This window comes from Scylla paramamosain, chromosome 8 (genome assembly GCF_035594125.1).
Source record: "Scylla paramamosain isolate STU-SP2022 chromosome 8, ASM3559412v1, whole genome shotgun sequence".
NCBI lineage: Eukaryota > Metazoa > Arthropoda > Malacostraca > Decapoda > Portunidae > Scylla > Scylla paramamosain.
The window spans coordinates 3270001-3392500 of record NC_087158.1 but is presented as its reverse complement, the minus strand read 5'-3'; the positions used below and the strand labels follow the sequence as shown (position 1 = coordinate 3392500).

Below are 122500 nucleotides of genomic sequence, written 5' to 3'. Positions count from 1 at the left end.
TTTTTTTTATTTATTTATATATATGTGTGTGTGTGTATGTGTGTGTGTGTGTGTGTGTGTGTGTGTGTGTGTGTGTGTGTGTGTGTGTTAAAATGCATTAGAATGGTAAGAAGTATCTCATTTTCATTTAAATTATATCAAGAGTAGGGTGAATACCATTTGGTTTTCATTATTATGGAACTAACCGTGACCGCAATCTGTGCTGAGCCTGAAAGGATCAGGCACAGGACGTAATGATCATTGTGGATAATTATAAGAAAGATATGTATGTGATGGATCAAGATATTTTGTAAATTACTTGAGTTTAGTTTATTGATGTTGTCATCTTTAAGATTCCTATGTAGTCTACACACAAATTTCATGATAAAATTAATATGCAAATGTTACAATTCCTTATTTATTTATTTTTTATTAATTTATTTATGGGTACATGGGAACATATAAAAATGTCCAAGGGGTACAGAGGAACAAATATGTTGGGAACCTCTGCTCTACACTTTATACAATGAAGGGATCTGCAGTAAAATTAATTAATTGAATTAATCTAAATATAACCTTTCCTTCAGATGAAAATGCATACCTATGTTATTTCACTATGATCCAAAATTGTGAAAATTATACTGTAGATAATAATGTGTAGGAGGTGTGTGTCACTTATGAACAAGACAGTCATGAGGATAATAGAAATGCAATGATAATTACATTTCTTGTGGAAAAATAAGCATTCTTCTTGCCAGCCTCTCTTAAAAAGGAGCACTGGGATGAATGCGTGTGTTTAATAATTGCTAGTTGTGATTGTTCAGCACATAGGAGACTATTTGAATACTGAAGACTTCATTGGTAACATTTGTACTGTGCATTCAGTTTGCCTCTTTGGGAGTTCTGTCTCAATTAGCAGTGTCTTGATTTGGCTTCATTTTGCCTCCAGCAGATTGATCACTTTCTCACAAAATGCAGGTTTTAGGTTATGATTCCTTCTTTGTATGTTGCTGAGCTATTTATTAATATTTGGTATGCTTTACCTCAAAATAATATTTCAAAGCTTAAAGTAAAAAAAAAAAAAAATTATATATATATATATATATATATATATATATATATATATATATATATATATATATATATATATATATATATATATATATATATATATATATATATATATATATAACTTTAAGAACTGCAGTATTAACTACGTACATATTTACCAGCATGAGGATATAATGCTGTGGTAGGATGCAGAAACATGAATCAAAGCAGGACTGGCCATGAGATTTCTTATTTTCCTTCAATTGAGGTTTGTCCTTACAATCTCTTTGGTCCACATTTGAACCCCAGTCATGTCTACCTTCATATTTATAATAGATTGATTTCTCAGTGTTTTTTAATGGAGAATGCAGTTCTTCACAACACGACAACCTTTCTAAAGAGAACATGACTCTTTAGGTTTGTGTCTGGCACCAATAACAAGGATGCCTACCGCTTCTACCACTGGTCTGGGGTGGACACGTTTGTTTACTTCAGTCACCACCTGGTCACCATTCCTCCACTGGGGTGGATCAATGCCGCCCACCTGCATGGAGTCACAGTCCTTGGTGGGTGAAGGAGAGTTGAGATAGCTCTGTTTCTACGGTTGGGTGTAAGAGGGAAGTCTTGGTGAACTGGAAAAACATGCTAGAATATGAGAAAAAGAGAGGGGATTGGGAAAATTAGTGCATGCAAGAAGAGGAATAAATAAATGGAGACTCTTCTGCTGTGGCTATTCCCTTACAAGATAGTTCTTAAAGGGAGCCAGATGAAGATAAATAGGTGGACAGATAGGAGTGTGTTACAGTAGAATATATGGATAGGATCAAATAGAAATTCTCCTGTAATTGCCATCTCTATTTCCTGGAGCTCCAAGAAATTGACTTCAACTACAAAGCAACATGAGGAGGAATAGCTCATGAAAATATAGAGAAACGATGTCAGAAATTCATGAGCTCTTGCTCTTGCCTACACCACTATCTGGCCTGTAGAATGCTGATTACTATATTTGTGATTTCCTAGTTCCTGACTGGAATCTGTAATTTGCACTGAATGCTCTGTAACTTGGTGACTTAAGAGTCCATCTATTGTTAGGCTTCAAATGCACTTCTTCAGGTACCATTATATTATAGTCCACACCAGCAAGCTAGGAGTCATGTGAACACTGATGCATTCAGCACTACCCAGGCAACATCACTGGGAGATTGCAATCAGATTTTGATCCCTGAATTGAAACTTGCAAAATTAAACATGAAACATAGTACCTGGAGATCTAGCATTAAGAACATAACAAAAATAAAGGAAACTGAAAGAAGTCATCTGGTCTACATGTGGCAGTCCCTGTTTGAAACATGGCTACCTATTTTCACCTATCATCTCCATCCATAAATTTGTTTAAGTTTTTTGAAGCTGCCTAATGACTCACCACTAACAACCAGCAGATTACTGAGTCCATTCCATTCATCTACCACTCTGTTTGAGAACCAATTCATTCATATCTTTTTTAAATCTAACTTTTCCAAGCTTGAACCATTATCCATCACTTTTTTGCCAGGGACTTTCATCACCGAGTGGGAGGCAGGCAGTGCTGTGTGTAAGAAGCTCCTGGCCAGTGAGGAGACAGTGGCATTGGCAGTGAGGCAGTTGGTGTGCATTGCTAATCACCATGGCTTTGAGGGATGGCTCATCAATATTGAGAATGAAGTGCCCATAGAGAAGGTGAGAGTCTGAATTGTGGATTGAGTTTAAGGGAAGTGTTGAAAATTGTGTTTAATTCTTACTATATGTCTGTTTGTCTATATACCAGGCCAGCATTCCCATACACACACACACACACACACACACACACACACACACACACACACACACACACACACACACACACACACACACACACACACACACACACACACACACACACACACACACACACACACACACACAATGTGTGTCTGTAGAACATCACCTCTCCTCTTCTAAACCTCATCTTCTTTTCCTCACTGAAACTCAGGTGTCTGAGGCAACTGACAGTAGCCCCTTTTCTGTTCCTTCCTACTTTCTCTATCCTCATTTTCGATCCAAAGCTGGATGCTGCGTTTATGTGCGCAATGACTTAACCTGCTCTCGTGCCCACGCTCTTGAATCTTTCGAGTTTTCCACCATCTGGCTACGACTACAGAGTCACTCTCATACTAAATTTATCTGTGCTGTATACCTCTCACCTAACTCCTCTGACTATAAGAAATTCTTTGACTACTTAACTTCCAAAGTGGAGCACATTCTGACCCTCTTCCCTTTTGCAGAGATCTCCATTCTTGGAGACTTCAATGTTCACCACCAGCTTTGGCTTTCCTCTCCCTTCACTGACCATCCTGGTGAACTAGCCTACAACTTTGCTATCCTCCGTGACCTAGAGCAATTGGTGCAACACCCTACTCGTACTCCTGACTGTCTTGGAGATACGCCCAACATTCTTGACCTTTTCCTGACCTCTAATCCTTCTGCTTATGCTGTCACCCTTTCTTCTCCGTTGGGCTCCTCCGATCACAATCTCATATCTTTATCTTGTCCTATCACTCCAATCCCTCCTCAGGATCCCCCTAAGCGAAGGTGCCTCTGGTGTTTTGCCTCTTCTAGTTGGGGGGACCTGAGGAGATATTTTGCTGATTTTCCTTGGAATGACTACTACTTCCATGTCAGAGACCCGTCTTTGTGTGCTGAGCGCATAACAGAGGTGATAGTGTCTGGTATGGAGGCGTACATTCCTCACTCTTTTTCTCGTCCTAAACCTTCTAAACCTTGGTTTAACACAGCTTGTTCTCGTGCTATACATGATAGAGAGGTGGCCCACAAAAGGTACTTAAGCCTTCCATCACCAGAATCTCATGCACTTTATATTTCTGCCCAGAACCATGCCAAGTCTGTTCTCCAACTAGCCAAAAACTCCTTCATTAACAGAAAATGTCAAAACCTTTCAAGATCTAACTCCCCTCGTGATTTCTGGCATCTAGCCAAAAATATCTCCAATAACTTTGCTCCTTCTTCTTTCCCTCCTCTATTTCAACCAGATGGCACCACTGCTATCACATCTATTTCTAAAGCTGAACTCTTTGCTCAAACCTTTGCTAAAAGCTCTACCTTGGACGATTCTGGGCTTGTTCCTCCTTCTCCTCCACCCTCTGACTACTTCATGCCACCTATTAAAATTCTTCGCAATGATGTTTTCCATGCCCTCACTGGCCTAAACCCTCGGAAGGCTTATGGACCTGATGGGGTCCCTCCTATTGTTCTCCGAAACTGTGCCTCCATGCTTGCACCTTGCCTAGTCAAACTCTTTCAGCTCTGTCTGTCAACATCTACCTTTCCTTCTTGCTGGAAGTTTGCCTACATTCAACCTGTTCCTAAAAAGGGTGACCATTCTAATCCCTCAAACTACCAACCTATTGCTTTAATTTCCTGCCTATCTAAAGTTTTTGAATCTATCCTCAACAGGAAGATTCTTAAAACATCTATCACTTCACAACCTTCTATCTGATTGCCAGTATGGGTTCCATTAAGGCCGCTCTACTGGTGATCTTCTGGCTTTCCTTACTGAGTCTTGGTCATCCTCTTTTAGAGATTTTGGTGAAACTTTTGCTGTTGCCTTGGACATATCAAAAGCTTTTGATAGAGTCTGGCACAAAGCTTTGATTTCCAAACTACCCTCCTATGGTTTCTATCCTTCTCTCTGTAACTTCATCTCAAGTTTCCTTTCTGACCGTTCTATTGCTGCTGTGGTAGACGGTCACTGTTCTTCCCCTAAATCTATTAACAGTGGTGTTCCTCAGTGTTCTGTCCTGTCACCCACTCTCTTCTTATTATTCATTAATGATCTTCTAAACCAAACTTCTTGTCCTATCCACTCCTACGCTGATGATACCACCCTGCACTTTTCCATGTCTTTTCATAGACATCCAACCCTTCAGGAGGTAAACATATCACGCAGGGAAGCCACAGAACGCCTGACTTCTGATCTTTCTAAAATTTCTGATTGGGGCAGAGCAAACTTGGTATTGTTCAATGCCTCAAAAACTCAATTCCTCCATCTATCAACTCGACACAACCTTCCAGATAACTATCCCCTCTTCTTCAGTGACACTCAACTGTCCCCCTCTTCTACACTGAACATCCTCGGTCTGTCCTTTACTTATAATCTGAACTGGAAACTTCACATCTCATCTCTAGCTATCTGATCTTTCTAAAATTTCTGATTGGGGCAGAGCAAACTTGGTATTGTTCAATGCCTCAAAAACTCAATTCCTCCATCTATCAACTCGACACAACCTTCCAGACAACTATCCCCTCTTCTTCAGTGACACTCAACTGTCCCCCTCTTCTACACTGAACATCCTTGGTCTGTCCTTTACTTATAATCTGAACTGGAAACTTCACATCTCATCTCTAGCTAAAACAGCTTCTATGAAGTTTGGTGTTCTGAGATGTCTCCGCCAGTTTTTCTCACCCCCCCAGCTGCTAACTCTGTACAAGGGCCTTATTGGGGAGGTTTCAAGACACTTATTCATCAATTTTTGACCACTGCTTTGACCCTTTTATGGGACTGGCATTTCAGTGGGCATTTTTTTTATTAGATTTTTGTTGCCCTTTGCCAGAGTCCTTCCTACATAAAAAAAAAAAAACCACACACACACACACACACACACACACACACACACACACACACACACACACACACACACACACACACACACACACACACACACACACACACACACACACACACACACACACACACACACACACACACACACACACGATTCACACTCAGCCTTATCATCCCCTTGTGTAATACAGGTGATCCATGAGACTATCCCTTTCCAAAAGACAAAAAGTTATAGTAGCAATGAGAATGTCTCTCAAATATGCCCTAACATAATTACTCCCAACACAGGTCATATTGCTCCTGTTGTGACCCCATGACCTGTAAGTCTTCCATCAGCTGGCCACAACAAAGCCAGATATGAGGATACTATAACATTCTAAACATCACTCCTGAGTGTGTTTGACTGCCCTGAGTATTATTGGTACACTTGTTTATGCATTGCCAACACTGTGGTCACACCTTGAGATGCTTGAATGTTTCTGTGCTTCAGATCCCACTCATGCTGAAGTTTGTGGAGGATCTGACAAAAGCCATGAGGAAGAGAGAGACTGATAAGGAAACAGAAAATGCAGGGGAGGACAAAGTGAAAGAAGACAATGACAATTGCCATCGTGTCATCTGGTATGACAGTGTGACAGAAAATGGGGAATTAAAATGGCAGAACGCACTCAATTCCCAGAACTATGCCTTCTTTGACGCCTGTGACGGAATCTTCCTCAACTACACCTGGACGGAGGATCACCTGGACCACAGCAGGAAGGCAGCAGGTGGCAGGCATAGGGATGTCTTTGTGGGCCTTGACATCTTTGGGAGGAACTTTTATGCTGGGGGGAAATATGACACTTGGAAGGTAAGATGCATATGTGTATGTAAATAATAATAATAACAGTTGTAATATTATTCAGTTTATTTGGTATAGGAGCCCAAAAACTGAAAATATACAAGCAGGACTAACTGGATAATACAATACTAATACTAAAGTGTGAGTATTTATCTAGTTGTATTTACCTAGTTGTATTGTAAAGGGGCATGAGCCAAAGCTCATTTTGTCCTGTCTCCATAACCAGTTTCTCATTAAACATGTGTACACTGTTTGCCACAACCACCTCTTCCTTCAAATCATTCAAGATTTCAATAGTTCTATATGGGAAGCTGCATTTCTTGATGTTATTTGAACATCCACTCTTTATTTTCTTCTCCATGTCCCCTCGTCTGTCTCTTTCCCTCCTCCATCTGTATTACCAAGTCATTTCTGTGTATTCTTTCTATATTGTTTACTAATTTGTACATTGTTATCAGATCTCCTCTTTCTCTTCTCTCTTGTAGTGTTGGTAATCCCATCTCTTCAAGTCTCTTCATAGGTTAAGTCTTTCAATTCTGGTACCATCTTTGTCGCTATCCTCTGTATTCTTTCCAGTTTCCATATATCTTTTTTCTACTGCTGCGTATTCCAGTTCAGGACATATCATGCTTGTTATAATTTTTTTCATCGTTTCTTTATCTAAATAGTTAATGTTTGTTAATAAGCTGAATGTGTCTTTCAGGTGATAGTGTGTCCTGAATCGTTACTCCCAAATCTTTTTCTTCAATACTTTTCATTGTTGTTTCTCCTCCCATTTTGTACTTCCATGAAGGTCTCTTTTTTTTACTTTTTCCTATTTCCAACATGTGTCATTTTCTGGCATTAAGTTCTAGTTTCCATCTTTTGCTCCATGCATGTATTTTCTCAATATCCTTTTGTAACTCCTTACAGTCATTTTCATCCTTTATTATTTTCATTATTTTTGCATCATCAGCAAACAGGTTTATATAACTATTTAGATCCTCCATCATATAATTTACATATATTTAAAATGTAATAGATGCCAACACAGGTCCTTGCATTATCCCACATGTCACTTTGCGCCAACTTGAATTAGTGTCTGATTACTGTTCTCATTTCCCTCCCTTGTAAATAATCCTCCATCCATCTCAATGTTGCTCCCTTTAGTCCTCCTCCATTCTCTAGGTTCCACATAAGGCTTCTGTGGGGAACTTTATTGAATGCTTTTTTGAGATCCAGGTATACCGCATCAACCCATCCGTCCCTCTTTGCACTCCATTTATTACTCTCATATAGAAGCTCAATAGATTTGTGACACAGGATCTGCCTTTCCTGAATCCAAGTTGCTTTTCTGTAATTATCTTTTCCTCTTCTAGATATTCCACCCATCTGTCTTTAATTACTATGTTCTCTTTTCTTTTCCCTTGGCACTTTTCCTTCTCTCAGTGAGTTGTTAACTATATCCCATATAGGTTCTTCCATTTATTCTCTGCATTCTTTTAATATCCATCCATTTACTTGATCCGGTCCCATAGCTTTTCTAACATATATCTCTTCCAGCAGTTTCTAGATTTTTTGTCTCTACTTGTATCTCCTGTATTCCCTCATTCTGTGATACCATTTTTGGTGCCACAAATTTTATTTCCTTTGTAAACAGATTGAAAACTCTCATTCATTAGTTCACTCATCCCCTCAGTAGTTTCATAAATTCTTCCTTCTCTTCTTAATCTGTTTATGCCATTCTTTATGCTTCATTTTCCTGTTTATTTATCTGTAGAAGAGCTTGAGTTCTTCCTTGCATTTTCTTAGTATGTCACTTTCAAAGTTTCTTTCTTCTCTCCTTATTATATTATATTCATTCCTTGCCTTTCTGTATTCTCTAGCATTTCTGTTCAGTTGTCTCAATTTTCTTCCATGCCTTGTCCTTTTTCTTTTTTGCTTCTACACACCTGGCATTATACCATTCATGTTTCCCAGTTTTCACTTTATAACTTGGCACAAACTGTTGCACTCCCTCTCTGGACTTGCTGAAAAATATCTCATATTTTTCTTGCACTACTTTACCTTCAAATAGCTCTTTCCAGTTAATTTTTCCATAAAATTTATTAAGTTCTGCAATGTTTGCATTATCATAGTTCTGTCTCTCATTTCTGTATTGTTCTTTCCTGTGCAACACTTTTTCCTCCTGTGGTACTATTTCTGTTATCTCATGATCGCTTCTTCCCATTGGACTCAGACAATGTATACTTGGTCTACTTTCTGGGTTTTTTGTAAACACCAAGTCCAACTGTGATTGTTCTTCTTCTCTGCATCTTGTAGGTTCATTCACCCATTGTCTCATCGCATTCACCATCATGGTGTGTATAAGTTCTTTGATTCATGACCCAATATTTTTCTTTTACTTCCATCTCCTCCTAGTTAATTCCTTTAATGTTGAAGTTGCCTACTATGAGCACTTTGTTATTTTTTCTTATCATTTCCTCTATACTACTTTTTGTTCCTAGTTGCATGCTTTTAAATTTATTGGTCTCCCATGCCTTAGTTTTTTGGTGAAATGTATGTCACAATGATTTTCCTTTTTTTTAACTTCCTTTGATCTTAATCGCAACACTCAGTGTTTCTGCCATTCCATCACCATATTCCATTTCTTCAACAACAATATCCTCTTTTACTAATATCATCACTCCTCCTCCTCTCTTTCCTTTTCTCTCTCTCCTTCATATGCTATATCCTTCCTTTGCAAATCCCAACTTTATTTCCTCTTTTATTTTGGTTTCTGTTAAACATACCACATCTGGCTTATTGCTCTTTAAGTAGTCTTTAAGTTCCAATAGGCTCGACACCAAACCATCTACATTAGTATACGTAATCTTTAAACTTCTGCTTGGTGACCTTACGTGGCATCTGTGTGCCACCATTTCCTCACTTTCATGTCCACAACTTTCCAGGTGAATCTTCTCCCTTGTTCCTGTGTTCTCTCCTAATTTTTTGACTGGGTCTCTACTCTCAATTCTTTCAAGTTTACTTCTCTCTTCTTCGTTCATATCTTTCTTTGTCCATATTTCCTTCATTCCTTCTACTTTTGGCAATCTTTCTGTTCTTTGCAAGATGTGTTCCACTGCTGTTTATGACTTGAATCTTACTTCCATTGGTCTTGTTCTATTTTATTCATACTTTCTGATCCTGTAAACCTCTTCAATTTGTTTGATTATCCCCTCTCCTTCCTCTGCCACTTCTGCTATAATTTCCTTAACCCTTTTCACTTCTCCTTTCTCTCTAGTTATTTTCATGGGTAGCTTCTTCTTCACCCCAAATACCACCACACACATCTTTCTCTGTACCGTGTCTCTTATAAGATTACTTTTTTCCTTTATTATTTTAATCACTTGCTTTTCCATGTCCTTATTGTGTTCCTGTTGTTGTCTTATTATCTCCTCCATGCCCACCTTTTGTTGTTCCCTCTTTTCTTTCCAACTTTTGACTCCCTCTGTCACTAATTCCTTCACTTCTCCAACCCTAACCTCTCTCCTGCAAAGTTTTCTTGAACTCTTCATTCTCTTCCTTGAGTTTCTTAATTTCTTCACAGTATTTCTTGTTGAAGTTCACTATTTTTGTCACCTTCTCTCAGTTCTTTGTTTTCTTTTTTTCTTTCCATCTCCCTCTTTTTCATCTTTATTATATCAATGGATATCTTCTTTACATTGTCACCACCCACTTCTCTTTCTTCCTTCCACGCCTTTATCATTGCTGTTAAGCTACATATTTCTTCTCGTATTTTCACATTTTCTTCTTCAATTTTCCACATTTCTTAATTTGTGTGAGCTACACTGCTGTATATATCTCTGCGCATATACCTCTTCCTCAAAGCCCTCAAAAATATTTAGGTTCGTGCCATCTGCCATCTCCCCTGTTGATAGCATCATCCACCAGTGTTTACCTTGTATCACTCTCTCATTTCTCCATTTTGGCCACTCCTCTAGTAACACTTTCTCTTCCCTTGTGCCCATACCTGGTACAAGACCCTATTATGGAGACGAGACTCAAAGTTTGGCCCCCCTGCACAATCAAACCTAGGTAGATCCTTGGAGCTGCTGTAGACGTGTCCAATCAGCTGGGTGACATTGTGTGTGTGTGTGTGTAATTAATAATAATGATAATATAATAATAATCTGTCAATCTATTATATCCATATACCAAGCCAGCAATCCTACACAGGGTGGTCCAGGCAAAGCACCACACAGACACACACACATCATTCACACTCTCTGCCCTGTCAACCACTTATGGAAATATTAGCTGGTTTAGTTGATATAGGGAGCCCAAAGGCTGAAAATATACGAGCAAGACTAACTAAATAATACAATACCAATGCCAATATGTTTGTTTAGAAAAAAGACAGATGCTATATTTTATCCTGAATAGTTGCAGCCACTAATTTGGGCAGAGATGCCATGTTACATGGGCATCACCTGTTACACTTCCTGAATGACACTCAGGCATGATGCAGTTGTAGGTACAGTTCATATTGAGCCTCCTTACCACCAAGCAAGACTCAGCAAGCCATACAAAAACTTGTCACTGATATAAAGAGAAAAAAAATGTCTACTTGAGGTTGTGATATATATCATATTCTTCTTTTTTTTTACTTACTGTATTTCATTATTGCATTCTAAATACATTAAATCATGACCACAAATCAAAGATGCATGTACGTTTGTCTCAGTTTGTGCTCACAAAATGCAGAAAGAAAGAATCTACCTACATACCAGGCTGGCAATATCACACAGGATGGCCCAGATAAAGCACCACACACTCATGCACACTCCTAGCCTCATCAGCTCTAGATGGAAAGGGATAGAAGGAATAAGTGTATAAATCAGAGTAACATAAAATAACATAAATACTTCATGTACAGGCTCTGGAGGTGGTGCGTAAGCATGACCTCTCAGCTGCCATCTTTGCTCCTGGGTGGACACATGAGACACAGCCAGACTTCATGGAGGCAGAGAGGCGTCTGTGGGGGTCTCTGGCACCCTTTCTTACCCACCGAGGAATTCAGGACCTCCCATTCACCACCTCCTTCTGTCAGGGATCTGGGGAGTATTTCTTCTGCAAGGGGAAGGTAAGCCTGTGAGTACTTTTTTGTTGAGTGTGGCCAGGGAGAGAGGTTTGTAAGGTATGGCTTGAAGGAGAGAGAGAAAGAGGGAGAGATGTGATTGGAGGAAAGGAGAGAGAGAGAATGAAAAGTGTCTAGGTAGAGGGAAGAAAGGATAGAGATCATTGTCTTTAAGAAACATAAGTGCAAGGAGGAAGGAAATTGTGTGCTTAGGTAGAAAAGTGAGTGGAGGAAAGGAGAGAGAGAATGAAAAGTGTCTAGGTAGAGAGAAAAAAAGGATACAGATGACTGTCTTTAAGGAATATAAGTCCAAGGAGGAAGGAAATTGTGTGCTTAGAGAGAGAGAGAGAGAGAGAGAGAGAGAGGATGGAGTTGAATCACTTCTTGAAATGTCTTTGGGGATGAGAAGGAAGGGAGATGTGTGTAGCTTTTCCTTTCATCTTGGTTGTAAGGTTGTAATGTAAGACTAATAGATATAAACTGTTTGATTGTGAGAGGGATAGTTATTTGAACAGGCATCAGAAAAGGCAGGCAAAAATTAATAAAGATAATAAGAGATATAAATATCAAGAGATTAATATCAACAGAGAAATAACAAGAACAGTCGATGAAACTTAAAAGAACAATAGATGAACTGAATGACACTTAAGATAAAAGATAACTAGACATAACCATTAAGGAGAAAGATTAATAAATACACAGAAAGCTATATAGATATAAATAAGCAGACACAACAAAGATGATAAACAGAAGGACAATCACTCTTAAATGCAACAGATGAAACAATAAACTCAGAATAATGCATAGGCAAAGATAAGCTGACATAACAAGAACAATAGACAAAAACAGAGACATTCGCTAACACATCTGGTGAAATGATACAGTTAGAACTAACAAGGTTTTGCTGCAGATGGAGAGGGAAGGGCCTTGGCACAACCTGAGTCTCCAACACCTGCAGCCTCTCTGGTCCCAGGTGAGTAGGCATACCTGAATGGCTCTGTCTGCCTCCTTGCCTCTGCAGGTTATATTCTGAAATGCTTTTCTCCCACATCCTGACTACTTTGAAAAAGGCTCTATGTAGTTGAAATGTAGTTTAAGGGTGTTTTTATGGTTCTGGTGACAGGTTAGCTAGATTTCTATATTATTAACAGGAGAACAGGTTTTTAAGGATGTTTTTATGGTTCTGGTGACAAATTAACTAGAGTCCTCATGATAACCTGGCTAACTATCTCTATGGCCTTTTGAAAATAATGGTGATGAGAGAGCAAAGCGTTTCAGAACACAAGGGAAGCTGTAAGACGGCACCAGATGTACACGTGGCAGTCCCTGTGTGTAATGCCTCTACCTTTGTCCACCTACCATCTCTTTGAATTAATGTGAACTTATTAAAGTACTAATTGCCAGATTTAAGGTACTAATACCTTGATTATTGAGTCTATTCCAGTCATTTATCACTCAAAGAGAGTTTCTTCATTTTCTTCTCTTCTTTTTATCAAACTCCATGGCATTGATTTTTATTTTTTTATTTCTTTTTATTATTTCATCCTTGTTATCTTTGCTGATTCATTAATTTCTTATTTTCCTTCAGTCTTTCACTATTTTTTTTTTTTTATTATTATTGACTGGATTCGTTCATTCCTTAATTTTTCACTGTTTCCCAATTTGTTGTGCTCATTTATTAATTCTTTACTGTATTTACTCATGCCTTTATTATTTCAGTGTTTTCATTCATATCATTATATTTCTTCTTTCCTTTTACTTTTGACTTGTTTATTGTTATGTATATTGACATCCTCTTTTGCCTTGTTCGGTCTCTTCTCTATTGTCTGCTATCTCTCTCTCTCTCTCTCTCTCTCTCTCTCTCTCTCTCTCTCTCTCTCTCTCTCTCTCTCTCTCTCTCTCTCTCTCTCTCTCTCTCTCTCTCTCTCTCTCTCTCTCTCTCTCTCTCTCTCTCTCTCTCTCTCTCTCTCTCTCTCTCTCTCTCTCTCTCTCTCTCTCTCTCTCTCTCTCTCTCTCTCTCTCTTCTCTTCTCTCTCTCTCTCTCTCTCTCTCTCTCTCTCTCTCTCTCTCTCTCTCTCTCTCTCTCTCTCTCTCTCTCTCTCTCTCTCTCTCTCTCTCTCTCTCTCTCTCTCTCTCTCTCTCTCTCTCTCTCTCTCTCTCTCTCTCTCTCTCTCTCTCTCTCTCTCTCTCTCTCTCTCTCTCTCTCTCTCTCTCTCTCTCTCTCTCTCTCTCTCTCTCTCTCTCTCTCTCTCTCTCTCTCTCTCTCTCTCTCTCTCTCTCTCTCTCTCTCTCTCTCTCTCTCTCTCTCTCTCTCTCTCTCTCTCTCTCTCTCTCTCTCTCTCTCTCTCTCTCTCTCTCTCTCTCTCTCTCTCTCTCTCTCTCTCTCTCTCTCTCTCTCTCCTCCTCTCCTCTCCTCTCCTCTCCTCTCCTCTCCTCTCCTCTCCTCTCTCCTCTCCTCTCTCTCTCTCTCTCTCTCTCTCTCTCTCTCTCTCTCTCTCTCTCTCTCTCTCTCTCTCTCTCTCTCCAGGAGGGTGAGGAGGAGGGGAGTGGTTGCCTGTCCTTAGTCACTCAGGAGGCATACAATGGTGGTGGGTGTCTGGGCATCACCACACACTCATCCACCACATTCAGGTTTGCTTTACAATAACCCTTTTTATGTATTTATTGGTTTAGTTATTGGTTTGATCAGTCTTCTTCACACAAATAAAAGTTTTTTTTTCTTTCTTTTTTTTTTTACTCTATTGGTGTTGTGTTTGTCACTGTCCGTATTTGTTGATTTACTTGTCGTTCTATCTGGCCGTCAGTGAATCAGTCAGGTGGTCAGTGTGTATGTCTGTCCAGTTGTGTTATCTGATGTGTCTGTCTAGCTCATTGTCATTTTGTCTGTTTGTTAATTTCTTTGGGATTTCCATATCTTAGTCACAGCAGTAGCCTGGGAATAAAATATAAGTGCTTGTCTGCTCCTTAACTTGTTTGTTATGCTTGCTTTTTACTATCTGTTTCTTATCATAGCCTCTCATTTCCTTGTATTCCTTTACTATACTTCATCCAGTTCATATCCTAACATAATTGTGCAGCTCAGCCTTCAGATCACTGTGTGAGCATTAAGGAACCTGATGATGATGATGGTGGTGGTGGTGATAAAGTGACGTAATGCAGGTCACAAGTGAATCTTGATTTATGGATGAGTTATGTTAAAAATTCATCCATAAGTTCAAAATTTGTGAATCAGAATAGCTGTTGTTGTTTTTTTTCTATTTTTTCCATTCACTGGATTTTCAATAATTTAAAGTATTTAATTAGATTGATATGTATTTGCAAATGCTAACTTCATAATTTCATATCAGAACAAAGTATTTCAAGATTACTTAGTCTTAACTTCAAACATTTTGCTTATTCAGTGTTAATAAATCAGCTGTACTGCAAATAAGGCTAGTATATCAGTTAATGACTAATTCAGGGTATAGTGGTGGTGATACAGGCTTATGGTGTGTGGCCTTGAGTGAACAGGGACACTGAGAGTAACCAGTAAAGCATATGGGGGTGGTGGTTCAGGCTTATGGTGTGTGACCTTGAGTGGACAAGACCACTGAGAGTAACTGTGGCCTACAAGTGGAGCAGCCAGCCCACCGCCCTCACCTTCCTGTGTCACCTCTCACCGAGCAGCTCGTCCCTCAAACAGAAGTGAGTCTCTTGGCTGTGTCCCAGGAGAGTCCATAGTGACACTTACTCTTCATGAAATTTTTTTCCTGTAACTGATCTTTGGTCAAGGAAACTCTAACTTGGTGTAAGAATTGCATAAAAAAATAAATAAATAAATAAATACAGTTGAACTATTTTGACAGCGTAGAAAACTTTTTATTCTCAGTTGAAATAAAAACAAACAAAAAGTTGACACTGTTCTACATTTTCACCACTCAAGCTTATAACAGATTAGAATTTTCTTAGTAGTACAGACTAATGGAAATTGGTTTATGCTGTGATTCTGAGAATGATTTTAGTGTCTGGTATCCAAGGTGATCATTTAACCAGCCCTTATTTATATAATGGGTATATTTAGATTATGTTTTATTTTCACTTTCTCCTTCTGGTTTGTCTTTAAACACTTCATGTTTTCTGTAAAATGCTTGCAGTACAAATTTTCATCTTTATTGTCCCATATAATTTGTTAAGTGCTCTCTCTCTCTCTCTCTCTCTCTCTCTCTCTCTCTCTCTCTCTCTCTCTCTCTCTCTCTCTCTCTCTCTCTCTCTCTCTCTCTCTCTCTCTCTCTCTCTCTCTCTCTCTCTCTCTCTCTCTCTCTCTCTCTCTCTCTCTCTCTCTCTCTCTCTCTCTCTCTCTCTCTCTCTCTCTCTCTCTCTCTCTCTCTCTCTCTCTCTCTCTCTCTCTCTCTCTCTCTCTCTCTCTCTCTCTCTCTCTCTCTCTCTCTCTCTCTCTCTCTCTCTCTCTCTCTCCCCCAACATGTCATTGATATATTCAGGTTTAGTTATGCTTCTCAGTTTCTGGCTTGCATTCATAATTCCTGTTGGTCTGTCATTCAAAGATACATCTGTACATTTAGCCTTCCTCATCTTGGTATATCATAGCTAGGTATGCCTGGAAATATTCTGATTGTACCTCAAAGTTTTTATCTCCCAAAGACTCATGTGTGCCATTATGCCAATCTTCATATTCTTATCCATTATTATTTCTTCAGGATTTTAGAGTTCATATGTGAAAAGGATAAAGAAGACAAGACGGATGGAGATGCATGTGTAGGTGAAGAAGTTATTGAGTGCCCCCTAGAGGTCAGCCATGTGGAAAATGGATGGAACATCAGGTGTGTTAAATTCACTTAATTCAGTAAGAAAAGTATCAGGATTTATAACATTACCTTAAGGAGTATTTTACAAAGACACTGTGCATAAGATAAGTTTTACTTGCAAATTTTATATAAGAATAGCTATTGAGAATTGATCCTCCAGTTTTATTTTAGATATCTTAATATTTATATCTGTAGTACAGTTGGCCACAAGTCTGTCCCTTTCCATCAGGGTCAAGGGGGCTATGAGGGTAAATGATATGTATGTGTGTGTGACACCTTGTCTGGGCTGATCTGTGTGGGATTGCTAGTGAGGTATATAGATAGACAGTTATAAAGTTGATTCATGCTGTTATCTCTCTCTCTCTCTCTCTCTCTCTCTCTCTCTCTCTCTCTCTCTCTCTCTCTCTCTCTCTCTCTCTCTCTCTCTCTCTCTCTCTCTCCTCTCCTCTCCTCTCCTCTCCTCTCCTCTCCTCTCCTCTCCTCTCTCTCTCTCTCTCTCTCTCTCTCTCTCTCTCTCTCTCTCTCTCTCTCTCTCTCTCTCTCTCTCTCTCTCTCAGAAGATTCACAGCCTGTGAGGTGCCAGGACACAGGATGACTCTCATGACACTCAGGCTGGGAGGTGCTGCTGAGCTACGGCTGGGACACTTGGACATGATGTTGGAGGCAGAGGCAGTGTAGCCTCCAGGTAAAGTCGTGTATTGGGATTAATGCTTTTCCAACATATTTTTATTACTGTCATTATTTTGTCTATCCTTATTTTTCCATGTGTAGGGCTGTACTGTCTGCCAGCAATCCACCCGTCTCAGTCTTTGCCATGTGCTTTGTCTCCTGTGTTGGTGTGACTGGCATTACTACTTGTGTGTTCTTTCCCTGCTTTTCCTGTGCCTGCTACGATATGAGGATGGAAGCCGACAGTCCCTGGCAAGAGGATGAAGGACTCCATCACTGTTGCAGTGAAAGTGGTTGGAAGACATGAGGGTGGCATACTAGTGATTGATCTTGTAAGAATATTTGGCCTGTCAACCTTCCTTCTTTGTTACTTATTGTTTCATTAATATTTTAATATATAATGCATCTAGCAGTGTCACTTGCAAGGAATAATTCCTCTTTTGTGCTGAAAATTACTGGGATTGCAAGTGTTATGCACATTACAATTTACTTGATTTTCCTTTATTTTTTATAATTTTTTTTCTGAATGTGAACTTTCAGAAAATGAATTGCCTGCTTGAACTAGTTGAATTTGTACTCAGAGTTTCTACTGTATGTTGTGTGAAATATGCCTATGTTATATACACTGTGGCTAGGTTGGAGAAACACTGCCACTGCCACTGTACATCCCTTCCGTGACTGGAAGGGACAGAAAGGACTGGGAACCCTCTTCTGTTTTGTTATCCCCACAGTCAGACAAGGAGCTGTGAACACCTTGCCTCATCTAGTCCCCTTGTTAGAGATGTCAGGGAGATAAACTAATTGTTATTGTTATTGTTAGTAAATTTGTTATACAATTATATTACATGACTACTGGTTTCCTTCCAGGTACAGTTGCTCTCAGACTGTAAGAAAAATGTACAAAATAGTAAACTATAAGTGTACTTTTATTAAAGCACTTTCAAGCAAATAGTTGTAGTCTGTATCTTTTAATTCAGTTCCTTTAGGTTTAAGGAGGAGGAATACATTGTCATCCATGATGCATAATTCATCTTGGAGACAAATCTTTGGTGTATGTAGCACATATTATACTTACAAGGATCATATAGTAGGCATCCAAGTAAAAGAAAATACATGTAATGTTAACATCAACTTGAGAGAAAAAAAATTCATGGGATGACATTTTTATTCTTTGGGTGTTGGCTTATCAATCACACTTGATGCACACAAAAATCATATAAGCATTCAAACAAAAGAAAATACCTGTAACATTAGCATTAGCCACAGAGAAAAGAAAATGTGTAGATTCAATGATATTTTCATTTTTTTAAATCCAGTCTTTCATAATTCACATCAGTCCAAGCTTCAAATTATCCTTATATAACTGCAACAAATTTAGTGGCACAGTTAATTGCCAGCTTGGTGACAGAAAGCAACACTTCAGCTGAATGGGATCACTCCAACACTCAAGCACAAGGAAGTGTAAAGTAATATTCACTTACAGTGTTCTTTTATCAGTCACTGGTAACCTCATAAAATCTGCTTGTTTCTGTACTTCCTAATTCCTATTACTTGTACTATTTCAGCTATGAAATGTCAAGTATGTACACCTCTGGAATGAAACTGGCTCAAGCATTTAAGACAACTATTTATTCATTTTATTTTATTTTTTTTTTTTTTAGGTAAGTGCAAACAGACTTTCCAACAATCTTGTTTATTGATTTATTTATCTCCCTAAGGTCCTTTGAGGTAGTAAGGTTGTCTACAAGGCTATCCCTTTCCACCAGGGGCTGATGGCGCCAGGAGTGTGAATGGTGTGTGTGTGTGTGTGTGGTGCTCTGTCTGGGCCACCCAATGTGGGATTGCCTGCCTGGTATTTAAGTAGTTTTATTTAGTTAATTAGTTGTATATTTATTGTCTTTGGTTAGCCTTCTTCACGCAAATGGAGGAAATCTTATTTTAAATTTTATTTACTTGCATATTCATCTGTTATTACTTTTCTTTGTTATTGGATACAACTGGTATGATGGGGAGGGAGGTGGACGCTGAGGCTTTCATGTGTGGAACCAATGAGTGTATCAGGCTGGAGGGGCAAGAGCGGGGAAGTCCACCAACGGGAAGTTAGGAACCTGTGGACAGTTCAAGGAAGGTGGAAAATCTTAGGAGGTTACATAACATGAAAATACAACCATGAATTCACTTATATATCCATTACCAATAGTAAAAGGTCCAAAATCTCATATTTATAGTCCAGGATTTCATTACATAATCAGACACGCAAAGTTTTTACATTATTGCACTCTAGGTATGATTCCTTTTTTTTTTTTTTAAAGTCCCGCCAAGACGACACGATCTCGAATGTACAGACGGATGATTTTTTTTATGTAACATTTCTATAATAGCTGAGCTGGTGCAGTCTGTTTTCTCAATATTTGTATTCCGCATACGGGATATGAAGGTGATATGTTGCTGGCTATTCCTGGGAAAATAATATTGGAACATGAACCCAGGAAGAAACACAAGATAAATGATATCCCACCTCAGACACGGTGAATATAGAGTTTTTTTTTTTTTTCTTGACAAGTAATTTCTTCTAAAACATACATGTAAAAAGACATTGATAGTATGAGTTAAGAGAATTTTGGATCTCTCTCTCTCTCTCTCTCTCTCTCTCTCTCTCTCTCTCTCTCTCTCTCTCCGGGAGGCGATGGGTGAGTTTTTAGGTTGTATACAAATATATTGTTGGCCACAAAATCATCAAGTTATCTAAAGTTCCCGTTAAAAAAGTATTTATGGCGAACAAAGTGTCATTCTGGGAAATGAAGCTGGCATTTTGGGAATATTGGTTAAACGCAAGTAATGTAAAATCGCTTTCATCTAAAAAAATCAGTGATTTCTAAGTACTTTTCTTCTAATTTCAATCTTTTTAACTCTATTTATTGATGATATAACAAAATGAAACAACCATGACAAGACTCACTATTTTTTTCCCTCATGATCCCTGACATGATGAAATGACCGTTCTTCATTCTACCAAAACGTAAATTATACACCATAAAAATCAACAAATCCCATAAACCCACTCAAAACAATCCCTAAAACAAATCCTGAAAAAAATAGGGGGGGCGCAGCAGGCGGGTTGGCGCCATAATGAGTGTTGTGGCGCAGCCGAGGGTGACCTGGTGCCATAATGCCGCTGCAGGTACAAGGAGGCCTCATGCAGGTCAGTGTGGCGCTTGAGGGTCCCCTTGGGCGTGGTGGGCGTGGTGTGGGCGGGACGGGGGAGCGGTGTGGGCGGGGGCGGCGGGCGTGGCGGAGTGGCGGTGGCTGTGGTGGTGGTGGTGGTCAGCCTGGCCCCCGTGCCCTTAGCTTCATTGCCTCTCCTCTGGCTCTCTCTGGTTCTCTGGCTCTCTCTTCCTGAGGCTAGTGTGTCCTTGCAGCCCCCGTCATGTATGCCTTACAGGTACCTGGGGGCGTGTGTGCATGTGTGTGATTGTATGTGTTGGGCCTCCTGTGTGTGTGTCGGCTTGTATGTGTGTGTGTCTGTGTGTGTGTGCTTGTGTATGCGTGGGGCTCTGTGTGCATGTATATGTTTGAATGTGTGTATGTGCATGTTTGAATGTGTGTATGTGTGTGATTGAGTGTATGTAGGTATATGCTTATGTATGTATATATGTGTGTATGTTTGTGTCGGTGTGTGTGTGTGTGTGTGTGTGTGAAGGCTTCACGCAGTAGGTTACGGTGATCATTCATTGTAAGTATTAATGGTAAAATGTCAGAACTCAGTGAAATACAAATGGACAGGTATTGGAAATTGAAATGTGTTATAAGACCACCTAATCTCTGAACTTTATCATGTGGAAAGTTAGAGTTTTCCGTGAGATGGCCAAAAGTGTTTATTTCCTGATCATTCCTTGAGTATAAGTGGAAGGAAATGGTTTGCTGGTTGATCTGCCCCTGAGAACTAACTGTCACAAGGGTTAGTTAGGCTGGGTTACTGTTGTCTTTGTTATGTTTCCATGCCTTGGCCAGACTGTAGTGACAGTTGGGGGTAAAGATGCAGTTAGTCTGAGGGAGGTGTGCAGCTAATGGTTTTGTGTGTGTGTGTGTGTGTGTGTGTGTGTGTGATGAAAAATTTTTTGTCTTATTAACACGCCCCTAAACATTACGTCACAGGTCCTCATGGTTTGTCACAGTTTGTGTTACTCTGTTAATCTGATGCATTCAGCCAATAATGGAGTTTCTTGCTGGGTATATTTCCCTGTGCATTTTGACATGTGGAATATGACCACACTAAAATCTTAGACACTTTCTTGTGTTTTTTGGATATATTGAGAATGACCACATAAAAATTCAATGATTTCTTGTGTTTTGGATGTAAATTGTTGAGAATGATCGTATAGAAATTCATTGACTTCTTGTGCTTTGGATGTGCTGAGAATAACCACATTGAAAACTGTCAGAAATACCTTGTTTTGCCCCTAGCCCATCTCGTCAACACACTGTGGAGCCTGGCAGGAACACAAATTTTCAGGGGGAAATTAAATGACTTTTCAAAGCTAGAATTAAATCAGATGTTATACCTGGTATCCTAACTCACAGTGGGGACAGTTTTGCCTTCCCTACCGTCCCTGAGAGCTGCACCACTTGCCATGTGTGTCTTTTGGCTGTGCAAGTTTAAATAACTGTCATGGTTCTGTATTGGCCACTTAAAAGAGCATGGATTTTCAGAACTTAATCCGTTGTAATTAATCAGTTTAAATGTTATAATATGTAATAGACGTGCCTAATCTAAGTGTACCTCGTACTGGACACCCCTAATGTAGTTGTAATGAATACCCATAATCTATCTATATGTTATAACCTCATGATGGATGCCCCTCATCTAAATGTTATAACCTTGTAATAGATGCCCCTCCCCACCAGTAAGTCATAATAAGTAAACCAAGACTAATGTGTCCCCCAGCTGGTGATCCTTAAAACCCCTTCCTGTCATTCCAGCAATTTGTAACAACTTTCAATGTGATCACCTTTCTCAACACAAAAAAATACATGGGAAAAAAAAAATTGATGATGAAGGACTCCATTAGTAGTTGAGAACACCAGAATAAGACTTCATGACTGAGGAGGCCTTTGAGGGGTGGTACAGATACACAGGAAACTTTGAATGTCAGTCAGGGTTAAGCTCTCCAGTCTCACACACTTTTATATCCATGGATATCTCTCTTGAAGGCTGTTAGAGTAGTAATTTGTGTCAGGAGAATAAGTTTAGATTTGTTTGGCTGTAGTGAACAATGTATATGAAGGTGTTGGAATGATTCGGGAATAAAGAAAGGAAAGTATGATGGCCTTAAGTCTATCTCTTATCTATATACAGCCAGCAAGTCCACACAGGATGGTGCAGAGAAGGCACCACACACACACACACACACACACACACACACACACACACACACACACACACACACACACACACACACACACACACACACACACACACACACACACACACACACACACATCAATCAATAGTATTTCCCTCCTAGATTAGTCTTACCGTTAGGATTAATGTTAAGTTTTTCCCCATCCCCTATGTACATTTTCAGTTTGTCAACTGCCTAAATAATAAACTGTTTATTATTATTTTTTATTATTACACACACACACACACACACACACACATCATTTATGCTCTTAACCCTGTCAGCTGTCAGTGGAAAGGGACAGTCTTATGGCCCACCATACTGCAACATATTGCATCTGTAGAATTACTGAAATTATGATAGAGAAATGGATTCGAAAGATCTGGTCACTTATACAGCTGATGCTCCATATCCACCTCAGCTATTAGTGTGGCAAGGCAGTCAAGATCATTGAGAATCTTTTGAGTCACAGCAGTTGTCATGGTTCATTTGGTAAAGAGTTGCACTGCTTGAGTGTCCTGTTTAGGATAATGTGTGGTCATTGCCCTTTGTTGTCTCTGGCAGTTCACTTCCTTGCTTTTGTCTTTGGGCAACACACCTGCAGTTTGTCTTCCACGTCACAACATTTAATTTTAACACGTCTCTTTCTGTCATTCTTATCCTTTCTTTGGACAGTTTGCAGTTTGAGCCAGTTAAGGAATTTCTGGTACACCTTATGTTTTCTGATGATTTGTAAAGTGAGTCAGCTCAATTTTAGGCTTATTTAAATTGGGAAAAAAATATTATTAAGTTATTATTAAGTTACTTCTCAGCTGTAGATACACATGGACATTTATTTATTTATTATGTTCTATTATTTGTTTTCACAGCTTATGAGTTTTATTTACGAACATTTAAAATTGCAACTCTTTCATTAATTGTAATTCACCAGTGCTTGTCTCCCTACCTGGATGCTGAACATGCCTTTCACGTCCTCTCCTGCTGAACCCGCCATGACCAGTACTGCCTCTCTGTCAGCCAGTAGTTACCAATGTGACTCATGAAGCAGTGCCATACATCCTGCAGCTTTGGGTCTGTTGCAGTGTTGTGAGGCTGCAGGCATCCATGAATGTTGACGTACAAGTTTGCTGTTAAATAGCAGTTCAGTGTTCAAATTTAATGTATCACGTCAAAGTCAGGAGGGTCTGTGATGAAGAGATGCCAGTTACTTGAGCAGATAGAAAGGGAAAGAGTGGTGAGCCAAGCACAGGTGCCTATATTTATGAAGTATGGAATTCATTAATTATAAAATGTAGTGCACAGAATAGCTGTGTTGTGACACAGAACTTTGCTGTTGTATTTTTTAGTAGCCTAATAATGGTTTAGGGGGTGTCAAGACAGGAAAGAGATCACATGCTATGTATCACAATACAAAAGAAGTGGAAGGAGTTTCTGTGCTTCTTGTGTTTGGTGATTCATCAACAGCAGAGGGAATGAAGATGAATGTGAATGATAAGGTTCGATGTTGATATGGATTATGTGTTCTTTGAGACTGAAATTGTCATTCTTGTGTTCCAGAACAATGTGGAGCCAATGGTCATTGACATGGCTGTGGAAGAGAATGACAACACAGAGGAAGAGCCGGTGATAGTGGAGAGCACATCACTGGTGGGTGCTGCCCTTGTGACTCACGATGCTGAGACTGTTCACTCCTTTACCATGTAGATTTCATTTCAGTAATGTATATTGATTACCTCTGTGCTGCTTGTATCCCTTTCTTTCTGAATGCATTGTAGCCAACGTTCTCCTTCAGGACTTGGAGACCTACGCAAACTGTTACACGGGTCTTGCCAAGCTCCAGCGACTCATCTTCATTGCCGACCGGTGTCCACAGCTGCGAGTTGAGGCACTCCGCATGGCCATCTTCTATGTACAGACAACCTACAATGTCAACCTTTACACACAGCTGCACAGAAAGCTGCAGGAAGCAGTCAGGTATTGTCTTACAACTTTTGAATGTATTCACCTCAGTCATTATTTCTCACAACCTTCCCAGAATTTATTGTTGAAGGACTCTTTGTGAAATAGTAAAATACAGTACTATAACATCTAGAAGATTTTGATTGCTGTTACTATCTGCAAATTAATCTGATTTTCATATACTGGAATATAAATTATTACTGTATGATATTAGAATGTTCAGTGATGTATTTATGGGTTAAGACATACATTTTTTTTATGAGTTTTGGAATTACCTCCTAAATAAATCTAAAAATGCAGAGCACCTTCCATCCCAAGCATTCTGGTTAAAAATTCTGAATCTGTATCTGATTTTTTGCTTGATTGAGGTCTCTCTCATTGGTGTCTGTTGTAAACTTTGAGCATGAAACTGAAAAATTGGTTAAGCATTGATTCCTTTCCCATGTTGCCTATAGTCACTTGGTATAATAACCAGAAGCAGGAGTAACGAGTCTCTTGTCTGTGTTCCAGTGGGGCCATTGCTGGCAACCCCAGCCTTCCAGACATTGCTGGGGGAGGTGGTGTGGCGGCCAACTTCCCTGCCTTGGACATGCAGTGGGTGGAGTCTCGTGCCAAAAAAGCTGCACTAAAATTGGAAAAGCTTGACACTGATCTAAAAAATTCTAAGGTAAAGTTATTTTTTTGGTGTGGTTCAGTGAAAAATCTGCTGATGATTATTATGAGGTTATTTTTTGGTGTAGGGTAGTGAAAAGAGTCTACTGTTTATTTTATTTTCAAGGTTCATGTCATGTTTAAAATTTCCATTAGAGAGAGAGAGAGAGAGAGAGAGAGAGAGAGAGAGAGAGAGAGAGAGAGAGAGAGAGAGAGAGAGAGGGGGGGGGGGAGGGGGGAATAGATAAACACAACTTCCTGCATGACCATTTTACATTACATAGGTGTGACACAAATCATGACACCATTGGTGTGAAGCTGAAACACTTGCTGGATTGTAACATGAACATGGATGTTTAAAAAAATTTATTACGTGGCAGACTGTTTGCCAGATAGAAGATGCTTGTAAAAGAACAGTTTTATGTGAGATGTAAAGAGTAGGTTCTTTTCTTACATGGGCCAGGTGGGGTCATCTGATGGTGGTTTGATGAGGTTGTCAGTATTATATGCCAGTTTATGTGGTTGAAGTTGAGCCTGTATAATATCCAGGTAAATGTTATCACACAAGTTGCACAGTTTCCTTCCTTGTCAAGAGATAATCCTAGAGTATACAATGCTAGTCTTCTGGAGTGTTGTGGATTTTTGTTATGGTTTCTGGGGTAATACAGTTGCAAAGAGAGATCAAAGGGAAATAGAAAGGCACATGTTCCTTCCTTGTAAAGTGAAAGATCCTGGAGTGTACAGTAACAGTCTTGTAGTGTTATGACCTGGTATTTTTGTCATGATCTCTGGGGCAACATAGTGCAAAGAAAGATCAGAGTGGATCAGAGAGAAATGTAGTGTGAAATACAAATTAGTAGTGTCAGATGATTTCAAGATTAATATTTTCCATTCATGCTGTACCACACACCCACCCACTCAACCATGTCTGCTGCATGCCAGAATTATCAGGTATACTTGTAGCTTGTGCCTATCACAGAAGCCGTACCATAATCCTTATTACATTCAAATAGTTGTTGGTCATAACTGCTTGGATAACTTGTAAAATTCTGAGTGTAGTGAGTGCTTAAAGAAAAGCAAGTTTATTCTCAGTGCTAAAATGTATATCTATTCTAGTTATTGAAAAACTTAGCATTGGTATGTGCTGAGTGTCAGTATTAGTAAATAAACAGTTTTTTCTACTGGGTACTTTACATAATCTGTTTTTCTGTTTTACTAGGTCAACAGTATCAAGGAATCCATTCGACGAGGCCACGATGACCTTGGTGACCACTATTTAGACTGTGGTGACCTCTCAAATGCTCTCAAGTGTTACTCACGCGCCAGAGATTATTGCACCTCCTTTAAACATATTATTAATATGTGTCTTAATGTTATAAAGGTAAGGTAACTCAACAGAGAAATATTTTGAACCTTTCTTATGTCCAATCATCATGCAGTCACAATTTTAATAATGTCATGAAGTTTGCTTGGTGTGTGTTGTTGGCCCTGCTGCAGATATACTGTATGTAGCCAGCTGTGTTGTGCCTGAGCTCCTGGGGTGTTGTACAGTGTTCCACAAGACTCTTCCCCTTTACTGGGGGCTAACAGAGCTAGGAGTATGAATGATGTGTGTATGAGTGTATGGTGCTTTGTCTGGGGCATCATGTGTGTGATTGCCATCCTGATATAATAGAGGAGCTTTACTAAGAATTTTAGAAGGTTACTGAATTATTTGGTATGAGGTTTGTCATGATGGTTTCTTGTTGCAGGTTTCAATCTACCTAAACAACTGGTCCCACGTTCTGAGTTATGTAAGCAAGGCTCAAGCAACACCTGAAGTAGCAGAATCCAGGGTGAGATTAGACTACTTTTGTCATCTCATGTTTGATCTGTACATGTATTTTGCAAAATGGTGTGTAAAAATTGTATAGCAGAGAAGGCAGGCTGTATTTGAACACCAAAGTTAACATGGATTTTACTCTCTGACAGCCGAGCAATAACAAAGACCAGTCAGCCATAATCCAGACCAAGTTAACCTGTGCCTCAGGATTAGCACAACTAGCAACAAGAAAGTATAAGGTAAGCCATTACTTTATTCATCATTTGTGCATTTAGATTTTTAAGGATTTTGAGAAGGATTAATCTCTCTCTCTCTCTCTCTCTCTCTCTCTCTCTCTCTCTCTCTCTCTCTCTCTCTCTCTCTCTCTCTCTCTCTCTCTCTCTCCTCTCTCTCTCTCTCTCTCTCTCTCTCTCTCTCTCTCTCTCTCTCTCTCTCACTAGCCTTCAAATTACAAAGGTGTCTAGTTTTATGCATCATCTTTAGGAAGGCTTTCAGTTTACTATACCTTGTTCAGAATATGTTTTCAAATTCATTAATGCTTCATTGGCTCATTGGAACATCTGTGTTGATTCCATTGGTTTACAGGACCTTCCTCAGAACCACAGTATATGTATTCTTTGGTTTGTTTTCTTGGACTCTGCTTTATACTTCTCTATGACATGCCTGATCAGTCACCCTCGGACATCCTTTCCATGTGTCAGAGCCAACATGATCTGCTTGCCCTTCATCTTTTCAAAGTATTAACTGTAGATGTGCTTCTTTAAGTCACTCTCTGATGCTGCCTCTCCCCACACAGCCTGCAGCTAAGAGTTTTCTTGCGGCGCAACTTGATGCCTGTGATTTCCCAGACCTTTTGTCCACCTCCAACGTTGCCATGTATGGAGGACTCTGTGCACTAGCCACATTCTCACGCCAGGAGCTACAGAAACTTGTAATCTCTAGCAGGTCAGTGATGCTCCTCTATGTTGTCTTTCACTCATGATATTAGTCAAATGTTAGATATTACTGTAGTGAACCAGTACAAACAGAAAAGATTTACAGAAGCATGTTATGTAAGAGATCCACAGTGCAATATTATAATAATACTTTGTTACAAACTTGTTGATATCAGTCTAGATATGCTGTTGTCATATTTGCACATTTATGGTTGTATAGTTTTAGCAAAGTAAATTAGAGCAGAGTTCAGAAAATGGGATGTTTTACATATATATTATAATTAAATTTTTAATTTCAGTTCCTTCAAACTGTTCCTGGAAGTGGAACCTCAGTTACGAGACATAATTTTTAAGTTCTACGAGTCAAAGTATGCTTCCTGCTTGAAGCTATTAGATGAATTAAAGGTAAGGAAGTATGTTACTGTTTGTCATTACCTTGCCCACCTTTGTATTTGTATGATGATCCTCTGCTGTTACTGTGATGTGTATTTGTCTTTGATTTCTGGTTGTGACTTTTGTATTATTGGCTGTTTACTTTTCTGTATGCTGTTCACTGTTTATATTTGGATAGTCTACATCTGTCTTTTCATGGAAACTTTCATTGGGTGGAACTGCCTCTAACTTAAACTTTTAATACTTGACCTCATCTTAGCTCTTCCTTGCCTCACATAAATCTGTCTTGCATACAGCTATGATGTCCGTTTCACTCTGTCCATCTATTCTATTCATGATCTTTCCTTTAATGAGATGAATTAACATTTCATTCCCTTGCAGGATGTTCTGATGCTAGACATGTACTTGGCACCTCACCTCAACACACTCTACACTCGCATTAGAAATCGTGCTCTTATTCAGTACTTCAGGTGGGTGTTACCATTTCAAAACATCTACAGTTGTACCATTTTTCTCTTGTGATTTTTTTTTTTCTTCATAGCATATATTTATGTATATTTGTGTGTGTGTCATCTTGATACTGCATTGTCTGTTGCTCAGTTTCTTATAGGTTGATAAGTAACAAGAAATTTCACCCATGTTTTTTATCAGGTTTTGCAGGTGTTTGGATTGAGGTATCTTGAAAGTTAAGGACGCTAGTGTGATTATACTGCAGTTAATTTTCTGTGGAACTGTTTCGAAGTATCATAAGTGTGTCCCTTAACCAATCACTTTTGTTGAGATTTTTTATCTCATTCACCATTTAACAATAACCACTGATAACTGGGCATGTATTGCAGCATTTCCTGGCCCATTACAGAAATTTCTTATAAAACCTTGATTTTCATACCATTGTGTTCTATAAATATTAAATACAAAACGTTCAAAACAAAAGCTGAAATACTTTCACACATCCATGATTCACATTGGTTTTGGTGGAAAGGTGTTGAGGTGGATGACTTCATTTTCCACTGAGCAAATATATTCAGATGTGTGGCCTTGCTGTAAAACAGTCTTCACTTTATTGCACATACACCTTGCACACTTACCACTCATTAAAGTATATGCTACATGTTATTAATATTATATGTGCAGTAGATTGCACCACAATGCAATAACACACCAAAATTTTAATAAATATTTAATCAAAATAACGAACCAAAACTGGCATAATGAATGTGCCACTAGTGCGAGCACTGGAATTTTAATAGAAATTTAATAAGAATAACTAATCATAACTAGGAAAATGAACTTGCCATTGGTGCTGGCACTGAAATTTTGATAAAAATTTGATTGGAATAACAAAATAAACCTTGCAAGACTAACTCATCAGCTGTGCTGCTCATTTTTCTGCTTCCTATCTCATCCTCCCTTATTTCATTGACTTTCCCTTTTTTCCTCTTGTCTCAAACCTCCTTCCCTGTCACCTCCCCTCATCCTTATCTGTCAAAGATAAGGGACAAGGGAGTGAAACTCTCTCTCTCTCTCTCTCTCTCTCTCTCTCTCTCTCTCTCTCTCTCTCTCTCTCTCTCTCTCTCTCTCTCTCTCTCTCTCTCTCTCTCTCTCTCTCTCTCTCTCTCTCTCTCTCTCTCTCTCTCTCTCTCTCTCTCTCATTTTATGTCATTCATTTACATTTCATTGTTTCTCACTCCTACTCACGTATATGTAATTCCATTTTCATTCTCAGTCAGTCTCATTCTATTTACCACTCATTAGGATTGTTCTTACTTTCATAAAGAGAGAGAAAGAGAGAGAAAGAGCTCCGACTTAGGCAGGATTTATTGTATGTATATGCAGAATGCTGACAGTAAGTAAATGTGATTGATTCTTGTCAAAGCAGCACTATACTCAGGGTGATAGTGCACAAAACTCAGGAGGGTACTGGATATATTTGTTGTGTTATTTCAAATTTAGTAGTGCAGATGTGCTCATTTTGATTTTTTTCTTTTTTTTCCCCAAAATTGTGGATTTTTTTAATATTATTTTCTGGTTCCCTGGAACCAATGAATTTTCCTGTAGGCTCTACAGTCACTATAATGCACATTTGTCATAACAAGTGCTACATTTGAATGAATAAAGAATGGAGCAGGAGCATCGAGGTGGTGGTTATAACTATGTGACATACACTCAGGTGCACCAAATTAAATCTGTTCCCATCTTCAAGAAATAAAATAGAAATGCTCTTTTCATTTTCTGTTGAGGAATCTGTCCTTCATATTCAGACAGACATGGAGAATGTGTACATGCCACCTGTCCCACTCATCACCTGCTTCTTATTACCCTGTGTTAGGGTCTCATTATTATATTTCATATCCTGTCTGTGCTGGTGATGTGGGATTGCCTGCCGGTTATATAGTTGTACACCAGGCTGGACATTATAGAGTAACATGTATACATTCATGAACTGAATTTATATAATTCATTCATTTATTGGTGAGCAAAACTGTACAAGTTTACAGTATTTTGATTAATTTTGTAATGTATTCAGTTGTTCCTTTGTAGTGAATTGCATTGAAAAAAAAACATGATTTCTTTGCAGCCCATACATGAGTGCTGATTTAGAGAAGATGGCAGCTGCTTTCAACACTACTATATCTGCTCTAGAAGATGAATTAATGGCCTTAATTCTAGATGGACAAATTCAGGCTCGGATAGACTCCCATAATAAGGTAAGGAATAAAGTTTGGGTTTGAGTGAATGTGTTTTTGTATAAGGTGGTCTTGAATTTTGAATCTGCTAAGAATGCTTTGACAAAGGACCTTGTGTGTATGTTTGTGCCTTGGATGCTGAAATGACTGAAGGAAAATGAGTATTGCTGTTATTTTATGTTAGAAAAGTTAATATACATGGGGATTAGTCTTTTCAGAAGTTAGGATTGATGTTCCCTGTAGTACCATATGTTATCTTTGTGTTCTTTCTCTTCACTTTATATTCTACCCAAGGGTGGACTTGCCCATCTTTGCCCATTTTTTCTTTCTCCAAGTAGTGATAGGGATTGGAGGTGTAGCTTTCATTTGTCCCCTAGGGGTGGCTGGGTTTTTGTGGACAAATGGCAACTGGCACAGAACTTAGTTCAACTGTGGTTAAGTCTAGTGGTGGGCAGCATTCAGAGATGTCTGGATGGTGTCTGACAGCTGTTGGGAATCGGAGATATCACGACATGTAGTTGATGGTCACCGCCGCCAGGTGTCCACAGTGTCATCTCAGGAATGTGGACAGTGTTAAGAATAACCAGCTATGAATTTTTATTTTCTCTCATTTATGAGTTGAGGCTGTACTCCAATGAAGTTTTCATTATCTGGAGTATATGACAATAATAATGCTAATAGTATATCTTCACTGAGTCAAAACTACATTTAAAAAGATATAAGAAATTCCAATAGAGAGTCCTGTTACACATGTTAAAACAGCCACTTCTTGCATAAAAGACAATGCATGCACCAAGACACTATATTAAGGCAAAATAATGTAAAGAAAACACAGAGCAGAGCAGAGTTAGTGACTTGAAATAATGGCATACATTATGAAACAGTGGCATCAAGGCCGGTTTTAAGCCTGTTTGACCAATTTTATCAGATTAGGCCCTGCACCTTAAGGGGCCCCTTGCCAGCAGTGACAGAGTTACCACTTGAAGCCTTTTCTGTATTCTAAGAGAAATAAACCACTACTGAAAATGTGAAGTGAAGAATGAGAAATTATTATTCCTCACGAAATATAAACATACATGAATTTTTACTTTTGTAGAATAGGGTTTCTGCCATCAGCTTTCTAATTGGGCCCCACAATTCCTAGCACCAGCCCTGAGTGGCATCCTTGGGCAGAATCCTATCATGCTGCCAGATGCATGATTGTATATTTTTTAGGCAGTGAGTGAGGGCTGTCAACAATGACAAAATGAGGGATGATGACTGTTTGTGCATGTTGTGGCAGTCTATAAATCTAATTCAAGAAAAGTTGAAAACATCCATTTATGGCTGAAATAAACATAAGAAAGGACTTGCAGTTATCATACTAAACAGTGTATATAATATATGGATAGAGTACATAAATATAATATCCAACATACAGAAAAAGAATGATGAAAATACGACCATAAATATATAGAAAAGTATTCATAGATTGAGAGATTTAAAGCTGTCCACATCTTATTTTCTACAAGGAGAACGACGGTACGGACATCTGGCAGCTGAAAGTATGAACTAGAAGTCATGGTATCTCCAATTCATGTCCTCATAATGTTCCTATTTAACTTAAATCCCTGGGCTATCTAGGCATTTCAAAGGGCTGTAATGCATGGTAAAGAATTCATATCTCCCTACTCATGGTGGACCTGTTTGTGGGAAGCTGTGTTGGGAATTACCTGCAGGTGTGAATAAGTAATGGCTTTGCTTCTGAAATATTTAAGGTGTCTCAATTCAGTCAACCATTTGACACTGGTCCCTTGCAAATCTAACCATTATCATCTTGGCTTGCTGTCGTTGTAATGATTTCTAACTCTTTTCTTTTAAGACAGTTTTTTCCTTCTCTCTAGAATTCTGTGACACCCATCCCCTTAGGGGAATATCAGATGTAAATAGATAGATAAATAATAACACAGCCTTGAGGGTGACTAAGGCCTCTTTCATAATATGTGGTTTCTTGCTGTGTTTTGGTGCAGCAGCCAGATGGAAAATGGTTGTGATTGTTGCCACACAATCATCTGGCTGCTGCACACATTGAAATCTTGTGGAAGTGCACTAGACATGTTTGTCACACAATGTCTGTGCGGCTACTTACTGCACAGTGTTGAAGACTTCTATTTAAATTTAAAGCCCACTGCCACCACACACGGGTACAGGACTGGACAAGACCAGTGGGACGCCATAACTGCATCCAGGCCTGGACTGGTCAGTCACCTGCACCTGCACTCGCAGTGTGAAGAGGGACATACAAACTATCAGTCGACTGCTGTGTCCAGGCCCAGGTTGCATTTATATACAGCGAGAAACCACATAATGTAAAAGGCTCCTATGGGAGAATCTTCAACATTTGGTCCAATCAGGTGATCAGGTCAGGTGTGGGAAAGATTGATCTGTTATGGTGCAGTAGGCATAAACCAGTTGTAGTGTAGGGCTTGATGTGGAGAGATCTATGCATTTGTTGAACAACTGATCCTCTTAGGGTGGACAGAGGAATGATTCTCCTTCAGAGGCAAAGAAGATAAGATGTGAGGAACTGCATGTGGATTTGATTAGGAATGTATGTGTGTATGCCTGCATGTGGTGTCTTGTCTGGGCTGTCCTTCTCTGCAGGGAATGTAGGCCTTGTGTATAAGTAAATAGATATATAGCATATCCTGTTGTACAAAAAAGTGCATTGAAGTGTATTCATATTATAATGTGGATTGTAGTGTGTTTATTGAGTAGGTGCAGGGTGTGCATTGTAGATCTAACTGACACCTTTCCTCCAGATCCTGTATGCCAAGGCTGTGGAGGAAAGAAGCATGACCTTTGAGCGATCCCTGGAGATGGGCCGGGAACACATCATGAGGGTGAAGGGTCTCATACTCCGGTCAGCACTCATAAAGAACCAAATCCACGTCAAAAGTCCTCCCAGGGAAGGGGGTGGGGGGGGAGGGCAAGGTGGTGGGGACGTCACCATGGCAGCTAGCAACAGTTCTGCTGCCACTCCAAGAAACTAATTGCAAGTGACCAGTGCCCAGGCTGTGTTGAGACTAGACCTGTGCAGAGTTCTGGCTCTGTTGGTCCACAGGCAGACTTGCCACCAGACAAGACTTAAACAGTTAATATTGCTCACTTGAGTTATACAGATACATTGCTGCTTGTCAGTTACTTCCTGTGTAATTTGACAAAGCATATGTGTACAGGAGAGCTTTCACTTGTGAACACTATGCAGGGGTTCTATGACACTCTTGCCATGATATTGATCACGACAGTAGATCACATCAAAGTGTGCATAGCTTACTTCCATGCTGCTGGTGATTGCTGATGGACACCAGCAAGTGAACCTCAGGAGGTCTGTGAACTATGTATCTCTATTTACTTGGTGTTTATCATACCATGTATAGCAATGATTTTTTTCTTTTCTCCCAAACCCAGGAACAAGCAGAAGAGTATCTCAGTTGGGGTGTTTGATGATGCTGGGATGTAACCTGAATGAAAAGAGGCATGAAGGAGTTAAAATTGTGTATGAAGTGAACCAGGATGATTTTCTTTAAGACTAAGCTGGACAACTTGAAGGAGGATATGTTTTAGTAAGTGTAAAAGGGTAAATTTGTGAGTGGCTGAAGAAATGCTTTACTCTTCCATCCCCAGAGCCATTGACAGCAGTTGTTATCTATCTTTCTTATTTCTCTGATGAGGTTGGCCACAGCAGAAGAGCCTCTGTGTCTCTCTATCTAAATGCTTCCTTCTTGTGTGCTCAGACATGTGGCCTCTACTTGCTTGCCTTTCACACATAACCTTTATTTTATTCTTTCAACCTTTATTTTATTTCTTTCATCTTCCAAGTGGTCTTTGTTTTCTCTTGACACATTCACTTTCAATTACATACACTTCCTTTACAAGTTCTATCTATCCTTTCAGTTTGACCATGTCAGTGATATTGTTTGTTCCTTATTGCTTGAATTTGTTAAAATCAACATTAATCTTGAGTAAACCTCTTTCATTCTCTGGGTTGCTTATTCTTCACACTTTTTCCTCACACCAACGATTATATTTTCTCTTCAGCCACTCATGATATACCACTTTAAACTTGACCAAACATTTCCTCACTGCAGTTAAGCCTCTTTTCACTATTGACTTCACATACATACATACATACATTAAAACACCCCAGTTCAAGTTTTATTTCTGATTGTTTGTTGGTTTGTAAGAAGTTGAGGATTAATGGGGAAGGGTTCACAACTCTCTGCCCTTGTCCCTTTTGGTTGCCTTTAACAAGCCACAGGGAATACATGCATATATTAAAACTTCTCATATCTTGGGAGTGGCCCTAAAGTAAACCACCCAGGCTAGTTGCACGACAGAGCAGTGGGTGGTGGGTTGCCATGTCCCTGTACCAGTCGGAATAGTACTTCACTCAAATTTGTAAACGTGTGATTTGCAGGAAATTCTCATTCCATTAAAGTTTTGTGAAATGAGTGTATAGGTGCTTAAATTAAACAATATACCAATGGGAGAAGAGGAATATTGAGTTCCATTATCAATATTTATTTACATTGGAATTTTGATACTTAGAGGAAAGTAAATTTTAAGTTTATGGAAAGGTTACCAAAGACTTCATAAATACACGTGTGAAACCTGCCTGCAGATCAATGATGAAAACTTGAAAGCAACAAAGAACAGTTCATACATGACACTAGACATCAGCATGTCCTGCTGTCCATGCCACCAGTGATGGCATGGTGCAGCAGTTCAGCCCAAACTGATTGTACCCAAACAGTCACACTCACCTCAAGGATGTGGACAAACCATGTAATTCCTGGAAGTGAAGAATCTTGGAAATCTTAGTTATGAACTGCCATTGGAGTTTACTCTCCTCCAAGCCCCAAAGGATCTCATCGTTGTTCTGTAACTTTCTTCACAGTGACTTCCCTTTGCCAGGATTTGTTAGAGAGAGGATGAAGTCATGACCTGCCTTGCTTTGGGCATTATCATCTCTTTCTTGCTAAGGAAGAATGATGTAAATGAGTTGAAGCTGGTGTTTTAGCACAGCTGTCAGTGACTTGTCATTTAATCTGGTGGGCAAGGATTGATGGGAAACTGGGCAATTGTTTCTTCTCCCCAGCATGTGTACATTCTCTTTTCTTGTCCCCCTGCTAGGAAGAAAGGGACACCTTTGAGAAACTTCATTCACTTCTGTTTTCTCTTTCATCCCTGGCTGAGGCAGTGAGTTGGTGTGAATGAATTACGATGGAGTGCACTAGAAGGTTTTGCAGTTCTCTCTTTGGGAATCTAGTGGAGTTTGACAATGGGATGAGTGATGAAGGCTTTGTCTTGTTGAGAATGAAGGTAAAGGACTTATTCAGGGTTCTCTGGCATAATTTGAATTCATCTGCCACCTATCCTCAATTGTCCACCCTTCCTTCACTTTACTCCTCTAGAGAGGAAGGCAAGGAAGTCAGAGTATGTGTAGTGGTTAGAGAGAACTCTACTGATGCAGCTCTTACAGACACTTCACAGGGCCAAGCTATTTCAGGGTTCTTATGTCAGAAGCCCTGCATCATTGAAGTGTTAATTGCTGAACAGTTCTTCCTTCTTGGATGTGGATTTCCCAAGCAGTCAATCTGTGGAAAATTATTTTCACTATGTATGAGGAATAGGGAATTTTGCTGGCTTGTGTTCACTTTCCTTTATTTGATGCATCCCTCTTCAGCAATGGTTACTTGGTATACAGAGGTCTATATTGTACATGGTGATTTGAGGAGCCCACTAACTGTAGCCCCTTGAAATCTGTAGGAGCTGAGCTTCAGTAGTCATTGCTACTGCAGTATTGTGCTTTAGAGGAGAGATGAGGACTATGGGAATGTGTGTACACCAGATTTGTAGGGCAGTATCTTTGATGTTTGTTAGTTTAGGTTTTGTGCTTCCAGGTTTCCCATTTCTGCATCTTTAGTTTTGTGGTCTGCTGTGTGTTGGCTGCATTCCCAGTGCTCATGTGTGTTGCTGGTCTCACACTTAAAAGTTTCATGATTTTTTAGCAAACTTCCAAAACGTTTTTTCATATATCACTTGCAGTTGTTCAGCTGTTTCTTGTGGTTAATTCTGATGGTACACATTCCAATTCTCTCTCTCTCTCTCTCTCTCTCTCTCTCTCTCTCTCTCTCTCTCTCTCTCTCTCTCTCTCTCTCTCTCTCTCTCTCTCTCTCTCTCTCTCTCTCTCTCTCTCTCTCTCTCTCTCTCTCTCTCTCTCTCTCTCTCTCTCTCTCTCTCTCTCTCTCTCTCTCTCTCTCTCTCTCTCTCTCTCTCTCTCTCTCGTTCAACCATTTCCTTGCTAACAGTAGTATTCTTAATTTCAGTTTCTCACATTAAGACTGAACAGCTGATCTGTATTAATACTATCCTAATTCTGTTAGTGACTTGCTTCAAACTTTGCTTCCTCAACCACTTACAACCCCAGTGTGATTTTGGCAGGACTCCTTGGTCTCACCTTTCACCAGCATCTCTTCAAGGGCCCCTGTCTCCTGGTGCATTCTTATTTGCCGTTTTGTGGTCATGATGTGGAGGAACTGTTTCACTGCCTCAGATTTGCTGGACATCTATTCTGCTGCATTGTTTATTCTTGGTAACTGAAGTATTAGTTTTGCTGGATCACTGCTTGTTGTTTGATCTATTCTTTGTGCCGCTCAAAAGCTCCACCACTGCCTCTGTCCTATTCTCTGTTTGACCTTCCTGATGGGGGTGATGAGGTGTTCACAGAGGACTTGCGAGATGATTTCCTTTTTGCTCAGTCAAGTACTGTTTTCATTTGGTTTTGAATAAGTTTTCAATCAAGTCTGTTTTGTATTGTACTTCATCTAGAACCAATATATCTTATAACTTCTCATTCCACTCATTTGCTGGTATAGAGAGGAATTCTTGGCCATGAAATCATCCCTTGCCATCAGTCTCCAGTGTTTGCTACAAGGTGGAGGTGTTTTTCCTCAGCTTGGCACATTGTACTGCCCACTAGCTTTTGCTGCTCGAGGATGTCACTACCACCATGTCTCTAAACACTGTAAGTCTCTTTATCAAGTGATCTTGGAGCAAAGCCTTCAATCAAGATGTAAAGATTGCCAACATTTCACAAGCAGTTGCTCATTCTTCACAGTAAATGAGGCACTGGGGAGCATTGCCATCAGCTAAATGGCTGATGGAGGGGGAGTTCTGAAGATTAGTTCCATTATAATTTTACCCTTGAAGAGCACAGGTTCAGTGGAGTCCTACATCCTGCATCGAAGAACAGAGTGGCTTCTTGTGGCCAGCTACTAGCATGTATAGTCTTCTTCCTTGAGGAAAGCCATTCATAACCTAAGACTTCACATGTGCACTCTTTTCCTGTTGTTGGTGTGCCAGCAACTCAAACTGCATAAATGAAAATCCAAGTGCTCACATAACTACATTGCACCTTCTGGAGTGATCAAAAAGTTTTCAAAATCAATAATTATGCAGATATTGTTTCCCAAGTACATTTTGAAGTGAGTTTGGTGTCAATAGAAAATACTCTTGCAAATCACTGAGGTAGGCATTTTATACATCTTTTTATCAATTTTTGTGTGTTGTGTTTTGTGATCATGTTTGAAATTTGTTGGTGGCAGCAGGGAAGAGTTGTTGGGTCGGCTTTGTGTCAGTGACAAGATGTGTGGGTCACAAATGCTGCTGTTGCATTGCTGCTACATTTTGGATACCCTTGAATTCAGCTAGAACATTTTTCCCCAGCTCTAATCTTTCTATTTATTATATTTTTTCTCTTGTGCACAGACCAAGCCACTAGTCTACATAACTACTTTAAGTTAGCAATTTGATCGTTGAAATAACCGGAGGTATGCAGGATATACAGGGTTGTCAGTTTTTGTTGATTGTTATTGTATTATAATGTGCAGCAGTTGTGTAAATTGAATAGACTAACATTTGAGAAGATTAATATTTGCAGCATTTATGATAATTCACTGGATGAAGAAAAATTTATGAGGTAAAACTGCTATGTGCATTGCTCCTAAAATAGTATCACAACTATACTGTATGCAAGTGGCAACCATATATAGCATAACATTGTAATCTCATATACTACTTCAAAACAATGAATCGTTGTTCACTGTAGTCAGGTTGCAATATATTTTAAAATTCACTTCATATCTGGAGTTGAAAATTTAAAGGAAGAAATACACAGTATAATCTCGAGGCTCCAGAACCAGCACTGCTTGAGGCTTGCCACCACTGTATGTTGAGAAGATCAGTACCTCCTCTCCGTGTGATTGTAAATTACCCTAGGAGTTCACTCTTCACTTTTAACCTTGAGCAGATTAATGTGCTCACCAGTTGTCAGCAAATAAAGTGCTTCTTTTCATAGTAAGGATTGAGCAGACCTTGCTGTGGATTCTGATGATGTTTGGAGTGGCTGGGAGTAATGGTGATTTTCTATTGAGAATAGTAAAATAACACATCCAAGTGAGTTTCTCTTAACCTAGGTTGACTGCCACACAAATAGATGCAGATTATTCTCATTGTAGTTTTGTCATTAATTAGGACACATGGAACAAGGAAGTATGTTTAGTTCACTAGAAGCAGTGAATTCAATGGTGATGAGAAGTGAGTTTCAACATTCCCATCAAGGGTGTTTATAAAATCTGCCATCCACGTCGTGGTGCCATGAACAGACACCTTATGCGGGGCTGAGGTAACCCAGGAGTCTGAGGGAGACATATTACATCAGAAGGAACGGTCTACATTTGTATTTTCAGAAGGGACAACCAGTTATTTAAAATGCACCTCAAATACACCACTGGCTTGATATGGGGAAGGTGCCAAGTGCGTGAGTAAAAGGAGGGAGGGCATGCATTGTGAATTGCTTTAAGTAAAGCTGACACAACAGACAGGAAGTGAAGTGAGTTATGGCTAAACATGTTACACTAGTGAAACTAAATGGTTGCTCGGCATCTCGACCTATGCAGGTTAACTAGTAGCTAATAAATTATGGTAAAAGATAATTTGATGTTGAATTTTAGCGTATGGAATTAATTTAACCAATATGTATGTATGTATGCATGTATGTATGCATGTATCTATCTAATATATATATATATATATATATATATATATATATATATATATATATATATATATATATATATATATATATATATATATATATATATATATATATATATATATTGCATGAAAACCTTGCTTCAGTCGGTTCTGCTTTCTTACGAAGAAAAAGGTTATGATATTTTCACGTATCAGCTAAAATAAATAAATGGAAGACGTTTTGCGATGACCTGAGTAATGAGGACTGCCGCTGTGCCTGCGCCGCACGGCTGCGAGGCAGCGCGGCGCACATGGGCTGCTGACACCATCCTCTCCTGTCTGGAATACACGAGGAACTGACCCAGGCACGGGTGTGGCAGTGTAGTGAACAACTGATGGGGTGTAACAGTAAGTGTTGGAAGGGAATTTTCATAATATTTGGCATAAACTGTTGGTGGGTTGGTGACTTGTCTCGCCTCAGGGTTAGTTTAACTACACGTCGGTATTGCAGTAAAAGTTGCTAGTTATAACCATCCCACACAGTGTTAGGTAATTATTAAGGGGATATGGGATCTACAATATTAAAACTCTAGGTTATGGTGGGTAACCCTTACTCCGGTAAGGCAGGCGATAATTATTAAAGACAGTGATGGAGAACGTTCATATATTCTGTCCTGGGCAAAGAAGGTTGAAATATTGGTTAGGATTGGCTAGAATGAGTCCACAATTTCTGTGCAAAGAGGATTTGCTAAACTAAGAAGTGTTATTTTATTTAACCCAAACATATAAGGTGTCAGATACAAGGCGTCAGAAGAGAGCGCTTCTTGAAAATTAAGTAAAAATTATTATGTTAACAGCTCGTTAACGCAGACACTAATCTGTAATCAAGCCTCAAATCAGTTCCCGCGGCACTGGTAAAATGGCGTATGGACAGTAAATGAAAATAAGTTGCCTGAGATAACCTAGAGGGATCTTGGTTTCCTGAGATCAATAGTAAGGCAGCCTGATTTTAGCCTGGGGACCTTTGCTTTATGGGTAATACGGCAGCCTGATTACAACCTGGAGACCTTATCTTGAGGGATCCCTGAGGTAGTCTACTGCTGTGGAGTCCTACCCTGCACTCGATATGTGCCAGGGGCTACACGTTGCTTGTTCTAATATTTATAGTGGTGTTCAAAGCTCAAGTACACACTGTTGTACAAGATGGATAGATTTTTGTTGTCACCGTGGAAAGAAAAAATCAAATCAAATATTGTTTCACGGGGAATGGATAAACGCATGGCGTCATTCAGGAAGGGGGACAGGGACAAGTCCTCTCCACTTTTTAGAGGTAGGGGGGACAGCGTATCACACACTTTTCAGCGGGTATTGTATATTAAGTACTGGAATTTAAATCAATTGTGGGCTCGTGGTCAGTGTGTTTTTTCACCAAAATCGTGTGGTAACGTATATCCCATTAAATATTTATTATCTGTTAATTTGTGCCGCTGGAAAGCCAAACTTAACATCAACAAACAAGAGCACGGCGCGGGAGGCCGCAGATCACAAGGTTGGCAATTCACCGTTCACGTTTAGTAACCAGACTAGTAGGAAAAGCTTAAAAATACTGGGATAAATTTTCTGGAAGGGCGTCTCCGAGGCAGGGAGGTTACGATCACGGCCTGCTGAGGCGCACAGATTGGAGTCCTGCACTCTGCACTTGGCGGGTGGAAAGATGGACTCTTTTCATCAACCCGACCAGGTTGTTACGCTTTCACTGTGAACTGGGGCGTCTTCACTGTTGTGTGGGTGCTTAGGCATCACCTACCCCCTCCCTCGGAATGTATCCCCAACAGAAAAAAAAAAAAAGTTTTCACCTTCCCCAAGATTGTATTTTTGTTAGTTTCATATGACTTCTGCGTTTTATTCCCTTTGTTTTGGTAAAATTTTCCCTTAAGGTCGATTCCTTCTTTCTGGTTTTCTTTTTTTATGTATAGTTTGTTACTTTATGTGTTTCCAGTGATAAATGATTGATTGATCCCCTCCGGCTTGAGTTTAAAGCCCATCCGCCAGAACAAATAAAATTAAAAATTAAGTTAAATTTAAATCTAAGCTAACTTAATCTATCGTAACCTAACCAAACCATGCCAACTAAGCCAATCTAACCAAACCAACCTGACATAACCTGACTAAATTACAATTCAACACAAGTTAAACGATAGGAGTATTGCCTTGCGTAATTATAAATGAATGATTTGGAGGCCTTTCTGTGATATGTAGGCCTCTTCCTTTGGCAGCTGTGTATATATTTGTATCTTGCTTGAAAATATTCACCAGGGGATTCAGAGGTATGGTATTAAATAGGCAGTATAACAAAATCGTATTTATTTATTTATTTATTTTATTTATTTTTTCATGAGATTATTGTATGACCAATGGAAAAACATTTATTTTTTATTGATTTTAGCTCCATTAAATATATATATATATATATATATATATATATATATATATATATATATATATATATATATATATATATATATATATATATATATATATATATATATATATATATATATATATATATATATATATATATATATATATATATATATATAAATATACATATATATATTTAATGGAGCTAAAATCAACATATATATATATATATATATATATATATATATATATATATATATATATATATATATATATATATATATGTATTGATTTTAGCTCCATTAAATATATATATTTATATTTATATATATATATATATATATATATATATATATATATATATATATATATATATATATATATATATATATATATATATATATATATATATATAAATATACATATATATATTTAATGGAGCTAAAATCAATACATATATATATATATATATATATATATATATATATATATATATATATATATATATATATATATATATATATATATATATATATATATATATATATATATATAATCGTTGTCTATGGATAAAGCCTAAAGGTGTGATAGATTAAAGATGTAAGAAAAAATAAATAAAATCGTTGTAGTCACCATATCTGGCCTAATGTCCTCTCCACTTCTGAAGACCAGAAGACCTCCCTCGATAAGCGCATGAATGTGATCTAGGAGTTCCTTCTCGGGATCTAGGCTGAAATGGGGATTTTTATTTTTTTTTTATCCGGTAATTCGGCAGAAGTCCTGAGACTTATTTTTATTACTTTTATTACTTTACTTTTTATTATTTTTTAATACTTTACACTAAGTAACAAAAAAAAAAAACGCACAAGACACACACACACACACACACACACACACACACAGAGAGAGAGAGAGAGAGAGAGAGAGAGAGAGAGAGAGAGAGAGAGAGAGAGAGAGAGAGAGAGAGAGAGATTAGGGGTGGGAGTGGCGAAAGCGACTCTCACTGGTGACTTGTACCAAGGACTCTATATACAAGGGTGACAGTGGCAGCGTGACAGTGACGTCACGCCACATCGCTGTCAGCCATGTTGAGATGAAGAGTGAACGTAAACAAAATGCATTTGTGTTGTGGTTTGAGCTGGTCAGAGAGATGGATGCCCCTTCTTCATCTCTTGTTCTAAGTGACTACGCTAAAACTTGAGATAATGAAGCTAAGACTTTGACCCTTAGCAGGGGAAGGGTCTCGTTCCTTGATGAACCTAACGTGGCCTTTCAGTACTTACATCAAAGCAATCACTTTTTCCAATACACCTTGGAAAATAATTTTCAATAACCGTGGGAAGGTTAGCTGTAGCATGATCTCTGTCAGACCAATAGACTGACGATGGCATCATATGAGAGGAGCACACATGATCAACGTGATTAAAAGTGCGAGAGAATTTCGAACTGCTCACATTAAATATCCAAGTCCTGCACATACAGATGTTATCTAGTCAAACAAGATGTCTCCTTCAAATAATTACTAATAAAATTAAAAATATGTATTAAAATAAGAAATGTTGGCTTTCACATCATTACCTTTATATATATATATATATATATATATATATATATATATATATATATATATATATATATATATATATATATATATATATATATATATATATATATATATTAAAAAAAAAAAAAAAAAAAAAAAAAAAAAAAATATATATATATATATATATATATATATATATATATATATATATATATATATATATATATATATATATATATATATATATATATATATATATATATATATATATATATATATATATATATATTTTTTTTTTTATTTTATTTTATTTTTTTTTTTCAGACAGTAACAGTCCAGCATTTTCTGCTTCTGATTTGCGACATTCCTTAGTCATTCAAGATATCAGTAATTTTAGAAGTTAACTGAGGTACTTATTATATTCCGTGCTTTATCTGCCTTGTGTGTCTAATTGAAACTGACATACTGTTTCAATGTATTAATTGATTATGTCAATATTATCAGAAAGTACATTGTAATCATGACCACAAACTGTTCATACGGCCTCATCGACTGCTGCTGTAACACTTAAAAATCATGACTCATACTTCATGTGAGGTGCTCATACTATTTGTGTTACCGGTACATTTTCAGCTTTTTTTTTTCTCTTGATGGTGCTGCTGTTTCATCGTCTTCTTCTGGTGTTCGTGGTGGTGTTTCTTCGTCTCCCTCTGCTGCTGGTGGTGGTGGCGGTGCTTCTTCTTCCTCTGTTGTTGTTGCTGCTGTCGTTGCTGCTGCTGCTGCTGTTCCTGTGATGGTACTTCTTCCTCTTATGTAAGTGGTGGTGCTTCTTCTTCCTCTGTTGTTGTTGTTGTTGTTGTTAGTTGTTCTTCCTCTGATGGTCGTGGTGCTTCTTCTTCCTCTTATTTATTATTGTTTTGGTGCATCTTCTTCTTCCTCTGCTGGTGGTGGTCCTTCTTCCTCTGCTTCTGCCTTCTTCTTCCTCTGCTGGTGTTGGTCCTTCTTCCTCTGCTGTTGCCGGTGGTGGTGGTCCTTCCTCATTCTCTTCTGCTGGTTCTTTCTGGTGGTGGTGGTGATGGTGTTCCTTCTTCCTCTGCTGGTGATGGTGGTCCTTCTTCTCTGCTGTTGTTGCTGGTGGTGGTCCTTCTTCTTCCTCTGCTGCTGGTGGTGGTGGCCCTACTTCTTCTTCCTCTGCTGGTGGTAGTCCTTCTTATTCTCTTGCTGCTGGTGGTGGTGGCCCTAATTCTTGTTCCTCTGCTGGTGGGAGTGGTGCTGGTGGTGGTAATTCTTCTTCTACTGGTGGTGGTCCTTCTTCTTCCTCTGCTGGTGGTGGTTTTCTTCTTCCTCTGCTGGTGGTGAGGTTCTTCTTCTGTTGCTGCTGCTGGTTCTTCTTCTTCTGTTGCTGGTCCTTCTTCTTACTCTGGTGGTGGTCCTTCTTCTTCTGGTGGTGGTCCTTCTTCCTCTGGTGGTGGTCCTTCTTCCTCTGCTGCTGGCTTCTTCTGCTGCTGCTGATAGTGTTCCTTCTTCCTCTGCTGCTGGCTTCTTCTGCTGCTGGTGGTCCTTCTTTCTCTGCTGCTGGTGGTCCTTCTTCTTCCTCTGCTGCTGGCTTCTTCTTCTGCTGCTGGTGGTGGTGCTTCTTCTTCCTCTGCTGGTGCTTCTTCTTCCTCTGGTGTTGATGGTCCTTCTTCTTCCTCTGCTGCTGGTGGTCCTTCTTCTTCCTCTGCTGTTGGCGGTGGTGATCCTTCTTCTTCTTTTGTTGCTTCCTCATCCGTACTCTGTCCTCATCCATACTCTGGTCACTAGATGGTTCACCAAACTAACTCGCTCCTATCTAATCCTATCCTAACCTATTCTAGCATATCCTATCCTGTCTGAATGAGTCAGTCTGGTGGTCCTTGTAGTTTCCAGGATGGGACAGGGGGTGGGGGAGAGAAGCTCCCCTGGGGGCTCCATCCCCATACTGGGTTTTATAGGCACACATAGTTATGGAGTGGATGCTCTTTGAATTTTTTTGCAAGTTCCGAGTTGGGTTCGAGCCCATGCTTCCCTCACGCTAATCTTAAAGTTCATCCCTCTACCCACTGGGCCACGAGGACCCATCTGATTTATAGTGCAAAGTTAGTCTGTTTACGCATTTTATCTTCTAGTTAATAAATATTAAAGAGGAAATATTGTTTATTATAATGTGGACATTTTTCTAACATGTATTTTTTTTTATATAAAGTTACAATAGGGATTTCAACGCTGGCGACCAAACACTCATGTTCCCAAGATTGTCCTTCTATCCACTTGGTCATGGGAATCCCAACAAAGCAATAAGTAAAGAAGATATATTTGAACACAGTATTTCCCTACTAGTGTCTGTGCCGCACCAAAGGTTCAAAAGGAATTACTGCTATCGATTTTAATGTGGATATTCACATTCACAAAGATAATAAGATAAAATTAAATACTGTGGAGTGTTAGTCATGGCGTGAAAATAGTTGGTGAGATTAAAGAACTTTGGAGCCGTGAGGATTCCTTGGGTCTGGAGCCGTCTGTGAGAACCCTCCCCCTGTGTTGCGTGGTGACTGGCACACGTGCTGCACCACCACCACCACAGCACACCACTACACCTGTCCATCCTGCAGCACGGGAGGGACTCAGTCACCAGACCCACCGATTGCTTTATTAGTAATTCACGGCGAGTCTCAACATAAAAATCAAATCAGATAATTCAAAAATAGATGGTGACTGTCTCTTTGCAGCCGAGTGTCCTTAAAGCACTCTCTTGTTCTTCACACGGGATTTACCTATCAGCAGGATGAAAGCTTTCTACGGGAAGAAAGGCCGGGGAGGGAGGGGTTAAATAGGAGCGGCTAGGGAACCAGGGGAGTCCGAGGGCGTGCGTGTGTGTGCTTTACTTATTTATTTATTATTCTTTCACACCTCCCATAAATATTGCAAGTCATTGCCCAGCAAACCAGCCCTTACAAATTTGCCATCTTAGTGACAATGTGTGTGTGTGTGTGTGTGTGTGTGTGTGTGTGTGTGTGTGTGTGTGTGTGTGTGTGTGTGTGTGTGTGTGTGTCTGTCTGTGTGTGTGTGAAAGTTGTCATTGATGATAAAAATGATAATCATAAATACAATAGCAGTCTATGACATCATCACTCATCTCTACCGTACTCCTCTTTCTCCCTCCTTTTATTACTTCTCATTCTATCTCTACAATTCCCATATATCTCTGGAGAGAGAGAGAGAGAGAGAGAGAGAGAGAGAGAGAGAGAGAGAGAGAGAGAGAGAGAGAGAGAGAGAGAGAGAGAGAGAGAGAGATGCTAGCAAGTGTAAAATTTTGTTCAGCTGGTGTCCATTTTTGGTGTTCTTGTTACTCTTATTATTATCATAATAATTACTGAGATGACGAATATTAGAATAGTAATAATTATCATAACGAGCATTATTTTTTTTCATGAAGCACAAACGCCTTTGGTCTTCCCTGGTCCCCCTATCCTCTCCTCTATAATTCCTTCCCTCGACGCCCTTCCTCCCCGGAAGCTTTCATGAATTGCTTATAAGTAAATCCCTTGTGAAAAACAGGTGAATCACTGCTTTAAGGCAGTGATTCTCAAAGTGTGTGCCGCGGCACTCAAGTGTGCTGCCATTATCTCCTTGGTGTGCCGCGAAAATTTGGGTGGGATTTCTATATGTGTACATAATATAACGAAACTATTGTAAATTGTAATTTATATTTATCAGGGGTGACTACTTATATATATATATATATATATATATATATATATATATATATATATATATATATATATATATATATATATATATATATATATATATATATATATATATATATATATATATATATATATATATATATATATATATATATATATATATATATATATATATATAAGGGCAGGTGTGCTGCAAAAATATTAGTTGTTTCTTAGTGTGCTCTAAGGGCACTCGGCTGCCAAGAGGCGGTCACCATATTTTTTGGATGATTGTACGTACCCCGCAACTTCAGTTACTGAAGGGATTGACGTATTACATTCATTCTATCAAATTTAAACTTAATGCATAAATCTATTATTTCTGCAGCCAATTAATATACAGTGAAGCTTGTGGGCGTGATGACTCAGGAAAAATCAGCTCACAAATGGTGCAAGTAATGGTAAACTTACACGATTGGGGGTAATGCTTCCCTCTGGCCGCTGGAGGCGCCACCGTCGCTGCGACAGCAAAAATTCAGCATTGAGTGGAAGGTCCTCGCAGCACATAGAGTCCTTGCCTGTACCGTTCCAGTACTAGCCTCACTCATCACGTTAGCTTGTGTACTGGAGAGGTACGAATTTGATTTTTTAATCGTTTCATGTATCTATTTTCATACCAATGTGCAGCTCAATTAAAAAAAAAAAAATTGTCTCAGTGAAATATTATTTGCCACTCCAATTAGCTACCAAATAATTTACCTATACTACACTAATGAAATATGTAGGATTAACACTACTTCGTATAAATATTACCTGATGCGAGAAATCCCTGAGGTCCCGGGAAATATCCCGATTTGTCCCCAACTCCCGGGGTGCTGAGAAGCCTCCTAACCAAGAAACCCTGCTGTGAACGTATGAACAGCAAACAGCAGTGAAGGACCAGCCAGCTCACCGAGGGCAGCGCATAGACTCACTGCCAACACCTCATTTACGTCCACATATTGATACAATCTTCACTTCAAGCTCCCTATCATATTCCCGCCTACTGCAGTGTCCGGTCAGTACTAATTATTTATTAATTGTGAGCAAGTTTTCTCGGCACATCCCACTGTTAGGTCAGCGTTTGCCTCAACTTGACCCATTGCTACGAGCGTTTGCTGTAACTAGTGCCACTCATTCATTTGGCAACTCATTCGAACCACGGTTTTGAGGCAAGACCAAAGCTTCAGGTAAAGTTAGCTTCATTATGGTTTGAACTCCGGTACAGGTTTATGGTACTGGTGATGGATTTGTCTGCGGATACATGGGATGCGAATATCTGAGCGATGGTGAGGTGTAAAGAAAGTAGAATATCGCGTCTCTCTCCAATGCCATCCTCCAGGACACTGATTAATGCAGGGGCTCGCTGAATGCTACTGTGTCGAGCTTCTAATGAGATACAAATGCCTCGATATAAAGGTTTACATGCGGTCGGAATACTGAAGTTCAGGAAGGAAGTAGCCTTCTTGCCTGGCTGGGGGGCCTTGGTGCAGAGCTGGCGCAGGGCTGCCGGGAGGACTGTTACCCCTGCCTCATTGTGTTCAGATAGAGTGAAGTAAATTATGACGTCGATTAATCGTTGAGAGATATGTTCAGTGTGAGATGAGGGTATGTATATCAGACAGATTAGCTTAAGTGTGTAGTGGGAGAGGAAAAGGAATGGGATGTGTAGTTAGAAGATCAGAGGATCGAAGATGAGCACAGCGCCAGCGCTTCATGACGTCCACCTGCTCCACCTGCCCTTGCCTCGCCACAGCCTGAGTGACCCGCGCCGCCTAGGCCCCTAACATGTCACTGGTGGAGGCTGCAGCAGCCTTGGACAGACTCCTCGCGGGGCAAACTAGGGACGCCTCCACCTCCCGCCTTTGGTCCGCCGGCACCGCCAGTGTTCCTCGCTGGGGCGTCAATCCCGCGTCCGCCAGCCCGCAGTCCCCGCTGCCCAACACCAGGACCGCCTTCCTCGACCACACGCTGTCTTCAGAGGGACTTGTACCCGCGCAGAGTACCAAGGTGAGGAATCTCTCTCTCTCTCTCTCTCTCTCTCTCTCTCTCTCTCTAGATTATTGTAGTTCCTCGTGAGAACAATAGATTTGTTGCTGATTACTTTTCCCTTTACATTTCTAAGTATTCCATGTGTTAGTGCTGTACAGGTTGTGTGTGTGTGTGTGTGTGTTTTGAGCCTGGTATCCTCCATGTGTCTGCAGCGCCCCTTCCCTTCCCCAGGTCGTCCTCCACAGCACCCCAAAAGATGACACTCCCCGGCACGCCCCACCCCAGCTTCCCCTCCTGAACGAGGCCCCGCTTTTTGAAACTCTGCGCAACCCCCCAACACTCACACCTGCACCCGTATCCACTCTCACGTCCACGCCCGCCAGACCAGGCCAAGCACACTACTTCGTCCATGCTTCCCACGCTGCTCCTCCCTCCCCCTCCATCCCTGTTCCTGCTTCCCTCTCCATTCCTATACCTATCTCGCCCTCCCTCCCTGCCTCCCACTCCTTACCGGTCTCCTCACACTCCTTCACTACTTCACGCCCCATTCCTATTTCAGCTTCCAGTTCCGTACCAGCCTCCTCTTCGTCCCCCTCCTCCTCCCCTATTTTCCTATCAGCCCTCCCCAACCCATGCCCTGTGGAAGGACGCTCCGCAGAGGCTAGGGGGACGGCGGGCGTGTCTGAGCTGTGGCCGGAGGGCGTGCGGAGTGGGCGGAAGGGCGGGCGGTCGTTAGCTTTCCTATTCAGTCGACCGGATCCTACCAAGTTCAAGACGGAGCTTTGTCGTTCCTACCAAGTGCATGGCTTCTGCCGCTACGGTATGAGGTGGGTGGTGGGAGGGTCTTCTGTATTCCCTGGGGCGTAAGTGGCGAGTGGGGTGTGGAATATGGAGTGGAATGGAGCGTTTGATAAGACTTACAAGATCTAAACCCTTTTGAGTGGAGTGGAGTGGAGTGGAGTGGAGTGGAGTGTTTTATAAGATCTAACCCCTTAAACTGTTATGGCTTTTGAGGTTTAATAAAATGTTTCGAGTTTCGGGATCTGCATCATTGGGGTTATTTGATGCATTGTCGGTAGAGAGGATGCTTGTTTTGTTGGCTCATTCTTTCCTTTTGTCTTTGTGTGTGTTTAGCATTGTAAGAGATAATTTTTTGTCTTGCTCGCCTTTTGTGTATTTCTCGTATGTGTGTATAAGTTAATCTGCCATTTAAGTAGTTCGTATATACTGTTTTATCTGTTGTTTGTTTACTTACTCAATTACCTTGTCTAGTTACCCGTATCAGTGTATCTCCTGCGTACATAACCAACCTTTGTACCTGTGTGTGGCTAATCACCTGTCACCTCCTTCAGGTGTAATTACGCCCACGGCCTGCAGCAACTGCGGGGAGCCATTCACCACGGCAAGTACAAGACGCGGAACTGCAAGTCCTACCACGAGAAGGGCTGCTGCCGCTACGGGGCCCGCTGCTCCTTCATCCACGACCCGGAGGAGGGCGTGCTGAAGTGCTCCATCGCTAACAAAGAGGTGAGTGGAGTCTGGGACAAGGGGGGGAGGGGGGAGGGGAGGTGAGAGAGGGCTAACAGTAACCTTTTGATTGCTTTGTACAGTCGCGGCACCTAGTCCTCGACCAAAGTGTAACGGGAGGGCAGTGCCACCACAAGGATGCACTGCATCGGAATACTTTCCCTAGCACTCCCTCCTCAGTTTCCGTTTATACAACACTATCCACCTGTCATACCATTACATATATAAATCCCTGTATTTATCTGTTGTTACACACTTGTCTAGGCGCATAAACAACATTAATCAGCTGGGTTCATACGTGTTTCCAAAGGAAAGTCGGTGCCAAGTGGCACTTCTAAACTTATGACTTGTTTACTAGTGACGAGGATGTGGAGGGTTGGCAACAGGGAGAGAGGATGTTGGGGGAGTCAGAGCTGGGTGTTGGAAATAGGGAGACAGGTGGACGAGGGTTAGAAGAAAAGGCAGGGAGTGTCAGGGAAAGTATTTCGATGCACTGCAGCCCTGTGGTAGCAATGACTTAGTTACACCCTGATCAAGGATTATGTGCCGCGACTGTGCATGGCGCCAACTCCTGAATGGGGAAACGGCGAAAGAAGAATACGTTCTTGTATTTCATTAGAGTAGTCATGGACGATTTGATTTTATAAGTAGATTTATTGGCCACAGAATCACATATGAAGAGTTCTTGACCACTACACGGTCTAAAGTTCTAAATGAAAGAACTTCAAACGTACAAAGTTGAAATTACATAAAAGCTGAAAATACAGAGTTCAAAGGTTACTGACCGTGTTGCCTTTCAAAATTACTCAATAAACCTGCACCTGATTATTATTTAGTTTGATGAGCTCCACAGCAATCAAAGGGTCAAGATTCGGAGCTGCTGCTGCTGAGACTGCGCCGAGTTGGGAAGAGTGGAGGTGGAGAGAGGAACACGTGTTAGGAGGAGGGTGAATTCCCCGACTAGTTACACTCGTGGCTTCTTTGTGCGAACTAAGAGAGAAGTGGAAGTGAAGAGAGTTTCTAGGAGCGAAACTATCATAGTCAGGAATTAACTCTGCTCGAAACACATGCTCGAAACGCCAGCGCCTTTCTGATAATTGAGTTTCTAATATATAGAAAATAAGGTTTTTAGAAATGGCTGCATCACACACCACACACACACACACACACACACACACCGTCTTCGTGAAGGTGCCGTGTCCTCATTGTCATAAGTCCCCGAGGCGGCCCTGGGGACTCCCTCTGGCCGCCTGGCTGCTGGTGATTGATTCCTCAGGTGTGTTTGGGTTCCTGCTTCTGGCTAATCAGTGTGTGCTCCCTCTTGCGTCTCGGTCCCCTGTCTCATTGTGTGTGCATGTTTGTGTGTTTGTTTGTGTGTGTGGCCCGTGTTCAGATACGCTTTGCTCTCACACGACTATTTCCAAAGGTCACAGGTGATTAGCCGTGTTCTCAAGACTGTTTCTCTTAATAATGTAGGAGTTTTTTTAATCTGTCACTTAAACTGTAAAACCAGCGTGTAGCTTCAACTAGAGACTTTTGAAAATAGTGGAGGTGTGGCAAGCAAGTGTTTCAAAATATAGAGCTCTCACGTGGTCGCGCATGCGTGTCACTGTCCACTCATGTGCCTCATTTTGCGGCTAAAGTCTCGTTCTTGTTTTTTGGCAATGCGTGATGGTGGTAGGAGAAGGAGGAGGAGGAGGATTAATAGGAGTGGGGAACAATAGAACTCATGAATTCCTCGTGAGCCGGCCAGCCATTCAGGGAGCGGGGAGTGGTGCGCTTTGTGTGTTTGTTCAGTAATCATGACCCGCAGAAGGCCTGGAGGTGGCTGGCGCAGAGAGGGACGGGGCCAGAGTGAAAGGACTGGCTGAGTGGGGGAAGGTGGAGGCAGGCGACGGTGTGTGGCTTGCAAACGGATTGTGGAACGGGTTGGCGTAGAGGACTGACGGAGGTGGGGGAGGTGGAGGTAGGTGACAATGTGTGGCTTGCAGACGGACAGTGAGGACTGGTAGTGAGGACTGTAGAGGACTGGTTGGGGTAGGGGAGGTGGGGACATGTGACGGTGAGACGGGTAGCGGTAGAGGAGAACAGATAGAGATGGGGACATGTAGAGAGACGCGTAACTGTGGCTGACTTGTAAACGTACGGTGAGGGAAGTGGTAGAGGACAGATAGAGACGGGGCCCTGGAGAGAAGCGGTGGGTGTAGGAGAGGAGGAGGACGGGCATGGAACGAGGTGGGACTTGGCGTGACATTAAGTTCTGTGCTGTGGGGCGTTTATTTCCTTGAGGCAGTGGAGAGGCGGGGCGTGGTGGAAGACTGGTGGGGGGAAGGGTTGTCATCGTTTTTTGTTATATTACTTTATTGTTTTCTGTTTGAGTGGTGTAATAGAAGCTAGTTAAGTGGTGTAACAAAATTCTGTACATCGGTTTGTTCGTTACCCTCTGAAAACCAATAGGGGATCTTACAACTCGTGCTGCATTAACACACACTCTCTCTCTCTCTCTCTCTCTCTCTCTCTCTCTCTCTCTCTCTCTCTCTCTCTCTCTCTCTCTCTCTCTCTCTCTCTCTCTCTTTTATTTAAACAAAAATTTACATCAGGCTTAAAACAACGTTTTTTTTATGCTGTTATTTGAAAAGCCTATACTTAAATGTAAAGAAGAAAATATATACAAAAGCGAACTCATCCTACTATATATATATATATATATATATATATATATATATATATATATATATATATATATATATATATATATATATATATATATATATATATATATATATATATATATATATATATATATATATATATATATATATATATATATATATATATATATATATATATATATATACACATGATTAATACAGCACTAGTGTGGGAGTTTGTGTTTTACGCCACCTGTGTGCAGCCACTTTCACTTGCTGGAGTGTCATTGTCTGTGTATCACTCGTGGCTGCCGTAAACACATTCCACAGTCTGGAGGTTCTGGCTGTGTAAGAGCGCTGGTGCTGCCTCGAGTAAGATCGAGGCACTTGCACCAGCATGTCACTGGAGGTGGTGGTCCTGGACTCCCTCTGGACAGCTCGTGGTGGGAGCCTTAGCGAGCTGAGATGAGGGACCCCCAGAACCCGGGCCTTGTGCTGGACCACCAGCGCCGACACGTCCCGCCGATGCTCCAGCGACGTGACTTCGGTCTGCTCCTCTTGCTGCTCTCTCTCTCTCTCTCTCTCTCTCTCTCTCTCTCTCTCTCTCTCTCTCTCTCTCTCTCTCTCTCTCTCTCTCTCCAGCATCTCTGTGTACATCGGTGTTCAGTAGTAAATTGCCTCATCACTTGTGGCCTCTTAGTGTTCGCTTATCGTTCTCTTTTGCCCTCTTGACCTTTCTCGTCGTCCATGCGCCTCTTAATTGATTTGGCGTATCTCGTACTCTTCCTCTCTGGCAATGGTCTCGTGATTGTTTTTTTTTTAAATGGACCTCCACCTCTTCAGCATCCTCGAAAACAGCGCCTCTTGAAAAATAGCGATGTCATTATAAGCAGTGGTGTCTTCGGGAGGCGGCGATAGGGAAGCGGGGGTGGGAGGGAAGGGAGTGATTGTTAGCGGTTTTGTTATTTCTGAGTGAAACCAACTTGTCATGTGGTGCCTGCGTACGTGCCACCGACAGTAAAAGCTAAAGTGGTGGTGGTAGTAGTAGTAAGTAGTAATAGTAGTAGTAGTAGTAGTAACAACAACAACGTCTCTTTTTCACGTATTATTGGTGTAACCTAGACCCACCACCACCACCACCACAATTAATAACGAAGCATTGTGGTAACTTTGAAAACAGCGATGAAAGCCTGGACAATTTTCTCAACCAGAGAGGAGGAGGAGGGGGGAAAGGGAATTATGGGTAATGGCTAAACGATAAACTCTGTAGCTTTGGGTGAGCTTGAGCTGCGGGAATCAGTGGTGCTTTAATTACTGTGTTGACGGCTGGTGTTTGGGAGGAAGAGGAGGAGGAGGAGGAGGAGGAGGAGGAGGAGGAGAGTAAGCTATTTAGGTTGAGTTGTTTGTTATTGTGGCTTTGTATTATAACTAAGATTTCGATGTTCAGTGTGAGCGTTTCAATGTCTTTAGTGTGAAGGCTGAGGTGTGACTGTGTGATGTTCGCTCTCTCTCTCTCTCTCTCTCTCTCTCTCTCTCTCTCTCTCTCTCTCTCTCTCTCTCTCTCTCTCTCTCTCTCTCTCTCTCTCTCTCTCTCTCTCTCTCTCTCTCTCTCTCTCTAATTGAATTGTAATAATGATGACTTTAAGATCGATGTTAATAATAGTAATGATAATAAATAATAATAATAATAATAATAATAATAATAATAATAATAATAATCACATCACTCGTGCCGAACTTTTCCCAGCATTGAGTCGGTGCCGCGTGAATGGAAAGAAAAAAAAAGATAAAAAAAGATAAAACAAGTGACAGGCTCGACCGCTTTAATGGGACACATTTTTGTATACGCGATTTTATTTTACTCTTAATCCGATGCAGATATTGCCGGCCGGCCAGTGTGTGCCTCGCCCGGGGTGGAGGGACTGCGGGGCGTGAGGGGCGGGGTAAGGGACTGGGAGGTGGGGGAGCGGTGGATGCCTGGTTGGGGTGTATGCGTTGGGGAGGGGTGAGTAGGACCCCCTCTACCCATCCCTCCCACTTGCCTTCCTGCTGTTGGTCCTGTGCCATCACACTCACTCCATCTGCTGTGCATGTTTTAATCTCGTTCTGTTACGTCCTTAGTCTTGTGTTGACCCACGGACTTCCTTTGTCACCGCGGTCTGTTTCTTCATCTGCCCAGGCTTCAGTGTGTTGAGGAGGCAGTGTTCACTAGGATGCACAGGTCCCTTGGCTTCTGTAAAGAGTGTTTCTGCCGCGCGCAGGTCCTGGAGGCGCTGCACTACTGCCCCGACAGCGAGGAGAGCTTCCGCACCGCCAAGATCACCTGGAGGCTCGTTGACAGCTCCTCCAGCCCGCCGCCCGAGCTGCACTTCATCACCTCCAACACCCAGGACACCCAGGCCGCCCACCGGGACGCTGCGGCGCTTATCTCAGGCACTGGGGTGGAACATGGCTCCCGGCAACTCCACAGTAAGCAGGATGTTACGCCCTTACCCCTGCCTGCGGTCAGGCATGCCCCATCAGGAGTGTTTGGACAGCTGGAAGGCGCTTGTAAGCATCACGTCCTCCCGGTCTCAGCCTTGGGAACGCGAGGAAACAAGAATGTCGCGTGGAAAGCGACGCCTCTGTCGTCCCGAACATGGAGGAAGGCTTGTAGTGAGCATGACGTGCACCACCCCCGAGTGCCGCTCACAGGGCCAGGCCGCGGGGCACCTCGCCAGGCTGCAGCACCCCGCCCCAGCCTGCCGCGTCCCTCCCTTACGCCGCGGCAGAGGCGGCTGGTATAACGCCGAAGAGCTGATGGACATGGAAGTGGTGCAAAGCATCCTGCGGAAGGGGCCGCGTTACTCTGCCACGTGCTGGAGCGCCGCGGAGGAGACAGATGCCACACGCGGCGCGAGAAGTCTGCCCAACGGGTACGAGTTGTTGGACTCCGGCTTCAAACCAAATCAGAAACGTGAAATTCAAAGCAAACCACGTCAGCAAGAGAGCAGCGTGCCGTGGCAGGGAGCACGCGTACCTGTGTGGCCCCGAGCAGGAGGAGGCATGGGGCGAGGAGTGCGAGGCGCCCTTCCTGTGCAGCACCCTGCGGAGTGACTCTGATTCCGAGGACGCCAACTTGGGGACCAGCGATGAGTCGTCGTACCTCAGCTTACACGCACGGGACCTGGCCAGTGCAGTGCAGGGGCGTCCCCAGGGGCTGGAGGGGTGGGCGGGGCGGGACGCGGAGGGGCAGGTGTGTGCGTGCACCAGCCTGCCGGCACGGAGGCATTGCTTTGACCTCACCAAATACAAGACGGAGATATGTCGGTCGTTCCAGTACAATAGCCACTGCTGCTACGGCGACGCCTGCCTGTACGCCCACGGCACACTGGACCTGCGGTCGTGCCCGCGCCACCCTATGTACCGCACCAAGCAGTGTTTCAGCTTCCACCACAGAGGCTACTGCCTGTACGGCAGCCGCTGCCAGTTCATGCATGACCTGGGCTAGTGCGCGGCGTGCTGCTGACGTTATCAGGCTGCCCGCGGCCCGGGAAGCGAGGCGAGGGCGCGGCGCCCCCTTCCCCTCCTGCTTCCCCCAGTGGTGGGGCGGTGGCTGCAGCGTGGGTGCTGAGTTCCTGTGATTGGGTCACAAGTTTTATTTCGGGTCATAAGTAATGTTTTATTAAACAGGAAGCGAATTTCCTTTGTAACTAAATTAAGCATTCACTTAGTTCATTGATATGTAGCCTTTGTATTTTTTTTCTGCATTAGCATTGATAAATTTAGATATATTGTTATTTATATGATATTTTATGGCAAGTCTTTATGTATTTAATGGCGCCGCACGGCCTGGCGCTGCGGCCTGACTGCTTCATGTCTGTGAATTTGTTTTGATGGTGTACAGGTGCGTTTATTTGTGTTTATTTAATTATCCTGTGGAGCAGGTGGCGGAGTGGGTGTGGGCGCCGCGCTGGTGCAGCGGTGCCCACCCGCGCCGCCCTGGTGCCGGGGTGATGGATCTTGAAGCGTGTTTGTTTTGCATTTATTTATATGTTCCAAAAGATAAGTTTAATTTATACTGCATTAATAAAAGAATAAAAAAAAAAAATGCGAATATTTGTCCCTCGCGGCCTGCAGTTAGGGGGCGGGGCAGAGGAGCGGGGCGTCACGGGAGGGGTAGGGGGCGGAGGGAGGGGCGGAGCTGCACGGGTGGGGAGGGGATTGGAGGGAGGGGCGGGGCGGCACGGGAGAGGAGAGGATCGGAGGGAGGGGTGGCACGGAAGAGGAGGGGGTCGGAGGGAAGGGAGGGGCGGCACGGGAGGGGAAGGGCGGCACAGGAGAGGAGGGGGCTGGAGGGAGGGGAGGGGTGGCAGCAATGTCGGGAATCCATTTGGGGCGGTGTTTCCCAGAGTCCTATTTATTAATGTATGTCATTTCCGTGCAAGGGGGAGGAGGGGGTCCGGCAGGCACTGCAGGGGGCGGCAGGGGTGCGGGCAGGGGCGACAGGGAGGCAGGGTGGTGGCGGGGAGGGAGGAGCGGGGTTGCCACACGCTGCACCTTAATTTCTTTTATTTGCGAGCAATTTGTGGATATTTTTGTGTGCGAGGCAGGACTGCGATTCGCCCGTCCGTCCGCCCCTCTGTCTGTCTGTTTGCCTCTGTGTCTGTCTTTGCCTGTCCACCCCACTGCCTGTCTATCGTTATACGCACTAACAGACATAGGAGTAAGAGGCAGAAGTGCAGACAGACATTCAGGGAAACAGACACGCTTGAAAGTCGACATACGAGTATGGAGAAAATTTAGCGCGGGCCTTAAACTGACAAACAAACAGGAAGATAATAAGTGTTAGACAGGTAGGCAAGTTAACAGAAGAGGATAATACATAACAGACGGACAGACAGGCAAGTGAATGAAAAGATAGACAGGTAGTTAAGATAGACAGGAAGGCAGATCGAATACATAGAGAAGACAGCATGTACGTATGAAAAAAAAAATAAAAGGACAGGAATGGTTAGAGATGATACAGGTAAGCAAGTCGGATGCAAGCAGATGAAGAGAAAGACAGGGAATTAGATATAGTTGTAGTTGACAGACAGGAAGACAACACGAGTATATAAAGACAGTATGTGTGTATGAAAAAAAAAAAATAATAATAAATAAATAAATAAATAGACTGGAATGGTTAGAGATATAAAGGTAAGCAAGTCAATTTTAACCCTTTCACAGCGATAAGACACCGTTCACAGTACTAAGAACAATATACGAGACCATTACAAATACGCACAAGAAAGACGGAGAAAAAAGAACAATAGATTTTGCAATTTCTAGTTCGTTCAATGTTTGGAGGGGGCTGTGGAGCAAGGGGAAATGATATAGTGGTTAATGACTGAGGGAAGATTTCTGAGTAACAGTGGAAGGATTAAACGATCTCTAGAATTATGAAAACACCCTTGAAAGCCTCAGTAATTTTCACTTGAGCGTGTTGAATGGACTCGAAATAAGGACACTGCAACCTTAGGAGGAACATGGTACTGTGAGGTAGACAGAGAGAGAGAGGGAGGGGGAGAGAGGAAGGGAAAGAGGAGAAAGAGAATTATTGTACTACTTGAAGGAAAAAAACAAACAAAAAAACAAACGGATATTAATCTCTTAAGTACAAATGCAGAAGATGAGGAGGAGGAGGAGGAGGATGAAGATGAAGTGGAAAGAAATAGGGAAGGTTAGACTGATGTGGTGGTTGGTTGGGTGATGTATCGTGGTGTAGGTAGAGGCTGGTGTGACTTGTATAGAGAAAAGCAGAGGATAAAATATAAGGAAATAAGTGAAAGTATAGGAGGGATTTGATTGTTTGATGTTTTGGTTGTAATGGTGGTGGTGGTGGTGGTGGTGGTGACGCTGATTATTATTATTATTATCATTATTATTATTATTATTATTATTATTTATTATTATTATTATTATTATTATTATTATTATTATTATTATTATTATTATTATTACTATTACTATCCTCCTCCTCATCTTGCTCTCCGCTCTTCTCACCAACACCTACTCTTCCCCCTCTTCCTCTTCTTCCTCGTCTTCGCCCTCTTCTTCCTCCACCTCCTCCTCCTCCTGCTTCTCATCCTCCTCCTCCCTCCTCTTCGTCTTCGTCTTCGTGTCCCTCGTTCTCCTTCTCATCATCATCATCATTACCATCAGCAATTTTTGTCATTCATTCTCTCTCTCTCTCTCTCTCTCTCTCTCTCTCTCTCTCTCTCTCTCTCTCTCTCTCTCTCTCTCTCTCTCTCTCTCTCTCTCTGTCTCGTCGTGGTGTCTCTACCGCGTCTTGTCTCAGCAGTTAATGGCTGTCCCATTAATAGTAATTGCTTCATTCACTCGTCCTCGTCTCGCCCTCGTCTTGCCTGGCCGCGGGGCGATAATACAGACGCGAGAGAGAGAGAGAGAGAGAGAGAGAGAGAGAGAGAGAGAGAGAGAGAGAGAGAGAGAGAGAGAGAGAGAGAGAGAGATTTAAAACTGAGGACACATTATCTATTCTTGTGTCGTCTCAATACGCAATTAGTGGCAGAAAATTTTATTCTCTCCTAATCAGTTTGTGTGTTGCTCCTTGTATTCACCCACCAGAAATATATAGGATGATGAGAGAGAGAGAGAGAGAGAGAGAGAGAGAGAGAGAGAGAGAGAGAGAGAGAGAGAGAGAGAGAGAATGTATGAAGGATATGTTTTACGACTGCAGCAGAATAGAAGAAGAAAATGTCTCTCTCTCCCTCTCTCTCTCTCTCTCTCTCTCTCTCTCTCTCTCTCTCTCTCTCTCTCTCTCTCTCTCTGGCGTGAATTATATATGAATGAGGCTCTAAAGTTGTCTTCTACCTTCTCGTCCCAGCCTTCCCCTTTTTCCCTTCCTTTTCTTCCTCTTTTCTTTTTTTGTCGGTATGTAATGTATATCTTCTTCTTCTTCTTCTTCATCTTCATCGTCTTCTTCTCCTCCTCCTCCTCTCCTCCTCCTCCTCCTCCTCCTCCTCTCCTCCTCCTCCTCCTCCTCCTCCTTGTTATTATTATTATCGTTATCCGGGCAAAAATTCAACACGTTATCTGAGCAAAATTCAATTAAATTCTTCCGAATATTATCATGAAATGTCGCTTTTCATCAGTGTTATTATTATTATTATTATTATTATTATTATTATTATTATTATTATTATTATATTGCTTTTAGGTTCTAATTCTGCTTCCTTTGTCGAGATAGTTGTTGCAGTAGTAGTAATAGTAGTAGTAGTAGTAGTAGTAGTAGTAGTAGGTTGTTGTTGTAGATTTTCCACTGTAGGAGGGTGTGGTGGGGAGAAGCCTTCGACATTACTATCCTCCTATATCTCTTACTCTACGCACTTCTTACTCTACGTAGATCTAATACTTCGCCATCGACCATAACACGTTGAATATACAGCTTCCCGTGCGATCAGTGAGGTTAAGCAACGGTGGGTCTGGTTAGTGCTTGGATGGGTGACAGATCAGACACTGCAACTTGTCATGAACAGTCTGGTCTGCTGTGTATTTTTTGTGTTCCTTTGTGTTCCTCCGTTATTCTCTTTTTGTTGTTGTTCTTATTCATGTTCTTTCTTGTTCTTGTTCATGTTCTTGTTGTTCTCCTCCTCCTCCTCCTCCTCCTCCTCCTCCTCCTCCTCTGTACTCCAGTATTCCCACCATTCAAAATTACTCCCCGCCATGGATTTGAATTGACATTAAGAAGCAAATTTGATATGAATAGCGAATGAGGAACCACTGAAGGCGCCGGAGAGAGAGAGAGAGAGAGAGAGAGAGAGAGAGAGAGAGAGAGAGAGAGAGAGAGAGAGAGAGAGAGAGAGAGAGAGAGCCTGTCTAAATATCTCTCAGTTCTCATTTTCTTTCACTATCACCGTCTCGTTTTCTTTTGGACAGTGGTGGTGGTGGTGGTGGTGGTGGTAGTGATGATGATGATGATGATGGTGGTTCAACTAACCCCTTTTTCTCCCTAGTATCCTCTCCCACACGTCGCCCACCAATACTAATACACATGCAGATTAGCGCATACCCTGACACACTCTCTCCTCTTCTCTTCCTCTCCTTGTAAACCCAACAGCCCACCCGCTCTGTGTGCCTGTGTGTTCTCGTGTAGTAACTGTGAGTGTGAGTGGATGAGCTGGATCGTCTGTGTATTGATGAGTGATGAAGCTTCCTAACCTGACTCCACTCCAGCCCAGGCCTCAGCACACTCACGAGTCACGCCATCAAGGTTTGAGGAATGAAGTGATGTGGTTATTGTTGTTGTTTTTCTTTTTTCATGCCGATCTCCGTGTTTCTTCTTTTCGAGGTAGATGAATAGGTAGATGAAAGAAATAAGATAAGGTAAATTGCAAAATAAATAAGGAAATAAGATGAAAAGAAATTAAACTGACTGATTGATTGGTTGATTGGCTGACTGACTGACTGACTGACTGACTATATAACTAACTAACCAGCTGACTGACTGACTGACTGACTGATTGACTGACTGACTGACTAACCAACCAACTAACTAACTGACTGACTGACTGATTAAACTTAAGGCACCACAACACTGAGGTCATAAGGGACAGAAGGGAAAAGAAAATGAAGGAAAAAAAAGGTAAAGTGACTTACTAGATAAATTATGTTTGGGAACTACGTATAAACAGAGAGAGAGAGAGAGAGAGAGAGAGAGAGAGAGAGAGAGAGAGAGAGAGAGAGAGAGAGAGAGAGAGAGAGAGAGAGAGAGAGGGAAAAAAGGTCTAAAGAGAAAGGAGAAGGAGGAGGAGGAGGGAATATATGAAAGAGGAAGAGGAAAGATACGAAGGAGGAGGAGGAGGAGGAAATTGACAGAATGGATGATAGAGAGAAGGGATAAGAAGGGAGAGTGGGGAGAGGAAGGGAGAGGTGAGAGGAAGTTAAGCTGTGGATCTTAGACAACCTTGGTAGTGTTAATTAAGTCACACGTACCACACCTGCGCTAGAGAGAGAGAGAGAGAGAGAGAGAGAGAGAGAGAGAGAGAGAGAGAGAGAGAGAGAGAGAGAGAGAGAGAGAGAGAGAGAGAGACGGAAGAAGGGAGGAAAAGAGAAAAAAATAGATGGAGCGATGGAACGAAGGAAGGAGAGACAAGAAGGAAGGGAGGAATGTGTGAAGGAATGGAGAGAATGGAGGAATAATATAGGAAAGGAAGGAGGAAATGGAGAGAGAGAGAGAGAGAGAGAGAGAGAGAGAGAGAGAGAGAGAGAGAGAGAGAGAGAGAGAGAGAGAGAGAGAGAATGACGATGCGAATTCTCATAATAAATAAATGAGACTGAGCGAACTCAGACGCGTAGATGACGAATGAATAAATGAATGATATTAAAGAGAGAGAGAGAGAGAGAGAGAGAGAGAGAGAGAGAGAGAGAGAGAGAGAGAGAGAGAGAGAGAGAGAGAGAATAATTGTACTACTTAAAGACAAAAGAAAAAAAAAGGGCGGGTGAATTGCTCTCTTAAGTACAAATTCAGAAGAGGAGGAGGAGGAAGAGGTAAATAAAGATGAAGAGGAGGAGGAGGAGGAGGAAGAAGAGGATAGGGAAGGAGATGGAACGATAACGGAATAGGGGAAAGTTGATAAATACAAGAATAATAGGGGAGAGGCGACGGAAGAAGGATATAATGAAGGAGAAGAGAGATTGAGAGAGGAGAGGAGAGAAGAGGGAAGGGAAGATGAGGGGAGGAGAAGGATCTGTGAGGAAATGAAAGGAAATGAAAGCACTGAAGTGAATGAGGAAGGAGAATGAAGTGGAGGGAAGCGAATGTGGGGAATGAGAGAAGGCGAAGCAAAGTGAAGGGAAAGGAAAGGAAAGATGAAAAGTAAAGTAGTAGTGAGGGTTGTGATCTTTCAATTGTGCTTTTAGTTATAGTAGTAGTAGTAGTAGTGGTGGTGGTGGTGGTAGCATTGTTGTTGTTGCTGCTGTTAGTGTTTTGTTCTTGTTCTTGTTCTTCCTGTTCTTGTTTCTTGTTCTTCCTCCACCTAATACACGTATGCAGAAACAGAAGGACGTGAAGTTTCATACCACGCGCTCCACCTAGATGGCAATAGTGTTGTCAGCGAGCGTCGCCTTCCCTGACCAAACCAAGGAAGCTGACCATTAAACCTCTTTCTTTCCCTTCGTCACTCTTGGAGCCACATTCTGAAACACTTCTAGTCGCATCTCTACTATATTCAAAAGCTTTAGTTTAGCGATTCTCAATAGGGATAAATTTATCCCTTTGTGGTAAAAAAAAAGTACGTGGCAGGGGGTAAATAATTGATGTACCTGATAATCAAATGATAATTCAATTAAATTTCATTTTATAAAACAGATAATGCTAAGTGTATGGTATGTGTCTGTGTGTGTGTGTGTGTGTGTGTGTGTGTGTGTGTGTGTGTGTGTGTGTGTGTGTGTGGGTGACTGTGAGTGTGTGGGTGAGCGAGTGTGTATGTTTGAGTGTGTGTGTGTGTGTGTGGGTGAGCGAGTGTGTATGTTTGAGTGTATGTGTGTGTGTGTGTGGGTGAGTGAGTGTGTATGTTTGAGTGTGTGTGTGTGTGTGTGTGTGTGTGTGTGTGTGTGTGTGTGTGTGTGTGTGTGTGGGTGAGTGTGTGTGTGTGTGTGTGTGTGTGGGTGAGTGAGTGTGTATGTTTGAGAGTGTGTGTGTGTGTGTGTGTGTGTGTGTGTGTGTGTGTGTGTGTGTGTGTGTGTGTGTGTGTGTGTGTGTGTGTGTGTGTGTGTGTGTGTGTGTGTGTGTGTGTGTGTGTGTGTGTTTGTCGTAGTCAGTAAAATAACTGAACTGAACTGAACTGAACTGTGTGTGTGTGTGTGGGGGGGGCGGCGCGGGCGTGAGGGAGAGGGAGGAGTGGGAGGATGGGAAAGCGTATGGAAGTAAAGGGGTAAATGGAGAAATACATCAAGCCAAGGAGGTTGATGATGGGGGAAAGGATGAGAATCAATGCTCTAGTTAAAGATACACAGGTTTTTAAGTGTTTTTGCGGTTCTGATGACAGATTAACGAAGATTTCTACATTATAAACATGAGAAACACTCTTGAGAACCCGGCTTAACGTCTCTGTGGCCTTTAAAAATAGTGGTGAGAGCAAAGGGTTGCAGAATACGTGCCTTTTCAATAAGTTACACGGGTTTTTGATAGTGTTTTTACGGTTCTGGTGACAGATTTTCAAGATTTATACATTGTTAACAGATGAAGCACTCTTGAGAACACGGCTAATCATCGCTGTGGCCTTTGAAAATAGTCGTGGTGAGAGAGCAAAGTGTTTCAGAGTACAGATCTTGGTCACTCCTCAGTCCAGCGTTGGGATGGAAGGGTGAATGCGGCGGCTCCTTCCCGTGCTGTTCCCGTATTCCTCTGTCCCGTTGGAGGAGTTCAAAGTCTAATCTTCATCACTATTGATAGAGAAGGAGATGAGGTCATGGTTTTTACAGTGCATAATTACATCTAGGGTGAGAGAGAGAGAGAGAGAGAGAGAGAGAGAGAGAGAGAGAGAGAGAGAGAGAGAGAGAGAGAGAGAGAGAGAGAGAGAGGCTTCGTAGCACTAAAGATTTCTCTCTCTCTCTCTCTCTCTCTCTCTCTCTCTCTCTCTCTCTCTCTCTCTCTCTCTCTCTCTCTCTCTCTCTCTCTCTGTCTCATTATCTTTATCCATTTTTTCATCAGTTTTGTAATCAATCAGTTAAGCACAACCTCAGTATCTAATTTTCATTCTTAATAAGATTTAATTGAATTGAATTGAATTTTATTTTGTTTATCTATCTATTTGTTCCATTATTTTCTTTTCTTTCTTTTTTTTTTTTTTACTTCCTTCCCTTTTCATTTCTATTGTTTCGTTACTTTTCTTTTGTTTTGATCTTTTATGTAATTTTTGTTCCTTTTCCTTCCCTTCCCTTCCCTTCCCTTCACTTCCCTTCCCTTCCCTTTTCCATTGCATTTCCCCCTCTTGATCTTCCACCACGTAGTTACAGTACTCTGGCCTTTCTCAAGAGACCAACACCTGACTGTCTGTTGTTGCTGCCTCCTGAGATAAGCCTTAATTGATTACTGCTTGAGGGGTTAGTCTTATCGTGAGGCAGGAGATAGGTCGCCTTTTACTTTTTTTTTGATGAGTGGGTGGATCAATAAGTGGTCAAGGTCAGGAGGAGTAGGAGGAATAGGAAGAGGAAGAGGAGAAGGAGTTGAAGTGTGGCCAGCGACAAAGAAGAAGTGTTATTGAGGATTTATAAGAAGGAAGAGGGGGAGGAGTAAAAGGGGTGTTACTGAGAGAGAGAGAGAGAGAGAGAGAGAGAGAGAGAGAGAGAGAGAGAGAGAGAGAGAGAGAGAGAGAGAGAGAGAGAGAGAGAGAGAGATAACATAGGTCGGTTCTCTACAACAACAAAAAAAAAGAAAAAAAAGTTCACCAGATACTAATGTGTTATCTCTAAAGCTATCAACTAATAAAGATTAAAAAGAAAAAAAAAAGAAAAATGCTTGTCTGATTATAATATTTACGAGGGCCTGTATCTTTTATTTATCTATTTTTGTTTTTGTTTTAATATTATCATTATTGCCTAGTGGGTGTAATAAAGTACAGTACACATTTTGAAGACCTCGCGGGGCAGTACTGTGGCAGAGAGGAGGACGAGGAGGAAGAGAAAGAGGAAGAGGAAGAGGAAGAGGAAGAGGAAGAGAAGAGGTGAAGTACTGAGGCAGAGAAGAGGAGAAAGAGAAGAAAGAGAGAGAGACAAGTGTAGCGGTGAGATTGTAAACAAGACACTCATTTTCTTTATTGATTCTTTTTTCTTATTTGATTATTTCTTTTACTTTTGCTGACGACTTTCTCTCTCTCTCTCTCTCTCTCTCTCTCTCTCTCTCTCTCTCTCTCTCTCTCTCTCTCTCTCTCTCTCTGTGGTGACTTTGCTGGTCTTCTCTTGTTTTGCAGATTTTCCTGATTTTCTTCTCGTATTTTTTCTGTTTTTCTGTTTTCTTCTTTTTTTTTACTGCTTTGTTTTGCTGACTCCTTTTCTCTGGTGATTCATTTCCTGACTCGTTCCCTCTGCCCACTCCTTCACTTTGCTGACTCTAACTCTGCTGACTTTTCTATTATTTTCTTTTATTTTTTCCTTCCGACTCCTTTTATTCACTTCCACCACCACCACCACCACCACCACCACCGTCCTTGCCACACCCTGCCCACTTACCCTTTATAGAAGAGTGCACATAAGATTAAGATTAAATATTATATTACATAACAGACTCATTATACAATCTATTCCCTGCTAACCTTGCTTGTACTAAAAAAAAAAAACACAGATAAAATAACAAAATAAATAAGTAAATAAATAGATAAAATAATAATAATTATAGCTCTTATTGAAAACTTGACAAGGGTGATGATTCCTTGCATATTTCTTACAATAAGAGAAAGGTTTAACTGATAATCTGACTTTTAGTATTTCCTTTCTTCGCCAGGTAATGACATGACCACAGATTTGTTTATAAGAGAGAGAGAGAGAGAGAGAGAGAGAGAGAGAGAGAGAGAGAGAGAGAGAGAGAGAGAGAGAGAGAGAGAGAGAGAGAGAGAGAGAGAGAGAGTGTGTGTATGTGTGTCAGTGAGTGTCTAGAAAGTTTATTTTATTAGGATTATAAACATTGCATAAGTTTGATTTATTTCAAAACAGAAAATTTTCCTGTTGGTCTCTCTCTCTCTCTTTCTCTCTCTCTCTCTCTCTCTCTCTCTCTCTCTCTCTCTCTCTCTCTCTCTCTCTCTCTCTCTCTCTCTCATTACCTCCATTCCTCCTTCAGGAAGAACCACGCCCTCCTGACTTATAGGACCCAAACTCACCCACCCACCCACACACACACACACACACACACACACACACACACACACACAGACATGGGCTTCAGCGGGTGGGACTGGGCGGTGTTCGTGGCGGCCCTGATAGCGTCGCTGGGCACGGGACTGGCGGCGGGGTGGGTGGCGCGGCGCAGGACGGTGCGGGGCGACGCTAAGGGCACGGCGGCGGAGTTTCTGATGGGCGGCAGGACGCTCAACCCGCTGGTGGTGGCGCTGTCAACCATGGTGGGCGCCGTGTCTGCCATCACACTGCTGGGTGAGAGCTGCAGGAGGGACAAGGCGGAGAAGGGGGGTAAGAGTAGTAGTAGTAGTAGTAGTAGTAGTAGTAGTAGGGAAGAGCAATGATGAGTGAGGAAGATGAGGAGGGAGCAGTAGCAATAATGAAGGTAGGAGGAGGAGGAGGAGGAGGAGGAGGAGGAGGAGGAGGAGGAGTAATAATAGGGAAGAGTGCTGAAGGAGGAGCAGGAACAGAGGGGAGAAGAGGAAAGGGAGCATAAACACAAACAGAAATAGGAGCAGGAGGAGGAGGAGGAGCAACATGAAAGAACACTGAAAGAGAAGCAAGGACAGGGGAGAGGAGCAGAAACAGGAGTAGGAGGAAAAGCAAGAGTAATAAAGACATGAGGAGGAATAAAATCATTGAAGAAGAAGAATAAGTAAGAATGGAAGTGCTGAAGGAGGAGGAGGAGGAGGAAGAAGAGGAGCAGCAGGAAGAGGAGGAGTGATTAAGAAGCAGAAGGAGGAGTAGAAAACAAGTAACAGTAAAAATATGAATTAAAGTGTTAAAGGAGAAGAAGCAGAAATTAGAATATGATCATTGCAACAAGAGAAACAACTAGACTCTCTCTCTCTCTCTCTCTCTCTCTCTCTCTCTCTCTCTCTCTCTCTCTCTCCAGGCAACGCGGCAGAGATGTACGCCTTCGGAACACAGCTGTGGATGAACCATTTCGGCATAGTCTTGGGCTTCGTTTTCGTGCACCTGGTCAACCTGAAAGTGCTGTACCCGCTCCGCATCACCAGCGTCTTCACGGTGAGGGGCGCCCGACACCACCACCCACCACCCAACTCACTCGCGCCTTGTAATATTTAGTTCAGCTGTTGGTCGGGAGTGTGGCCTTTATATCGATGTTGTGATGTTACTCTTGGTGTGCTTTGTTTTGTTTTCAGTTGGTTATACTCTTTCGCTCTTGTTCTCTCTCCTTCTTCCATATTTCAGGCACTGTTTCTCGTTGTTCAGTTCAGTTGTTAGTGAGTGTAGCCTTTGTATCGGCGCTTCCTCATGTTTATCTTAATCAGTCTTTTTTTTTCTTTCTTTTTTAGTTGGTTATACTCTTTCGCTGTTGTTCCCTCTCCTTCCACATGCCCTGCACTTCTCTCCATTGAGTTCGGTTCAGTTGTTAGCGAGTGTAGCCTTTGTATAGACATTCGTTTATGCTCCTCTTAGTCTGTTGTTCAGTTCGTTATGCTCCTCTGCTGGTGTTCCCTCTTTTTCTTCCACATCTCAAACACTATTATCTTCGTTCGCTCCACTAGTTTTTTTTTTTTTTTTTTTTTTTAATGAATAGTACATTTCTCCAATTACACCGTCTTGTCTTCCTCTTCTGTATATTGTCTTTGTAACTGTATTAATTCAATTCTGAGGTGTTGTAATGTCACGTACATCACCTGGAATTGTAGCTTCGTGTTTTCAGTAATATGTTCTTGATTTCTTGATTATTTTGACCTGGAGGGAAGATTGAGTTGGATTGGGTGGAGCTAATGGTGTGGGTAAAATTGCTTCTTCCCGCCTTTTTTTCTCTCTTTTCTTTCTTTTTCTTCTTATTTTTTTTACTGGTCTTTCCTTTTCTTTCTCTCTTTTAATGGATGGTGTGGAAAAATTGCTTCTTTCTGTCTTTTATTCTTTCTTTCTTATTATTTTTTCTTCGTCTTTCCTTTCCTTTCTTTCTTTTTTTAATGGATGGTGTGGGAAAATTGCTTCATTCTACCATTTTGTGATTATTTTTTTCCTCCTTTCCTTTCCTTCTTTTCTTTCTTCACATGCATTCGTCACCTCATTCTCACGTCAAGGCCTCGCACCATCCTCACGTTTTCTTCAAAGTTGTTATTTCTCTTCGATGTCATTACTGTCTTGCCATTCCTTGTACATTTAGTCTCCTCATCCTTCCACACGCACTCCTGATTTCCCATATCCTTCCACAGCAGCCTTCCACACACTCCCACAGCATATCACCCACCATCCACCTCCACCTTCTTACACACCTTCCAGAACCTCCAGCATCTTAACACACCTTATCAGCATCTCAAACATCCTTCTCCACACCATTCCACGATCTTCAACACCCTTCTACACCATCTAACACCCTCAACAGACTCCCTGCACCCTTTCCTTCGTAACCTTCCCTTCTTAACAGCCTCAACACACTCCCAACACCATTCCCATCCTCCCCTTCCTATCGTTTTCCCCCTCAATTATTCACTATCATTCGCTTCCTAATAGTACATCGAGGGGCGTTTCCAGTCCAAGGCGCTGCGGTCATTTACTACCGTCTTCACCTTCCTCGGCACCTTCCTGTACCTAGGTCTCTGTGCCTACACGCCCTCGCTGGCCATGCAGACGCTCACTGGCCTGCCTACCTGGGCGTCCATCGTCATTATGGGCGGGATATGTACATTCTACTCTGCCTGGGTGAGACGTAGATATAGACTAGTGTTTTTATGCTCAGATTGAGAGAGAGAGAGAGAGAGAGAGAGAGAGAGAGAGAGAGAGAGAGAGAGAGAGAGAGAGAGAGAGAGAGAGAGAGAGAGAGAGAGAGAGAGAGAGAGATTACAACCTTCATTATCATAATTTTTTCTACTCCCTATTTCTTAATTTCTCTATCCTCCGTCAGTGCCTTCGTCAGAGAGAGAGAGAGAGAGAGAGAGAGAGGAGAGAGAGAGAGAGAGAGAGAGAGAGAGAGAGAGAGAGAGAGAGAGAGAGAGAGAGTCATTTAATCCATTACATCCATCCCCATCACCACCACTACCACCACCATCACCCTCTCTCCACCCCTTTCGTCAGCGCCTTCGTCACCTCTTCCCCCAGGGCGGCGTGCGGGCAGTGGTGTACACGGACATGCTGCAGGTATTGGTGATGGTGGTGGGCGTGGTGGTGATCCTGGTGACAGCCGTGATGGAGGTGGGCGGCCTAGGCAGGGTGTGGGAGGTCGCCAGGCAGCATGGCAGGGTGGAGCTGTGGAAGTGAGTAGTGGGGGAGGTGGAGAGAGAATGGGAAGGGGGAGGGGGAAGGGGAATGAGTAGGAGGGAGGGTGATGTGATGTTTTTTTCTACTTGATATATTAGTTAAACAATAATCTCCTACAATCCCAGTTTGGATGCCGAGGACTATCTGTAGCATGAGTTATTTAAATGACAAATAGATACACAAAAATAAACAATGAAGTTAAATGCAATTTACTGTATATTTACAAAGGTGGTTCCTCCTGCAGCCAGACATAAACATTTGATTGGAAGACCTGCAGGGACTTGGTGAGGTGCAGATCTGTCTGGCGCACAGTGGTATTCCGTAGTCTGCTGTAGCAAGGGAGGAAGGAGCGGAGGTAGTATTCCGTCCTCGCATAAGGCACAGCCATCTGGTGGTTGAGGGTGTGTGCCGCTCGGGTAGTGTGAGGTGGCGGTGCAGATGTGTTGAGACGCAGTGCTGACTGTTGCGGGAGTTGCATCCTGAGCACCGTGTACATCACACACCAGCTCGCCACGTCATGCCGCTGCTGGAGGGGATGATGGACAGATGTGGCTCTCTCAGGGGCTTTGCCTGACCAGGTGCTAAGGTATGATGGAAGGCAGGAGGTCCAGACAAGTGGCGCATCCTCCATCAGGGAGAGACTTTATGCCTTACACAGTGTGCTGATTCCATGAGCCCCCAGTAGGTGAGCAATACATCAAATATAGCTAAGTTTTCAGACAGCATCCTTGGCGACCTTCTTGACGTGGCTGGTAAATGTCACTTTGGAGTTGAACCTGACCCCTGTGAAGCTGACTGACTCCTGTAGGTGGATCTACCTGCCTTACAGGAGTATGGAGTGCTGGTCCCGGTTGACGGCATCCTGTTTTTGAGAGATGAGGACGGCTTGAGTCTTCGTTGCGAAAGAAACTTGTCACCTCTTGTCCCACAAAGAGATACTCTGCTGTGCTTAGTTGATGCAGATGATTGGTGGTGTTCGCTCATCTCAAAGGTGAATGTGTATATGTTCCTATCTCAGGGATCAACTGCAGGATGTCATTAAAGTACTGTACATATTCCAGAATAAAAGCCCGAGTACATTTCCTTGAGGGACGCTTACGTTGATGGTGTTCATCAGATAGGTGGCCGTTTACCACCACGCGCAGTGTTCTGTTGTGAAAGTAATCTTAGAAGAGATGTAGCAGGTCACTGTAGATCCTCAGGCATCTCAGCCTTGATGGTGATGCCTTAATGCCACTAGTACTTGTTGAAGGCACCTGCAAGAACGAAGATGTCTTTACCATGATGCAGGGAGTGGTTCCAGGCTGCTGATTGAAGAAGCAGACGATCTAATGCGGATCTCTCTTGTCTGAAACAGTATTGGCAGTTGTTGAGCAAGTGGTGAGTGTCAAAGAATTTAGTAATTTTGGAGGAAATCATAGATATAAATTTTTTTCCAACAAGAGAGAGGAGTGTGATGGGGTGGTAGTTTAGAGGGTCGCCTCTACACTTCCTCTTGTATAGTGAGCAGACTCTCGCCACTTTCCACTGAGATGGCCACTGCTTAGATGACAAGCATCTCTGAAAGATGTTACCGAGAGGCTCAGCAAGTTGTGTGGCACATCTTTTCAACAGGTGAAGACTGATGTTATCAGGTCCAAGGGCTTTCTTGGGATCAGCTTGCTGGAGTTGTTGTAGCACCACTTGTGTAGTAATGGTGAAGTTCCCTAAGGTGGCCTCAGTAAGACTGGGAACTGGAGACATACGCCTGGAGTCAGGAACTATCATTTTGGTGGAAAAGTGGGCAGCCATCACCTGAGCTTTATCCTGGTGGCGGGTGGCGATAAAGACATCAGGTGTTAACAGCGACGGGATGTTGTCGTCAGGAGAGAAGACTTGTTGTCACTTGATGCTGCTCCATCACTCCTTGTCACCCACAGATTGTCCTGTTAACTTTCGCGTGAGGTGATCTTTCCAGCTGGTAATTACCTCCTTCTAGACTCTGTTCATATTTTTACAGGTCAGTTTGTTCAGGAGTTTGTTCAGCTTTATGCGGCGGGACATAATGCAGCCAAGCCTTGTTCCTCTTATGAACTGCCTTCCTGCACTGAATTCAAACCAGGGTTGGTCACTCGGTGTAGACTTGTATGTCTGGCAGGCCACAAATCTTTTTTGGAGGGATAAACAGGATGTTAGCAAAGGTTCTTACTTGTGTGGTGACGTCACCTGTAAGCACGTCAGACCACACAATGCTGTCTAGTGTTGCCTTCATGGCATACCAATTCCCTCTGTCCCAGAGCCAGTTGGTGCGAGTCACTGTCTCATCATGACCGATGGCTAGTGTGATCTTGGAGAGATCAGCCAGGTGGTCAGAGGAACCAACTTTTGCTGGCGGGCGGCAAGTGACCATGCTGCTGGGCAGGTCGGTGATTACAGTCAAGTGAAGACACTGAGATGTGGGCGAAGAAGTTGATGTGGTTGGTGAGTCCAAACACCGTCAGCTTCTAGTGGAACTGCCTCTGTACGAGACACTGGTGAGGTCACTCACAATCATGAGATGCTTACAGGAGTGCTGCAGGAGTAAATCATTGCTGGTTGGTGGTGAGGTAATGGAGGGGCTCATCACCTTGCCACTGAGGCGGCAGGATGGAATCTTGGGTGTGTGTCCTCAGTCTGAACTTAATCATTTCCAGGTGATAGGGAAAATTGATGGAAAGAGTCTGGACAGCGAGGCTGTTGCGGAAATACAGAGCGACCTAAAGGCACCCTTATCTCTGTCGCGCCGGAAGCACCTAGAGTAACACATATCTGCCTGTAGTTTACCGGGACTGAGGAGTTGGGGAGGGTCTTTGTGGTGGCATTGGGGTCAGGGTGGTGTGGTAGGACAGGGCTGTGGATTAGGTCCCCAACGTTGGTCAGAAATTACAATGTTAGCAGAGATAATAGTTAGATGACTGGAAGTTGCCTGTGGGGCAGAGAAATTAATCTTTCTTTCCTTCTCTTTATTTTCATTCTTTCCTTCTCTGTCCATTTCCTTTCCTTTAATTTTCATAACTCCTCTTCCCATCTGTTCCCTTTCCTCTTCTTTCTTTTCCTTTACTTCTATATTTTTGTTCTTTATTAACAGCAGAGTGGCGCAGTGGAAGCGTGCTGGGCCCATAACCCAGAGGTCCGTAGATCGAAACTACGCTCTGCTAACCAGGAAAAGTTCCTTTTGGGACCAGAATTTAGTTTCAGCGATCATTTTAGCTTACTTTTAACCATCAATTTTGACAAAACTTAAGTAAGCGAAGGTAAAGAAAAAGTGACAGACCGTCGGCGTGCTAACTTCGAAAGACTTCGCATGCAGCTTGCATCCATAGACAGGAATGAATTGCTGGGAACATCATACATTAGCAAAGCATGGGAAGTGTTCGCTAAAAAGTTAAATGAAATCACGAATTTGTGTGTGCTGCTACGAAACAGACGGAAGATAAAGAACACCAAACAGAAGTGGTGGAGTAATGAAATCAGATGCTGTCTTCTGGCTAACAAAAAAACGTACCACAGATACAAATTAACACAAAATAATAATGAAAAATTAGAACACGACAGATTACGTAGAAAAACTAAAAAGCTGATCAAATGCAGCAAAAAAAAAAAATAAAAATAAAAAATAAATAAATAAAATAAAATAAAATAAAATAAATAAATAAATAAATAAAAGAATTAAAAAAAATAAATAAAAAATAGAAAATAAATGAATAAATATATAAATAAATAAATCTGCTGAAGCTCAGATCGTGAACTCGTGTAAAACGAACCTGAATTAATTTTACAGCTATGTAAAAAGTAAAGGTTTTAACATCAATCGGTCTATTAATAACAGAAAATGACAAACAAATAGAAAACGAAGTACACATGGCGAACACCAAGAACGATTACTTTTCATTATTTTTCACAACTGAAGATGTTCAGGGCAGCCTGCCAACCCTCGCACCTCAGTCACGAGGCACCACGCTGCCTGACTTCACCATCACAGAAAACGAAATCCTCTCGGTCAAGAACAGTATGAACGTAAACAAAACGCCCAGGCCAGACAAGATATCACCCAGGCTTCTTAAATGAGCAAGAAATGAGCTCGTGAAACCGCTTACAATTCAATTATTCAATAGAACTTTACTAGCGGGTAAAGTCCCCCAAATGTCACCCCAATCTTTAAAAATGAGATCAGTCACTCCCAGCCAATTACAGGCTGATCAGTCTCACTTCAGCAGTGTGCAAGCTGATGGAAACAATAGTCAGAGATAAGATTGTTAAAATACTTAAAAGAAAAGAAAATCCTGAAAGATTCGCAATACGGTTTCAGAAACAAACGTTTCTGCTTGACAAACTTACTAAACTTCTTTTATGAAGTATTTAACTCGTATGACGAGACAAAAGCAGTTGATATTATTTGTCTTGATTTTCAGAAAGCTTTCGACACTGTTCCCCATAAGAGACTTATCAATAAAGTAAAAGCTCACGGCATAGCCAGAGACACCTGAAATGACTGGGAGACTGGCTTTCTGACAGAAAACAGCGTATTGTAGTAAACGGAAGAGTCAGATTGGCATAATGTAAATAGCGGCGCTCCTCAAGACTCTGTATTAGGACCAGTACTTTTTATAATATACATTAATGACATGGATGAAGGAATTTATTGTAAAATAAGTAAATACGTATACGACACCAAAATAAAAAGTAAAGTAACGTCTGTGTCACAATGGCAGGAACTGCAGTGTGACCTCAATAAACTAACAAGCTGGGCAGAAAAATGGCAGATGAGATTCAATATAGAAAAGTGTAAAATTCTACATATCGGAAGCAACAATATTCAGGCGAGATGTGAAATGAATAACATGCCACTGTCAAGCGCTGAAAAAGAAAAAGATCTTGGTATTGTCGTGTCAAAAGATCTAAAACTGAGTCAACACTGCGCAGAAACAGTAAAGACGGCAAATAAATTATTAGGTTCATTGGAAGAACCTTCGAATTTAAATCAGAAAAAGTTATACCTACCTTATATAACTCACTGGTGTGCCCTCATCTAGAGTACTGTGTACAGTTCTGGTCACCGTATTACAAAAAAGACATTGAAAAATAAGAAAAGATACAGCCTAGAGTTCCTAAAATGATTCCAAGATTGCGTAATAAGCCGTTTGAGAAACGACTGGAAGAACTAATCGTATTTAGCTTAACGAAATGCAGGAAGTGTTCAAAATTTTTAAAGGTTATAGCAACTTTCACGTTAATAAATATTTCATCATTGATTATTCTAACCTAACACGAAATAATGGATTCAAGATTACATCCAAACGTTTTAAATTCCTCGAGGCGAAGCATTTTCTTTAATCGCAGAGTAAATATCTGGAAAAAACTTGCTATAGAAACCGTAAACAGTAATTCAATTGAATCCTTTAAAAATAAAATAGAAATACTTCAAAGTTAATCCACAACAAGCTCTCTTCTTCTCCGAATAATTACACATAAAACTGCAGTTACTAAAATCATTCTTTTATTTTACAGACACCAGTTTTATTATTAATGTGTTCACTTTCAGATAGGCGTATAGAATCCAACGTACGGTGAATAATTGAACTTCCTTTCATCTTTTCCTATGAAAATTCCACGTCAGTTTTTCCATACTGCATGGTATTTTTCCCAACTATTTTCATGCCAGCGCAAGCTGGAGGGAGTGGTGGTAGGGAGGAGCCTTTTGCTGTGCTGTCCTGTCTCTTTGCCCTATAGCTAGTTAGAAGTAGTTATCAAACAGCCTTGCAAGGACCTAAAAGTCTGTTGCTGTTTGGTTTTCCTTTGTATTTTTTTCTTTTTTTGTATTCCCTTCCCTTTCCTTTCCCCTCATTTTTCTTTTTCCTTCCTTCCTTTTCCTTCCCTTCCCTTCCCTTCCCTTCCCTTCCCTTCCCTTCCCTTCCCTTCCCTTTCTTTCATTTTTCCTCTTCTTTCTTCTATTTTCTTCCACTTTCTCTCTTTTTTCCTATATTTTCTCCCCTTCCCTTCTTCTCCTTCCCTTTCCTTTACCTTCCCTTCTCTTACCATTCCGTGCCAATCCTCACCATTCACACATTCCTTCCCATCCTTGCCAATCCCTACTATCACCCCTTACTCCCCCCACTCCTTTACAACACCACCCCTCAGCTTTCCCTCCCTCTCACAACCCTCCTCCTCCTGCAGCGTGGACCCGAATCCCCTGCAGCGTCATAGCCTGTGGTTGGTCACCGTGCAAGGCTACTTCCTCCCTCTGGTGCTGTTTGGGACGGGCCAGGCTCAGGTGCAGCGTGTTTGCTCGGTGGCCACGTGGAACAAGGCCGTTGGGTGAGTGAGGTTAGGTTCTTAGGTGTTAGTTCTCACGAGTCATGATGTGATGTTATGTTTGGTATGTTCGTTTATTTATTTATTTTTTTTCTTAAGGGAATTGCCATGTGTAGGACTCGTGGTTGATAATGATATGGAGAGTATGAGAAAGAGTGTGAGAGAGATTAGAAATAATAGCAAATACTAGATACGTTTGTGTAAAAGGGACACACACACACACACACACACACACACACACACACACACACACACACACACACACACACACACACACACACACACACACACACGATGCTTCATAACGAAGGACTTTTTTGATTTAGGCATTTGGGAACCGTTACCTCGAGTGGATGCTCTTCCTAACTTTGGACAGGATTCGAACCCGCGCACCTGAGGACCGCTGTACCACGGCGGTCCTTTAACCCATTTAAATATATTTGTCTTATCACCATACATCCTACGATTCTCCAGTGAATGCAGTGATAGATGAATGGAATAATCTCCGTAATCAGACTGTTAGTATTGAGTCATGAGGGAACTTTAAAAGATTTGATAAATTTGTGGTTGGGTATGATAGGTGGAAATGGGTAGGTATGTTTGATACTGGGACTGCCACGTGTAGGCTTCTTGTATCTTCCCTTATTTCCTTATGTTCTTGTGTTCAGTGTAAGGTTTCATCAATCCCTGGATCCTTACCATCTCCACCACAGGGCTCACTACCTCAACCTCGCTGTCCTCCTCACTGTGGTCTCCTGCTGCAACCTGATGGGCATAGCTATCTTCGCCGTGTACGCCACCTGCGATCCCCTGGCGACGGGGGCGATCCAGAAGGCTGATCAGATCGTGCCTTTCTACGTGATGGACCGCCTCTCCAGCCTTTATGGCGTTGCGGGGCTCTTCATGGCCTCCCTCTATGCCGGGGGACTGAGGTTGGTTAGGTTAAATTTTGGTGAAACTTTTGCTGTTGCCTTGGACATATCAAAAACTTTTGATAGAGTCTGGCACAAAGCTTTGATTTCCAAACTACCCTCCTACGGTTTCTATCCTTCTCTCTGTTACTTCATCTCAAGTTTCCTTTCTGACCGTTCTATTGCTGCTGTGGTAGACGGTCACTGTTCTTCTCCTAAATCTATTAACAGTGGTGTTCCTCAGGGTTCTGTCCTGTAACCCACTCTCTTGTTATTATTCATTAATGATCTTCTAAACCGAACTTCTTGTCCTATCCACTCCTACGCTGATGATACCACCCTGCACTTTTCCACGTCTTTTCATAGACATCCAACCCTTCAGGAGGTAAACATATCACGCAGGGAAGCCACAGAACGCTTGACTTCTGATCTTTCTAAAATTTCTGATTGGGGCAGAGCAAACTTGGTATTGTTCAATGCCTCAAAAACTCAATTCCTCCATCTATCAACTCGACACAACCTTCCAGACAACTATCCCCTCTTCTTCAATGACACTCAACTGTCCCCCTCTTATACACTGAACATCCTCGGTCTGTCCTTTACTTATAATCTGAACTGGAAACTTCACATCTCATCTCTAGCTAAAACAGCTTCCATGAAGTTAGGTGTTCTGAGACGTCTCCGCCAGTTTTTCTCACCCCCCCAGCTGCTAACTCTGTACAAGGGCCTTATCCGTCCATGTATGGAGTATGCTTCACATGTCTGGGGAGGTTCCACTCATACTGCTCTTCTAGACAGGGTGGAATCAAAAGCTTTTCGTCTCATCAACTCCTCTCCTCTAACTGACTGTCTTCAGTCTCTCTCTCACCGCCGCAATGTTGCATATCTAGCTGTCTTCTACCGCTATTTTCATGCAAACTGCTCTTCTGATCTTGCTAACTGCATGCCTCCCCTCCTTCCGCGGCCTCGCTGCACAAGACTTTCTTCCTTCTCTCACCCCTATTCTGTCCACCTCTCTAACGCAAGAGTTAACCAGTATTCTCAATCATTCATCCCTTTCTCTGGTAAACTCTGGAACTCCCTGCCTGCTTCTGTATTTCCACCTTCCTATGACTTGAATTCCTTTAAGAGGGAGGTTTCAAGACACTTATTCATCAATTTTTGACCACTGCTTTGACCCTTTTATGGGACTGGCATTTCAGTGGGCATTTTTTTTATTAGATTTTTGTTGCCCTTGGCCAGTGTCACTCCTACATAAAAAAAGAAAAAGGTTAAGTTAGGATTGGTTTTGGTTTAGGTTTACGTTTGGTATGGTTTGGTTTTGAGTTAGGTTAGGTTAACTCTTCATGGCCTCTCTACGCTGGGGAACTGGGATAGGTTTGGTTAGGTTAGGTTTGGGTTTCATTGAATCAAGTTGGGTTAGCCCTGAGTTAGGCCAGAGGTTCTCATCCTTTTTCATCTAATGCACCCCCTGCAGTTTTTCAGTATTGGTCACGTACTTTACACAGCATGCAGCAGAATGCAGTCAGGACATAAAATATGCCTTCAGAAACTCATCAATAATTAACAAATGTGTCCACGAATTTATCGGTCTGTGATGACAAAAATCTGCGCAGTCTATCAGTCTTTAAAATCTATTTTTAGATGTGTCCATGATTTAATCAGTACAGTACGTAATGACAACATTAATTGTCTGTGAATTCACGGATCGGTTCAGGTACTATAGTAGACCTGGCCTAGAGGAGGACAAAACAAAACAGAGGAAGAAATGTACTGGAAAGAAAGGAAGAAAGAAGGGAGGAGGAAACTATTGTGAAGGAAAAGTATACAAGAAGATAAGAGGAATAGAAAGGGTGTGTTTAACTCTCTCTCTCTCTCTCTCTCTCTCTCTCTCTCTCTCTCTCTCTCTCTCTCTCTCTCTCTCTCTCTCTCTCTCTCTCTCTCTCTCTCTCTCTCTCTCTCTCTCTCCCCCCGCAGCACCTACTCCTCCCAAATCAACGGTGTGGCCGCCGTGCTATGGGAGGGCATCTTCAGGGACGCGGCGTGTGTGGCGGCGCTGAGAGAGGAGCGGCGCCCCCTGGTCAACGTGGCAGTGAGTGAGTCTCCTTCTTCTGTAGTGCCCTTGTCCACTGTTTTTTTTTTTTTCTCTCTCTTTCCTTCTGCTGTGATTATTTCTTCTTTCCTCTTTCTTTTCCTTTTTCTTCTTTTCCTCCTTCTGCAGTAGCCCCACGTCCTCCTCCTTCAGAAGTAGAGCCACGTTCTCCTCCTCCTCTTCCTCTCCCTTATCATCCTCCTGCAGTAGCGTCATCTTCTTTCTCCTCCTCCAACAGTAGTATCATCTCTCTCCTCCTCCTCCTCCTCCTCCTCCTCCTCCTGCAGTTGTGTCACGTCCTCCTCCTCTTCCTCTTCCTTTTTCATGAAGTAGCGTCACGTCCTCTTCCTCTTCCTCCTCCTGCAGTAGCATCGCGTCCTCCTCCTCCTCATTCAGTAGCCTCACCCTTCCCTCCTCCTGGCCTGCAGGCGTGGTGATAGGCGTGGCGGGCATGGTCTCAGGTCTGGCGTGCACGTGGGTGGGCGGCGTGTTCCAGGCGGCGCAGACCATCTTGGGCACCATCAACGCCCCGCTGCTCGGCCTCTTCCTGCTGGGGATGTGCTGCCCCTTCGCCAATAAGACGGTGAGTCGAGTGGAGTGGTGGTGGTGGTTGTGATTTTGTTGCTGTTATTGTTGTTGTTGTTGTTGTTGTTGTTTCTCTTCTTTTTCTCCTTTAGTCTTTGGTTTCCTTATTTTTTTTCTTTCTCTTCTCGCTTTTTTCTGGTTCTTGTTCTTCTTGTTCTTGTTGTTCTTCTTTGTATTATTATTGTTATTATTATTATCATTATTATTATTATTATTATTATTATTATTATTATTATTATTATTATAATTGTTGTTGTTGTTGTTGTTGTTGTTGTTGTTGTTGTTGTTGTTGTTGTTGTTGTTGTCATTATTGTTATTGTTGCTATTATTATTATTATTATTATTATTATTATTATTATTATTATTATTATTATTATTATTATTATTATTATTATTATTATCATCATCATCATTATCATTATCATTATTATTTTCCTCCTCCTCCTCCTCCTCCTCCTCCTCCTCCTCCTCCTCCTCCTCCTCCTCCTTCTCTTCCTCCTCCTACAGGGCGGTGCTGTGGGTTTGGGCGTGTCTCTCGCCTTCAACATGTGGGTGTGTGTGGGCGCCATGCTCTTCAGCCCGCCGCCAACGACACTCCCCTTCTCAGATGAGGGATGCAACTCCTCCACATCGTTCCCTTCCTCCTCCTTCCCCTCCACCTTCTCTTCCTTCTCTAGTACTAACTCTCCTTCGTCTTCCTCCTTTGTGTCCTATTCCACATCGTTATCGTCTGTCTCCCATTCTTTCTTTCCTTCCATGGAGTCTACGTTCTCCTCCACATTTTTCTCTTCTTCCTTTTCCTCCTCCTTCCTTCCCTCCCTCACCACCACAGAACGTCCGGAAGAGTAAGTTTTTTTTTTCTGTTTTTTCTTTCTTTCTACACACAATGAATATTGATTCTTCTTTTCTTTTCGTCTTTTTTCTAGTTCAGTTTTTCTAACCCCCCCCCCAAACTGCTAACTCTGTACAGGGGCCTTATCCGTTCATCTATGGAATATGCTTCACATATATCGCTATTTTAGACAGGGTGAATCAAAAACTTTTCGTCTTATCAACTCTTCTTCTCTAACTGACTGTCTTCAGTCTCTTTCTCATCGCCGCAGTGTTGTATCTCTTGCTATTTTTTTTTTTTTTATGTAGGAAGGACACTGGCCAAGGGCAACAAAAATCCAATAAAAAAAATGCCCACTGAAATGGTAGTCCCACAAAAGGGTCAAAGCAGTGGTCAAAAATTGATGAATAAGTGTCTTGAAACCTCCCTCTTGAAGGAATTCAAGTCATAGGAAGGTGGAAATACAGAAGTAGGCAGGGAGTTACAGAGTTTACCAGAGAAAGGGATGAATGATTGAGAATACTGGTTAACTCTTGCGTTAGAGAGGTGGACAGAATAGGGGTGAGAGAAAGAAGAAAGTCTTGTGCAGCGAGGTCGCGGAAGGAGGGGAGGCATGCAGTTAGCAAGATCAGAAGAGCAGTTAGCATGAAAATAGCGGTAGAAGACAGCTAGATATGCAACATTGCGGCGGTGAGAGAGAGACTGAAGACAGTCAGTTAGAGGAGAGGAGTTGATGAGACGAAAAGCTTTTGATTCCACCCTGTCTAGAAGACCAGTATGAGTGGAACCCCCCCCAGACATGTGAAGCATACTTCATACATGGACGGATAAGGCCCTTGTATAGAGTTAGCAGCTGGGGGGATGAGAAAAACTGGCGGAGACGTCTCAGAACGCCTAACTTCATAGAAGCTGTTTTAGCTAGAGATGAGATGTGAAGTTTCCAGTTTAGATTATAAGTAAAGGACAGACCGAGGATGTTCAGTGTACGAGTATAAGAGGGGGACAGTTGAGTGTCATTGAAGAAGAGGGTCTGGAAGGTTGTGTCGAGTTGATGGATGGAGGAATTGAGTTTTTGAGGCATTGAACAATACCAATTTGCTCTGCCCCAATCAGAAATTTTAGAAAGATCAGAAGTCAAGCGTTCTGTGGCTTCCCTGCGTGATATGTTTACCTCCTGAAGGGTTGGACGTCTATGAAAAGACGTGGAAAAGTGCAGGGTGGTATCATCAGCGTAGGAGTGGATAGGACAAGAAGTTTGGTTTAGAAGATCATTAATGAATAATAACAAGAGAGTGGGTGACAGGACAGAACCCTGAGGAACACCACTGTTAATAGATTTAGGAGAAGAATAGTGACCGTCTACCACAGCAGCAATAGAACGGTCAGAAAGGAAACTTGAGATGAAGTTACAGAGAGAAGGATAGAAACCGTAGGAGGGTAGTTTGGAAATCAAAGCTTTGTGCCAGACTCTATCAAAAGCTTTTGATATCTCCAAGGCAACAGCAAAAGTTTCACCAAAATCTCTAAAAGAGGATGACCAAGACTCAGTAAGGAAAGCCAGAAGATCACCAGTACAGCGGCCTTGACGGAACCCATACTGGTGATCAGATAGAAGGTTGTGAAGTGATAGATGTTTAAGAATCTTCCTGTTGAGGATAGATTCAAAAACTTTAGATAGGCAGGAAATTAAAGCAATAGGACGGTAATTTGAGGGATTAGAACGGTCACCGTTTTTTTAGGAACGGGTTGAATGTAGGCAAACTTCCAGCAAGAAGGAAAGCTAGATGTTGACAGACAGAGCTGAAAGAGTTTGACTAGGCAAGGTGCAAGCACGGAGGCACAGTTTCGGAGAACAATAGGAGAGACCCCATCAGGTCCATAAGCCTTCCGAGAGTTTAGGCCAGCGAGGGCATGGAAAACATCATTACGAAGAATTTTAATAGGTGGCATGAAGTAGTCAGAGGGTGGAGGAGAGGGAGGAACAACCCCAGAATCGTCCAACGTAGAGTTTTTAGCAAAGGTATGAGCCAAGAGTTCAGCTTTAGAGAGAGAGATGTGATAGCAGTGGTGCCATCTGGTTGAAATAGAGGAGGGAAAGAAGAAGAAACAAAGTTACTGGAGATATTTTTGGCTAGATGCCAGAAGTCACGAGGGAGAGTTAGATCTTGAAAGGTTTTGACACTTTCTATTAATGAAGGATTTTTTGGCTAATTGGAGAACAAACTTGGCATGGTTTTGGGCAGAAATATAGAGCACATGAGATTCTGGTGATGGATGGCTTAAGTACCTTTTGTGGGCCACTTCGCTATCATGTATAGCACGAGAATAAGCTGTGTTAAACCAAGATTTGGAAGGTTTAGGTCGAGAAAAAGAGTGAGGAATGTACGCCTCCATGCCAGACACTATCACCTCTGTTATGCGCTAGACACACAGAGACAGGTCTCTGACACGGAAGCAGTAGTCATTCCAAGGAAAATCAGCAAAATACCTCTTCAGGTCCCCCCAACTACCAGAGATGAAACGCCAGAGGCACCTCCACTTAGGGGGATCCTGAGGAGGAATTGGAGCAATAGAACAAGATACAGATATGAGATTGTGATCGGAGGAGCCCAACGGAGAAGAGAGGGTAACAACATAAGCAGAAGCATTAGAGGTTAAGAAAAGGTCAAGAATGTTGGGCGTATCTCCAAGACGGTCAGGAATACGAGTAGGGTGTTGCACCAATTGCTCTAGGTCGTGGAGGATAGCAAAATTGAAGTCTAGTTCACCAGGATGGTCAGTGAAGGGAGAGGAAAGCCAAAGCTGGTGGTGAACATTGAAGTCTCCAAGAATGGAGATCTCTGCAAAAGGGAAGAGGGTCAGAATGTGCTCCACTTTGGAAGTTAAGTAGTCAAAGAATTTCTTATAGTCAGAGGAGTTAGGTGAGAGGTATACAGCACAGATAAATTTAGTTTGATAGTGACTCTGTAGTCGTAGCCAGATGGTGGAAAACTCGGAAGATTCAAGAGCGTGGGCACGAAAGCAGGTTAAGTCCCTTAGAGCGGAGTAGGTGCCCCTCCTAACCTCCAGCCGAGACAAACAGGAACCCGTGCCCAGTCGATGCCACTGTACCACGGCCGCCCCAAAAAACTACCGTCAGATTAGCAGAGCGTGGTTTCGATCCACGGACCTCTGGGTTATGGGCCCAGCACGCTTCCACTGCGCCACTCTGCTGCTACTTCTAGGGGGTTAGAGCAACTGACTCCTCCACACTACTTTGGGCGTGTAATAATAATAAAGAGAAGCTTTTCCTTGTTAGCAGAGCGTGGTTTCGATCCACGGACCTCTGGGTTATGGGCCCAGCACGCTTCCACTGCGCCACTCTGCTGCGCTGTTCATTTGTCTCGTTATAATTTTAACTTATTCTTATCCTTACAATAGACTTTCTCGTATTCGTCAACTTTGGGGCTTAAGGTGTGCTGAAGAATATTCCGTTTATATATATATATATATATATATATATATATATATATATATATATATATATATATATATATATATATATATATATATATATATATATATATATATATATATATATATACCATTAAAAATATACCTCAAGAAAGAAAGGAAATGAGAAAAAGAAGGTTGTAAGAAAATAAAAATGAAAAAAAAGTGATAAAGCTGATAAGGAACACTGCCGAGTGAGAATAAATATATTAATAAGTGATATTACATGATAAAAACAAAATGTTAAAGAATAAAGCTAATAAACAAGCAAATAAATAAAGGAATAAACATATAAACAATGCAATAATATACAGAAATTCCATATTTTTTTTTACGTAAGAGGGTCACCGGCCAAGGGAAACAAAAAAAAAAGAAGAGGAAAAGATAAATATCCCACTGAGGTACCAGTCCCAAAGACATGTCTAGAGAATCATCGAAATTTGAAACCTCCCTCTTGAAAGAGTTCAAGCTGTAGGAAGGAAAAAATACAGAAGCAGGCAGGGATTTCCAGAGTTTACCAAAGAAAGGAATGAATAATTGAAAATACTGGTTAACTCTTGCATTAGAGAGGTGAACAGAATAGGGGTGAGAGAAAGAAGAATGTCTTGTGCAGCAAGGCCGTGGGAGGAGGGGAGGCATGGTTAGCAAGATCAGAAGAGCAGTTATGGTGAATATAGTGGAGGCAGTAGACACCTGCCGAAACGATAATTACTCCCAGTGAGGTCTAAAGCACTGTTCAGGGGGTGCTGTGAACTTATCATTAAACCCAGCTGTGACCTCACTGAACGTTTCCCTTTGTGTCTCACAACACAAGGGGGCAGTCACAGCCTGCCCTCTAAAGACAACTCTCTTCCTTCACACAAAACTACAAGCACCTAATAACACACACACCCTTCACTCAAAAATTTTAAAATCATCATGGCGACTCCTACACCAGCCTCGGAGTCCCCATCTGGGGAGGGGACCGTAAATGTCCCCAGGTCGGACTGCCTTTCTGTTGACGACCCTAAGTGTCTTGACACCCCCCTCAACTTTTTCTTCATTAACTTCTGCAACATTCGCGGTCTAATATCTCATTTTCAAACTGTAGGACACCACCTCTTCTCTTCTAAACCTCATCTTCTTTTCCTCACTGAAACTCAGGTGTCTGAGGCAACTGACAGTAGCCTCTTTTCTGTTCCCTCCTACTTTCTCTATCCTCATTTTCGATCCAAAGCTGGATGCTGCGTTTATGTGCGCAATGACTTAACCTGCTCTCGTGCCCACGTTCTTGAATCTTCCGAGTTTTCCACCATCTTGCTACGACTACAGAGTCCTCTCATTTAAATTTATCTGTGTTGTATACCTCTCACCTAACTCCTCTGACTATAAGAAATTCTTTGACTACTTAACTTCCAAAGTGGAGCACATTCTGACCCTGTTCCTTTCGCAGAGATCTCCATTCTTGGAGACTTCAGTGTTCACCACCAGCTTTGGCTTTCCTCTCCCTTCACTGACCATCATGGCGAACTAGCCTACAACTTTGCTATCCTCCATGACGTAGAACAATTGGTGCAACACCCTACCCGTATTCCTGACCGTCTTGGAGATACGCCCAACATTCTTGACCTTTTCCTGACCTCTAATCGCTCTGCTTATGCTGTCACCCTTTCTTCTCCGTTGGGCTCCTCCGATCACAATCTCATATCTATATCTTGTCCTATCGCTCCAATCCCTCCTCAGGATCCCCCTAAGCGAAGGTGCCTCTGGCGTTTTGCCTCTGCTAGTTGGGGGGACCTGAGGAGGTATTTTGCTGATTTTCCTTGGAATGACTACTGCTTCCGTGTCAGAGACCCGTCTTTGTGTGCTGAACGCATAACAGAGGTGATAGTGTCTGGCATGGAGGCGTACATTCCTCACTCTTTTTCTCGTCCTAAACCTTCTAAACCTTGTTTTAACACAGCTTGTTCTCGTGCTATACATGATAGAGAGGTGGCCCACAAAAGGTACTTAAGCCTTCCATCACCTGAATCTTATGCACTTTTATATTTCTGCCCGGAACCATGCCAAGTCTGTTCTCCAACTAGCCAAAAAATCCTTCATTAACAGAAAATGTCAAAACCTTTCAAGATCTAACTCCCCTCGTGATTTCTGGCATTTAGCCAAAAATATCTCCAATAACTTTGCTTCTTCTTCTTTCCCTCCTCTATTTCAACCAGATGGCACCACTGCTATCACATCTATTTCTAAAGCTGAACTCTTGGCTCAGACCTTTGCTAAAAACTCTACGTTGGACGATTCTGGGCTTGTTCTTCCCTCTTCTACACCCTCTGACTGCTTCATGTTACCTATTAAAATTTTTCGGAATGATGTTTTCCATACCCTTGGTGGCATAAACCTTCGGAAGGCTTATGGACCTGATGGGGTCCCTCCTATTGTTCTCTTAAACTGCGCCTCCGTTCTTGCACCTTGCCTAGTCAAACTCTTTCAACTCTGTCTGTGAACATCTACCTTTCCTTCTTGCTGGAAGTTTGCCTACATTCAGCCTGTTCCCTAAAAATGGTGATCGTTCTAATAACTCAAACTACAGTCCTATTTCTTTAATTTCCTGCCTATCAAAAGTTTTTGCATCTATCCTCAACAGGAAGATTCTTAAATATCTATCACGTCACAACCTTCTATCTAATCGCCAGTATGGGGTCTGTCAAGGCCGCTGTACTGGTGATCTTCTGGCTTTTCTTACTGAATCTTGGCCATTCTCTTTTAGAGATTTTGGTGAAACTTTTGCTGTTGCCTTAGACATATCAAAAGTTTTTGATAGAGTCTGGCACAAAGCTTTGATTTCCATACCACCCTCCTACGGCTTCTATCTTTCTGTAACTTCATCTCAAGTTTCCTTTCTGACCATTCTATTGCTGCTGTGGTAGACGGTCACTGTTCTTCTAAATCTGCTAACAGTAGTGTTCCTCAGGGTTCTGTCCAGTCACCCACTCTCTTCCTATTATTCATTAATAATCTAAACCAAACTTCTTGTCCTATCCACTCCTACGCTGATGATACCACCCAGCACTTTCCCACGTCTTTTCCTAGACATCCAACCCTTCAGGAAGTAAACAGTTCACGTAGGAAAGCCAGAGAACACCTGACTTTCGATCTCTCTAAAATTTCTGATTGGGGCAGAGCAAACTTGGTACTGTTCAATGCTTCAAAAACTCAATTCTTCTATCTATCAACTCGACACAACCTTCCAGACAACTATCCCCTCTTCTTCAATGACGCTCAACTGTCCCCCTCTTCTACACTGAACATCCTCGGTCTTATGATCTAAACTGGAAACTTCACATCTCATCTCTAGCAAAAACACCCTCTATGAAATTAGGTGTTCTGAGACGTCTCTGCCAGTTTTTCTCACTCTTTCAGCTGCTAACTCCGTAGAAGGGCCTTATCCGTCCATGTATGGAGTATGCTTCACATGTCTGTCAGGGTTCCACTCATGCCGCTCTTTTAAACAAAGTGGAATCAAAAGCTTTTCTTCTCATCAACTCTTCTCCTCAAACTGACTGTCTCCAGCCTTTTTCTCATCACTGCAATATTGCATCTCTAGCTGTCTTCTACCGCTATTTTCATGCTAACTGTTCTTCTGATCTTGCTAACTGCATGCCTCTCCTTCTTCCGCGGCCTCGCTGCACAAGACTCTCTTCTTTCTCTCACCCCTATTCTGTCCATCTCTCTAATGCAATAGTTAACCAGTATTCTCAGTCATTCATACCTTTCTCTGATAAACTCTGGAACTCCCTGCCTGCTTCTGTATTTCCACCTTCCACCTGAATTCCTTCACGAGGGAGGTTTCAAGACACTTATCTTTCAGTTTTTTACTACCGCATCGGACCGTGTTCTGGGACCGTCATCTTGGTGTTTTTTTTATTTTTTTTTATGGGGGGGGGGGGGTTGCTGCCCTTGGCCGGTGTCCCTCCTACATAAAAAAAAAAAAAAAAAAAAAAAAATAAATAAATCGTTACAGTGGGATATGGCAAGCCTCACAGTGAAGCCGGTTTGGTAGGACTGGTGAGCGTGTTGACTAAAGTTCCGCCTGTGTTTCATTAAGAATCACTGCGGCAGCTCAGATCCCATTGCTGTATTTACAAGTGCCACTCACTTGACTCACGCAGGTGTAGCTTTACTGAATACACGCAGATACCGATATCAGTAGCCTGCTATCAATGGATCTGTCCTTGCTGTCAGTTTGTTTCGAGGTGAATAAATAACGATACCTTTGTTATTGTGAGTACATACAAGAACAGTAATTTTACGTTTATTTATTATTAAGAAAGTTTAAGGATTTGATTCCAGGTATTAATCAATTTCTTTCTTAAAGGATTTGATCAAATTACTGTTTACAGTTGCAAAAGTTTTGTCAACGACGTAGTCAGAGAAATATCTCGCTGTGACGGAATTAAAGTGCTTTGGTATTATTATCGATCAAGAGGAGCACCGTAGACCCGCTGAGACCTTCAACAGGAACAAACGTGATCAGAAAGTGGGTGATCTGTTATACTCACTTCGACTCCATTAACCCTTTCACTGCTATCTGGCACATTTTCCCTAACTATTAAATACTCTGAGATATGTTTTCTTGTTCTACAGCCACTTTCAATCATTAAACTGAGTAGGAAATGGAAAATCTATTCTTTTCAATCTCCTCCCTTGTAGATGTTTATAAAAAAAAAAAAGTATTATCCTTAGTGCTGTTGACTGTTTAATATCGCAGTGAAATTCGTGTTCCCTTAAACTTAAATCAACTGGTCACCTAACAGTCCCTTTACATAACCTGGCAACTGATAGATACCTAGTGGAGCAGAGGAATCAAAACTAAGGCGAATTTCTAAACACAGTGGGACTTCGTGTACCGCGTATGTTACTCGTCTTCTGACCAGGTCTTTACTGGCATAAGTCTATATTGTGCTCGCGTCGACACAACTCATAAAGGGGTCGACCTATGCGTAGTGTAGCGAACATGTTCCAAAGGCGTAAAAGTAAAAAAAAAAAAAAAAAAAAAAAAAACCGAAGGGAGAAAAATTAGGAGGGGGAGGGTAATATAAAGGAAAGGAGGTGTAGAAAATGTGTTAGGAGAGAAAGAGAGAGAGAGAGAGAGAGAGAGAGAGAGAGAGAGAGAGAGAGAGAGAGAGAGAGAGAGAGAGAGAGAGAGAGAGAGAGAGAGAGATTATCAATATTTTTTTTACTTTTAGTACACAACATAACCTGATCTGATCTCAACGTTGACATTATCCTAACCTAAACTTGCCTCGCTGAACCTAACCTAACGCACTGGCCTAATCTAGCCTGAACAAACGTAATCTAACACTTTCGCCAAACCAAACCCAATTTAACACTTTCACTTAACCTAACCTAAACTGATGCGATGGCCAAACTTAACCTAAACTAACATACTGCCCTAACCTAACCTAATCTAACCTATACTTCAGGACAGGTGGGAAAGCGAAACACCTGTCTAATAAGACAGGTGTGGCTGGGGCACACCTGTCCAATAGGAGAGGTGAGAGTAAGGAAACCTGTCCATCAGCGGTGTGGGTCACCCGTCCATTATAGCAAGTGTGGGTGGAGGAGGGGCACACACCCATTCACTATGACAGTTGTTGCTGGAGCACACCCGTCCATTATGACAAGTGTTGATGGCAGACAATGGTCCATTATGACAAGTGTTGGTGGCGGACACCCGTCCATCGGTGGTGTGGTGGTGGACACCTGCCCATTATGACAGGTGTTGTGGGGAATACCTCTCCATTATGACAGGTGTTGTGGGGAATACCTCTCCATTATGACAGGTGTTGGTGGCAGACAATGGTCCATTATGACAGGTGTTGATGGCAGACAATGGTCCATTATGACAGGTGTTGGTGGCAGACACCTATCCATTATAAGTGTTGATGGCGACACCTGTCCATTATGATAAGTGTTGATGGCGACACCTGTCCATTATGACGGTGTTGATGGCGGATACCTGTCCATTATGACGGTGTTGATGGCGGACACCCGTTCATTATAGTCAGGTGTTTGTGGCGGACACCTGTCCATTATGACAGGTATTAAGAACATAAGAACATAAGAAATAAGGGAAGCTGCAAGAAGCGACCAGGCTTACACGTGGCAGTCCCTGTATGAAATATACCTACCTATTTCCATCTATTATCCCCATCCATAAATCTGTCTAATCTTCTCTTAAAGCTCCCTAATGTTCTAGCACTAACAACATGATTACTGAGTCCGTTCCACTCATCTACCACTCTATTTGAGAACCAATTTCTTCCCATCTCCTTCCTAAACCTAAATTTTTAAAGCTTGAACCCGTTATTTCATGTTCTATCCTGGTTGCTGATCCTAAGAATTTTGCTTACATCCCCCCTTGTTATAACCCTTATACCACTTAAAGACTTCTATCGGGTCCCCTCTTAACCTGCGTCTCTCCAAAGAATGTAAATTTAACAGCTTCAATCTCACCTCGTAAGGAATACTCCTCATCCCCTGTATCCTTTTAGTCATTCTCCTCTGTGCTGATTCTAACAGACCTATATCTTTCCTGTAATGTGGGGGCCAGAACTGCACAGCGTAGTCCAGATGAGGTCTGACCAGCCCCAAGTATAACTTTAATATTACTTCCGGCCTTCTACTTTTAACACTCCTAAAAATTTATCCTAGTACCCTATTTGCCCTGTTTCTGGCCTCTATGCATTGTTTTCCTAGACGGAGTTCAGAGCTAACTATAACTCCTAAATCTTTCTCGTTCATTTCTTTCGTATTTTCTCGTCCATTCATTCATCCTATCTAAATCTGCCTGCAAGGCGATGGCATCCGATTCTGATCTAATTAATCTACCTATCTTTGTGTCATCCGCAAATTAGTGGGGAACACTTGTCTATCATGACAGGTGTTGGTGGTGGACACCTATCCATTATGACAGGTGTTGGTGGAGAACACCCGTTCATTATTAGCAGGTGTTGAGAATAGAATGAAATAAGAGGAAAAGACTTCGAAATACATTATAATATATATATATATATATATATATATATATATATATATATATATATATATATATATATATATATATATATATATATATATATATATATATATATATATATATATATATACACACACACACACACACACACACACACACACACACACACACACACACACACACACACACACACTTCGGGATTTGATGGTTCAAGTAATTCTAAGTCGAAAATATTCTATACACATTTACTGTATTTTACATTATTTTGCAAGACATTGACGTGTAAGTTGTGTGTTTGCGGAAACCGCTCGCTAGGTGAGCCTTCGCCCTCTTCCTTCCCTCCTCGGCTCGCTACACACTCCAGTGGCGCCGCTCGGAATTAAGCGATAACTTTTTGTGTATAAACTATGCAGTCAAAGTCTTACAGGAAACAGCAAATGACAGATTAGAGTTTTTGTATGTGTCAGTGAAGAAAATGTGCAGGTAACATAGCAATACAGTGGTTGTTAAGTGCTACTTTTTAAACATACGTGGCAACTTACCAGCTTCATGACTGCCCGCTGTTCCTGCCACTCCTGTAAATGTCCTTTTAGATATTGAGCTGCTCCACGTTCAGTTACTGAAGAAGTACCGGGAAACATCCTCTCTCACGGAGATGCTGATGCACTCTGAAGAATACTCCGCTATCTGGGTGTCTTCTGTCTGAGTATCTGCGTTTGTATTCTGCTGCTGCAGTCCGGGCATTCCCATCACAGAATGAATATCACGTCATGAATATCATCACATGAATATCACATCCGAATGCACAGTGTTACTGAATGAGAAAGGCATCTTCACCGTAGCAAAAAGATGCACTTTGGCTGTTAGCTGATTGAGGAGGCCTATCTCTTTGGTGTCAAGAGGTCAACTGTTAGGTGTTGAAGGGGATGACAGCTACATTGAGTTGCCATGTATGTTCAGAGCGTAGTACTTAACAACCACTGTATTGCTGTGTTACTGGTACATTTTCTTCACTGAGACATGCAAAAATTTAGTTTGTTATTTGCTGTTTCCTGTATGGATTTGACTGCATAGATTGCACACAAAAAATGTTAATACCGTGCGACACCACTCCAGCACGCAGCGAGCCCAGGAGGTAAGGAAGGAGACGAATGCTCACAACTTACAAACATCACAACTTATACGTTATTTTTTTCATAAAATAAAGCAAAACACGGCATATGTGTATATAGTATTTTCGACTTAAAATTACTTGAACTAGCAAATCCCGAAGTATGTACCTCAACTCCGCTCCTTGGATTGGGTGTCCCTCCTAACCTCCAGATGTGGCCAACAGGAACCCGTGCCCAGGCTCGCGCCAATGTACCACGGCCGCCCCAAAAAACTACCGTCAGACTAGCAGAGCGTGGTTTCGATCCACGGACCTCTGGGTTATGGGCCCAGCACGCTTCCACTGCGCCACTCTGCTGGTACTGTAAAGTGGTTAGAGCAACTGACTACTCCACACTACCTTGGGCGTGTAATAATAATAAAGAGAAGCTTTTCCTTGTTAGCAGAGCGTGGTTTCGATCCACGGACCTCTGGGTTATGGGCCCAGCACGCTTCCACTGCGCCACTCTGCTGCGCTGTTCATTTGTCTCGATCTTCAGTGAGTCTTATCCTTACAATACATTTCCTTCTATGGGCGTCCTATGAACTCGTTGTCGTGGCGCAAAAATTCAAATCAATTTTCTCTTCCAGGCCGCACGTCTTCCCCCTCTACCTCATCTCCTACACGCTCTACCCGCTCATTGGCGTCTCCATCACGGTACTCGTCGGCGCCTTTACGTCTCTGATCTCCAGTAAGTACCTACTCTTACTAACACACGTGTCGGAAAGTTTACCATAGTTACTCTAAGAAATTTGCTGTTTTGTCTCCTGCTGAGATTAGTTTTGATTGTGCTAGTGTGTATATATATATATATATATATATATATATATATATATATATATATATATATATATATATATATATATATATATATATATATATATATATATATATATATATATATATATATATATATATATATATATATATATATATATATATATATATATATATATATATATATATATATTAATCTATATATCGTGTGAAAGGTAAATCTGGGAAGAGGAAGATGGGGAGGAGGGAGAAGAGGAAGATGTCGATTTAATAAATGAAGGATATGGTAATGAAAAGAAGTGGTTTTTGTTATTGTAGTCGTAGTAGTAGTAGTAGTAGTAGTAGTGGTGGTGGTGGTGGTGAGTGTTGTTCGTGTTATTATTAATAATGTTTCAGCAGCAGCAGTTGTAAAAGAAAAGGAAGAATTAAAAATAAGTAAGGTACATACTATACAAGAAAAAAAAACATTTGCGTATCACTATACATGTCATTGGATGGGGTATATCTCTTAATTAAAATTCGATAGTGCAGTTTATCACAAAGAACTTCGTAAGGGAAAATGAATTTATATCAGTAAATAGATAAATAAATAAATGTAAGTGAATAAATAAATAAATAGGTAAAATTAAGCAACACAAATATATAATACAAATAAAATAATATAATATAAAACGTAAGTGAAAATAAATAAATAGATGAAATACAATACAGAAAAATAAATATTTTTTTCCTGTTTGCCATTCCTTTGTGTCCCTTTGTATCCCCATCACCGCCTCATCTCACCTCTCACCTTTGCATATAACTATTGCATTGTGTCCCAGTGTTCAGTGTTCACTCGTGGCATAATAGATGTTTTGCTCCTCTCCTCAGAGCCGTGGACCACTGAGCAGGCCGGCAGGATATACCTCCACCCGACCTTCTACGCCCTTCAAAGGAGGTGGGAGAGGCGCGGCGGTCCCCGGAACCCGCCTTCCGCCAGCACACAGACTCTCGTGCCCCTAGAGAAATTCTGACGACAGATGTGACAGGTTATGAGACTCACCTATGTTGTGGTGATGGTGGTGGTGGTGGTGGTGATGATGATGATAAGAACATAAGGGAAGCTGCAAAAAGCTATCAGGTAGTAGTAATAGTAACAGTAGTAGTAGTAGTAGTAGTAGTAGTAGTAGTAGCGTTTGTTGTTGCTGTGGTAGTAATGGTAATAGTGCGCGAAGGAACACGAAGAAAGAACCAAGAGCAACAGACTTGTTGGCCCCTACGAAACTTCATAAGTTATACTATCAATAATGTAATGTTGGTTGTGATAGTAGTAATAGTAATAATGATAGTAGCAGTAGTGGTAGTAGTTGCAGCAGCAGCAGCAGCAGCAGTAGTAGTAGTAGTAGTAGTAGTAGTTGTAGTAGTAGTAGTAGTAGTAGTAGTAGTAGTCGTAGTAGTAGCAGTGGTGGTAATAGAAGTAATGATTTTTGTTGTAGTGGTAAAAATCTGGTTTAAAAAGGAATCACTTTATAGATAACACCTATTAATAAAACAACAGATTGGTTTTTAATTCCTTGTGGCTCCATCCTCTGTGTGTCACCTGTCTGTGATGGTTGTGTTTGTTTGTTTGTTTGTTTTGTTTTGTTTGTTTGTTTGTTTGGCGAGGAGGAGGCAAGCAGCAGAACACGGCCAGCCTCCTTCACACGTGAGAAGAAAAGGCAACTCATGTCAGTACTATTACTATTAATTATGTCAGTATTTACTATTGTTCTCGTAATTTTGGACATTCTATTTGGACAGCTCTCTTTTGGGACTGGCATCTTCTGTGGGTCTCTCTCTATTTTTTTTTTTTCGCCGTCTTTTCTTGCCCTTGGCCAGAACCTCTCTAACACCGGGAGAAAAGAAAAGATCACCATGGCTTACCTTCGCTAGCCTTGCCTTGCCCAACCTCACTTTGACAGACCTTACTTTACCCTTCCTTACCTTACTCGTACTTCACCTCACCTCACCTCCCCTTACCTCACCTCACCTCACCTCACCTCACCTTACCTTACCTTATCACCTCATCTCACCTCACCGCACCTCATATTACCACGCCTCACCTTATCTTACCTTACCTTAATTTACCTCACCTCACCGTACCTCACCTCATCTTACCACACCTTACCTCATCTCACTATCTTACCTCAGCTGACCTCATTCCACCTTACCTTACCTTACCGCGCCTCACCTTACCTCACCTCACCTGCCCTCATCCTCTCTTATCTTACCTTACCTTGGCTCACTTGACCTTTAATTAATATCATCGCGGCAGGTGATAGAGGAGAGACGTGGTGGCGGCGGGATTGACGTGCGGCTTGATCCTAATTGGGGGTGGCGGCGATTACGTTGTGTGTTCGTTAAGGCGAGAGTGGCATTTATTAGCAGTACTTCATTAAGCGGTGCAGAGTGACGGGAGCAAACAGGGCGACGCGTCACTCTTGTCACGCTGCTGCCTTTGTTACATGCACAGCTCTCTCTCTCTCTCTCTCTCTCTCTCTCTCTCTCTCTCTCTCTCTCTCTCTCTCTCTCTCTCTCTCTCTCTCTCTCTCTCTCTCTCTCTCTCTCTCTCTCTCTCTCTCTCTGTGTGTGTGTGTGTGTGTGTGTGTGTGTGTGTGTGTGTGTGTGTGTGTGTGTGTGTGTGTGTGTGTGTGTGTGTGTGTGTGTGTGTGTGTGTGTGTGCAGTGGAGACAGACAGACAGGCAAACAGACGGATAAACAAAAAGAAAGAGGAGAGGGTGACTATACAGACAAGCAGACAAACAGACATATTGAGAAAGGGGAAGGAGGTACCATGCAGACAGATAGACGAACAGGGAGACAGACAGACAAAAAGAGGGTGACAGAGAAGTACAGACACAGACACAGAGAGGGAGAGGGACGGCCATACAGACAGTTTGACACAGACAGAGAGTGACGAAAAGACCATATAGACAGATAAATAAGCAGAGAGAGAGAGAGAGAGAGGAGGGGGGGTAAGGGACGGGCATATACAGATGGACGGACAGACAATGAGAAAGAGAGAAAAAAAAAGGAAAGCAAATACAGGAGACATAGAATAATAGACAGAAGGATAGACTGATGGAAAGACGGAGGGACGGAGAAAAAAAAAGATAAATAGGAAGATAGATGGATACAGAGAGAGAGAGAGAGAGAGAGAGAGAGAGAGAGAGAGAGAGAGAGAGAGAGAGAGAGAGAGAGGCCTACACGTGGCAGTCCTTAGATGAAACATGCCTGCTTATTTCTGTTGTGGTGTAACGATTTTATACTAATAGATCATTTATTTATTTATTTTCGTGTAGGAGGGGACTGTGGTATAAGAAAACAAAACAAAAATGAGGGCTATAAAATACAAATAAGTCCTCTGTAGTGCCAGTCTTCAAAGAGTGTAATCAAAAGGGTTATCCAAAAGTAGAGAATAAATACAATAATCGTCTTTCTTTGCTTCTTCCCCGTACAAAAACACAAAGTTCACGAATGAAGCAACGAGAGGTGATAAGGCCATCTACACGTGGTGGGTGCTGCTAGGATAAGTGACAACTGCCCTCTGTTGGCAAATTTAGGAGTTGGTTTGTGCGAGAGCCTTCCTCAGTCGTTAATAATGGAAAATGGGCGAGGCAGTTTGTCTAAATTTCTGAGCCATTAACGAGAGATGATGATTATACACGAAGCAACGCATGACACACACACACACACACACACACACACACATTTGTTGCTCTCTCTCTTCCTCTCCCTCCCTCTCCACTCTCGTTGCGTTCACTCAGAAGGTTAATGACGCACTCAGTTGAACGTGGCTGTCTTTCCCTACCTGGTGGGGTTTCCAGCGAGGGAGGGAGCCAAAAATATTAATCTGGACACGGCAACACTTGGGCGGCTTCGTGTTGGCAGCATTTTAATTTCTTGGTCCCAGATTGTGTTTTGAAATTGCGGGTAATTATTTAATTAATCAAAACCATTAGTCACCGTAACGCTTCGCTGGGAGAGAGAGAGAGAGAGAGAGAGAGAGAGAGAGAGAGAGAGAGAGAGAGAGAGAGAGAGAGAGAGAGACTTAATATCAGTCATCCGCTTATTTCAGTGTATAGAAGAGTGCAGGGTTTGAAAAAATAGTGCACATTGAGAGCTAGGCATGCCCGCCCGCTCTCTCTCTCTCTCTCTCTCTCTCTCTCTCTCTCTCTCTCTCTCTCTCTCTCTCAGGCACACACACACACACACACAACACACACACACGTACGTACGTACGTACACGTCCAAGCTCCAGGCGGGGTGGAACGTGCTGGAGGACTGGCCGAATTGGTGGCGTATCTGATCTGCTTCTCGTTGCTGCCTGCGCACTGCTATGACTGCACGCCGTGAACAGAGGAGAAAAAGATGCGGATCTACCAAGGCTGAGAAAAGTCAGGTTTTGCTGGACACTATAATATGACCTTGAGCTGTCCACTAACGATTCGAAGCCCTAAGCTTCTGGAGCATCCATGGAAATGGAGAGTGGCTTCAAAGAGGTGGTCAATGAGAAGGAACTGAAGAGGAGGCGAGAGGCGACAAGGTACAGTGGGGTCAGTGACAACGAGGAGTGTAGATCTGACAAGAAGAAAAGAGACAGCCTTGCAGGAGAGTGCAGTGTGGATGTAACGGGAATTGGTAGTCGGCAGGATGCCGGAATTGGTACTGAAGGCACCGATGACGACAAGGTGACCTACATTGGTGTCCCCTACAGAGGTGGGAGAAAAGTATATTTCCCACGTGTGCCACATCCGTCATTTCTTGAGCAGCTCCTGTGGGCTGCCAGGCTGCGCGAAAAGCACAGAGTTTGAACCACTGCTAAAGGAAGATCGGTGCAGGTCTTACTTGACTGTAGCAGGGGACGAGGCGGTCAAGTTCCTAACGACTCAGGGGTTTAAATATATAGTAATTCTTGAGCCTGAGGAGACGTACACCAAAGTGATCATCTTTATGCTCCCAGAGTTGCTGGATCTTGATTTCATTCTAGACGATGAAAGATTTGAGCAAAGTGGCAAGAGGCTCAGGGCGAGAAGAATCGAGGTGTGGCTTTGTTGGAGGGCGACTTTCCAGACAGGCTTTTTATTTCCGGGATTGGATACAAGAAGGTGATGAATTTCCACGAGGCGCCAGTGAGGTCTAAAGCACTGTTCAGGGGGTGCTGTGAACTTATCATTAAACCCAGCTGTGACCTCACTGAACGTTTCCCTTTGTGTCTCACAACACAAGGGGGCAGTCACAGCCTGCCCTCTAAAGACAACTCTCTTCCTCCACACAAAACTACAAGCACCTAATAACACACACACCCTTCACTCAAAAATTTTAAAATCATCATGGCGACTCCTACACCAGCCTCGGAGTCCCTATCTGGGGAGGGGACCATAAATTTCCCAGGTCGGACTGCCTTTCTGTCGACGACCCTAAGTGTCTTGACACCCCCCCTCAACTTTTTCTTCATTAACTTCTGCAACATTCGCGGTCTAAGATCTAATTTTCAATCCGTAGAACACCACCTCTCTTCTTCTAAACCTCATGTTCTTTTCCTCACTGAAACTCAGGTGTCTGAGGCAACTGACAGTAGCCTCTTTTCTGTTCCCTCCTACTTTCTCTATCCTCATTTTCGATCCAAAGCTGGATGCTGCGTTTATGTGCGCAATGACTTAACCTGCTCTCGTGCCCACGCTCTTGAATTATCCGAGTTTTCCACCATCTGGCTACGACTACAGAGTCACTCTCAAACTAAATTTATCTGTGCTGTATACCTCTCACCTAACTCCTCTGACTATAAGAAATTCTTTGACTATTTAACTTCCAAAGTGGAGCACATTCTGACCCTGTTCCTTTCGCAGAGATCTCCATTCTTGGAGACTTCAATGTTCACCACCAGCTTTGGCTTTCCTCTCCCTTCACTGACCATCCTGGCGAACTAGCCTACAACTTTGCTATCCTCCACGACCTAGAGCAATTGGTGCAACACCCTACTCGTATTCCTGACCGTCTTGGAGATACGCCCAACATTCTTGACCTTTTCCTGACCTCTAATCCTTCTGCTTATGCTGTCACCCTTTCTTCTCCGTTGGGCTCCTCCGATCACAATCTCATATCTTTATCTTGTCCTATCGCTCCAATCCCTCCTCAGGATCCCCCTAAGCGAAGGTGCCTCTGGCGTTTTGCCTCTGCTAGTTGGGGGGACCTGAGGAGGTATTTTGCTGATTTTCCTTGGAATGACTACTGTTTCCGTGTCAGAGACCCGTCTTTGTGTGCTGAGCGCATAACAGAGGTGATAGTGTCTGGCATGGAGGCGTACATTTCTCACTCTTTTTCTTGTGCTAGACCTTCTAAACCTTGGTTTAACACAGCTTGTTCTCGTGCTATACATGATAGAGAGGTGGCCCACAAAAGGTACTTAAGCCTTCCATCACCAGAATCTCATGCACTTTATATTTCTGCCCGGAACCATGCCAAGTCTGTTCTCCAACTAGCCAAAAACTCCTTCATTAACAGAAAATGTCAAAACCTTTCAAGATCTAACTCCCCTCGTGATTTCTGATGGGATCCCTCCTATTGTACTCCGAAACTGTGCCTCCATGCTTGCACCTTGCCTAGTCAAACTCTTTCAGCTCTGTCTGTCAACATCTACCTTTCCTTCTTGCTGGAAGTTTGCCTACATTCAACCTGTTCCTAAAAAGGGTGACCGTTCTAATCCCTCAAACTACCGTCCTATTGCTTTAATTTCCTGCCTATCTAAAGTTTTTGAATCTATCCTCAACAGGAAGATTCTTAAACATCTATCACTTCACAACCTTCTATCTGATCGCCAGTATGGGTTCCGTCAAGGCCGCTCTACTGGTGATCTTCTGGCTTTCCTTACTGAGTCTTGGTCATCCTCTTTTAGAGATTTTGGTGAAACTTTTGCTGTTGCCTTGGATATATCAAAAGCTTTTGATAGAGTCTGGCACAAAGCTTTGATTTCCAAACTACCCTCCTACGGTTTCTATCCTTCTCTCTGTAACTTCATCTCAAGTTTCCTTTCTGACCGTTCTGTTGCTGCTGTGGTAGACGGTCACTGTTCTTCTCCTAAATCTATTAACAGTGGTATTCCTCAGGGTTCTGTCCTGTCACCCACTCTCTTCTTATTATTCATTAATGATCTTCTAAACCAAACTTCTTGTCCCATCCACTCCTACGCTGATGATACCACCCTGCACTTTTCCACATCTTTTCATAGACGTCCAACCCTTCAGGAGGTAAACATATCACGCAGGGAAGCCACAGAACGCCTGACTTCTGATCTTTCTAAAATTTCTGATTGGGGCAGAGCAAACTTGGTATTGTTCAATGTCTCAAAAATTCAATTCCTCCATCTATCAACTCGACACAACCTTCCAGACAACTATCCCCTCTTCTTCAATGACACTCAACTGTCCCCCTCTTCTACACTGAACATCCTCGGTCTGTCCTTTACTTATAATCTGAACTGGAAACTTCACATCTCATCTCTAGCTAAAACAGCTTCTATGAAGTTAGGTGTTTTGAGATGTCTCCGCCAGTTTTTCTCAACCCCCCAGCTGCTAACTCTGTACAAGGGCCTTATCCGTCCATGTATGGAGTATGCTTCACATGTCTGGGGGAGTTCCACTCCTACTGCTCTTCTAGACAGGGTGGAATCAAAAGCTTTTCGTCTCATCAACTCCTCTCCTCTAACTGACTGTCATCAGCCTCTCTCTCACCGCCGCAATGTTACATATCTAGCTGTCTTCTACCGCTATTTTCATGCTAACTGCTCTTCTGATCTTGCTAACTGCATGCCTCCCCTCCTCCCGCGGCCTCGCTGCACAAGACTTTCTTCTTTCTCTCACCCCTATTCTGTCCACCTCTCTAACGCAAGAGTTAACCAGTATTCTCAATCATTCATCCCTTTCTCTGGTAAACTCTGGAACTCCCTGCCTGCTTCTGTATTTCCACCTTCCTATGACTTGAATTCCTTCAAGAGAGAGGTTTCAAGACACTTATTCATCAATTTTTGACCACTGCTTTGACCCTTTTATGGGACTGGCGTTTCAGTGGACATTTTTTTTTATTAGATTTTTGTTGCCCTTGGCCGGTGTACTTCCTACATAAAAAAAAAAAAAAAAAGAAATATGGCTTGGAGGTGTCAGAGTGAGTACCGGTGTAAGTTCTGTGGGAAAAGAAATATATAATTCCTTAGGTTTGTGGAACTAAAATCAAAGTTAGCGAAACGGTTATGCCAGGTTGCTGTTACTGTGGTGGAGCACATAGCGCCGCTTCCTCCCTTTGCAGTAAAAAAAGAAAAAAAAAATGTGCGTGGGCCTTCAGCAGGGCACCGCGGAGCCGCAACAGCCGAGCGTCAGGAATGTGCACCAGCAGAACATCAGAGAGATTCAACACGGCTGGGTTTAAGAGCGAAACCCGGGACCCGCGGAGCGCCCGGGACGTCCGGATCGCCATCAAACGCTTTTCGGCCGTTCGGCGCCGCTCGGGTAGCGTAAAGCCTTGCCGTTACTATGGTAACGGGGACACCACAAGATGGCCCAGGCTGCTTTTCCTCAGCTGCTGACTTAAATCCTGCAACACTAGCTGTCCTAGATGAAGAGTTCCTTGATGAAGAGCAAGAAATGCAAGCCGCATTGTTGTTCGCCTCAGTGATGGTTCAAATTATTGAAAGAGAAAAGGCACCGACAACTGACTCGGGTGGAAGGATGCGTGGAGCACACCGGTCCGCATTATAATAACCAAGAGTTCAAAGTACACTTCAGGATGAAAAAAAAAAAAAAAAGCAAGCTTTGAGGTAAGACTCACATCCTTCATGACGAGAAACAGCAGAATATACAGGGAACTCGTGGTTACGTGCTTACTTCTTTGTATGTGTAGCCCCGGCCACCGCTCTGTCCCTTCCGCTTCCCCTTGGTTTTAATACCACTCATTCATCTGCTCAGTATTTATCTATATATTTGTTTATTAAGCTTTTTTTTTTTTGAGTAATGTTAAGTTTGATTAGGTTAGGTATGGATTTGATTAGGTGGTTAGGTTAGGGAAAAAATAAGTAATATTTAGAAACATTTCAAATACATCAAACTATAAAAAAGATCACCAATATGTAAATTAAAAGGTGGCATCAAGGTAACCCATAAGTATTTTTTTCTGTCCTACAAAATGATAGTTAATACATACATTAATAAAAAAAATCATTATTCACATGCACAACTTCATTTTAGTGTATATCTTGACCTGTTGTGCATCTTTCCAGTTATATATATATATATATATATATATATATATATATATATATATATATATATATATATATATATATATATATATATATATATATATATATATATATATATATATATATATATATATATATATATAAAGGATTAATGAAAATACATGACAGAGGGTATTAGGAAAACTGATCATGGTAATACTGAGAATGAAATATACCAAAGTTGGTATAGGCATGGTTTAGGCAAGACTGGGTTAGTTAAGATTTAGATTTGTTCAGGTAAAGTTAGTCTTAGATTATATTAGTAGGTTTGGTAGCACCTGCCAGATGCCAGCCAGTCCCAGAACCGGTCAGCACCAACATACATACCAGCACCAACACATATACCCCAACTGATCTGGGTCAGGTTGAATTTGGAAATGTAAGGCATGTTTTTTTTTTTTTTTTCAAACCATGTGAGTTGGTAACAGGTTCTAAACAAGTAAGATATATATATATATATATATATATATATATATATATATATATATATATATATATATATATATATATATATATATATATATATATATATATATATATATATATATATATATATATATATATATATATATATATATATATATATATATATATATATATATATATATATATATATATATATATATATATATAATATAAAATGTTAGTAGCCCCATGTATAGATACATTAGATGTTTTTTCCTTTACTAGTTTATGATGGAAAAGAAACAATAATCCTTTAAAATCCATCAAAACATTGTTGAATTATACTTTCAATCCAGAAATCCAAGAATCATATTTTGAAATGTTACCAGAAAATATAAGCTTTAAGTATTCAAGTATTTTATAGCAACTTTTTACTGAATTATAAGATCTTCTCTTTTGCAACAACTTCAGCAGGTGCCTGGAACACATCTCACGACAAGGACTGTGGCCGTTTAACTGAAATTAAGATGAATTACAGTAAGTGCCATCCATCAACTAAGATTGTGATAGAGAGCAGCTTTTGACCTTCTAAAGTAAAAATTTCAGAGGTTGCAATGTTTATACTTGAGATTAGTTGATAAAATTCCTTCACTGTTACTGCCTGCTTGTGTCTTGCACAATTTTATTGTTTAAAAGAAAAGCTAGATATAGATCTTGACTTGAAATATATTCCAACAGATGAAAATGGTCCACATGAAGGTGCTCCGGAGGCAGCTAACATCATAGCTGTTAACAAGAGGGACACAGTGGCAGATCTTATTGCATGAAGAATGTATCAGTCTTGTTTGTAATGTCATCTTTTTATATACAATGTCTATATTTATTTATTTATATATTTTTATTATTTTTTTACATGAGTAGGTATGTATGTGTGTGGATGTGTCCTCTGTGACAGTGTGGTTGTATGTCTATGAATGTGTGTGTACACCTGTGTGTCATTGTACCCATGTTTGTGTAAGTGTGCGAGTGCATAGTTGCATTGGTGTCTAAGGATGGCAGTGAAGGCTGCCTACTACAAGGTGACTCTGGGCAAAATTAAAGCATCCTCATCATACTATAAAGGGTTTCATATTCAAGACACAAGATACATGTATGGATAAATAAATAATTATCAGAAAAATATACATATTATTCATTACCTAAATTACAAACTAAATTGCAAAAGAGGTATATTATAATTTTGTACTAATGATTACTTCCCTGAGATTATGCTTACTTTCAATATACAAGTATGAATGAGTAATAAATAATAATGGCTGGGGAGACACAGTGGAGTCACCAGTTGGTGATGGTGACAGCACAGGGGTTAAAACAGGGCTTGTAAATATCAAGCTTGGAGATAGTGCTGGACTTGGTGATGAGCACACTGGTAGCTCAGTAACCGTTGGCCGGCTTGCCTGCTGGATATCTGATGTTGAAACTGAAAAGACAATCAAATGTATGAGAATCAGCTACTGTAGCATTAAAAATCACATTATCTGAATGCTCATATGTGACCATGTATATGCAGTTATAAAATGTCTACAGGATACCTTAACCAGCAGCTCACACAACAGCATAAGAGGTTCAAACCTCTACCCTCTCCTAACCCCAGATCCTTCACAGGTAATGGATTACAGACCATAGTGAAATAAGTTCAATTGTTCTGAGTAACAAATTGAAATAAGGATTGCTGTCACTAAAGCATAATATATTAAGAATAATAAGTGAAGTGGAAAACACTCCTTTCACTACATATAACATACCAACAGGAAAACAGGTCGCCATAACTGTAGTTGCTATGGATGGATCCCCAGCCAGGCAGTGAAGTAGTGCCACTGCCTCATAGCACCTCCCCCACACAGGCTGGCATTATCTTTGATGATCTTGTATCTGAGAGTTAAGAAAACCACCATGTAAATCCAGGACAAGTATGAATTACAGAGGTACCTATAAAGTGAAATGAAATATTCTTAATGCTGAATGTCTTGATGACAACCATAAAACTTTGATATAATATTTCATGAAATTTAGTAAACGCCAATGTCTGACATTATTGTATGTAAGCAAAGTGTACATAAGTAACTACTAATAGAAAAAAAAAATCACAAGCAATGTAATAGTGTGCACTGTACATGTGTACATACATACATACATGCTGTCCCATCAACAGCATATCTCTTTTTATGAAGTTCCTGGGCAACATTCCTTCAAACTTGGTATTCGCTTTGTGTTATCAGAAAACCCAGGATGCAGGAGCATTTAGTTTTCTTATTAGAAACAGAGTTGCTTCAACTGACCAATCTGTTGATGAAATCTCAAGTTAATTATATCATATAAAAATTATCTACAAATTCCTCCTAGAATTGCGCATTAATGTCACTGGTTGCCTCACACATTCCACATGCAAGGTTAAAGCCTCTTCTGTGAAGAACAGTATATAGATACAGACATTTAAACATGATGCTTATGAGTTTTGCTTATTTGATATTAAAAATATCAGTGGACACAAACTGATGAAATGAAATTAAATGAAATGAAATTTTACAAATATGAAAAGTTTACTACATATATGACCTGTTAAATTAACTATTGTTCTTGGCTATGTTAAAATGATTTTACATATATGGCTGCATCACATCAACTAACCTTGCACAATGCTTTAAAGTAGAATCACCAGACTCCTCACCAGCAATATCTTCATGCGTTGGTTGTGTTCCTGTGCAGTAAATAGAGATATTACATTAGCTTTGCTTATGTAAGTATTTAAGCTTGGCTTGTGAGGCCCCTGAAGTGGCATATAATAAGACTCAGTAATTTTCAGGGTAAACACCCAATGATAATTCTTTGTTCTACCCATCACCAGCCTTCCCACAGATCAAGCATACCATTAAAAATCCTGCATTTTCGAATGAAAAGGGTATAATGTGATGAAATAATGGTAAAATAACCATCACAAAGCATATTGCTAATCATATACAGTGTACTGCCAGCATGGTCGAGGCCAAGTGAGAATGTGACCTGTCATTGACCTGAACCCTAGGCTGGTGGGTTCAATTGATGCTGCTTTCTACCCCATTTCGCATCCCAGCCTTTTTGCCAGCCAGCCTTACCACCTCCACTGTGACTGCTGGTAAATAGTAGAAATTTACATATACCATTGTGAAATTTATCTATGCCATTGTTGATTAGACTACTATATCATCATAATTATCACTCTTATATACTGTATTTTCGTTGTATATTATACCCTAGTATTAGTACAGTTCTTAGCAGTGCTGGCTCCGCGTATGATACACAACAATCTAGTCGGGACTAAGAAGTGCATCTCGAGCACAGAAAGGCTTCTATTTGGGCGGCCATATTTGTTGACATAACATCGTAGCACAAACCACCCCACCTCCCAAGAGCAGGGCTCCGGGAGTCCGGACGTTCCGTGTCAGCCGGCTGGCCGGCCCAGGCGCACGTTTGAGACGACACGTAACGCTCCGGCCCACCGGGCGCCCCGAGTCGCGCTATCAAACGCACCCCGAGGTCGCGGCGGAGTATACTGGCAGGGTCTGTGGACACGCTTCTTTCTCTTGGGACTGTGGAAGACATTGTGGAGGGGTGTGGTGAAGCAGGCGGACGGTAATTTAGCCTTTGGTCCAAGGGCTACGCAGGCAGCAGGGATGGGCTTTGACAAGGTACGGTGCCAGTTCAGTGATCTTTATGATGCTGTGTTACAACTCATAGCAGAAGTTAAGACATTACGGAAACAGGTGGATGACAGTCAAAAGGTAATGGCTTGCTTCTGTGGGAATAGATGTGTGAGCAGTGCACTTGGTGATGGACGAGCTCATGTGGGTGATTGCTTCGAACCCTTCACCCGAACAGTGTGAGGCCACGAATAAGGATATGAGTGAGGAGGTGTGAGGCAGTGTGGCTCAAGTCGCTGAGGTTCCTGAGCAGTGTTGCCACATGGAGTCAGACAAACTTTGTGCGTTGTAGGGAGGATCTGGTGATGTTAAAATTACAAGACAAATCGCAGCTGGGGTAATATTTCTGGAGTGGCGTGGCGTGGTTCTCTTCTAAGTGAGGGAAGTGTTGGATCAGTTTATGAATGAACAACTTAAAATGGTTGATAATGGTGTCAATGAATACTCAGTATTCTTTGATGGAATAAGAACTGTCTACGCTGCAGGATCACTGACGTACTCTTTTGCATAGAGTGGACTTTATAACACTACAGGAAACTGGCACAGACGTGGTTAGCCCACCATCTTTTATCTTACACTGTCCTTCATTATTTCTAGCTTTTATTCTTATACATATACTACTCTTCCTTCACCCCTCTTTCCTATAAACAATTCGATTCGATTCACAGACGATTGTACACTGATAAGCTTACGTGAATAGCGATGTTTTTGTCTCCCGGTAAACAGAATGAATAATACAAGAGGTCTCTTTAATTTGTGTTAGAAAGGACGTGCCTGTTGAACTCGTGGTTAATGCTCAAGATATTTGCTTTTTTACTTTGCCGTTGAACACTAACTTACTTAATCAACTTACAGTCGTGTACATCTTTTTACCCTCCTATAGTTAACTCACAAATACGCGTTCAAATCAGAGATGCCTCCCAGTGCCAAGTTCACAAATTGTGTGCATAGTACGGCTCCTTTCACACCCTGAGTCTAGGAACACTTCCCATGCTCCTCAGGAAGTAGTTCATATGTAGGTAGAAATATGAGTCGTTTTTTTCTTGTTCGTACGTAACCTCAGCTTGTTCTTTGTATCGAAACTATTGAACGATAAGCATTTTATCATGAGCATTTTATTATGAGACACATTTTATATGCGAGATATATGAAGGACAATACGAGTGTATTATTCCGCGAGGCCCCGTCAGGGAGGGTGTCACGGCGCCATGCCAGTGTGACTCTAGCCGTCGGCAGGGGAACTTTGAAGATTGTGATCTACGCTTGTTGTTAAGCCTTTGAAATGGCAGCTTTTACCTTCACAAGCTTGAAGTTTGACACTATTTCTTCTCTTGGTGAGTGTTAATGTATCTTATTTCTTAATATATGACGATTTCAGATGCTGGGCCATCGAGGATGGGCCGGTCAGGTTAGGTTAGGTAGTGTTTGGTTAGGTTAGTGTTCTTAAGGGGGGGGAGGGTCGATTGGGGACCTGGTTAGATTAGGTTAAGTCAGGTTAGGTTAGGATAGGTTAGTGTCCTTTAAGGAGGAATCCAGAGGGACTCAAGCCCCCACGGTTGGGTAGGCTACGTAGGGAAAAATAGGCCAGGCTAGAAATTTCCCTAGTTTTCAAAATATAGTGTCTTATCCATAGGCTTTTTCATTATTGTCCAAATTTGCCCTAATTTGGCTTCCTTCACCCTAAAACCCCACTTTTCCGCGCCCCCCCTCACCCCCAAAACCCATGATTTCGTACAACTCCCCCAAGCTCGTTGTGAGAAAAGAGTTATGTGACAAGGAGTTATAGTAAATTTTTACTGTATTGTTAACGTCTATGTGTGTGCACCTTCGCTTTCTGGACGTTGATAATATGCAAGATTGTTTATTTACCAATGGTAGTAGTTTGGTTGGGGATGTTAATACAAGACATATATTATTAGATACGCTGGGGTCATGCAACAGTAAACAGCAGGAAGTGGTTATACTTTATTGACAAGTCTGAGGATGCTGAGGTGCTGGGCAACGACGAGCCAACCCATGTCAGTGGCGGGAGGCTGGATCATGAGGTGCTTATTACAGGTGGCCTGCGGGTGAGTGCTATTGTTGTACCAGACTTCTTCAGGGATCATCTTCCGTTACGGGTAGATGTCCAGGGGCAGAAAACTCAGTTATTAATCGTAAACGCTATCACTGTACGGGTGATAAGAAGTTGCTGACTGTTTGTTGTACGGCAATGGTACTCAGGGCGAGCCAAAAGATGTTATTAGTTTTGTTGATGATTTGTTGCTTGTCATTGATTCTGTACTAGTGAAGAAGAGCTCTAGGCGTGCAGGCAGTCTGAGTAATGGGAAACGTACAGTGTATTCCTAAGACATTGTTTCATGGTTAAAGTAAATTAAAGTGCGTAAAGACTGGAGTGTGAATCCTGTTAATACTCGACTTTGGGAGGTTCTGAAGGAAACTGCTGGTGTGTGTGCCGAGTTGAAGCAAGAAGCAAGGACTCGTTGTAGGAATTTTTTTTTTTTTTTCTATATGGCGAATTGGTAAACACAAAAACCTGGGTGACGTTTGGAAGGAAGTAAACAAGGTAAGAGGCCTTGACAACAAGAGCAACGCTCATCCTGACCCCCAAACTAATGAACTGATTCATAAATGGTCTAGGCAAGTTTTGCTGGGCTGCCGCCTGACTTGTGAGTGTCCCTGCAGTGTGGAGTGTATCTGCTGTCGATCAAGAATGACACGAGACGTGTAAGGAGAGAATGGAAAAATGTAACTCTCGGTGAGGCTTATGAACAAAGTGAAATTTTGCAGCATTACTTATTTATCATGAATAATACTAGTGTCACTTACGGGATATGCCGTCCATCTGTTAACAGTGTTGTGATGAGGCTCAGGATATAAATGTTATTGACAATTACGTTCAGGGATTGGTCGACCCTGTCAGCTGCCAGGCACCTGGTGGACACTCACTGCAACATCATGTACTGCATTATGATGAAGTCCGAACATTCAGAAACAGAAAACTTATTTCTTTGAAGGAACACATTTATTGGATGATTATCAATGATGTGATCAAGGATGTAGTTGTAAAGTGCTAGCAATTTGCGTCTAGGCTGTAACTGTGTTAGAATGTTTGGTATTGCCTGTTTGTTAAGTTCGTTTTCTCCTGTTATTACTGTTAACTGTTGTGAGTTCCTGTGCTGGTCACGTACATCATTATTGTGGGGATATGCTTGATTTCTAAGCATCTTTTTAAGGAGAATAGTGCACTGTCCCTCCCTGGTGATGCATTCTCTCTCTCTCTCTCTCTCTCTCTCTCTCTCTCTCTCTCTCTCTCTCTCTCTCTCTCTCTCTCTCTCTCTCTCTCGCCGGCAGCAGTCAGTCAGTCAGCCAGGTTTCCGCCTCGTGCAGGCACAAGAGTCACGCTTACAAACCTCCCTCATCACTCTAGTTGAGGCCCTCAGGGAAGGCTTTCATGCAGTGTGCTTACGTATACCAAGCCAGGGGCGCCCTCACCCCTCCCACACACACACACACACACACACACACACAGGTAATGGACAAAATCTAATTAAGGTACACAGGTAACTCAGGTATAGCGGAGTGTAGGTGTAGCGCACTGTACCTGTGCTCTAATTAACCTACAGCCACTGACCGCGCCCTCACCTTGGGACACCTGGGAGAGGGAAGCAGTGGGAGAGGGACTGTCGCCAGAGGGAGCGTGTGGAAATGTGCGAGAAGAGAGAGGAGGGGAAGAGGTAGGGAAGGGGAGAGGGAATGTCTAAGGGAGGAGGGGAGAGGGGAGCGACAAAGGGAGGGAGTGTGCAAGGAAGGAGGGGAGGGAAGAGGGAAGGGGAGGGTGGACCGCGAAGTTACCAGGGAGTGAAAGGGGAGGTGGATCGCGAAGGGAAAGGGGAGAAGGGGAGGGAAGGGAGGTGGACAGCTAAAGTTAAGGTAGGAGATGGGGAGGGCAGGGAAGGGCTGACGTTACCAGGGATGGTCAGGGGGGAGACCGGAGAGTGGGGACCCTTGTGGTGGTTGTGTTGCCCCACGGGGAGTGGCGAGGCACCGCACTGCACCACGTCAAGAATTAATGCCGCGAGACCACTGGAGGACGCGAAGGTGGCGCCGCAGGTGGTGGTGGTGCTTCTTCTTCTTCTTCTTCTTCAGTCCTTTTTCTTTCTCACTTCTTCCTTCACTCCTTTAATCTTTCCTTCACTTCTTCCTTCAATTCTTCACCTTTTTCCTTCACTTTTTCACTTTTTTGTTCACTACTTCCTTCATTCACTTCTTTGTTCACTCCTTCCTTCATTCACTCCTTCACTCTTTCGTTCTTTCCCTTCACTTCATCCATCACTCTTCGTTCACTTCTTCCTTCACTTCATCTTTCCTTCACTTCTTTCTTCATTTCATCTTTGGTCTTGTTTCTCTCGCCTTTTTTTTTATTGTTATTCTGAGTTATATTTTATCTTTGTTTTTTTTTTCATTTCATTTTCTTTTCTTTTGTCATTTCTTTCAGTCTTCGGTCCTGTTTCTCTCGCTTTTTTCTTCTTATTGCTCGAAGTTTTGTTTGATCTCTCACATTTATTTTATTTTCTTTCCTCTCCACTTTTCTTCTTTCGTCCCTCCTTTCATCATCTTCCTTCCTGTCTTCTCTCCCTCCATCACGCTAACTTTCCTTCCTTCCTCACCTTCCTTCCCTCACCCCTCCCACCATCCTTTTCCTTCTTTACTACCTTTTATCTCCTCATCAGCCTTCCTCTCTCTCCCTCCCTCCCTCCACTTCCATCCTCGTTTCCCACCTTCTCTCCTTGTATCTCCCTCTCCCTTCCTTCATTTTCTCCCTTCATATTTTACCACCTCTATCTTTGCTTTGTTTCTTTCCATCATTGTTTTCTTTTCTTCCCTATATTTCCTTGTCTCGTCTCTTCCCTTTCATCTACCATCATCTCTATCCTTCCATTCTCTCTCCATCCTTCCATTCTCTCTCCTTCCTTTCCATCTTCCTTCATTAACGTATCATTTCCTTCCTACCCAAGCAATTCTTTCTATCTCTCCATCCATCCTTCCATCCTTCCTTCCTCCTTCCCTCCCTTCCGTCCTTTCTTCCATCTTCATCCCATCTTCTTCCTTCCTAAACAAGCCTTTTACTTGCTTTTCTTTTTCTCCCTTGTTTGTTAATGCTTTTTTTTTCTTTTCTGATTAATTGATGTGTTTAGGTGTTTTTATTTGTTATTAAGGGAGATTAAGTTGATTTTAGCGCTTCGTTCTATCTGTTTGTATTTGCTTGTCTGTCTTTCTTTTGCTTTTCTTCCTTTTCTTATTCACTCATTCACATACTTTTACACGCTTTCTCTCTTTCTCTCCCTCTTTTTCATCCATCACCCTTATCCTTCCTCTCTCCAAGGCTCTTTTTCTTTCCTCTTCCTCTCTCTCTCTCTCTCTCTCTCTCTCTCTCTCTCTCTCTCTCTCTCTCTCTCTCTCTCTCTCTCTCTCTCTCTCTCTCTCTCTCTCTCTCCTTCCACTAGCTTCATTCTCTTTTCTCTCTCTTATCTTCCCTCCTTCACATCTTCCCTCCCTCCTTACCTACCTACAACCCTTCATCACTCTCCTTCCTCTCCTTCTACTCCCCTCCCTCTCCCACCCTTAACGTTTCCCTTCATCCCACTCTTACCCTCCCGCTCTCCCTCACTAATCTCTTCCCTCCCTCTCTCCCTTCCTTCCCTCCCTTCTTGTCAATTCGCTGCAAGGAAATTACTTAAGGATATCTCATGGCTGGAAATAGACACACACACACACACACACACACACACACACACACACACACACACACACACACACACAAGTAAGTGGCACGTAAGTGGCCTTGGCACCTAAGTGGCCTTTATCGTATGGAAATATGTACAGACAATATAGAAATAATTTAACATCATTATTACGAGCTGCTAAGAATAAATTTTACAAAGATCTTTTAAAGCAAAAACAAGATAATCCTGAAGCTCACTGGAAATCAATAAACTCAATTCTTGGCTGTAATTCTCATTCAGCAAACCAAAATACTGAATTAAAACCTTATTGCTCAGAGATTGCAAATTAATTCAGTAACCATTTCCTAAGAACAAGTAACACTCGTAAAGACACACCAAACAGAGACTACCTTCAGTGCTTAAACAATCCTCTCTTATGCTCAATGTATTTACCTCCCACAAATAATCTGAAGAGACTTACCACAGACACCCCTGGTCATGATGACATACCACCAGAAATATTAAGTCACACATCCACTCTGATAACTGCACCTCCAAGCCACATTATAAACCGCACACTAAAAAGTGCAGTTTCTCCCAACAATTTAAAAACCGCTAAAGTAATTCCAATACATAAAACTAAAGCAGGAGTGACATTAATAACTATCGACCCGTATCTACACTACCAGCTTTCAGTAAAATATTTAAGAAAGTTATATCCACTCGATTAAGGAATTATTTGGAGAAAAACAATATTTTGTCATAATATCAACATGGTTTTCGTGCCAACCGTTCTACTGAGTCTGCAATAGTAAAACTTACCCATAATATTTATAAATACATGGAAGATAAACTTTATGGTGTAGGTGTCTCCATCGATCTATCCAAGGCATTTGGCACTTTGAATCGTTACATATTACTTGATAAATTAGATCATATTGACACCAGAGATGTACCACTAAAATAATTTCAGAGTAATTTAACCACCAGGACAGAGGCTGTTTACTACAATACTAAGTATTCTTTTATCAAAATCATTATATCAGGTGTACCACAGAGATCATTAATTGTTACTTTTTCTGACGTAAATAAATTATATTATCAATTCCAGCTCAAAATTCTAATTTATTACATATGCAGATGGCATAAACTTCCTAATGAAAGATAACGATATCTGTAATCTACATACAAACTTGACAACATAACTACATTCAGAAAATAATTGCATAAAATTAAATAAACTAAGACAATATAAATAAAACTATATTGTCTTTCAGAACTGATCCATAACAAATCATATCCCAGTAATCCTTGGTGGAGAAACACTGCAATGTGTTACTTATATAAAATTTCTAGGTGTTGGTATTGATAATAATCTTAATTGGAACTTCCATATAAGCAAAGTGTATATGAAGCTGTCCAGGATGTGTGTAATTTTATATAAAATAAGAAATCATTTCACTACCGAAGCCTTGCTAAGTGTTTGCTACACACTCTGCTTCCCTCATTTAATTTATAGTGTCTCAGTTTAATCCTGTGCGTAGCCCTCTTTCTTAAAAAAAAAAGTTATCAAAAAAAAAATTGCGATGTATTTTTAACTTGGAAAATTTGATTCAGCAGTTGTAAATATTCTTAATATAAATTATTAGATGTTTATTTTTTATTCATAAGCGTTTTGTTCTTTTTTTTTTTATTTCTAAATTCACGATAAATTTCCCAGGCACTAATATATTTAAGTTTGCAGAATCCTCTTACTCAACAAGAGGAAGAAACTTGAATTTAGACTACCCTCGATTCTCCACAACATTATTTAAGAACAGCATTTATCACTTTGATCCGCAACTATGTAATTATCTTTCCGTCGCCATCACAGAACTTGTAAATATTGGCAACTTTTCTCAGTTTAACAGGAAAACTAAAGAGCATTTAATTGTTCTGAGAAATATATAAGTATCACAAATATGTACTGCAAAAAGTTTAGCCGATGGTATACTTTATTAACTATAATGTTAGTGTAGTCACATGTATATGTGTAAGTATGTGTGTGAGGGTGTATGTATGTACGACAGTATATATACGTATGTTTGTATATGTCCACTGAACTATCAATAACTAAGTTTTCTTTTTTAATGTTGACTTACATTGCTAATTAACGCTGGCAGCTAAACCAGCATGACTATAATATGTCTGTCAGGGGGCCTTGGCTCGATAGACCGTGCCTAGGTATAATAAAATTTGTATTTGAATCTGTAATACCTGTATTGACATTAAACCTTGCTTGCTTGCTTACTTACTTACTTACTTACTTACTTACTTACTTACTTACTTACTTACTTACTTACTTACTTACTTACTTACTTACACACACACACACACACACACACACACACACACACACACACACACACACGGTTTTTTTTTTTTATGTAGGAAGGACACTGGCCAAGGGCAACAAAAATCTGATAAAAAAAAAAAAAAATGCCCATTGAAATGCCAGTCCCATAAAAGGGTCAAAGCAGTGGTCAAAAACTGATGGATAAGTGTCTTGAAGGAATTCAAGTCATAGGAATGTGGAAATACAGAAGCAGGCAGGGAGTTCCAGAGTTTACCAGAGAAAGGGATAAATGATTGAGAATACTGGTTAACTCTTGCGTTAGAGAGGTGGACAGAATAGGGGTGAGAGAAAAAAGAAAGTCTTGTGCAGCGAGGCCGCGGAAGGAGGGGAGGCATGCAGTTAGCAAGATCAGAAGAGCAGTTAGCATGAAAATAGCGGTAGAAGACAGCTAGGTATGCAACATTCCGGCTGTGAAAGAGAGGCTGAAGACAGTCAGTTAGAGGAGAGGAGTTGATGAGACGAAAAGCTTTTGATTCCACCCTGTCTAGAAGAGCAGTATGAGTGGAACCTCCCCAGACATGTGAAGCATACTCCATACATGGACGGATAAGGCCCTTGTACAGAGTTAGCAGCTGGGGGGGTGAGAAAAACTGGCAGAGACGTCTCAGAACACCTAACTTCATAGAAGCTGTTTTAGCTAGAGATGAGATGTGAAGTTTCCAGTTCAGATTATAAGTAAAGGACAGACCGAGGATGTTCAGTGTAGAAGAGGGGGACAGTTGAGTGTCATTGAAGAAGAGGGGATAGTTGTCTGGAAGGTTGTGTCGAGTTGATAGATGGAGGAATTGAGTTTTTGAGGCATTGAACAATACCAAGTTTGCTCTGCCCTAATCAAAAATTTTAGAAAGATCAGAAGTCAGGCGTTCTGTGGCTTCCCTGCGTGATATGTTTACCTCCTGAAGGGTTGGACGTCTATGAAAAGATGTGGAAAAGTGCAGGGTGGTATCGTGAGCGTAGGAGTGGATAGGACAAGAAGTTTGGTTTAGAAAATCATTAATGAATAATAAGAAGAGAGTGGGTGACAGGACAGAACCCTGAGGAACACCACTGTTAATAGATTTAGGAGAAGAACAGTGACCGTCTACCACAGCAGCAATAGAACGGTCAGAAAGGAAACTTGAGATGAAGTTACAGAGAGAAGGATAGAAACCGTAGGAGGGTAGTTTGGAAATCAAAGCTTTGTGCCAGACTCTATCAAAAGCTTTTGATATGTCCAAGGCAACAGCAAAAGTTTCACCAAAATTTCTAAAAGAGGATGACCAAGACTCGGTAAGGAAAGCCAGAAGATCACCAGTAGAGCGGCCTTGACGGAACCCATACTGTCGATCAGATAGAAGGTTGTGAAGTGATAGATGTTTAAGAATCTTCCTGTTGAGGATAGATTCAAAAACTTTAGATAGGCAGGAAATTAAAGCAATAGGACGGTAGTTTGAGGGATTAGAACGGTCACCCTTTTAAGGAACAGATTGATTGTAGGCAAACTTCCAGCAAGAAGGAAAGGTAGATGTTGACAGACAGAGCTGAAAGACTTTGACTAGGCAAGGTGCAAGCACGGAGGCACAGTTTCGGAGAACAATAGGAGGGACCCCATCAGGTCCATAAGCCTTCGAGTGTTTAGGCCAGCGAGGGCATGGAAAACATCATTGCGAAGAATTTTAATACGTGGCATGAAGTAGTCAGAGGGTGGAGGAGAGGGAGGAACAAGCCCAGAATCGTCCAAGGTAGAGTTTTTAGCAAAGGTTTGAGCAAAGAGTTCAGCTTTAGAAATAGATGTGATAGCAGTGGTGCCATCTGGTTGAAGTAGAGGAGGGAAAGAAGAAGAAGCAAAGTTATTGGAGATATTTTTGGCTAGATGCCAGAAATCACGAGGTGAGTTAGATCTTGAAAGGTTTTGAAATTTTATGTTAATGAAGGAGTTTTTGGCTAGTTGGAGAACAGACTTGGCATGGTTCCGGGAAGAAATATTAAGTGCATGAGATTCTGGTGATGGAAGGTTTAAGTACCTTTTGTGGGCCACCTCTCTATCATGTATAGCACGAGAACAAGCTGTGTTAAACCAAGGTTTAGAAGGTTTAGGACGAGAAAAAGAGTAAGGAATGTATGCCTCCATACCAGACACTATCACCTCTGTTATGCGCTCAGCACACAAAGACGGGTCTCTGACACGGAAGCAGAAGTCATTCCAAGGAAAATCAGCAAAATACCTCCTCAGGTCCCCCCAACTAGCAGAGGCAAAACGCCAGAGGCACCTTCGCTTAGGGGGATCCTGAGGAGGGATTGGAGTAATAGGACAAGATAAAGATATGAGATTGTGATCGGAGGAGCCCAACAGAGAAGAAAGGGTGACAGCATAAGCAGAAGGATTAGAGGTCAGGAAAAGGTCAAGAATGTTGGGCGTATCTCCAAGACGGTCAGGAATACGAGTAGGGTGTTGCACCAATTGCTCTAGGTCACGGAGGATAGCAAACTTGTAGGCTAGTTCACCAGGATGGTCAGTGAAGGGAGAGGAAAGCCAAAGCTGGTGGTGAACATTGAAGTCTCCAAGAATGGAGATCTCTGCAAAAGGGAAGAGGGTCAGAATGTGCTCCACTTTGGAAGTTAAGTAGTCAAAGAATTTTTTATAGTCAGAGGAGTTAGGAGAGAGGTATACAGCACAGATAAATTTAGTATGAGAGTGACTCTGTAGTCTTAGCCAGATGGTGGAAAACTCGGAAGATTCAAGAGCGTGGGCACGAGAGCAGGTTAAGTCATTGCGCACATAAACGCAGCATCCAGCTTTGGATCGAAAATGAGGATAGAGAAAGTAGGAGGGAACAGAAAAGGGGCTACTGTCAGTTGCCTCAGATACCTGAGTTTCAGTGAGGAAAAGAAGATGAGGTTTAAAAAAGGAGAGGTGGTGTTCTACAGATTGAAAATTAGATCTTAGACCGCGAATGTTGCAGAAGTTAATGAAGAAAAAGTTGAGGTGGGTGTCAAGACACTTAGGGTCGTCGACAGAAAGGCAGTCCGACATGGGGACATTTATGGTCCTCTCCCGAGATGGGGACTCCGAGGCTGGTGTAGGAGTCGCCATGATGATTTTAAAATTTTTGAGTGAAGGATGTATGTGTTATTAGGTGCTTGTAGTTTTGTGTGGAGGAAGAGAGTTGTCTTTAGAGGGCAGGCTGTGACTGCCCCCTTGTGTTGTGAGACACAAAGGGAAACGTTCAGTGAGGTCACAGCTGGGTTTAATGATAAGTTCATAGCACCCCCTGAACAGTGCTTTAGACCTCACTGGGAGTAATTATCGTTTCGGCAGGTGTGTACTGCCTCCTCCTTACGGTTGTAATTAGCTAACGTTGCCCTTGACTATTGTATGAAAAAAAAGATTAAACTGTATAGTTTAGCTGAGGAAAATAACTAGATTTACAGGTATGTTGTTGCTGTTGTTGCTGCTGTTGTTGATGTTGTTGTTGTTGTTGTTGTTGTTGTTGTTGTTGTTGTTGTTTATTGTTCTTTGTTGTTGTTGTTGTTCTTGTTCTTTTTCTTTTTTTTTTTTCTTCTTCTTCTTCCTATACGTCTTCTTCTTCTTCTTCTTCTTCTTCTTCTTTTTCTTCTTCTTCTTCTTCTTATTGTTATTATTATTATTATTATTATTATTATTATTATTATTATTATTATTATTATTATCATTATTATTATTATTATTATCATTACTACCTACTACTACTACTACTACTACTACTACTACTACTACTACTACTACTACTACTACTACTACTACTACTATTCGTATTGAAATAACTTTTCCTTTAGTGTTTTAGTTAATTTCTTCATTTTCTTTTATTAGAATATTGATCTTGTAATGAAGTGTAAAGTCAATATATACATTCTGAATGCAGAGGTATAAGTTATTTACGCTACTTAATTTTGCAGACTTGTTATCGGCTGCTAATAATGAAAAATAAATAAAGTAAAATCGAAATAACTGTGTGGGATGAATAATAGGATTTTAAAGACCTTTATTAGAAAAAAAATATGCTTTACTTGATGAGATCTTTTAATGCTGAGAAAGAAGAAAAAAGGGTGAAGCTGTGGAGCTGAAGGGGTTAAGAGTGCTGTGCGGGCTGCTGCTGGAGGGAACGGAAAGAGGGACAGGGACCGAGAAATACGAAAGACTGATATGTTTTTCTTTTTCCAGTAACTTTTCTTTTATTTCGTTCTTTTCTTTTAAACCCGTGGAAAAAAAATCCTTGGTTATTTCTAAGATTGTTTCACTCTTGGTTTTGGTTTTGCTTTCTCTGTCTTTAGTTCGTGGGAAAATTGATTGCAAGTCTTTCTTCTGTTTTGGATTTTGGTCTTTCTTTTTACTTTCTATTCTATTTTGAAGAAAAAAAAGGGGAAAAAAACTCCCAGTCATTTGGTGGGTACTGTTTTGAAATTCTGTCCCCTCAAAAATAACAAACCTCCAGAAAAAAGTAGACGAGAAAAAAAAAAGAAAAGAAAGGATGTACACTATTGTCAAGCGAGAACAGTTTGCATTGCCGTGTTTTCCACCTGCCCGCCCACCTTACCTGAGCACCGCGCCCCGCCAGGTGTGAGGGGTGGGGGGGGTTAGCGCACCTTGCCACTTCACCTCGCCATTACACCGTCTCGTTCCACTCCTTGTAAGTTTTTTTTTATTTTAATTTTTATTTGAACTTGTTTTATATTTTTCTTTTCTTTTTATTTTGTTGATTATTATTGTTCTTTTGTATCTGTTTTCGTTATTGTTACATCTGTTTTTTTGTGTGTCATTTTGTGTATTTATTTACTTATTGCCATTGCGGTATCATAAATTAGATTTTTATTGACCACAAAAATACAAAACCTAAATAAAGCGAGTATAAATTAGGTTGTGGTTTGTGATAATAAAGTCTTCAGAGCAGCATGCGCAGTAACGGATGAGTCTATATAAATAAAATAGACCTGCAATAAAAGTAAATAAAGAAATAAAATGAACAAATAAATAAATAAAAATTATAAAATAATACTGGTAATAATAACAATAATAATAATAATAATAATAATAATAATAATAATAATGATAATAATTATAGTAATAATAATAATAATAATAATGGAAATAATAATAAAAGCAGTAAAATAAGAATATTGTTTTTATTTATTTTTTTTATGCAAGAGGTGTACTGGCCAAGGGCAACAAAACGAATAAAAAAAAAGCTCACTTCGGTGCCAGTCCCTAAATAAATAAATAAATAAATAAAATAAATTAAAAGAGGACCAAAAGAATTATTCAAAGTCAGAGAACCGCATTGACTACTTAATCGAATATTCTAAATAAATAAATAAATAAATAATAATAATAATAATAATAATAATAATAATAATAATAATAATAATAATTTACCAAGGCATCCACATCAAACTGCGACTCGAAACCAAAACACACAACAAAGACAAGAACAACAAGTAATCTAAAAGGGAAGTTGTGCAAGCTGTAATATTTCTGTGGTGCCTTTGATGTTGGGCAAGGGGCGGCCGTGTCATTGAAGAGTGGTATGAGAAACACGTGTCAGAGCTTCCTCAGTGAAATGTTTATAATGCAACGCTGGAAACTTGACTTTAACTCACTGCGCCTCACACTCCCTGGCTATTTCACTGGTTAGGAGTACTGATAGATAGATAGATAGATAGATAGATTAAGATACGTAGACAGATTCTCCCTAATTAGTGGATTGATTTGGAATACTGGTAATTGATAGATAGATAGATAAGTTAAGATAGATACAACCCAACTAATTCATTGGTTTGGGTTACTGGTAATGAGACAGATAAATTAAAATATGTAGGTAAGATAGGTATGTAATCATGATACACAGATACTCCCTAACTACATAATTGGTTTAGGAGCATTGATAATTATTAGATGCATATAGATAGATAAGCAGAGAAATAGATAAGTAGAAAAATACTGAAGATAAGATAAATATATAACTTGTTTGTGATACTGGTAATTACATATATATATATATATATATATATATATATATATATATATATATATATATATATATATATATATATATATATATATATATATATATATAGCGAGAATATATATATATATATATATATATATATATATATATATATATATATATATATATATATATATATATATATATATATATATATATATATATATATATATATATATATATATATATATATATATATATATATATATATATATAGATAGATAGATAGATAGATAGATAGATAGATAGATAAACAGGTATACAAAGAGAGAGAAATAAGCAGTTCTAATCAGGAAAGGACAAGAAATAATGGGTTCCAGCTTGAAAAAAATAGAATTAAAAGAGAGCTAGGAAGGCATTGGTTCTCAAATAGTGTAATAGACAAGTGGACTAGGCTCAGTAATCAGGTTGTTAGTGCTGAGTCATTAGGGAGCTTTTAAGAGAAGATTAGACAAATTTGTGGATGAGGATGACAAGTGGAAATAGGTAGGCAGGTTTTATACAGGGAACGCCACGTGCAGGTCTAAAGTGTGTGTGTGTGTGTGTGTGATAATTAGATACGTAGATGAATAAATAAGTAGGTAAATAGAGAGAAATAGATAAGTTAGTAAGTAGAAGGTGGATATGTACCTGTGTGTGTGTGTGTGTGTGTGTGTGTGTGTGTGGGTGGGGGGTAGGTATGTGTGCGCGCAGGGGTCTGAAAGGTGGCGG

The 122500-nt window shown here is 41.4% G+C and overlaps 4 protein-coding genes, 2 long non-coding RNA genes and 3 other non-coding genes across 24 annotated transcripts in view; 5 read left to right on the top strand and 4 right to left on the bottom strand.

Moving 5' to 3' along the window:
• LOC135102705 (cytosolic endo-beta-N-acetylglucosaminidase-like) overlaps nucleotides 1-18053 on the top strand; it is a 23000-nt gene extending 4947 nt beyond the window's left edge. The window contains exons 2-11 of one of the 8 annotated variants that reach the window (XM_064008153.1): nucleotides 1447-1595; nucleotides 2582-2745; nucleotides 6177-6536; nucleotides 11425-11631; nucleotides 12536-12598; nucleotides 14153-14256; nucleotides 15181-15309; nucleotides 16320-16442; nucleotides 16985-17112; nucleotides 17964-18053. In XM_064008153.1, the coding sequence (XP_063864223.1) occupies nucleotides 1447-1595; nucleotides 2582-2745; nucleotides 6177-6536; nucleotides 11425-11631; nucleotides 12536-12598; nucleotides 14153-14256; nucleotides 15181-15309; nucleotides 16320-16442; nucleotides 16985-17105 (1420 nt within the window). In that variant the 3' untranslated portion in view covers nucleotides 17106-17112; nucleotides 17964-18053. Of the gene's footprint in view, nucleotides 1-1446; nucleotides 1596-2581; nucleotides 2746-6176; nucleotides 6537-11424; nucleotides 11632-12535; nucleotides 12599-14152; nucleotides 14257-15106; nucleotides 15310-16319; nucleotides 16443-16984 lie in introns of those variants that run through there. The other 7 variants (XM_064008155.1, XM_064008152.1, XR_010269745.1 and 4 more) reach the window with 7 other exon arrangements.
• Nucleotides 18054-20147: 2094 nt separating this feature from the next.
• Nucleotides 20148-35482, top strand: LOC135102704 (COP9 signalosome complex subunit 1-like). Of its 2 annotated transcripts, none has more exons than XM_064008150.1 (12): nucleotides 20148-20298; nucleotides 24056-24145; nucleotides 24291-24472; nucleotides 24968-25124; nucleotides 26328-26489; nucleotides 26860-26943; nucleotides 27080-27169; nucleotides 27727-27875; nucleotides 28165-28270; nucleotides 28640-28728; nucleotides 30837-30966; nucleotides 33747-35482. In XM_064008150.1, the coding sequence occupies exons 1-12, from the start codon at nucleotides 20266-20268 to the stop codon at nucleotides 33975-33977; spliced, it is 1503 nt and encodes a 500-aa protein (XP_063864220.1). In that variant the 5' UTR covers nucleotides 20148-20265; the 3' UTR covers nucleotides 33978-35482. The 2 variants fall into 2 exon arrangements, with proteins under 2 accessions (XP_063864220.1, XP_063864221.1); XM_064008151.1 differs by lacking the exon at nucleotides 20148-20298 and adding an exon at nucleotides 20383-20538.
• Nucleotides 35483-40269: 4787 nt separating this feature from the next.
• On the top strand, nucleotides 40270-66759 carry LOC135102701 (uncharacterized). 5 transcript variants are annotated; one of them, XM_064008145.1, is made up of 5 exons: nucleotides 40270-40431; nucleotides 49490-49743; nucleotides 49957-50552; nucleotides 51078-51252; nucleotides 56165-57616. In XM_064008145.1, exons 2-5 carry the CDS (start codon nucleotides 49522-49524, stop codon nucleotides 56687-56689), a joined length of 1518 nt encoding a protein of 505 aa, XP_063864215.1. In that variant the 5' UTR covers nucleotides 40270-40431; nucleotides 49490-49521; the 3' UTR covers nucleotides 56690-57616. The 5 variants fall into 5 exon arrangements, with proteins under 5 accessions (XP_063864215.1, XP_063864216.1, XP_063864218.1 ...); XM_064008146.1 differs by lacking the exon at nucleotides 40270-40431 and adding an exon at nucleotides 41159-41572; XM_064008144.1 differs by lacking the exon at nucleotides 40270-40431 and adding an exon at nucleotides 48874-49341.
• LOC135102702 (uncharacterized) lies at nucleotides 44830-48750 on the bottom strand. The gene is made up of 3 exons (XR_010269742.1): nucleotides 48508-48750; nucleotides 48166-48318; nucleotides 44830-46611 (listed from the first exon to the last, which is right to left on the bottom strand). It is a non-coding gene; the product is annotated as an uncharacterized LOC135102702 (long non-coding RNA).
• On the top strand, nucleotides 66524-105091 carry LOC135102700 (sodium-coupled monocarboxylate transporter 1-like). Of its 4 annotated transcripts, none has more exons than XR_010269741.1 (14): nucleotides 66524-66667; nucleotides 67717-68027; nucleotides 68668-68801; nucleotides 70269-70457; nucleotides 70854-71008; nucleotides 77205-77345; nucleotides 78056-78274; nucleotides 80231-80349; nucleotides 80774-80928; nucleotides 81438-81775; nucleotides 94013-94113; nucleotides 95070-95227; nucleotides 104386-104448; nucleotides 104650-105091. XR_010269741.1 is itself a non-coding variant. In XM_064008141.1 (12 exons), exons 2-12 carry the CDS (start codon nucleotides 67811-67813, stop codon nucleotides 95210-95212), a joined length of 1911 nt encoding a protein of 636 aa, XP_063864211.1. In that variant the 5' UTR covers nucleotides 66524-66667; nucleotides 67717-67810; the 3' UTR covers nucleotides 95213-95741. The 4 variants fall into 4 exon arrangements, 2 of the variants coding, with proteins under 2 accessions (XP_063864211.1, XP_063864212.1); XR_010269740.1 differs by having other exon boundaries at nucleotides 104383-104448; XM_064008141.1 differs by lacking the exons at nucleotides 104386-104448; nucleotides 104650-105091 and having other exon boundaries at nucleotides 95070-95741.
• On the bottom strand, nucleotides 84904-84975 carry Trnam-cau (transfer RNA methionine (anticodon CAU)). Its single transcript has one exon. It is a non-coding gene; the product is annotated as a tRNA-Met (tRNA).
• On the bottom strand, nucleotides 85058-85129 carry Trnam-cau (transfer RNA methionine (anticodon CAU)). Its single transcript has one exon. It is a non-coding gene; the product is annotated as a tRNA-Met (tRNA).
• On the bottom strand, nucleotides 93669-93740 carry Trnam-cau (transfer RNA methionine (anticodon CAU)). The gene has a single exon. It is a non-coding gene; the product is annotated as a tRNA-Met (tRNA).
• Nucleotides 105092-108360: 3269 nt separating the features above from the next.
• LOC135102703 (uncharacterized) overlaps nucleotides 108361-122500 on the top strand; it is a 45529-nt gene continuing 31389 nt past the window's right edge. The window contains exon 1 of the long non-coding RNA XR_010269743.1: nucleotides 108361-108982. This is a non-coding gene — a long non-coding RNA (uncharacterized LOC135102703). The remainder of the gene's footprint in view (nucleotides 108983-122500) is intronic.

What these genes read in the sequence shown, in the direction of transcription:
- LOC135102704 (XM_064008150.1), top strand. Translation starts at nt 20,266, where the DNA reads ATGCCGCTGCAGGTACAAGGAGGCCTCATGCAG. An exon ending in TAGTGGAGAGCACATCACTG is followed by an intron (nt 24,146 to 24,290) that starts GTGGGTGCTGCC and finishes GTTCTCCTTCAG; the next exon opens with GACTTGGAGACCTACGCAAA. An exon ending in AGCTATTAGATGAATTAAAG is followed by an intron (nt 28,271 to 28,639) that starts GTAAGGAAGTAT and finishes ATTCCCTTGCAG; the next exon opens with GATGTTCTGATGCTAGACAT.
- LOC135102701 (XM_064008145.1), top strand. Translation starts at nt 49,522, where the DNA reads ATGTCACTGGTGGAGGCTGCAGCAGCCTTGGACAGACTCCTCGCGGGG. An exon ending in TACCCGCGCAGAGTACCAAG is followed by an intron (nt 49,744 to 49,956) that starts GTGAGGAATCTC and finishes TCCCTTCCCCAG; the next exon opens with GTCGTCCTCCACAGCACCCC. An exon ending in GCTCCATCGCTAACAAAGAG is followed by an intron (nt 51,253 to 56,164) that starts GTGAGTGGAGTC and finishes TGCCGCGCGCAG; the next exon opens with GTCCTGGAGGCGCTGCACTA.
- LOC135102700 (XM_064008141.1), top strand. Translation starts at nt 67,811, where the DNA reads ATGGGCTTCAGCGGGTGGGACTGGGCGGTGTTCGTGGCGGCCCTGATA. An exon ending in GTACATTCTACTCTGCCTGG is followed by an intron (nt 70,458 to 70,853) that starts GTGAGACGTAGA and finishes CTCTTCCCCCAG; the next exon opens with GGCGGCGTGCGGGCAGTGGT. An exon ending in GGCAGGGTGGAGCTGTGGAA is followed by an intron (nt 71,009 to 77,204) that starts GTGAGTAGTGGG and finishes CTCCTCCTGCAG; the next exon opens with CGTGGACCCGAATCCCCTGC.